General features: G+C 39.0%; 5 protein-coding genes, 2 long non-coding RNA genes and 1 pseudogene across 13 annotated transcripts in view; 1 reads left to right on the forward strand and 7 right to left on the reverse strand.

Annotated features, from left to right (window-relative positions):
* Window positions 1-1,157, reverse strand: part of LOC143859216 (uncharacterized) — a 4,369-nt gene extending 3,212 nt beyond the window's left edge. For both annotated transcript variants that reach the window (XM_077369911.1, XM_077369910.1), the window contains exons 1-2: window positions 458-1,157; window positions 224-343 (exon numbers count right to left, since the gene is read on the reverse strand). In XM_077369911.1, coding sequence (XP_077226026.1) covers window positions 224-343; window positions 458-592 — 255 coding nt within the window. In that variant the 5' untranslated portion in view covers window positions 593-1,157. The remainder of the gene's footprint in view (window positions 1-223; window positions 344-457) is intronic.
* Window positions 1,158-7,374: 6,217 nt separating this feature from the next.
* LOC143859358 (uncharacterized) lies at window positions 7,375-12,160 on the reverse strand. 2 transcript variants are annotated; one of them, XM_077370080.1, is made up of 6 exons: window positions 12,109-12,160; window positions 11,163-11,282; window positions 10,339-10,398; window positions 8,473-8,537; window positions 8,307-8,363; window positions 7,375-7,663 (listed from the first exon to the last, which is right to left on the reverse strand). In XM_077370080.1, exons 1-6 carry the CDS (start codon window positions 12,139-12,141, stop codon window positions 7,492-7,494), a joined length of 507 nt encoding a protein of 168 aa, XP_077226195.1. In that variant the 5' UTR covers window positions 12,142-12,160; the 3' UTR covers window positions 7,375-7,491. The 2 variants fall into 2 exon arrangements, with proteins under 2 accessions (XP_077226195.1, XP_077226194.1); XM_077370079.1 differs by lacking the exon at window positions 12,109-12,160 and adding an exon at window positions 11,375-11,598.
* A 9,293-nt stretch (window positions 12,161-21,453) lies between these two features.
* LOC143858922 (uncharacterized) lies at window positions 21,454-21,909 on the reverse strand. The gene is made up of 3 exons (XR_013239088.1): window positions 21,806-21,909; window positions 21,627-21,721; window positions 21,454-21,528 (listed from the first exon to the last, which is right to left on the reverse strand). It is a non-coding gene; the product is annotated as an uncharacterized LOC143858922 (long non-coding RNA).
* Window positions 21,910-54,555: 32,646 nt separating this feature from the next.
* On the forward strand, window positions 54,556-80,721 carry LOC143858899 (putative disease resistance RPP13-like protein 2). Of its 3 annotated transcripts, XR_013239067.1 has the most exons (3): window positions 54,556-54,969; window positions 78,394-80,313; window positions 80,428-80,721. XR_013239067.1 is itself a non-coding variant. In XM_077369590.1 (2 exons), the coding sequence occupies exons 1-2, from the start codon at window positions 54,691-54,693 to the stop codon at window positions 56,949-56,951; spliced, it is 306 nt and encodes a 101-aa protein (XP_077225705.1). In that variant the 5' UTR covers window positions 54,558-54,690; the 3' UTR covers window positions 56,952-57,300. The 3 variants fall into 3 exon arrangements, 2 of the variants coding, with proteins under 2 accessions (XP_077225705.1, XP_077225706.1); XM_077369590.1 differs by lacking the exons at window positions 78,394-80,313; window positions 80,428-80,721 and adding an exon at window positions 56,925-57,300 and having other exon boundaries at window positions 54,558-54,969; XM_077369591.1 differs by lacking the exons at window positions 78,394-80,313; window positions 80,428-80,721 and adding an exon at window positions 75,872-76,081 and having other exon boundaries at window positions 54,562-54,969.
* A 1,061-nt stretch (window positions 80,722-81,782) lies between these two features.
* Window positions 81,783-96,907, reverse strand: LOC143859045 (protein FMP32, mitochondrial-like; annotated as a pseudogene). The gene is made up of 11 exons (XR_013239096.1): window positions 96,815-96,907; window positions 96,585-96,715; window positions 96,338-96,397; window positions 90,957-91,033; window positions 90,793-90,849; window positions 90,391-90,457; window positions 90,157-90,302; window positions 88,831-88,926; window positions 84,794-84,853; window positions 82,469-82,576; window positions 81,783-82,228 (listed from the first exon to the last, which is right to left on the reverse strand). The product of XR_013239096.1 is annotated as a protein FMP32, mitochondrial-like (transcript).
* Window positions 96,908-104,027: 7,120 nt separating this feature from the next.
* LOC143859338 (uncharacterized) lies at window positions 104,028-105,501 on the reverse strand. The gene is made up of 3 exons (XR_013239240.1): window positions 105,302-105,501; window positions 105,136-105,192; window positions 104,028-104,163 (listed from the first exon to the last, which is right to left on the reverse strand). It is a non-coding gene; the product is annotated as an uncharacterized LOC143859338 (long non-coding RNA).
* Window positions 105,502-105,570: 69 nt separating this feature from the next.
* LOC143859337 (uncharacterized) lies at window positions 105,571-108,166 on the reverse strand. The gene is made up of 3 exons (XM_077370058.1): window positions 107,458-108,166; window positions 107,224-107,343; window positions 105,571-106,303 (listed from the first exon to the last, which is right to left on the reverse strand). Exons 1-3 carry the CDS (start codon window positions 107,590-107,592, stop codon window positions 106,202-106,204), a joined length of 357 nt encoding a protein of 118 aa, XP_077226173.1. The 5' UTR covers window positions 107,593-108,166; the 3' UTR covers window positions 105,571-106,201.
* Window positions 108,167-114,374: 6,208 nt separating this feature from the next.
* Window positions 114,375-119,160, reverse strand: LOC143859353 (uncharacterized). Of its 2 annotated transcripts, none has more exons than XM_077370075.1 (6): window positions 119,109-119,160; window positions 118,163-118,282; window positions 117,339-117,398; window positions 115,473-115,537; window positions 115,307-115,363; window positions 114,375-114,663 (listed from the first exon to the last, which is right to left on the reverse strand). In XM_077370075.1, the coding sequence occupies exons 1-6, from the start codon at window positions 119,139-119,141 to the stop codon at window positions 114,492-114,494; spliced, it is 507 nt and encodes a 168-aa protein (XP_077226190.1). In that variant the 5' UTR covers window positions 119,142-119,160; the 3' UTR covers window positions 114,375-114,491. The 2 variants fall into 2 exon arrangements, with proteins under 2 accessions (XP_077226190.1, XP_077226189.1); XM_077370074.1 differs by lacking the exon at window positions 119,109-119,160 and adding an exon at window positions 118,375-118,598.
* Between the last annotated feature and the right edge of the window lie 4,909 nt (window positions 119,161-124,069).

The raw sequence follows: 124,069 nt of genomic DNA on the forward strand, positions 1-124,069 counted from the left end.
TCCGTGTTAAAAAGTAGGAAATTGTTGAAAAAAAAAAATTCTTTTCAAAACTTTTTCAAGAAATTCTTGCAATCTAAACAGGGCCTTAAGCATGAAACTCTTCCATAAGCTTGTACATTCAAAGCTATCTAATAATAACAATGGCATTCCACAATTTGCATTACAAACAAAGATTGCTTGGAAAAGCCAAATGGAATAAAAAAACTGAACAAGAAACACTTACCATCTTCAACTCTACTTTGAAAACAACATTTTGAGCTAAATTATCCAAGCAATCACAGAAACCATCAGCGACATCCTCTGCTAGTTTAGTAGGGAGGCCTTGGGCTTCTAATTTTCTCACCTAGAAGTAAATATAAGCCCATAAACATGTTATCTCAGAAACCACTACAAATAATCACAAATCTAAAAAAAAAAAGTAAACCAAACACAAACATGGATAATCAAGAATTATTACCAAAGCTAATTTGTTGATGAGAGGTTTCATCATATGAGAAATTTGCCTAAACCCCGTACTGCCGCTCATGGCGGTCCAGCGTGACATGGAATTAGACCCCAAGAGCATTGCACTTTTACTAGTGATGAAAGACATTTGCAGGATTTACAATAACAAGATAAAAGAAAACACACCCACAAAAGAGAATAAAGAAAAAAAGGGTCTTCCTTCTCCAAAAATTTGATTAGAAGCTACTCTAGACTGTTCAGTTCTTATACAGCACCCAAGGCCAGAAATGGGTTCTGCAAGATCCAATTTGATATGAACAAATCTGAGGTTATAAATAGGGAAATGAGGAAAATCATGAACAAAGATTTGGTCCCATTGTAAATCTACTTGCAGACTAGCCATTTCAATCGATTCAGCCCCCTTCATGCACAATAAGCTAAGCAAAAGGGGCATGGTAATAACTCAGAGACGAAAAAGGAAATTGAGAGGATAAGGGGGATATCAGGGTGAGATTTTTGGCTTGAACAACAAGAAACATAGGACAAATATGGTAGAAAATTAGAAAAACGTCAAAGAAACGTTTACCATACAAGAAGATGAAAGATTTGAAATGGGTATTTGAAGATTTGTACGTGGGTATTGATCAGGTCCGAGAGTTTGGTGCCTCTGTGGATTTGAATGGCACCACTGAAACTTCGTTTCTCAAATATACAGTGCTTGCCTAAGATGAAAACTATTGCCCCCCGACTCCCCGAGCGCTGGTGCATGGCCCTCGCTACTTTCCATTGGGCCCATTGTGACAACCTTCATTGGATGATCCTAGTCCCTAGACCCTTTGATCTATTGTTTAGGGTTCAATCAAGAGCCGTTGATTTTTATAAGATTCAATCTTATAGATAAGATGTTTGATCCTATCTACAAGATGACAATGATGGACCCCTTTGTGTTGGTGCATGGCCCTCCCTACTTACCATTGGGCACATCGGGCCCACCTTCATTGGATGATCCTAGACCCTTTGATCTTTAGGCCTTCTTTAGGGTTCAATCAAGAGCCATTGATTTTTATAAGATTCAATCTTATAGATAGCATGTTTGATCCTGCATGGGACCCAAAATTGGTTGTGGTGATCGTTCATGTACGTTCGTTTAAGATTATGACAACCGATTGTGAGTTCCAAACCGATTATTGGACTCAAAATTACGTTTAGGCCCTGTTCGTTTCAGATTGTGACAACCGATGGTGAGGGCGCCAACCGATTATTAGCCAAAAATTAAACATAATTTTTGGCTAATAATCGGTTGGGGCCCTCACCATTGGTTGTCACTTGTTTAATTTTTGGCTAATAATCGGTTGGGGCCCTCACCATCTGTTGTCAAAATCTGAAAAGAAAAGGGCCTAAAATTTGAGTCCAATAATCAGTTCAGCACTCAAGCGGTTGTTAAGATCTTAAAGGAACAGGGCAGTAGTGCTTTGTCTGTTGTCGATGCTCATGGAATGGAGTGATGAATTTCTTTCTCATTGGCTGTGAATTGTTAACTATATTTTAATGATTATTTTTGCAAGCTATTGATATAATAATCGGGATCATGCTATCCGTGATTTTTTCTCTAGACTTGTTAAATGATAAGCAACAATTATCATATTTCAAGAACTTACATAGTGGAGATATAGTTGGGGCTCAAATAATTAATACTCCATAAATTTATAATCTCGTATATCTTATTGCCAGTACTACGATAATAATTTATACTCTTGTTTCGGTATGTAAGTACATTGGCACATAGAATACATTCTTTAGTCTATTCAGAGGAATCCGTTGCAGTGGTCACAGTAGCTATGGACTCTGGCATGGTAGTGACACAAATGGCAGATGCAGGCAAGGCGATTCTATGGGGCCTTGTTTAGGGTTCAATCAAGAACCATCGACTTTCATAGGATTCAATCTTATAGATAGGATGGTTATCTTGAATGGGGCCCAAAGTTAATTGCGGTGATCGTTCACGTAGTATAACTCAATTTCATCATCCAGCTTTGTCTGTTGTTGATGCTCACAGATTCGAGTGATCCATATCTAAGTTTGAAACTTCTTTCTTTAACAAGTTTAGTTTCAAACTCCCCTGCATCATTGTCACCTCGTTCAAGTCATCTCCTTTTAACTTTGGTCGAGTTCTTGTTCGAGCCTACATTTTGTCCTATAAAGTCGACCGAACTCTTTAGACTCTCATTGGTTATGACTGCATCAATCGAATATTTGATTCTATCAACTGAATGCTCAATTGCGCCGCACCGAATTGTGGCCAATGTCTGCATTTTGAAACGCTAGTGACAACCATGAGATTGTTGGTTCAAAATAGCTTATCTAGCAAAAAAAATAAATGATTACTCGATCCTAATTTCGGTCCAAGGATCATGAGGGCGTCATTATATTATCGGCGAATTTCTATCTCATTGGATGTGAATTGTTGACTATATTTTAGTGATTATTTATGGAAGCTATTGCTCTAGCAATTATGATCATTTTATCCATGATTTTTTTTCTCGAGTATCATTAAATAATAAGCAACACTTATCATATTTAAGGAACTTATATAGTGGAGATATAGTTGCGGCTCTATTAATTAATATTCCATAAATTTATAATCTCATATCTTACTGTCCACACCACGAGCCAGCGTTGTTCCTATATATGCTAATAATTTATACTCTCTTCTTTCTATATGTAGGTACATAGAAAACGTTCTTAACCTTCTTCAGTAGATTTTATTACAGTGGTTGCAGTAGCCATGAACTTTGGTGTGGCAGATATAGGCAAGGCAGAAGAACATGATTCCCTCCTAACAATGGCAGTAGGAGGCCGTTAGGCTTTTTTCTTGCTAGACAGAAAGGTATAAAATTTGGTGCATCAGAAATATGGGTACAGCGAGGAGAGATTTGGCCACGTTTTGGCCTGTGTTCACATTTTGAAACGCTAGTGGCAACCCATGAGATTGTCGGTTAAAGATAGCTTAACTACCAAATAATGATTACTCGTCCCTAATTTCGGTCCAAGCATCACCCGGGCCGCCTCATTATATGATCAATGAATTTCTATCTCATTGGATATGAATTGTTGACTATATTCTAATGATTATTTTTGGAAGCTCTCGCTCTAGCAATTATGATAATTTTATCCATGATTTTTTTCTTGAGACTCATTAAATGATAAGCAACACTTGTGAAACGACCAGTTACTCCAAAAGCTTTAGCTGTTGGAGAAGGTGTTTATTTATTCTTTTGTACATTAAACACTCCCCCCCACATGTGGCCCCCTCTTTATTTGGGTTGGCCTACACGGGGCACATGTGGCCCCACTTGTAGTTTGACCATAGCATGTGGATTTTTGACATCAAGGAGGCTTGAACTCAGAATCTTTGCTCTGATACCATTTGACACGACCTACTCCAAAAGCTTAAGCTGTTGTTGAACTCAGAACCTTTGCAATGAATTCGACTGAAGAAACTAAAGAACATTTTCTATGTACCTGCATACATAAAGGAGAGAGAATAAATTATTTGCATAGGAACAATATTGGTTCCTGGAGTGGTCACAGTAGCCATGAACTTTGGTATGGCAACAACACAAGTGGCAAATGTAAGCAAGGAAGAAGCACATGATTCCCGCCTGGTGCACCAGAAATGTGGGGAGAGCAAGGAGAGAGTTGGACAAAGGAAGTGCCATGTGTTTTTTTTTTTTTTTGCTTCTTGGTGCGTGTGTTTGTGTTGGAAGGGGGGGGGGGGGGGGGGGCTATTCAATGGCTCTATTAATTAATGCTCCATAAATTTATAATCTCTTAAATATCTTATTGCCCGCACCAGGAACCAACATTGTTCCTATGCAAATAGTTTATTCTCTCTCCTTTATGTATGCAGGTACATAGAAAATGTTCTTTAGTTTCTTCATTCGAATTCATTGCAATAGTGACAGTAGCCATGAATTTTGGTATGGCAGCAACACAAGTGGCAGATGTAGGCAAGGAAGAAGCACATCATTCCCGCCTGGTGCACCAGAAACGTGGGTAGAGCAAGGAGAGAGTTGGACAAAAAAAGTGCCACGTGTTATTTTTTTTTTTTTTTTTCTTCTGTTGGGGGGAGGTTGGGCATGAATCTAGTATTTAATACATTTTAATTAGTTGTATAAAATGCTGCCACCAACACTAAACCATGTTTCGATGAAAAAGACACTAAAAATTAGACCCGGCAAGAAGTGACCCAGACCCGCGGGTCGACCCGGCCCTCCCGTAATTTCCGGTCCGGGTCACTTATTTGCAACCCGTTTTAAGATGACCCACGGGTCTACCCGGCCATTGTTGAATTTGGGTTCATCAAAACAATGGAGAGTACGTCTATATTGAGTTTAATTATAATGGCGTTGCTTGTGTTTTCTTATTTTGCTCCAACAAGAACTAGGTACATAAAAAATAAATTATTGAGGAAAAACAAGAATCAATTGCCGATCTATAGAGCTTTTGATCTAAAACGTCCATGTGATGGAACACAACTTAAATAGGTTTTGCCCCAAAATCATACCCATAAATAATAATATGCGATCCGTACATAGATGGGAGGGCTAGGAGCCTAGGATTATCCTATGGAGATGATTTTTTGGGCTGAACCTATTTATGCTATTGCCATCACATGGACGGTTTGGATCATCCTATTACAATGTGGCTGTGTGGGCATAAAAACAAGAAAAAAATAACAGAAAATATGTCAAAAAACCGAGTGACCCGCGCGTCGACTCAGACCCGTAAAATTTCCCGGGTCATTTTTGACCTGGCCTGTTTGACCCAGACCCGTACAGGTAGGGTCAAACCCGGCCCGGCCCACCCGTTTGCCAAGTCTACGAAAAATGACTAGAATATCCATATTCAAGGGTCTGATTTTCTACTGTTAGATTTGCGTGCTTCAACTTTTTGGAATTTTAAATTCAATTGTTTGATTGATTTTTGTGGGTATTTTTATTAAAAAATATTTAGAGGGATAAGAAAATAAAATTTTCTCTCGCAAGTAAGGGTGTCAATTTTGGCTCGGGCTCGGAAGCTCGCTCGAGCTCGGCTCGAAAAAAGCTCGGCTCGAATCCTTAACGAGCCGAGCCCGAGTTAGGCCAGGCTCGGCTCGGCTCGGCTCGTTAAGAATTTAATATATTTAAATATATATATATTATATATTAATATATACATTAAAAGGGTTGTCCATGGAGTGAAAGGGGGGGGGCAAAATATGTCACTTCATTTTTGGAACCCCATTTGTTACTAGGACCACCCCCATAGTGTAAAAAAAGTAGTCAAATTACACTAGTAGGGCTGTCCAGGGAAGATGAGGGGTGTGAACATAATATAACCCAAGCTCGGTAAGGCTCGCGAGCCTGACCGAGCCTCACTTGTGAGCTTAACGAGCCGAGCCGAGCCTGGCCAAGCTCGGCTCGGCTCGTTTACACCCCTACTTGCAAGAGCCCAATGACAAGGCTGCCACATTAGATCCACGTCACTTACCACAACTCGAGCAACTATATCTCACAAAGTATGACTAAAATACCTCTTTATCACATAGAAAATGGTCAATATACACTTATCTCATGAAAAATAACCAAAATATTTCTACCACGTAAAAATGCCCAAAGTACCCCTAACTCATAGAAAATGGCCAAAATACGCCTGATCCCTATATGGCGGGAGTAAATAAAAAATGAGAGTATTTTGCTCTTTCTCTATGCGATAGAGTTATTCTTGTCATTTTCCATCAGTTAAGGCGATAGAGTTATTCTTGTCATTTTCCATCAGTTAAGGCTCCATTTCTTTTGACTTAATAATGGACGTAAAATTTGTTTTCTGTTGTAAACTTTACACAACATATAGGCAAGATTTTAAATTTCGGTTTCGGGGGTAATTCTGGTCCTCACCGAAACCGAAATTTTAGCCGAAATCCCAATATTTGGTAGACGCACTGGAAATGTCGGTATTTTGGGCCGAAATTTGGTAAATTTCGGCAAGGCAATTTTCGGTTTCGGAACATTTCGGATTTCAGTACATTTCGGTTTCGGTCCTGACCGAAATCCGAAATTTAAAACCTTGCATATTGGTACTTTGGTCATTTTATGATATATGGGTATATACCAACAAAATTGTCCCCCCCCATCCCGCCTCTTCCAACACGTCTTACAATCCACAAATGGACGAGTGAATACCCTAGCGAAAGAGGGCGCATACATAGACTTAGTGGCGGAAATAATGGGTTTGGGACTGCCGCAGGTAGGGTTGAACCATAGAAAAAGTATTTGTTAAGAGAGTTCCCGTGCACTTGATAAGGAAAAATGAAGAACAGGAATTGTAATCTACATCATGTGTAGGCCTGGCCTAGTAGGAGTAGTGTGGTTCTAGGCATTCATCCAACCAATAGTAGCTGTATATGGCGTGTTGGGGCAATGGATCATTTTGGAATGCATTGTTAGCTCCAGGGAGTATTGCTAGCCTTCCTAACAGATTTTTCTTTTTGTATATTTCTGTTTACACCCATTTTTGAAACTTATTTGGCTAGGAAAGCTTTATGTAGCTAATATAACGGTCACTCATAAGGTTTGCACCAAATTTATTAAGCAGTCAACAAATGAATGACATTGAGACAATTCCTTTGCCTTCCATAACAAGAGCTAGAGACAAGTGATGGCTTTCCCTGTACAATAAATATTCAGTAGGTCCAGTTGATTGTGCTCGCGCTAATGATAAGCCATCCATGAAGGATAATAATTCATCCCCAGCTCTAATGTCAATCAAGACGTAAATGTTGTATGGGGCCAAGACCCACCGCCAATAACATTCGCGGCATTCGCTAATCAACCACCGTTGAACACACGAAAATAACCAAGATCTTGCACAACAAGATGAAGAAAAATATATCCCAACAAACCACAACCACCAAAGGGAATCAAAACAAACAACAACAAGAAGACAAGAATATACGTGGTTCACCACAATGGGCTACTCCACGGACAAGGCAACACACTCAATCCATTATTTATAACCAAAATAGTACAATGATACCTCCACCGATAAAATCCAACGATAAAACCCTTCTCTCCAACCTTCTATGTTGCCACAAAATAACCTCCAAGTCTCTCCACCGATTACATGAAAAACCCTCCTTCGTGAAGTAGTTGAACAATCCTCCAACACAATGCTTGTGCTACAATAGACAAAATCCAATAGTTAAGAAGAATGGAAGAAGAAGAATACGCTTTGATAAACAAGAGGAAAAACCCTTTTTTACTTCACTACAAAAAAGCCTTCCAAGAGCCCAAGAGAAAACCCCTATTTTTGCTCTAAACCTTCTCTTTAAGAGAACCTTGCTTTTGCTTACCACAAAAGCCCTCCTAGAGCAACAAAGAGAAAAACTTTACGTAAAATGTGTGGCAAGTCATTTTCTCAAACATTTCTTCTCTCAAGCAATTTCACAAACACCTTGCATGCAAAAACCTAGACGCTCTGACACCAATTGTAGGAGGATCAAGACCCACCCCCAATAACATTCGCTATGAAATTGCTTGAGAGAAGCAAGGTTTGGGAACCAAATAGAATGTTGCAGATACGCTCACTAAAGTGGTTCAAGGAGAGAATTAGTCAAATTCAGAAAGGAGATTGTGTTTTCTTTTTCCTTCACAATTTTAGTTTTTTTTTTTTTTTTGGTAGATTTCTCAATTTTAGTTGCCTAAACAATTGTGTTGAATTGCCAGAACCTGAAGTTGCTAGTAACTCAAAGGCTTCAGCTCAGTCATGACAAAGGTAAGGCCATGCCCTAAAAAACAAGAGATGAGAATTTCTTTCCTTACCCATGTTCAAGGTTTAGATCCAAACGATGTCCGGCAATAACTTTGTCAATCTCATACCTGTGTCAGAAAACAAAGCTTTTCTCAAATCAGAATTTTTGTCATGAACACATACATTAGTCGCGATAACATTCAGAAACAATTTAATTTATAGCTAGAACACCCAGACCTCATATCGATGCGCAACTTTTCTATATCATTTCGGAATTTCTCAATCTCACGTTGAGACCGCTCCTGCATCGCGAATGCATAACGCCATTGAAAGCAAGATTTGAAACATGGAGATATGAAAGCACATTCAAATAAATAAAAAATAGCATCATTTGTGAAGAGGAAACCAAAATAATTTTTTTGAGGGCATTGAATATGGAAAGATCTTGCACTGTATAAGACATTGAATCAATATCCGGGAAAAGATATTGACTAGCTATAATTCAAAGATGACCTCTTCAATAGCCAGAACCTCAGGAACAAGATCTACCATGACTACCTTTGGTGATTATTCACAGAATGTGCAAATAAAAACACTAAAGTTGGACATAAAAAATCTTCTCAAGTAGTTTCAGTCTGCTAAGATGTATATCGGTGGCCGGGGTGCCAGGGTAAATCGAGATGTTACTGGATGAACAGACACCGAAGGAGGATGATCCAGCTTATGATAAATGAGAATGTAAAATTTTAATGGTAATGTCATGGCTGTTGCATTCAACGCAGGCTCAACAATCATGGATATTTATTCTTGGAGAACGCAAAGGACATTTTGAATAAGGCATAGCCCTCCCCATGCCCCGCAATGGCGGGAGCCTCGTGCACTGGGCCTCCCTTTTATACTCACATAGTCCATTAGTTCACCTAATGGTTTTGGTTTCACTATACGTTTCGATTTCGGCATGTGTTACGATGAGGATGGAAACAAAAACATTTGGTAGTTTCGTGTGAGTTTTAGTGGAAAACTGGAAATTTAAAATTTGCTCACCAAACACATTTAACCCCTCCCCTTCAATCATTACTTTCTTTTATGCCCAACTCTCTACGAACTATTAACTAGAATAGACAGGGGATAGTATGGCATAAGCATGAGTCACCTAACTAAAACTCTTCCCACAATCCAATTTTACACCCCGCCCAACCACCACACACACACCATCTCTTCTACCCTAAACTTAACCTTTGACTATCGAAGACAACAAATGGACCTCCATACTCCTTAGGCATTCCCTAACACCATATTTATTCCCAATTGTGTGTCAAAGAGGTTTAAGTTGAAGTGATAAAGTTGAATTAGGATTGGTTTATAGTTAGAAAGTTTAGTGCCGAAAGTTATTTTACCAGTGGAGATTTGGTTATTTTCTTTGAAAGGTTTATACATGTAAGCGTGATTAGACTCTGAATAAAATAGAAGCCTTTTGGTTTGTGTTGAATTGGGCCACGATCAGAAGTCCTTTAAAGAGTTTTGGAGTCCTTAAAAGGCTAGTATATGGTCCATATAAGGGTCTTCCAACACTTGTAGGTATTGCAACATCACCAATATATATCATTCTTTGGTGTGTATATTCCATATCGTGTTTCTGGGATTTTAACTCTTGAGCACAGTAGGAGAGGCAAATATGAGAATGGTAGAGTCTAAACAATCGAGAGTGTCTCAATAACTCCTAGAATACTATGTATCTGTTTTCTTTAGTGTGTTTTTTTTTTTTGAAAAGTTTATGTTTCCTTTATAGATTGGGCTTTTTCTCTCCTTTTTTTAATGATAACTTCTTCAATAGACAATCCAACAAAGTGATGTTATCTAAGCTGCTAATGATTAATGAAGGATTTAGTAGACTTTGACATATATACAGCACTCTAGACCTTTCCTTAACTGTAGGAATCCAGACTATCAGCCTTCTGTAATTTAGCTGAAACTGTCAATAGCCATGAGGAAACTACAAGATATGGCTGTTCCTCCCTAAAAGCAATGCATCAAGCTAAAAGCTATTAACACAAAAAGCTTTCAATGCCATGTGAGAAAGAAAAACGAATAGAATTGCAATACCTGGGAACTTTGTACTTCAGATTTGAATTTGGAGAACTTGAGATCATACATCATGTCACTCTGCACCAAGAAAGGGTTACAGTTAAGGAATAGAAAAGACTGCCACATCTGTGCAATATAATGATATAATCATTTAGGCCATGTTTGGATTGCAAGAAAAATATTTTTAACGGGAGTTAGTTTCTTGAGAAAAAATTTTCTTCCACGATTTAGGGGAAAATGATATGATTATGGTAGATTTAGAGGGATATTATCATAAATTGAAGGTCCTCTTAAGTAAAATTGAAAAGGGTTGATTCAAGTCAGCTTTTTTTGTGTGAAAAAAAAAATGTCGAATTTTTTTTTCAAAATATTTCTTTCCAAACTTTTTTATTAAATTCTTGCAATCTAAACATGGCTTAAGCATGAAACTCTTCCATAAGCTTGTACATTCAAAGCTATCTAATAATAACAATGGCATTCCACAATATGAATCGCAAACAAAGATTACTTGGAAAAACCAAATGGAATAAAAAACTTGTTAGAGTATAAAAGATTAAATAACGCCTTTCTGCAACAGCTTAAGCTTTTGGATTAACTGGTTGTTTCACATGGTATCAGACCAAATGCCTGGGTTCAAACCTCCTTGATAGCAAAAATTCACTTGCAATGGCCAAACCCAAAAGAGGGGGCCCACATGTGCCACGTGTAGGCCAACCCTAGAAAGAGGGGCCACAAGTGAGGGGGAATATTAAAGTATAAAAGATTAAACAACGCCATCTCAAATAGCCTAAGCTTTTGGAGTAAACTGGTAGTTTCACAAAAACTGAACAAGAAACACTCACCATCTTCAACTCTACTTTGAAAACAACATTTGGAGCTAAATTGTCCAAGCAGTCACAGAAACCATCGGTGATATCCTCTGCTAACGTAGTGGGGATGCACTGAGCTTCTAGCTTTCGAACCTAGAAATAATTTTAAGTCACATAAACATTTTACATTAGAAACCACTAAAAATAATCAAAGATCTAAAAACATGGTAGTCAAGAATTATTACCAGTGCTACCTTTTCTATTAGAGGTTTCATCATATGAGAAATCTGCCTAAACCCAGTACTGCCACTCAAGGCAGTCCAGCGTGACATGGAATTACTCCTAAGAAGCATTGCACTTCTACAGCCCATGAAATCCATTTGCAGAACTTACAAAAACAAGATAAAAGAAAGCCCACCCACAGAAGAGAATAAAGAAACAGGGTCTTCCTTCTCCAAAAATTTGATTATAAGTTGCTTTAAACTACGGGTATGCTCCCTGTTGACGAGTGTTCGAATCCCGCCTCCGACTTGCCTGATACACGTGATGTGTGTGTCGTTGCGTGTATCCGTAAGGACTAGTCCTACTCCCGAAGGGGGTGGGGACATCCTATGTCATCAAAAAAAAAAAAAAAGTTGCTTTAAACTGTTCAATTCTTATACAGCACCCAAGGCCTGAAATGGGTTGTGCAGGATCCAATTTGATACGAGCAAATCTCAGGTTATAAGTAGGGAAATGGGGAAAATCAAGAAGAAAGATCCGGTCCAATTCAAATGGAAGGAAATCGACTTGCAGCCTTGTCATTTCTATCGATTCATTACCCCCTCCCCCACATTGAGCAAACATAGACATTTTAATAACTGAGAGACGAAAAAGGAAATTGCTGGGATAAGGGGACATCAAGGTGGGATTATTGGTTTGAACAACAAGATACATAGGAAAAACGTGGTAGAAATACATAGAAAAATAGATACCATACAAGGACAAAGATTGGTGGCTTTGTGTTTCCCATATATAAGTTGCTTGCCCAATATGACAACCAGCTCCCCTTTCTGTTGGTCATGGCACTCTCTACGTAGTAGCATTGGGCCCATCGAGCCCACTTCATTAGAAAACGTTCTTTAGTTTCTCCAGTCGAATTCATTGCAATGGTCGCAGTAGCCATTAATCGAAGATGAAAAAATATTAGGAACGGGACTATTGTCTTTGAACCCTTCAACTAAACCCTTTTATTCCCAAGTAGGCAAGAACCCTAAATGTCTTAAACAACTAGAGCAAATAGAAAAAGAGAAAGAGGAAGCCCTCTCCTAATTCCCCTTGAACAATAGATGACACCTGACACAAGCTAATATCCACTTTCAACATCTTATACAAAAAAGCATATCATCATTCATCATAATATAGCCTGAATAAGGATACCTTGTCTAAGTAATCGGATTATAGAACCAAGGTTTTAAATTTTGGCTTTGTTTTTTGTTTCGGTAGGAATGGAAATGGAAACAATTCGGTTTCGGTTAAAAATGTCGGTGGAAAACTTGTAAAATTATGGAAACATATGCACAATGCAAGTGATGGACATTTCATATAGAACTTCAGGAAGTGATAGAATGAGCACAAATACATACTCCAAAATCATCACATGAGCCAAAAAATCACCCATAATGTTTTAACAACCAACAACAACAAAAAAAATCACCATCTTCATGAAATTTTTCTAAAGGATTCATTTAGCCAGCCCCAACTAGTTTGGGACAAAGGCTTTGTTGAGTTGAGTTGAATTATCGTGTGTCTGATGATTAAGTACATATCATGTTTCATATATAATTCATATAAATATATGTGCATAATAAATAAACCGCATATCAAATGCAACTTATATAAATATAATTATATCCGACTTTCTCCCACCATGAGGGGGTCTCTGGGGAGTTCGCTGCTGCGGGGTACTCTTTGAGGGTCTTTGTCTTCGTATCTTTCTATTTTTGCTTCTTGAGTGATCTTGTTGTATGCCGCCTGGTGACCAACTCGGTCATTAAGCTTTTCATTAATAAAATCACTGTCCAAAAAAATTATGTACCACATATCGATATAGTCTACCACTAATACGTTTACGGTTTTGGTTTCGGTATGCACTTTGTTTCAGTATGTGTTTCGATGGTGATGGAAACAAAAATATTCCAGTCGTTTCATGTCGATTTTGGTGGATAGTTAAAACTATTTCTAGAACCAATCCCCCAACAGACACATACACACACAAATAAAATAAAATAAACAATGAAGGAAATTCATGCTATAGGGATCTATAAAGTTCCAAAAAGTCACTTCAACCACATAAGCATCACAAGAAACGTGTCTCACTGTACCTGCATTCACTCGCTATATGACATGAATCAATATACATAAACAACGACATTCGTACACATGCCAGCAAAGTTGATCACTTACAGCAAGTGAATAAAAAAGTAAAGTAACATACCCACAGATACCCGTCTAAGCATGGCCTTAGCAACACAAAGCACAAGCCAACTTTTTTTTGCATCATGCTATAAAAATCTAAAGAGACCACACTACAAATTCACACAACTCCTTGACCATAGCCTCTGTTAGGTTGCCAGATGCCTGGCATCCTCAAGGATTTCTCAAGCAGAAATAAATGCTCTTTTCTTCTACTTTATGGCATTTGGTTGCCAATTTAGCATCGAAATCCTTTGAGACTACCAAACAAGTTTCAGAAGTAATAATTGCATGTCCGGTGACGTGACATCAATGTCCTCTCCATATAATTTCCAAGCCAAATTTCTCATAAAAGGAATTTGGCTTGGGAAATTTCGTTTTCTCTATTTCTCTCTCTTCCTTCTCTCTCTCTTCTTTTTCTATATTGGTAATGACACCCGCTCCCTCTACGAGGTTGGAAACCAAACACTACTTATCACTATTCTACAAGGTAAATTCTATAACTACTTATACCACTAATCTACATGGTAACTACCTTTATCCAAACAGACCCTAAGCTAATCTCACTTTGCCCTTTCTTGAAATAAAAAACCCTAAATTTTCCAATCCTTCATCCAAATGCCAACAAATTTCAATAAATCAGATCAATAAACTAATGACTAAATTTTCTACAACTGTTACGAACCCAAATCGGTTCCCAACACGGTTGATGACCCACTTTGAGGGAAGGGTCATTCCTCTTTTCTGTACAAAAAACATTATTTTGGGGTAAAATTCTCATTGAACAAAGAAAGGATGCGTACAAGTTATTTATTAAAAATCCCTAATCTAAGACTCCTAACTAACTAAATAACTACAAAGCAAATCTCAAAATAACAAATATCTCAACCAATTTATTTCAGCCAACGTGGGACCGAAATAAGCACGTAACAACAACCAAATGTCCAGATCAAGCGCTCCTATTCGCGAAAAATCAGAACAATTAAACAAGGTTTCTAGATACCAAATCAAAAGTAGGAGGATTGCGAAAACTATTTACAAACATTTGGTCAAAACAGAGAATAAAATAGTTAATTAGTGATTTGTGTTTAGGGCAAGATCTGAGTTTTTGATTTGTTCAAACCTGAGGTTGGAGATTTAGGGTTGCGTAGAGATGTTGATGAAGATCTCTTTGGAGCCATCTCCGGAGAAGACATGTATGACGAATCCGGCGATTCCATCTCTCTCTCTCTCTCTCTCTCTCTCTCTCTCTCTCTCTTTTAGGGCTTGCTGTGGGCTTGCCGGGAAACGGCTTTTTTTGCGCTTTTATTCCTTTCTTATTTCTCATTGGAAAAATTGTCAAACAAAAATACGAAAATAGTGAATGGGTGACACCCTTTTGAAAGTTTGTGAACGGAGGTCAAAACACATTTTTCTGACATGGCCTTTTACCCAAATACCCCTCATGGCAAAAAGAACACGTTATACTAGATTTTTCTCTCTGTAACTTTTCACCTACCAAAGTTTACCGCCAACCTCTTGCAAATTTCTCCATTAACGCCTGAAACCCACGAAGGGTAAGTGAAGGTTAGTAGCTTATCTACTCTCTTAGGATTAGTGCTTCCATTAATGCGTTTGAACCCTGTCTTTAGTGTGTGATAATAACCCTGTATTGTGTGTGATAACCCTATCTTTATTGTGATTGATAACCCTATCTTATAACCCTTTTAAAATGGTGACTTAGGGCTTGTGCTTCTATTATCTCTGAAACTCTTCTTATAGAGTTGGTACCCTACTAATAAAGTTGGTATTAGTGTTTGATGACTCGAATATAGATGGTTTATGTAAACCCTTTTGTACATGAATCACAATTTTTTGCACTTGATAATCCCTTATTTGCTGTTGGTATGTCTCATATATTTACCTGATAAACTTGTTTTGACACTTGATACACTTCGGAGAGGCTTGGTAACCCCCTTTGGAGAGTGTTGAAAAGCCCTTGTACATTGTTGGTAACTCCCCTTCTATGTCCTTGGTAATCCCTTTAGAAACTTGAAAACCCCCTTGTGTAGAGAGTTGAAAACCCCTAATTTGCAACTTGATTACCCTTTACAGAAGCCTCCGTACGGACTTGAATCCCCCATTAGGTAGCTGATAATCTCTTAGAACACCTTGTGGACTGACTTTCAAACCCCCATTGAGGTAGTAAAACCCCCTTTAGAGTCCATAACCCCACTTATGAACTTGGTTACCCATTGTGTATACTTGAATACTCCTGAAGAAGATATGAAGATCCCCTTTTAGCAACAACTCTGTTTAGAACCCCTATTTAGAATTTTATAAAAATGTCCGAAACAATGGTTTCTCTTCTTTTACACTATGATGGAGATTTGAAGGATAATGATTCTTGGGAATACGTCGGAGGGAAGAAGACATTGTTATCTGTCAGCCGCAGAATAAATTTCGACGAATTTGAAGCTGCAATCCAAAGAAGGATTGGTGTTATAGAAAGGCAGGTTTTACTATCGATAAAATGTCGATATGTTGTGGATCCATATATAGTCACTTTAATCGACGTCGATGATGATGATGTCCTCCAAACAATGTTAAGGATGTTTGACAGATACATGTTCAATTCTGTGATAATATACATAACTAAGAGCATAAATGACAAATGTATTAATTCCTTGAATTCGTCAATGCTTCCCCCAAACAAACTTTGCACTAGGAGACCCTCTCTTAATCGTAGCATTCCTTCTACTTCGATTCCGTCCCAAAAACGTCTTCGTTTTGAAGTGGACTTGCAAAAAGACTACGAAAGTGAATTTGATGGGAGATATGTAAGTGAAGAGATCAGAGGTGCTCCAGCAGAACCTGTCATAAGGTATTGTAGTTCTTTGGCAATGTTTGAATACTTCGATATTTCAATTTATAATTCATATGGATCCAACTTGATTATATATTGCCGAACTATGCAGGTCTGAAATTGACTTAAATGAAACATTGGCAAGTGATTTGTATGGCAACCATGTTAGTGGAGGTATTGATGACTTTCAAAATGTGGGAGATCTTGAAGTGGACTTCAGTAATGTTTTTGAAGACGGTTTCTGTGTGAGGGGTTTAAATTTAGAAGAAGAAAGAAATGATGATGATAATGACGATGGTAGTGATGATGATGATGAGGAGGAGGAGGGGGATGATGATGATGACGATTATGAAAATATCGGTGTTAGTCCATGCGTTCAGCCTTTCAGTGCGGATTCTCCTATCAGAGGGTTTCTCCTATCAGAGAGGGATCTCAACCGGTTCCGACTAACAGTAGTCGGCCAATGAAAGCAGATGGGATGTTTGTTGGGGCCCATGATGTAGATACTGATAATCTTCAATTTGAGCAGTTAACGGTTGGGGCAATATTTCATAATATGCAACACTTCAAAAAGGTTGTCAAAGAGTACGCTATTCGGCAGAGGTTTATGTTCGTGAAGTCAAAGTCAACACCTAAGAAGTATGCCGTTCGATGCAAGGTAGAGGGTTGCAAATGGCGTATAACGGGTACTAATCATATGACCTGTGTGTTAGTGAAGTCGTTTGTCCCCGACCATACGTGTAGAACTAAATTAAGGGGGAATGATCACCCTCTTGTCACAGCAGCTTGGGTTGCTCAGACATGTTTGCGCTTATTTGCTTGCCCAGATGATGTGAGGACGAGGATCATACGAGAATATATCAAGATGCATTGGGGTATAATTATAAGCTATTGGAAGGCGTACAACGCGATGAACATCATACTTGAGATTAAGTGTGGGAATGTGGAGGACTCTTATCGAATATTGCCTGCACTTACAGTTCAGATGATGAGAAGAAATCCCGGCAGCTATATGCGTGTTTTCAGAGCCAGAGATTTACGACCTAGGGGAGATGATAGATTTGTTCGCTTATTTTGGACATTTGGTCCTAGCATACGGTCTTTTCATCGAACACTGAGGCCTATAATTTTGGTTGATGGGACACATCTACGAGGGAAGTATCTAGGAATCTTATTGATTGCAATCGGGGTCGATGGTAACAACGGTTTATATCCATTAGCATTTGGGGTTGTTGAGACGGAGAACGAAGATAGTTGGAGGTGGTTTTTTATGTTGCTGAGGCAGTACGTATTGCCAGCGGAGATGAACATATTCACCATATGCTCCGATCGACAGAAGGGGTTGTTGCAGGCAGTGCCTAATATATTTCCCAATTCTCATCATAGTTATTGCATGCGTCACCTCGTCGCCAATTTGCGATCCGAGTTCAAAGATGTTCTACTTGAGAGATTGTTTTGGAAAGCTGCACGAACTTTGAGAGAGAGTGTGTTCAGAGAAACAATGGAGAAGATTAATGTGAGGAATGAATGTGCACATAAGTGGATAAGTGACATTGCGAACGAACACTGGGCTAGTTTTTATTTTAAGGGGAATAGGTATGATGTATTGACTACAAATAGATTGGAGTGTTTTAATGCTGTCCTGAAGGATGCGAGAAGATTGCCGATTGCATCATTGGTAGAGCACAGTAGACATCAGACTAAAGACTTCATTCAAAAGCGTCAGAAAATGGGTCATAGTTGGCAAACAAAGTTGACTCATTACGCAGAAGAACGTATATCATTAGCGAGGGAAGAGAGCCGCCAGTATACAGCTTATCGAGTTGGGGTTCATGAATATGAAGTTCGGTCCCTTGAACAAACAGATGGTGTAAACTTGGAACTTTGCACGTGCAGTTGTCGTGCATTCCAAACATTTGGACTCCCGTGTGGACATGCCATGGCAGCCATTGGCATCACAGATTTTGATGCATACGATTACTGTGAGAAATGGTTCCATGTAGAGAGATATCGGGATACGTACGCTGAAGTTTTGCACCCGACACTAGACAGGACCCAATGGGAATTAAATCCCGAATCCTTGATGACAATATTACTGCCGATTGCAAAGCGACCACCGGGAAGGCCGCGTACGAGAAGAACTGATCGCGAATTGAAAGGTGGATTACATTACAAATGCACCCGATGTCGACAACTTGCCACAATAGAAGAAGTTGCAAAGAACCACCCGTGGTAAGACAACAAGTTGACCAAACTGCTATTGGGCCTTCTGCACCCATACTCAGTAGGTCCGGCGTACCTTGCCAAGCTCCCTTCTTTGTGTAAGGGTGTAATTGAATTTTTTGAATGTTCTCAGATATTGTGATGACTTCTTTTTTGTTATTTTGTAAAGAATGGTTGTAATTGGAACATCAATACATAAACAATTTTTTTGGATATAGATATGCTATTTGTTCTCTATTTAATTGTCGCTCTCCTACATCTAAACCATGAAAAGGGACTTATCAACAGTCGGAATTGGATTACCGGCACAAACAATAGGATTATCAACCAATTCCCTAGGTTGATAAAGCTACTGGAAATAAAAATCTAGGTTATCGACTCCCCCAAAATAGGTCATCAAGCAATCAGAAGTGAGGTTATCAACACTCAAAATTGGATCATCAACCCATTCCCTTGGTTGATAAAGCTACTGGAATTCAAAATCCAGATTATCGACCCAGAAAAACGAGGTTACCAACATTCGAAAGTGGGTGATCGACCGAAAAAAGGGTCACCAACCATTTTTTCGTCCGAGGAGTGAAGCTGCTGGACTTGAAAATTAAGGTTACCAACCGCCCATTTTTTTGGGTCATTGACCTTGGAATGTGGGTTATCAACCGAGAGAAAGGGTCACCAACCATTTTTCCAGCCGAGTAAAGCTGTTGGACTTGGAACTTAAGGTTACCAACCTCCCTTTTTTTGGGTTATTAACCTTCGAATGTGGGTTATCAACCCAGAAAGAGGGTCACCAACCATTTTTCCAGCCGAGTAAAGTTGCTAGAATTGGAACTTAAGGTTACCAACCTCCCTTTTTTTGGGTTATTAACCTTCGAATGTGGGTTATCAACCCAGAAAGAGGGTCACCAACCATTTTTCCAGCCGAGTCAAGTTGCTGGAATTGGAACTTAAGGTTACCAACCTCCCTTTTTTGGGGTTATTAACCTTCGAATGTGGGTTATCAACCCAGAAAAAGGGTCACCAACCATTTTTCCAGCCGAGTCAAGTTGTTGGAATTGGAACTTAAGGTTACCAACCTCCCTTTTTTTGGGTTATTAACCTTCGAATGTGGGTTATCAACCCAGAAAGAGGGTCACCAACCATTTTTCCAGCCGAGTCAAGTTACTGGAATTGGAACTTAAGGTTACCAACCTCCCTTTTTTGGGTTATTAACCTTCGAATGTGGGTTATCAACCCAGAAAGAGGGTCACCAACCATTTTTCCAGCCGAGTCAAGTTACTGGAATTGGAACTTAAGGTTACCAACCTCCTTTTTTTGGGTTATTAACCTTCGAATGTGGGTTATCAACCCAGAAAGAGGGTCACCAACCATTTTTCCAGCCGAGTCAAGTTGCTGGAATTGGAACTTAAGGTTACCAACCTCCCTTTTTTTGGGTTATTAACTTTCGAATGTGGGTTATCAACCCAGAAAGAGGGTCACCAACCATTTTTCCAGCCGAGTCAAGTTGCTGGAATTGGAACTTAAGGTTACCAACCTCCCTTTTTTTGGGTTATTAACCTTCGAATGTGGGTTATCAACCCAGAAAGAGGGTCACCAACCATTTTTCCAGCCGAGTCAAGCTGCTGGAATTGGAACTTAAGGTTACCAACCCAGAAAATTTTGGGTTATTAACCTTTGAATGTGGGTTATCAACCCCGAAAAAGGGTCACCAACCATTTTTCCAACCGAGTAAAGCTGCTGGAATTGGAACTTAAGGTTACCAACCCAAAAAAAATTGGGTTATTAACCTTGGAATGTGGGTTATCAACCCAGAAAAAGGGTCACCAACCATTTTTCCAGCCGAGTCAAGCTGCTGGAATTGGAACTTAAGGTTACCAACCCAAAAAATTTGGGTTATTAACCTTGGAATGTGGGTTATCAACCCAGAAAAAGGGTCACCAACCATTTTTCCAGCCGAGTCAAGCTGCTGGAATTGGAACTTAAGGTTACCAACCCAGAAAAATTTGGGTTATTAACCTTGGAATGTGGATTATCAACCCAGAAAAAGGGTCACCAACCCTTTTTCAGGGGAATAAAGTTGCTAGACTTGTAAATTAAGGTTACCAACCTCCCTTTTTTTGGGTGATTGACCTTGGAATGTGGGTTACCAACCCAGAAAAAGGGTCACCAACCCTTTTCCAGGGGAGTAAAGGTGCTGGAATTGAAAATGTCTAAAACCTGTTTAAACACAAATACAAACACACTTCATATTCTGTTCACAAACACAAACACATATCATATTATGTTTTAATTTATTACTTCCCTACTCATTCAGAAACACAAACACACATGTCTAAAACCTGTTTAAATTTATAAGTTCCAATATTCAAATTGAAACACAAACACAAATACACTTCCATAAAACCTGCTTACATTTACAACTTCTCCACATTCATAAACAAGTTCACAATTCCATAAAACCTGCTTACATTTACAACTTCTCCACATTCATAAAGAAGTTCACAATTCCATAAAACCTGTTTCACCAACCAAGTTCTCCACCCATTCACAAACACAAAGACACTTCCATTAAACCTATTTCAATTTACAAGTTCTCCACCCATTCACAAACAAAAACACAGACCATAACAACTTCCCTTGCCATTTAACAAATCCCCTGCCAATCTCCATTAAAAAATAAAGTTTGATCATCAGAAAAAATAAACATCCATCAACATTAGAAGGTGTTCCTATATAAGTGTGCAGTCCCCAAACTCTCCTCGTAAAAATCTCTCACAGAGTTGTAGCCAAAATTCAGGAATGTATGTCGGCCCAAAGTTCAGTGGTTGACCATGGTAGAGATGCTCAATCGCTTTTAGGACAAAAGCGCCGCAATCAACCCTGTATAAAAGCATGCATTGAATTGAGTTACTTTTAAGCTAACTACGAATGAGATAGGAATACTAACAAAAATTCGAAAGTTTTAAGTTTGAACCCACCCATTGTTCTGCTTTCGGAAGCCATCCATCTGTGAATATGGAAAGTCATCGATGTTGCAACCCCGGCCCTTCAAATATTCCTTCATTAATGCTACCTGAATTTAAGACAACGAAGGAATATTGAGTGTTATACATATGAAAGTAACTTTAAATGTTACGGAAGATGTTAATTTACTTACAGTGGGAGATGCTCGCTCCTGAAATGAGTCCCCTTCCATTGAGTTGAACTCGACCATCTTTTTATTCACCATATCAACAAGCACAAGAGCCCAATGAAAGTCTTAACAGCATGGGATTAAAAGCATCCCAATATCTTCTGACGGGATATGGTCAACTGTACGATGCAATAGCTCGTTTGCCAACCGATCGGACTCCAACTTATGTTTATCATCCATTGAATCACGCCCAGAAGTCTTATATCCCTGTACAATGAAATGAATTTTGTGGGAACACTAAATCATGGATAAGTTGTAAAGTAACATGTATAGCTACAAAAAAGCCTCTTACATGTACTGACGAAGGAATATATACAATCCGTCTAATCAAGGCATTGCTGGAGGCGCACAAATACTTCCCATATACATCCAACACCTACAACTCAAAAAAATTTCTTAATTACCTCAACAATGGGTACTGAAGACAACACTTAATTTAAAAAATGACACTTACTTGGCCACTGAGGACTCCTTTAAGGTTCCACAACGTTTCGAGATCCTCGGCCAAGACTTTTACCCCATCAACGGTCATGAGAATACGACTGCAAAAATATACAAAGGTTAGAGGAACCAAGTATCTAACTTTGAATAATGGTTAATTGAAAACAAGTGTACTTGCCTTTGCTCTTGTTTTTTCAACTTCTCAATGAGATCAGTTCGCCTCCGTGTTACTTTCTTCGTTGCCCTCTCACTTTTTTTCTTTGTCACTGGGGGTACTGTATAGGGGCTACTCTTGGCTGCGCTTGGTTTCGTATCCCTTCTCTGATTTTTCACTCTCCTCTCAATGCTTCCTAATTTTTTCATCCTCTTCCTCTTCGCTTTACCCTCAGGGCTATCGAGAATGGTAACTACATCTGACGCTCCTGTTACAACTGCTTCATTTACGAAGCCAACATCTTCAGCCTGATTCATCACATTTATGACCTCCATATCTTCCTACTCTCTTCTTTTTTCCCCATCTTTTCTCAATTTTTCCTTCTCCATTTCAGCTTTGTCTCCCTCCTGTCTTCTCATCGCTTCCCACTCCTGTATAATTTTCCTCTCAGCTGCAATCTATATTCGTAAATTCTCTTTCTCCGCCTCCATCTCCACCCTGACTCTTCTTAACCTCTCCTTCTCCTCTTCATTCTGTCCCCTCTCTTTTTTTATATTGTCCCATGCCTCTCCTATCTTCTCCCACTCTCTTTTTATCCTCCTATCCTCACTGGCCTCCTGACCACCCTCCTCAACTACAGTATCACTTCCTTCAAACGCAGGTGTGCCGATCAATGCTGGGATAGTAGGTGACTGCCCTAATGGTTCTCCCTGCCCAACGATTCCTTCTTCCTCGGCTTCCTAATATACAAATAAGGGATACAACACACAAAATTTGTAAACATTACCAAGTTAAATAAAACATAATATAAAAAGAGGTCCATTGCGATACCTGCTCAGGAATGTACCGCAATTCGTCCTCTCGTGGCGTCAATGTCACCACTACCTAACGATTTGAGAAAGTTGTTAGATCAGAAAATATTACAGACTATCTAAAATGGTATCTAGTAGATAGGGTCTCACCTCAGATTTGTCTATCTTCCCATGCTCAATCATATAGTACTTATTCGCTTCATTTCCTTTCGACTTCCACTTCAGAATACGTGGACAGGCATCTGGATTTTTTGGTATTCACAACTTCGTGTACTCGAAAAGCCACACCTGCACACACAAGACAGACTTTGTTAATATTTTATTAATAGGAAGATAAATAAAAAGGCAAACTATTGCAGAGGCCATGATACCTGCAATGTGAGGGAGCAACCTCCAAGATATTTTCCCCCTGCGACGGATGCGTTTAAATACTCGAGTAACCAATTGTATACTGCTTCCCCCCAGTTATAGTCGCACATCTTCTCTAAATCATCGATATAGGGCCAAAACAGCTGGTCGGCCCGATGTGCAGCCTGAGTGAATAACACAGTAGCGAATAGGTGTAGCACGACATATTTCACACAAGTCTCTATGGAGGGTTGGTTCTCTAGACCAACTAAGGCCTTGATTTGCACAGAAAGGTCAGATGCCAGAACAGATCCTTTACGAAATGGCCACCCAGGCAGTAAAGGAGTGGGTTTACTCTTGTCCGTCCACGGAACCCTCGCCAAATTAATTTTTTCCCCTCTAAGGGTAAGGCCTAAAGCCAATGCAACATCGCTAGCCCTAAATGGAACTGCGATACCTCCTAGCATGAATGTCTTCGTCGCTGGATCTCACTTACTGTGTAGTGCTCTAATTAGAGGCTTATGCATGACAGCCTCTTCTAGTGGATTCTGTTCTAGGCGAAATACGTTTTCTGACATGGCCTTTTACGTAAATACCCTTAAGAACGAAAAACCCATTGTACAGAGGGTTTTTTTTTAACTGTAGAGAGGCTTTTTGTCTCTTCGTTTTTAACTGTACAGAGGGTTTTTTTTTTACTTTTACTCCTCACTTGAAACCCATCTTCTCCGGCGTGAGGTGTGACCGGCGTGAAGATCTCTCATTTTTCTCTGGAGTGGTGCGGTTTCCTGCATTATTCCGAACCTCTCTCCTCCGTTATCAAGTTTATTCCGGCGAGGGGTTCATTTTTCTCCGGCAAGGGCCTCATTTTTCCGGCGAGGGCTTCATTTTTCCGGCGAGGGATTCATTTTTTCCGGCGTGGGCTTCATTTTTCCCCCATCCCCATCGTGCAGGTATGTTAGGGTGTCGTATTTCATATTTTTTTACATTTTTGTTTCGTTCTATTATGTTACCTTTGTGCTTTGTGGTGTATTGTTACATTATCAGTATTTGGAAGTCTTTACACGTCTAGGGTTTAAATTGTTTTTTTGTTCCCTATTTTATTTGATTTTGACTGTGGAGAACCCCCTTTCGATAATCTCTCATTCTCGGTGTTGAGAATCCCCTTTTGAGATTCATAATATCCCTTTTTCAGTATTGATAATCCATTTCCAGTGTTGGGACCCCCCTTTTCCAGTGTTGGGACCCCCTTTTGAGGTTCATAATCCCTCAATTTAAGTGTTGAGGACCCCCTCCAGGTAGATTGATAATCCCCTCATTTCCAGTGTTAGTAACCCTCTCTAGGATGTTGATAATCCCCCATTGCCAGTGTTGAGAACCCCCTCTAGGTAGTTCATAATGTCCCATTTGCAGTGTTGGGAACCCCTTTTCAGGCTGATAATCCCCCACTTTCAATGTTGAGAATCCTTTCTAGGTACATTGATAATCCTCCTTCTCCACTGTTAAAAACCCCCTATTGAGGTTGATAATCCCCCATCTCCAGTGTTGAAAACCCCTGAAGGGAGGTTGATAATCCCTATTGCCAGTGTTGGGAACCCCCTATTGAGGTTGATAATCCCCATTCTCGTGTGTTGAGAACCCCCTGTGGTTGATAATCCCCCTTCTCTTCTGTTGAGAACCCCCTGTTGAGGTTGATAATCCTCATTGTCCAGTGTTGAGAACCCCCTCCTGAGATTGATAATCCCCCTTCTCCAGTGTTGAAAACCCCCTCAAGGGAGGTTGATAATCCTCATTTTCAGATTGTTGCCAATCCTCTTTTGGATCATTGTTCATATAGTAATTTTTGGTATGGTTTGTACACTTGAGAATCACATATTTGAGTTGCGAACCCCATTTTAAGAAACATGAACTTACATTACAATTAATTATGTTCTTTTTTTGTGACAGTTATATAGTTCGATTGGGAGAAGGCAAAGTCTACAATGAAGACGCGTGTAAGTGTAGTCCTTTTTTTCTCGTTTTAGATTGTTAGTCAATAGAATGCTCTTTTATTCTCTAACTGTGTTAATAGGCAAATGAGAGCCGGAGTCGAAAGTGTAATAGGAAGCCCGGAATGGGTTTAAAGAATGAGGAGATTAAAATGAAAGGTGGTAAGGGGAAAATAAAATTGAAAGGTGGGAAGGCAAAAATGAAAAATAGAGGTGAGAAGAAGATAGTTGAAGTGAAAGGTCAGAAGATGAAAACCAAAGTGAAAGGTCAGAAGATGAAAAGCGATGTGAAAAGTGAGAAGATGAAAAGCAACGTGAAAGGTCAGAAGATGAAAAGCGATGTGAAAAGTGAGAAGATGAAAAGCAACGTGAAAGGTCAGAAGAGTGAAGTGAAGGCGAAACATGTAAGTGTATTTGATTTTTACAGTTTTAATCTAAGTTACTTGATAAAAGTTGAACCTCTGATTATGTATGTTGTTTTACAGGATCCATACTATTTTCGTATTTTTCTGTCACCAGTTCACAATTTTTCCTTTCTCATTTATTGGATATTAAGATTTGCACTACCATGTTTTGATAATGACACGAACTCACATTGTCTTTTATTGTTTAAGCATCTATCAACAGATCTCAGCAGCCAATTAAATAAGAAAAGACAAGGTGAGTTTGTGTCGCTGGCAATATGGTAGTGCAAATATCAGTAGCCTATATCCCCCACTGAAACAAAATGGGAAAATGATCAAATGAAAGGGCTTTCTACTGACTATGACATATGAAGAGGGGAGACTTGGAAATAACCAATCTAGAGTGATGGTGACTGGTTTGCAAGGGTTTAGGATAAAAATACCCTCATTTTTAAAATACCGTCACCTCTCTCTCTCTCTCTCTCTCTCTCTCTCTCTTTCTCTCATGGGATGATCCCACCCATCAATTAGAGGGCCACAATTCCTCTCTCTTTCTCTCTCATGGGATGATCCCAACAGTCCATTAGAGGGCCACAATGCCCCCCCCTCTCTCTCTCTCTCTCTCTCTCTCTCTCTCTCGTGGGATGATCCCAACCGTCCATTAGAGGGCCCCAATACCCCTCTCTCTCTCGCTCATGGGATGATCCCAACCGTCCATTAAAGGGCCACAATGCCCCCCTCTCTCTCATGGGATGATCCCAACCGTCTATTAGAGGGCCACAATTCCTCTCTCTTTCTCTTATCCCAACCGTCTATTAGAGGGCCACAATTCCTCTCTCTTTCTCTCTCATGGGATGATCCCAACAGTCCATTAGAGGGCCACAATGCCCTCTCTCTCTCTCTCTCGTGGGATGATCCCAACCGTCCATTAGAGGGCCCCAATGCCCCCCTCTCTCTCATGGGATGATCCCAACTGTCCATTAAAGGGCCACAATGCCCCCTCTCTCTCATGGGATGATCCCAACCGTCTATTAGAGGGTCACAATGCCCCTCTCTCTCATGAGATGATCCCAACCGTCCATTAGAGGGCCACAATGCCCTCTTTCTCTCATGGGATGATCCCAACCGTCCATTAGAGGGTCATAATGCCCTGCAGGTTCGTGCACCTCTCTCCGGTATCCTCTTATTCTGAGTGAACCTCCTCTCACAGGTTGGTAGTCTCTCCCTCTCAGTTGTTTAAACCCCTAATTTTTTTAGAAATCTATTGTTTAAAGCCCTAAAGTTTGGTTTAAACCCCTAATTTTTCTCAAAATTTTCACAGATTATTGGTTTAAACCTCCAAGTTTGGTTTAGAAATTCAGTTTAGAAAATCCTATATTTTCCCAAATTAGTTGAGAAAACTGTCTATTATGGAAAATCAGTTTAGAAAACTCTATAATTTTCCCAAATCAGTTTAGACTCAAACCAATAAGTTAGGTTTGGTACTCTCTCTTTCAGTTTGGAAAATCAGCAACTAAAACCCTAATTTTTTTTAGAAATCTATGGTTTAAAGCCCTAAAGTTTGGTTATGTTTTTTAGAAATATATGGTTTAAAGTCGTAAAGTTTTGTTTGAACCCCTAATTTCTTAGAATTGTATGGTTTAGAGCCCTAAAGTTTGGTTTTAACCCCTAATTGCTTCCAATTTTTTCATAATTTTTTTTCGACCCACAATTACGGGCAACTTCTTCCCGCCGACGTATTCAAATGATACCGCATCCTTTACAAAGCTGTCGACGTGTAAGATAAAAGAAGCTCTTCGTTCTACCGTTCTTCTGTTTACACAAAATTAAACCATTGTCAAAATGACCAATTGAAAAAAAAAATCATTCCAATTAACAAGTAAAGCAGTCATTTAGAATTATGCACAACTTCAACCACTACTAAGTCTCCATAAAACAACATAAACCACTACTAAGACAATTCGGGCCACTTTTAAACACTCTAGACCACTACTAAGTCATGAAAAGGAAATATGAACTACTGCTTACCCTATATAAACCACTTATAAATACTATAAACCACTGTTAAGCCAATATAAACCACTTATAAACATTCTAAGCCATTGGTAATCCTAAATAAACAACTTATAAACATTCTAAAATCATTGCTAAGTCTATGTAAACCACTTATAAACACTCTAAACCACTGATAGGGTTATATAGACTACTTATAAACACTTTAAGCCACTGATTACCCTATATTAAATACTTGTAAATACACTAAACCACTCCTACGCTTATATAAAATACTTATAAACACTCTAAACCACTGTTTACCCTATATAAACCACTTGTAAATACTCCAAACCACTGCTTACCCTATATAAACCACTTATAAACACTCAAAACTGTTGTTAGGCTTACATGAACCACTTATAAACACTCTAAACCACTGCTTATACTGTGTAAACAACTTATAAACACTCTAAACCACTGTTAAGCCTATATAAACCACTTATAGACACTATAAACCACTGTTAGGCTTATATAAACAACTTATAAACACTCTAAACCGCTGCTAGGCTTACATGAACCACTTATAAACGCTCTAACCCAGTGCTTACACTGTATAAACAACTTATAAACACTCTAAACAACTGTTTACCCTATATAAATCACTTGTAAATACTCTAAACTACTGTTTACCCCTATATAAACCACTGCTTATACTGTATAAACAACTTATAAATACTCTAAACCACTGTTAAGCCTATATAAACCAGTTATAAACAATCTAAACCACTGCTAGACTTATATAAATACCTTATAAACACTTTAAACCATTGTTTACCATATATTATACACTTATAAATCTTCTAAACCACTGCTAGGCTTATATAAAATACTTATGAATACTCTAAACCACTGTTTACCCTGTATAAACCATGTATAAACACTCTAAACCACTGATATGCCTATATAAACCACTTATAAACACTCTAAACCATTGATAGACTTAGATAAACCACTGTTTACCCTATATAAACCAGTTGTAAACCACTGTTAGACTTATATAAACAACTTATAAACACTCTAAACCATTGTTTACCATATATTATACACTTATAAATCCTCTAAACCACTGCTAGGCTTATATAAAATACTTATGAACACTCTAAACCACTATTTATCCTGTATAAACCATGTATAAACACTATAAACCACTGATAAGCCTATATAAACCACTTATAAACACTCTAAACCACTGATAGACTTAGATAAATTATTGTTTACCCTATATAAACCAGTTGTAAACACTCTAAACTACTGATAAGTCTATATAAACCACTTATAAACACTATAAACTACTTCTTACCCTGTATAAACCATGTATAAACACTCTAAACCACTGATAAGCCTATATAAACCACTTATAAACACTCTAAATTACTGATAGGCTTAGATAAACTACTGTTTACCCTATATAAACCAGTTGTAAACACTCTAAACTACTGATAAGCCTATATAAACCACTTATAAACACTATAAGCCTTAATAAACCACTACTTAGGATTATAAACCACTACTGAGGATTCTTAACCAAAGAAGCTATATAAACCACTTGTAAACATCCACTTCAGTAGTGGTTTATCGTAGTGAAATAGTGGTTTAACTTAAGAAATCAGTGGTTTACAGTAAAATAACAATGATTATAAAGTATTTAAAGTAATTTAAATATGATTAAATAGTGATTGAAGGCTTTGTGCAATGGAAGACAGTAGTTTAACATGGAAAACTTTCATTCAAGTTTATAAACATGCCTTATAATGGAAAGAGAAGGGAGAGGGCTACAAATACACATCTTCCATTCAATGGAGGCTTTGTGCAATGGAATGGTGGTTTCTAGTGAAGATTTTTGCGATTTCGAAATCCAATAATGTTTTTTTCCAATAGTTGTTGTAAATGGAGGCGTTGTGCAATGCAATGAAGGGTTAGGAAGGCTTTCACTTCTAAAAATGAAGTTTTCAGCACTAGAATGGAGCTTTTGGCATCTAACAATGGAGGTTTTTGGGATTCAAAAATGGAGGTTTTTGGGTTTTTCATACGTAAGTTTTTTTTGGTAGGTGGGAGGAAGAAGAAGAAGAGGGAAAAATGTGGGTTTTGGGATTTGTATTCTAAATGTAATCATTTCAAAAAAGGTGATTTGATAGGGAGAGAGAGAGAGAGAGAGAGAGAGAGAGAATCAAGGGCATTTTAGTCAAATGCACTCTTGATTGGTGATTTAGAAAACACCCCTCTTCATATGTCATAGTCAGTAGAAACCCATTCTATTTGGTCATTTTCCCAAACAAAATAAAAAGGATATTTGCACTACCATGTTTTGATAATGACACGAACTCATCATGTCTTTTCCTATTTAATTGGTTGCTGTTGTAATAGCTTCTGATAGATGCTTAAATAATAAAAGACAAGTTGAGTTCGTTTCATTATCAAAACATGGTAGCGCAAATATCAGTACGCGGGAATGCGGGATATATAGTCCAAAGGGTATACGAGGATTGATGGTAGCTATCGGTATATACTCCGGATCGTCTAGTGGGTCCCACGCTATGTAATGTAGGAAAATAGTATATTCACTCCCTTTTCTTCCCCGGCCACCCCTAGGAAAAAATATATCCACCACCTTTTCTTTCCTCACCACCCCTTGTTATGCAAAAAGAGTTAACATTATGTCAGTCTAAATCAACCTTTTTTTTTGGGTTTTTTGCAAAAGAAGTCCTCTACTTTGTTTTATTTACAAAAAGGGGGAGTGATAAATTGACTCCCCATGTGTCTTTCTCTCTCCTCTGGGTTGGAGAGAGAAAGAGGAGAGAGATAGACACATGGGGAGTCGATTTATCATTTTGGGGGGTCGATTTATCACTGCCCTTACAAAAAGAGTCTTCTTGTTTGACAATTTGCAAATAGAGTCGTAACGTTTAAGTGAATTTTGCAAATCAAGTCATGTCATTGGTTTGTGACCAAAATGCCCATGGTATATTTCTTTACTCATAAAAAGACCAAAATGCCCTTGTATTTAAAAAGACAAACTACCATATAAAATGACCTAAATTCCTTCTGTATATGCTAGCATTCTTATTAGACCTGGCAAACGGGTGGGTCGGGCTGGGTCAACCCGCGGGTGATGCGGGTGCGGGTCACACGGGTCGGGTTAGGAGATGACCCGCATTTTTGCGGGTCAGAATTTTGGTGACCCGTGGGTCACCCGCAAATTCAAACAGTTGTTTATTTTGAAAAATGTTATCACTGGATTTTGATGAGGGGGGTATGGCCAGCACCGTGGGATGATCCAAACCGTCCATTAGATGGCCCACAGCCTGAATAGGTTGTGCCCCAAAAATCATTTCAATAGGTTGATCCTAACCCTCCGATCTATAGAGGGTTAGGATCAAGTGATCAACCCTCTAACATTCAAATCGGAGGGTTGGGATCAACCTATGGTGCTAGCCACAACCTATTTATATTCTATGGTGCCAGCCATAACCTATTTAGGATTCAAATCTTAAAAAATAGATTAGCATGACAAAATCACCATCCTTTGCATTAGAAAAAAAGTCATCTAACTAGATTAGCATAACAAAATCACCACCCTTAAAAAAGCCAAGTGACTTGCGGGTGCCCGTGGGTTGACCCGACCCGACCCGTGTTTTTGTGGGTTGGGTCACCTGTGGGTTAGTTTTGACGGGTCACTAAAACTCAGACCCGTGCCCGCAAATTTGCGGGTGGGTCGGGTCGACCCGCAGGCACGGGTCGCTTTTGCCAGGTATAATTCTTATATATGAAAAGACAAAAAATATAGGGCCTACTCTATACATGGGCTCGTGTGGAGATTGTGGGACCTACCCAATCATAGCATTTTTGGCCTATGCTATGCACAAGTGTACAAAAAATGAGCCCACCCTATCACAACATAATCTGTAAAATTGTGAACCCTACCCTATACATGGGCTCTACGCCTCTACCCCATAAAAACATAAGTCAACTCGGTGGGCCCGACCTGATGCATGGGCTTGACTTGACTTGGTGTGACCGGCATGCCCTATCAAAACATATCCGTGAGCATAATGGGTATTTTGGTCTTTTTCAAAATATAAATTTCATCTTTTCATATGCAAAGACATTTTGGGCTTGCTAAGAATATAAAAAATTTCCACGGTGGGTATTTTGGTCATAAACTGATGGCATGATCTGATTTGCAAAATCGACCCAAAAGTGATGACTCTATTTGCAAATTGTGGAGCTAGAAGACTCTTTTTGCAAATAAAGCAAAGTAGAAGACTTCATTTGCAAAAACACCCTTCTTTTTTTTGTGAAAAAGCCCATTTTATTGGTTCGACGTTTAATGCTCGTTTAAAACTTTTACAATTGAAGTGATATTTACGCCCCTTCTCATCACCAGCGCCAGTGTACGTGGCAATCAAGGCCACTGGATTTTTCTAAAGTCAAGTACATTAGGCTCCCTTTAGTCATTGATACACTGGAGCCAGGTGTCCCTGGTGATGAAAATGGGCGTAAATATCACTACCCTTTTTTTTTAGGAAAATGTTATAAGCACTACTATATTTTGATGAGGCACTGCTCACTTTATTAAAAGTACAGTATGCACCATAGGATGATCCAAACCGTCAATTAGATGGGCCATAGCCTAAATTGGTTTGTGCCCCAAAAATTATTTCCATAGGTTGATCCTAACCCTCCGATCTATTGAGGGTTAGGATCAACCCTCTAACATTCAGATCGGAGGGTCAGGATCAACCTATGAAAATGATTTTTGAGGCGCGACCTATTTAGATGTTGGCCCATCTAATGGACGGTTTGGATCATCCTATGGTGCGAGTCATACCATACTTTTAATAAAGTGAGGAGTGCCCACATCAAAATACAGTAGTGCTGATAACATTTCCCTAAAAAAGGAGAGTGATAAATCGACTCCCTATGTGTCTTTCTCTCTCCTCTTTCTCTCTAAATCGACTCAGAGGAGAGAGAAAGACACACGGGGTCGATTTATCATTGCCCTTAAAAAAAGGGAAATGAAATCAGCACTCCAATGCTTTCATATCCACGCTCAAGTTGCTTGTCTTTTAGTATTTAAAGGGTTACAGTTCCCAAAAAAACCACACACCCTTTAAATACTAAAAGACAAGAAACTTGAGCTTCAATATAAATGCATTGGAGCGCTGATACCATTTCCCTGGAAAATAGGGCGATGACTTTTCACCCTCAGTAAGATAATGTGCCCCTCACAGTTCACGTTAAAAGGGAGGCGCATTATCCTAGGGGCGAAAAAATCATCTCCCTAAAAAAATTGGAAGTAAAACGTTTAAAATGCCTTTAAAACTTGCTTAAAGCATTTTTGGCCAACTTTCTCCGTTTACCCTGCTATATTTCATAAACTAGTGGGTAAGGGGAGGAAATGGAGTAATAGTTATAGATGAGAGTTAGAGAGGAAGGGATATAAAAAATGATCGAATAAGAAAGACTGAGAAATATAAAGTTGACTAATGTTAAGAATCATTAAAATGGTAGCAAGAGTAGAGAGTACATAGACTAAGAGGATGTTATGACAGCACCAAACATTTGATAGTATAAACATCCATATTCCACATTCCATTGTCCTACACATTCATAAGCCAACTTTAATTACATTTTCCTATTTAATGTCTATGAGAAAATATACTATAGATGAGGCATTCATATTTAAATCTATCGCTAAAAGAGGAAAGTAACACTCTGGTCTATTTTCTTTACTTAATTTCCCATTTAGACACCATCAATTATAAAGTTAGGAATAAATACAGCCAAGTTAGGATAAACATCAGTTATTTATCCAAGATTGCATGACATTTCAACTTTTGCCTCTACAAATTATGTGTTCCTGTGATTTTGTTTTGAGTATTTTGTTTTGAGTTGGAAGGTTTATAACGTCCTGCAATTCAAGGGCATTACACTGAAAAAAAGCCCGGAAAACGGCCATGATCCAATGCACTCATGGCACATTTTCTAGGTTATCAGTACTATTAGGACTGCTAATGTCTTGGCTGATTTGTTAGCCAAGAAGTTGTTTGCTTTTTTGTTTTTGGTTTGGGGCAATGTAGTTGGTTTTTTTATCTTTAAGAAAGATTAACAGTAAGAAAAAAAAAATCACTAATAAGAAAATACATGTCATAGGGGACTATCAACATAGGAAACCAATGGCAAGTCGTTCCAAAGGAATAAAACTACCAACTGCAAAAACATAATAGTGGTTCATGTTCACACTGAAAAATTGGCAATAATTCATAATGTATATGGGATTGAAGACTCAAAAGCCAAGATTGGTCATAAATTCTTGTGATGCAACAGGGATAAATCTAAAAGCAAATAACAATACTAGTACAGAATAAACAAAAAGAAAATCTTAAAAAAGGATAAATCTCACCGTGTTGCTGCTTCATCGGAATGTCAAAAGATACTACTGCAAAGAGAATGATGATGAAAACCTAACAAAAGAGAGAAAGATGTATTGGAAGCATCGTATATAGAAGAGCAGAGATTGAAATCATGCTGCTAAGATAAGCCACAGAACAAATCCACCTCCTGATCTTTGAACAGGTGATGATCCTCACATGTGTCTCAATATCTTTTCCTTTGTACTTTTACCTATCACAACGCTGGCTGTGTCTCCCTAAGTATATTTAAGCAAATCAATACGCGTTTTAAGTGATAAGTTTGAAACAGTTTGCTAATTCCCAAAACTCTAAGGTTTGCTGATTTTTTGGGATTTCTTGTTGGTTTTTTTGAAACAATAATACGGGTTTTGCATTTTTAATGGATTATTATGCCACTGTCCACGTGAGCGTGAACAGTGAAACCCCCATCCTGCTATATTATTTATAATCATGGTTTGAAATTTCGACTGAAATCTGAATTTCGGGATCTAGGTCAACACCGGTTTGGCAGGGCTAAACAATAATATCGGTTTAGCCCTAACAATCGGCGGCTGCAATAAGAAACGAACAGGGCATAAATTTGAGTCCAATAATCGGTTTGGCAGTCATAATCGGCTGTAATAATCCTAAACGAACAGGGCCTACAGGGCCTTATGATTTTGAGAACTAATTGTGACTCCCATAATCAATTTTAGACTCGCAATTAGATCTCAAAAATCAAGACAACTGGGCTTAAACATAATTTTGAGTCCAATAATTAGTTTTGGACTCACACCCAGTTCTTAGGATCCCAAACAAATTGGGCTTAAACATCAGTCAAGTGAATTGTTAAGCCTTGTTTATTTTGCACTTTGAGGGTCGATTCTGAGTTTAAAACTGATTATTGAACTAAGAATTCAACGCAAATTTGTGCCCAATAATTAGTTTTCGGCTCAAAATCAGTTTCCAAAATCCAAAACTGCTCTTCTTTTTATTCATCTCTTGCTGGATCATTGATTATGTGATTATATGGACCTTGATATTGACAAAATTCAAGCGCATTGAATGTCAATTATATGATAAAGAATTAGAGATTAGGGCTGTTTATTGACGCGAGGGACACTCTAATAAGGTGTGACCTCATTGAATGATTGATCACCGTTTAGGGGAGAAAATTCCCCATAGTGTGCGTGTAAGAACCGGTAAAATATATATATATATATATATATATATATATATAAATAAATAAAAATGGCCTCATAGGTGGGTAATCATCGGCCATTACTCATTTTTCCCCAAGTAATCGGGCATGAGGACATCTGGCATAATGGGACGTACGCGATTCGAACCCAACTCTGAGCTAGGATTGAACGGCTTCCTACCACTAAGCCACCGCCCCAGATGTCAACAAAAACGGAGTAGATACTTACATATATTAAAAATTACCGATAGTCACTATTCATAGTCACTATTCACAATAGTCACTATGCAAGATCACTATGCAGAAATACTATGTAAGATTACTATGCAGAAATACTATGCAAGTTCACTATTGAGATAAACTATTTAAAAGTACTATTCACCGTAGGACCCACCGAGTACTATTCACATGCGGGTCCCACATCAGCGGGCCCCACATCAACGGGTCCCACCAACAGCGGGACCCATCACTAGTCAAGCACGCCGACTCCTGTTACGAGTCAAGCACACCAACGCCGACTCTGTTACGAGTCAAGCACACCAACGAAAATAAACAATTAAATAATATTAAGTTACTATTCAAACAACGAAAATAAGAATTTAATAATATAATCATCGACGAAAAATAATAATTAAATAATAATTTCATCGCAGCCGTTACTATTACCGAAAAATTTAATATTAATCATTGTTACTAGTTGACGAATATAATAATTAAATATTACTAAACAGTATTTACTATGCAAAGTACTGTTGCAAAACAATGTCTATAAATAGAGGAAGAGAGAAGAAGAAAAAAATAAACGAGAGAAAGAGAGAAGAGAAAAGAGTGAAGAAAGAGTAAGGGAGAGAGGGAAAGAGAGAGAAGAGAAGGAAAAGGAATCCACTACTAAGGTAAGTCTTTTAGTTAAAATATTTATGATTGGTTAATCTTATTAATTTAGGATAAAACGTGCATATGAGGCGATAACTCGCTATAGATTATGCAAGTTTTATCATCTTATTTGAACGGTGAAATGCTAGCATAGTAACCGTAAAGTAAATGGTTGGTTCTACCACCTATGTATATATTAGGATAAAAGCATGCATATGAGGCGATAACTCACTATAGATTATGCAAGTTTTATTATCTTATTATGGTTGGTTATACCACCTATGTATAAAACATGCATATGAGGCGATAACTCGCTACAGATTATGCAAGTTTTATCATCTTATTTTAACGGTGAAATGCTCGCATAGTAACCGTAAAGTAAATTTTACCAAAGAAAGGCAAACGACTAGAGAATGGTGAACTGTTGAGTATAGTAACATGCGGGGCCCACATGAATAGTAACATGCGGGGCCCACATGAATAAGTAACATGCGGGGTCCACATGAATAGTGCATACTGGGCCCCATGATCTTAAAATTTGATAGAACGAACACTGAACACAGGGAATATTATTTTGGACATAGATGGACATTACCTGGATAGAAAAGACACTGCCTTAAAATATGAATTTGATAAAATTAGAATATATGTATTGACAGGTTATCCACTCCAAGGTGTAAGCTCAAACAAACCTGTGATCGGAAAGCTATAAGTAAGGGTCTTCTATCGTTAATTATCTTTTGATGTAAGGGTCCTCTATCTTTGCTATGTTTGATATATGTAAGGGTCCTCTATCTGTTGATTCTCTTTTGATATATGTAAGGGTCTTCTATCGTTAATTATCTTTTGATGTAAGGGTCCTCTATCTTTGCTATGTTTGATATATGTAAGGGTCCTCTATCTTTGATTCTCTTTTGATATATGTAAGGGTCCTCTATCTTTGATTCTCTTTTGATATATGTAAGGGTCCTCTATCGTTGATTATCTTTTGATATATGGATCCCCTATCTTTGATGAGTTTCTTCCAATGATTGTCTTTTGATATACTGGATGTGAATATTTCATATTCTTTGATTCTCTTTATACGCAATTGCTATAAGAATTTCTATCCTTCTAAGATCCACCACTGATGAGAATCCAATTGTATCCTCGAAACTTGTTTTCGTGAGATATGTTTATGTTTAGGGTTTATCTTGTGATACCCTAATTCTGAATATGGACTGAGTTATGATATGATGATCGAAACTCGTTTCCGTAAGATATGTTTATGTTTAGGGTTTATCTTGTGATACCCTAATTCTAAATATAGACTGAGTTATGATATGATGACGGGTGGATGCGTTATAGTCCTCCATATGCACGTGGGTAAAGACGACTCTAGAGAGTGTAAATCTAGAGGATTATGAGCCGAGATATGGCTATGGGTGGACGCGTTATAGTCCTCCATATGCACGTGGGTAAAGACGACTCTAGAGAGTGTAAATCTAGAGGATTATGAGCCGAGATATGGCTATGGGTGGACGCATTATAGTCCTCCATGTGCACGTGGGTAAAGACGACTCTAGATAGTGTAAATCTAGAGGATTATGAGCCGAGGTATGGCTATGAAAGCATCTATGCTTAATGAAGTCTATATTTTCTCTATACGTTTGGAAAGTATGTTGTGCTTATGCTTTCCTTCCATGTTTATAATGTGAGATGTCCTATCTGCAAAATATCATGTTCTTATGAGCTTGACAATCCTACATCACTTGTTGTTTATACTCTACTGGGCTATTTGAGCTCACCCCTTTCTGTTTCTTGTTTTATTGTTCCAACCCCCAGGTGAAGTATAGATGAAAGATGAAGAATGCTAGAATTGAATGCAGAACTGTTGTAAAAGACAAATATGTTTTAAATATGTTTTGAATTATGTCTTGAAGTATGATGTAATAAGTTAGACCTAATTTTTGTAAACCCTCTAAACATAGTTATTGAGATCTTGGGAAGAATGAAAGTTTTTGAGAAAGATGCTCAAAAGATGATGTAATATTCTTCTACGCACCGAGTTAGTATTCCAAAAATCCGGGGCGTTACAGTGCGGGGTGGGGTTGGGGATTAGATTTCCCCCGCGGGAACGGGGACAGGAATTCCCCGCCATCCCCGGAGCGGGGAAGGGGAATTTTTCTTGAGGCGGGGACGGGGAGTGCAACATCCAGCCCCGCTCCGCCCCGTTGCCACCCCTATTGATAGGCAATTTGGTAGAAAGCCATTTCGGGGTTAGCTTTTGCATGTGAGAACAGCCATACAGGTTGACTTTTTAACATTGTCTTATTCATTTAATTCATCTGAGGTGGCTATTCGCTCATTGAGAAGCCAGCTGTGAAATGGCTTTCCACGAAATTGCCTACCAACTTCCATGTTATATTTATTTATTATGTTTAAGATGTTATAATAAAATATCAGCTAAAGGTTTCTGGGCGATAGGGTAGGCAGCTATGTTGTTTGGGTTATGTTACATATTGATTTAATAGGACCTAATATAGATAGGGTGTTCCTAGCTAAGAAATGATCTCCATAGGATCATGGTAAGCGTTGATTTGTGGAGGTTTAAAATGAATGTCTAGAAAATGGGTCCATTTTCTGCTTCTACAGATCAAATGGTTAGGAAGATTGTATGGAGATGGTTTGTTAGGAACACCCTATCTATGTGAAGTTCTATGGAATGAACGGGTTGGATGATTCAAACAACATGGGAGATGGTGTCTTTATAGCATGGTTTGAAATTTCGCCAAAATTCCAAAATTTCGGACCGAAATCAACCGAAACCGAAATTTGGCGAAATTTAATTTGGCGAAATTTCAAATTTATCGTATGCGATGTCTATTATGTTTCTTTAACTTTTATGATGGCATTTATTGACTACTGATCTCTCTTTATATTTATATTTATATTTATATTGAGGGATTTGCTAGGCAATTTTGTGGCTAGCTTTTGCAGGAGAAAACAACCACCACAGATGAATTAAATGAATTATATTTATATTTAGAGACTTGTTAGGCGATTTCGCGGCTCGTTTTTTAACAGATTTATTCTTACTCATTAAATTTAGGGTGATGATATTTTCATCCCCCCTGCAGTACTTGCACACCCCCCCTGATAACATGATTTGACATGAAGTGAGCCATGAAATTGCTTCCTATCAAATCCCCCTATATATGTAGGGCGATGATATTGTCACCCTCTGCAGTACGCATTCGCCCCCCCTTTTAACGTGATTTGACGTCAAAAAGCGTCAAAAGTTGCCCACAAATCACGTTATAAGTGGGCAAATACGTACTGCAGGGGGTGAAAATATCATCTCCCTATATATATAATGTGTGTTTTTTAGACAAGTAATCCGATTGGACATCACTAATTGCATAGGTACCTATTGTAAGAACCGGTAAAAAAATATATATATATATATATATATATATATATATACAAATAAATAAAAATGGCCTCATAGGTGGGTAATCATCGGCCATTACTCATTTTTCCCCGAATTAATCGGGCATGAGGACATCTGGCTTAATGGGGCGTACGCGATTCGAACCCAACGCTGAGCGAGGGTTGAACGGCTTCCTACCACTAAACCACCGTCCCAGATGTCAACTAAAAATGAGTAGATACTTACATATATTAAAAATTACCAATAGTCACTATTCATAATTACTATTCACAATAGTCACTATGCAAGATTACTATGCAGAATTACTATTCAAAATACTATTCAAAATTACTATTCACAGTAGGACCCACCGAGTACTATTCACAAGCGGGTCCCACATCAGCGGGTCCCACAAAAAGCGGGACCCAACGCCAGCGGGACCCTAGTGGGAACGAAAATAATAATTAAATGCGTAGTTCCGCTTCACCGACGAAAATAATAATTAAATAATATCAATCATCGTTTTCACCGACGAAAATAATAATTAACTAATATTAATCATCGCTTTCACCGACGAAAATAATAATTAAATAATATTAATCATCCTATTACTATTCAAGCAGCCTTTACTATTCTCGAAAATTTAATATTAATCATCCTGTTACTAGTCAACCACACCGACGAAAATAATAATTAAATAATATTAAATAGTCTTTACTATGCAAAGAAGAAAAATAAAAGGAGAGAAAGAGAAAAGAGAAGAGAGTGAAGAAAGAGTAAGAGAGAGAAGAGAAGGAAAACGAAATCCACTTCACTACCAAGGTAAGTCTTTCATATAGATAGTTAAAATATTTATGGTTGATTCTACCACCTATATTAGGATAAAGCATGCATAAATAAAATGGTTGGTTCTACCACCTATATTAGGATAAAGCATGCATAAGAGCCGATAACTCGCTATAGATTATGTAAGTTTTATCATCTTATTTGAACGGTGAAATGCTAGCATAGTAACCGTAAAGTAAACTTTATCATCTTATTTGAACGGTAAAATGCTCGCATAGTAACCGTAAAGTAAACTTTAATCAAAGAAAGGTGAACTACTGAGCATAGTAACATGTGGGGTCCATATGGGGTCTACATGAATAGTAACATGTGAGGTCCATATGAATAGTGCATGCTAGGCCCCATGATCTTAAAAATTTAATAGAAAGAACACTGAACACAGAGAACATTAGTTTGGACATAGATGGACATTACCTGGACAGAAAGGACACTGCCTTAAAACATGAATTTGATAAAATTAGAATATATTTACAGGTTATCCACTCCAAGGTGTAAGCTCAAACAAACCTGTGATCGGAAAGCTAGTAAGGGTCCCCTATCTTTGATTCTCTTTTGATATACGTAAGGGTCCCCTATCTTTGATTCTCTTTTGCTATGTGATAAAATTAGAATATATTTACAGGTTATCCACTCCAAGGTGTAAGCTCAAACAAACTTGTGATCGAAAAGCTATGTAAGGGTCCCCTATCTTTGATTCTCTTTTGATATACGTAAGGGTACCCTATCTTTGATTCTCTTTTGATATACGTAAGGGTCCCCTATTGTAAGAACCGGTAAAATATATATATATATATACAAATAAATAAAAAAAATGGCCTCATAGGTGGGTAATCATCGGCCATTACTCATTTTTCCCCAAGTTAATCGGGCATGAGGACATCTGGCATAATGGGGCATACGCTATTCGAACCCAACTCTGAGCTAGGATTAAACGGCTTCCTACCACTAAGCCACCGCCCCAGATGTCAACTAAAACGGAGTAGATATTTACATATATTAAAAATTATCAATAGTCACTATTCATAGTCACTATGCAAGATTACTATGCAAAATACTGCGTAAGATTACTATGCAGAATTACTATTCAAAGCGGGTCCCACATAAGCGGGCCCCACACAAGCGGGTCCCACATCAGCGGGCCACGCCACAACCACTATCATTAATGAGTGGTTGCACTTACCAATGAAAATAATAATTAAATGAGATTAATTATTATTTTTAATCTTATTTTAAGAGAGTAGTTGAAGATGGTAGGTGAAATAATAATTAAATAAGATTAATTATTATTTTTAAGAGAGTAGTAGGTGAAAAATACATCTATAAATAGAGGAAGAGAAGAAGAAGAAAAAAAAAAAAAGAGAGAGAAGGAAAAAGAGAGAGAGGAGAAGAAAAAAGGAAATCCACTTCATCACTACCAAGATAAGTCTTTTATATAAATAGTTAAAGTATTTATTTCATATAGATAGTTAAAGTATTTATTTCATATATATAGTTAAAGTATTTAGTAAATGGTTGGTTCTACCACTTATGTAAATCTCAGGATAAAGCATGCATAAGAGGCGATAACTCGCTATAGATTATGCAAGTTTTATCATCTTATTTGAACGGTGAAATGCTAGCATAGTAACCGTAAAGTAAATGGTTGGTTCTACCACCTATGTAAATATCCACCTATGTAAATATCAGGATAAAGCATGCATAAGAGGCGATAACTCGCTATCGATTATGCAAGTTTTATCATCTTATTTGAACGGTGAAATGCAAGTATAGTAACCGTAAAGTAAATTTTACCAAAGAAAGGCGAACTGCTAAAGAATGGTGAAATGCTGAGCATAGTAACATGTGGACCATAGTAACATGTGGGGTCCACATGAAAAGTAACATGTGGGGTCTACATGAAAAGTAACATGTGGGGTCCACATGAATAGTAACATGTAGGGTCCATATGAATAGTACATGCTAGGCCCCATGATCTAATAGAAAGAACACTGAATACAGGGAACATTATTTTGGACATAGATGGACATTACCTGGACAGAAAGGACACTGCCTTAAAACATGAATTTGATAAAATTAGAATATATTTACAGGTTATCCATTCCAAGGTGTAAGCTCAAACAAACCTATGATCGGAAAGCTATATGTAAGGGTCCTCTATCTTTGATTCTCTTTTGCTATATGTAAGGGTCCCCTATCTTTGATGAGTTTTCTTCCATTGATTGTCTTTTGATATACTGGATGTGAATAATTCATATTCTTTGATTCTCTTTATACGCAATTGCTATAAGAATTTCTATCCTTCTAAGATCCACCACTGATGAGAATCCAAGGGGGATCTTTTCTTTCAGACCCCATTCCTTTCAGATAAATGATTTGTTTCCGTGAGATATGTTTATGTTTAGGGTTTATCTTGTGATACCCTAATTCTGAATATGGACTGAGTTATGATATGATGACGGGTGGACGCGTTATAGTCCTCCATGTGCACGTGGGTAAAGACGACTCTAGATAGTGTAAATCTAGAGGATTATGAGCCGAGATATGGCTATGAATGAAGAGCCGAGGTATGGCTATGAATGGGCCGAGATATGGCTATGAATGAAAGCATTTATGCTTAATGAAGTCTATATTTTCTCTATACGTTTGGAAAGTATGATGGGCTTATTCTTTCTTTCCATATTTATAATGTGAGATGTCCTATCTGCAAAATATCATGTTCTTATGAGCTTGACAATCCTACATCACTTGTTGTTTATACCCTACTGGGCTATTTGAGCTCACCCCTTTCTGTTTCTTGTTTTATTATTCCAACCCGCAAGTGAAGTATAGATGAAAGATGAAGAATGCTAGAGTTGAATGCAGAACTGTTGTAAAAGACAAATATGTTTTAAATATGTTTTGAATTATGTCTTGAATTATGATGTAATAAGTTAGACCTAATTTCTGTAAACCCTCTAAACATAGTTATTGAGATCTTGGGAATAATGAAAGTTTTTGAGAAAGATGCTCAAAAGATGATGTAATATTCTTCTACGCACCGAGTTGGTATTTCCAAAAATCTGGGGCGTTACACCTATCTTTGATTCTCTTTTGCTATGTAACGGTTTTCTATCTTGTGATTCTATCCTCGAAACTTGTTTCCGTGAGATATGTTTATGTTTAGGGTTTATCTTGTGATACCCTAATTCTGAATATGGAATGAGTTATGATATGATGATCGAAACTTGTTTTCGTGAGATATGTTTATGTTTAGGGTTTATCTTGTGATACCCTAATTCTGAATATAGACTGAGTTATGATATGATGACGGGTGGACACGTTATAGTCCTCCATGGCACTTGGGTAAAGACGACTCTAGAGAGTGTAAATCTAGAGGATTATGGGCCGAGATATGGCTATGGGTGGACGCGTTATAGTCCTCCATGTGCACGTGGGTAAAGACGACTCTAGAGAGTGTAAATCTAGAGGATTATGAGCCGAGGTATGGCTATGAAAGCATCTATGCTTAATGAACTCTATATTTTCTCTATACGTTTGGAAAGTATGATGTGCTTATTCTTTCTTTCCATGTTTATAATGTGAGATGTCCTATCTGCAAAATATCATGTTCTTACGAGCTTGACAATTCTACATCACTTGTTGTTTATACCCTACTGGGCTATTTGAGCTCACCCCTTTCTTTTTCTTGTTTTATTGTACCAACCCCCAGGTGAAGTATAGATGAGAGATGAAGAATGCTAGAGTTGAATGCAGAACTGTTATAAAAGACAAATATATTTTAAATATGTATCAACTACGTCTTGAATTAAGATGTAATAAGTTAGACCTAATTTCTGTAAACCCTCTAAACGTGAGATCTTGGGAATAATGAAAGTTTTTGAGAAAGATGATGTAATATTCTTCTACGCACCGAGTTGGTAGTATTTCCAAAAATCTGGGGCGTTACACCTATAGCCCGATAGCCCAATGGTTGGAGATTAATTCATGTTCGCGATCCATGAACCAAAGTTAAATCTTTCAAGAGTTGGTGGGGGCACAAGCACAAACCAAGCTAAGGAGTTCACAAGAATAAGTCAATATTCAAGAGAAGACAATCGAGGCCAAAGCAGTCAGTGGAATATAGTGTTTTTACATTCTTAGATTGTATTCGACATCTTTCTTTTCAAAGAGTTTGCACATTTTAAATAATTTTGCACATTACAAATGGTTTTGCATTTCTCAGAGGAGTTTCAATTACACTTTTTCAAAACCATTTTGAAATCAATATGCTTTCAAATATTGGCAAAATAGGTCCCACAACATGTTTTAATTACCCAATTCCCACTCTTGGTTTGCCTTTGGGATTTCAAACTACCACCCATCAGCCTCTTTCACCACCTCTATTCAACCTAAATTTGTCTCATCCGATCACGAATCCTTTGCACCCATACGATTCCTTCTATTCTTGATCTACCCAAAAATCACACCTTCATCACCTATATTTCAGCCCTTCCAATCACCTATATTTCAGCCCTTCGAACCACCTAATTAGAAGCCCTTTAATCCTCCTAAATCATCACTTTTCTTCCTTACAAAACCACCCAATTTCTTTTTTTAAACTCAGCCCTCAGAGCCTTTGATTCTTTTAGCCAGCTAACACTCATTCTTAACCCAACAGAATTCCATTGTTTTAACCACCCAGTTAACCTTCTCACCCCTCCCAAAAGAGCCACCAGTTTTCTTTTATTTCAATCAACTAACAGGAAGAACTAAATTCATGTTTTGTCCTCCTTTCCTAATCCTCATCCCATCTACTAACTACCATATTTCACTTCTTTAAATTCTTTTCACCGCTATTTACCACAATTGACCACTTATCTTTCATTAATCTCCCAAAGAACAACCTAGTCACCCAAAACTTATAATCCACCATTCTTACTACTTACCTAACCAAGATTCTCCATCATTCTTTAAAACCAACAACCTTCTAATTTCCCTTTTAGCTTCCGCACCTCTATTCCGTTGTCGTTATACGCCCCCGCATCAATTAGGCACTCAAATGAGACACACATCTCGGAACTTTGAAGGAGAAGAAATCACCTTCGTTACATGCATTGGGACGTAAAGACTTCGCCCTACACCTTTTGTTTCACTTTGTTTATTTCTCTCAATTTTTTCCGATAATGGTAGCCAATTTCATTGGAAAAAAACAGACTGAGGTGGTCAAGATACAAAGCAGATAAGAATAAACAAAAATTAAAAACAAGTGAAAAAGAGAGCGCTAAGGGGGGAGTGAATCAAAAAGTGCTAGCTCATCCTTGGACACTCCTCCACTTGGATAGCGGAGCGTCGAATTTGATGAAAGGACCAAGAAGATCTATCCATCCAATCAAACATCTTGTCGAAAAGGTGGTCAAAACGCCATGGAGGAGTTTGAGATTTCTTGAGCCACCTTATGACATTCAAAGAGTCTCCTTCGACATGTACATTATGCACTTGGTCTCTAGCTAACAACTTCAGCTCTTGATGAACCGTTTTCACTTCAGCCTCAGTGGCATCGGCTACTTCAATAGGTCCAGCAAAATACCACAATACCTCTTGATGGGGTGTAAAAAGAACCCTCCAATCGCCGATCAGCATGTGGCATCTAGGCAAAGTGAAATTACACACTAAAACCAGGGGTAAACATGTAACAATACGCCCAAAGGAAAGCCTTAAAGTAACCTCTACCCAATCACAGGTTGACACCTGTCCAAGGGTGAAAAGGTAATCTAACACCTAGGCTCCCACTATAAATAGCCCTCATAAATCCAAAGATAGGGTTCCGAATCCCAAAATTTACTATTCATAGCTCTGCTTTCGTTATCTAATATGTCATACTGACTTAAGTATCAGAGGGCCTATCTAGAGCTACCACTCCGGGTTGGTCATTTGACTGGCGCTACCTTATGCAGGTCACAGCCCAGAACTGAACTGACCTCCACATCCCTTCAGACCAATTTGCACACGTTCCTACGTAAGCCGGACCAGTTCATCCCTGACTACCACATCGTGCTACAAATTTTGACAGTAACACCTCTCCTCCACTGTCCCTTAGAACCCCTCCTGTTCCGGCCAGGCCCAGGTTACCCAAACTCGATCCATCAAAGTTAAATTTCACAAAGTCCGGCGCCGAGGGAACCCATTCTTGGATTGATTTTTGGATTAAGATCTCTGATCCACACATTATTCTCCATCCAGCCCATAGGTCATACGTAGAGACAAATCTGAAAGATGGGAGAATCTTCACCAAGGAGATCGCGAGGGCTAAGACCCTTATGAAAAGAGACTCTGAGTTTCGAGAAACACCTTTGAATACTCTTGCATTTCTTTCCTTTCATAGCACCCAGAAAAAGTAGGAACATGATAAATAAAGAGAAATGTTATCAGCACTATTGATGATCGCACTTCTTACTTTATTAAAAGTAAAAGTACGGTATGGCCCGCACCATAGGATGATCTAAACCGTCCATTTGATGGCCCACACCCTAAATAGGTTGTACCCCAAAAAAACATTTCCATAGGTTGATCCTAATCCTCCAATCTATAGAGGGCTAGGACCATTCAGTCCCGCTACAGATTGGAGGTTAGGATCAACCTATGGAAATGATTTTTGGGGCGCAACCTATTTAGGGTATGGCCCATCTAATGGACGGCTTGGATCATCCTATCGTGATGGTCATACCGTACTTTTAATAAAGTGAGGGGTGCAATCATAAAAAAAAAGTAGTGCTGATAACATTTCCCACACACTGAATCATAAGAGAACGAAACAGTATGTCGGGTCATATCAATTGACAGAATAAAGCAAGGGCAGTGATATTTTCCCCCTCCTATAAAATCCTCTCACTACCCTACAGCCGGTACAACCACTCCTTGGTGGGCCCAACAATTAATTTGTTGAAATCTTAGGATGATCCTAGCCCTCCGATCCAAACCGGTCTCTCTCTCCATAGGATGAACCTAGCCCTCCGTTCTAAAGAGAAACTGCATATTATGGAAATCTCTTTAGAGTGTAGGGTTTCGAACATCCCTTGGAAATAATTTTTGGGGCATGGCCTATTTACATCCTTGGAAATAATTTTTGGGGCACGGCCTATTTACATTGTGGCCCATCAAATGGATGGTTTGGATCATCCTATGGTGCAGGCCGTACAGTAACATTAGGGCCCAGTTGTAGGCCTCACCCATATTTATCAAAAATGAAGCGTACGGTCTACACAATAGGATGATCCAAGCCGTCCATTTGATGTGCCGCAACGTAAATAGGTTGTGCCTTCAAAATCATTTCCACTACCTATTTACATTGTTGGTTGCTATCAGTGAGAGGGAGATGAAAAATAGTAATGGAAAATGTGAAACATTGTCAAAGAAGGTAAAGTGGGCAAATAAGTGATTTGCCTTGTATATGGGGTCTTCCCTATCAATTATTTATGGTCCATTTGTATGATGTTGACTCTTTCCTAACAATAATCTGTGGCATATTTATGTCTTTCTTCTAAGACCATCATAGAAGGGAGATTTTATATGGTGCGCTATTCAGCCCGGTAGATTTTTTCACCTTCTTCATGAAAATTTTCTAAAGGATTTATTAGCCTCCCCCGAACTACTTTGGGACAAAGGCTTAGTTGAGTTGAATTGAGTGGCTTAGTTGAGTTGAATTGAGTTGGGGGTCGTTTTATCACTCCTCTTTATAAAAATAGGTGGATATCTCTATGTCTTGAGAGAGAGAGAGAGAGAGAGAGAGAGAGAGAGAGAGAGAGAGAGAGATTTCATGTCTTGATAGAGAGAGATGACAAATACATGCAGTGTGGGGGTAAGGGGGGATTAGAAAGATTAGAAGGGTAAATTTGTGGTAGGACTTTGGTCCGATATTATACGGGAGATGATAAATACACCCCTTTCTTTGGATAAATGTGTCCTCTTTTCACTGAAAATGTTAAGGGGCCGTTTGGATACGTGGATTTTAGAATCCAGGATTTCTTCAAAATTGTAGATGAGAGACAAGAGAAGAAGTGGACCGGCCATCGTTTTCTGGTTTCTCGCACTTCTTTTTGTCAGCAAGAGCGTAGCAGATCATCCCATGTTTCCTGGTTATAGAAATCTTAGGATGCAGTAGAGACTTCTAAAAACTGGATTTCTTACTTAAAATCCAAGAAACACTGTCAAGACAACATACAACAGCCTGATCATGAACCCTCTTTTACACTGTTTTCAAACTAAGACATGGATTCTAAAATCCTTGTATCCAAACGGCCCCTAAGAGTTTCGGTGAAAAGAGGTTACCCGGTAACCTGCTTTTTAAGGAAAACTCACATTATTGCGCATTTATCCAAAGAGGGGGCACATTTATCATCTCCCTATTAAAAAAGTAAGATTATAAAGTTGTGAACAGAGAAAAGTAAACGTATTTAAAAGCAAATGAAAAAAGAAAAGGGGAGAGAACCGAGAGAAACAAACTCTAGCTCTTTTACTTGGGGTTGCAACAGGTAAAAAAAAGGGCTAACGTATCATTTCCCTAAACTAAGGTGTTAGAGAATCAATTTGGCTTCATGTCCGGATGATTGATTATGGAAGATATCTTCTTAATTAGTCGTTTAATGGAAAGATTTAGAGAAAATAAAAAAGGACCATCATGTGGTTTTCATTAATTTAGAGAAAGCGTATGATAGGTATCCCATGAGTGTTATGTCGTGGGTTTTTGAAAGGAAAAATGTGCTTACTAAATATGTTGATATAATTAAGGATATGTATTATGGAGCAATAACTAGTGTCAGAATTACGGATGTCACGTCTAGTGAGTTTCCAATTGCAATAGGACTGCACCAAGGATCAGCTCTAAGCCCATATATTTTTACGCTAGTTATAGATGAACTTACGTAGGGCATCCAGGATGAGGTACCGTGGTGTATGTTATTCGCAGATGACATACTACCAATACCACAACGGGAGTTAATTGTTAACTTAAAGTTATGGAGAACTACTTTGGAATCCAAAGGTTTCAGACTGAGTAAGACTAAAACAGAGTATATGGAGTGCAACTTTAGCAATATAAGGAGGCAGGACGAGGATGTAGTAAATATGACTAGACGGGAGGTACCTAAGAGGGATATCTTTCGCTATCTTGGTTCAATCCTACACAGAAAAAGGAGAGATTGAAGAGGATGTTAACCATAAAATAAGAGTAGGTTGGTTGAAGTGGAAGCATACTTCAGGAGTTCTGTGCGACCGTAAAATACCTACCAAGTTGAAGAGAAAGTTTTATACGACAGTTGTGAGGCTAGCCATACTGTACGGCTCAGAATGTTGGGCATGTGCATAAGGTGAGTGTAGCGGAGATGCAAATGCTTAGATGGATGTGCGACCACACAAGGTTAGATAGAATTAAAAATGAAGGCATTTGTGAGGGTGGCACAATTGAGGAGAAGATGAGAGAACACCGCTTAAGATGGTATGGGCATATCTAAAATAGGCCTTTGGATGGTCCAGTGAGAAGTAGTGACTCGTGCCAAGTTGATGGAGTAAAAAGAAGTATGGGCAGACCGAAAACAACCTGGGTAGAAAAAGTGAGAAAAGACTCGATGGCTAGGAACATAACAGAGAACATGACCTTGGATATGAGAGAATGGAAGAAAATGATCCTTATAGAGGAACCCAACTTGTGTCAGGATTAGACTTAGTCAATTTGAGCCGGATAGATCCTTTTACCTTCTTCGTGAAAATTTTCTAAAGGATTCATTAGCCGACCCCAGCTAGCTTGGGACAAAGGCTTAGTTGAATTGAGTTGAGTTGTTGTATTTTCCTATAACCAAAGTCTGGTATATTTATGTCTTTCTTCTGACAAATTGAGACCATGGGAGATTTTATATTGGTGCCCGAGAGTTACCGCCCCTGTTATTTAAGTGTCGATGTAAAGTTCTGATAAGCTCTTCTAATAAAAATCTATTTCAGCACAATCAAATTCTTACCTTGAAAAAGGGGTCATTTTATAAATGAAGCGTCTACATTTTATAAAATGATAAGGGATTTGCTAGGGACCATCGCAGAAGGCATTTTATGGACCGCTGTTGCATGAGAGAGCAGCCAACTTAGATGAATTAATTGGATAACACAAAGTCGGAGCCTATGTGGCTGCTGTCTCATGCAATGGCTAGTCTGCGAAATGCCTTCTGCAATGATCCCTAGCAATTCCCAAATAATAATTATATATAAAAAATTGGCACCTGCGACGACCATGAATTCGATTGTGCTGAAATAGATTTTTATTAGAAGAGCTTATCTTCATAACTTTACATCTACACCTAAATTTTCTAAAAGACAAAATTACCCTTCTTGAATCTAACTATCAATGGTGGTACCCCCACATGGGACCTGACCAATAATGACAGATGTGCTCATGGGTAGTGGGATGGACTTTTTGGACCCCGAACAATTATTGATGGGGAGATGATATAAAGGCCCTTTTATTAATTCTGAGGACATATCTTCTAAGACCTTCACACCTACTGAAGTAGGTAAGTCACCTGTTTTAAGACCTCACCAACTGAAGTAGGTAGCCATTTAAATCAAGTTAGAACTTTGCTAAATGACCAAGGAGATTGGTGGGAAAATAAAAGTCTTAAGACGTATCCCGGTAAAATAATGTTTGGTTGACCGGACTATGGTGGGAAAAAAAAATCCCGGGGGCTTTGTTTGGTTGCTTGAACTGTTAGGTAGGGGGGTAAACGGATCGAATTCGAAGCGGATATGGCTATATCCAAATTTGATTACAGTATACACTATCCGAATTCGGATTCGGATTTGAATTCGACGGATATTTAATATCTATTATGGAATTTGATTCCAGCAGATATTGTTAGAATTTGGATATTATCTGTATCCGTTTATCCGGTAAATTCGAAAATTTATTGCAGCACTTTATCTTTCTTCTCCTTGCTCCTCGAATGAAATTTCCAAACCCTAAAATCAGATCACTACCTTCTCTTCTCAAAATTAACTCTCAAACCCTAAAATATATGAGATCCTCTTCTTCCTTTTAAGCTTTCTTATATAACCCTAAATTGGAAAATTGATATGAGCCGTCCATTTACCATCAATGACCTAGATGGCCCTTTTGCTTTAGAATTCTCTAGAAGCTATGCCATCTTCTTTCAGTCGCTATCATCTATTTGTCTCTTTTATCATACAGCCCACATTTGTTGCTTCATAAAGAAGCCATGTCAAACTCCAAGAATGCCCTTAAAATGAAATTACTCCATTTCCCACCCAAAACACTTTTTGTTTTTGTTTATTTTCTAAAAAGAAAATTCTAAACAAAGTTCTCTTTTCTTTTAGAAATAAAAGATTATGTGTCATTACTAAAAATAAATACTACTGATATTATTAATAATAAATAAAAAGGATGTACGATGTTAAACGGATCAAATATAGTATTTACCAGATTCGCATCCGCTAAGAGCCAGATATCTCATAAATGGATTCGGATAATATTCGCTTCAAACGGATTCGGATAATATTCACTCGAAACGGATTCTAATGCGGACGATAATCGAATTTTCGAATATCCATCTACACCCCTAGTGTTGGGAAGAAAAAAGTTCTTCATTTGGTTATTTTGGTTCCTTGGATTTCGTGAGAGATTATTTTGGTTCCTGGTATTTTTTTTCCAGCTTTGGGTTTCGTGCTGGGTTATTTTGGTTGGTGGGATTCTTTTGGGCCCATTACGTAACTAGCAACCAAACGTGCCACAAAAGTCCCAAGAACCAAAAAGAATTCCGGCATTCAAAATCGAAGTTGTCGGTTGTGCAAAGTTGACTATTTGACCGGACTTTGGTGTTAGACATGTCACGTGAAAGGGGTATCTCTATGTCTTGTGAGAGACATAAAGATGATGGGTCTATTCATTTCTTGTCAGAGAGATGACAAATACATGCAGTGTGGGGGTAATGGGTAAGATAAGAAGGGGAAGTTTGTTATAGGAGTTTGGTGTGATGTTATATATGAGAAATTATACGGTGTAAGCGCTGGATGGTCCCCTTATTTGTCTGAAATTACTGTTTGGCCTGCACCATGGGATGATCAAACCGTCCATTTGATGGGCCTCAATGTAAATCGGTTGTGCCCAAAAAATTATTTCCATCGTAGTAGCCCTTCCATCTACATAGGAAACCTTTGTAAATGGGAGGGTTTAAATCATCATGAGTAAATAATTTTTTGGAAGCAACCTATTTATGTCATGGCTCATCAAACGGACGGTTTGGATCATCCTATGGTCGAGGCCTTAAAGCAAAGCTGTGAACTAGTGAAGCAAACGTACCTAATAGCAGATTGAAAGCAGAGAGAGTAAGTAGGAACGTAATAAAGCAAAGGTATGCAAAAGAATTAGAAAGTCAGGTTATTAAATAAAGCAAAGGACCAATGACCAATGGTGGAAAAACATTAGGCAGAATTATCAACTGGACCCAGGCTTTTCAAAAATTACCAATGGGGGACAAAATCTGTCTTTTCAGTAAAAGCTGGACGAAAATACCCTTTGGCATATAAAACACGTTTTGACTTTGGAAGGGGGTTTTCAAGTCTCTACAATTGGGGTTACTAGGTATCAAAATGGGGTTACCAATTTTAGAATGGGCTTATCAAGTCCCTGAAAATTGATCGAGAGTTCTGGAGTTTTGGAAGAGGGTTTTCAAGTCTTTAGGAATGGGGTTATCTAGTATAAAAAATGGGGTTACTAATTTCCGAATGGGGTGATTAAGTCCTTAAAAATTAGCCAAAGATACTAGAGTTTTGGAAGGGGGTTTTAAGTCTCTGGGATTGGGGTTATCTAGTATAAAAATGGGGTTACCAATTTCTGAATAGGCTTATCAAGTCCTTGAAAATTGGCCGAGAGTATTGGAGTTTTGGAATGGGGTTTTCAAATCTCTAGGATTGGGGTTATCAAGTATCAAAATGGGGTTACTAATAATCCCGATCGTAGAGACTTGAAAACCCCATTCTAAAATTGGTAACCCCATTTTGATACCTAATAACCCCAATCGTAGAGACTTGAAAATCCCCTTCCAAAGTCAAAACATGTTTTATATGCTAAAGGGTATGTTCGTCCAGTTTTTACTGAAAAGACAGATTTTGTCCCTCATTGGTAATTTCTGAAAAGCCTGAGTCCATTTGATAATTCCGCCTAATGTTTGTCCCCCATTGGTAATTGGTCGTCAAGGCACATGGGGTGTGGGTCCTACTACCATAAATAAACAATAATACAAGATGCGCCCTTGGGTGATGGGGTTGGACTTTTTGGACCCCTTATTTGTCGCTTGCGCAAAAATTAATTTGGATTTGCTAAAGTCTTTTCACACGCTGCTTCGAGGTTGCTTCGTGGTGTGGAAAATGATCGTTGCACAAGAGACATTGAAAGTAAGGTTATCAACTAAAGCAAATGTATCTATAAATTAGAGACATTGAAAGTAAGGTTATCAAAATAGCAAATGATATCTATATTAAAATGTTGACCTAGACCCGGAAATTTCGGGCGGCCCCGGTCAATTCTTGCCAGGTCTAGGCACATGGGGTGTGGGTCCTACTACAATAAATAAACCATAATACAAGATGCGGCCTTGGTAGTGGGGTTGGACTTTTTGGACCCCTTATCTGTCGCTTGCGCAAAAATAATGTAACCCTTATTAATTGGGATTTGGGTAGTGGGGTCTATTCACACGCTGCTTCGAGGCTTTTTCGTGGTGTGGAAAATGATCGTTGCCAAGAGTAATTGAAAATAAAAAAGGAATAGTAAAAAGTTGAAGAGTCTATATAACAAACCAACTTACAGGAAGAAGCTTGCAACATTTCCTTCCCTTGTGATTCTACTTGCTCTTTGCTCTAGAATTTATTTATTTTTTCTGTTACCAAGGAAATATGGCGGATGCTATTGTTAGTATACTGCTTGAGAATTTGAGCTCTCTAATCCTAAAGGAGGTTGATTTACTCGTGGGTGTTAAGGATGATCTGGAAGAGCTTCAGAGAAATTTATCAATGATTCGTGCTATACTCCCAAACGCAGAGGCGATGGCAGTCAAGAATGAACAGCTGAAGGTTTGGCTCTCAAGTCTTATAGATGCGGTCTATGAGGCGGACAACATCTTATCAGACTGGGCTGTGGAAGCTCAGCGATTACACTCAATTGGTTGTGGCCAGGTAAGTAATACCTTCTTACCTAGTTTTCAATTCCAACGCCATAATATAGCAACCAGGACAAAAAAGATCCTCACGAGAATACAAAATATTGTTAAAGCGAGGGAGGAGTTCAAATTGGATGAAAATGAAGTCCCGGTTATTGCCCATCCAGTGTCCGATGTGCGTGAAACTGTGTCCGATGTAAATGAATTAGAAGTTTATGGGAGAGATGAGGATAAAGAAGAGATTGTGCGGCTATTGCAAGCCGATGTTAATAATAATGAAAATGAGGTCCCGGTTATTGCCCTAGTTGGCATGGGGGGTCAGGGGAAAACCACACTAGCTACATTGGCCTACAACCACGAGAGTGTCAAGGGCCATTTTAAGCCAAGAATGTGGATTCATGTGTCTCAAGATTTTCATGTTAATGGAATTGTAAAAAAAAATTTAGAATCTGCAACTAGGGGAAGTAAAACAGATGTCACACATGTCACACAATTAGAATCTGCAACTGGAAGTAAAACAGATGTCACACAGTTAGAGGAGATGCGAATAGAACTACAAAATATAATATGTGAGAAGAGATTTTTGCTTGTACTTGATGACGTATGGAACGAAGATGGAGGAAAGTGGGATAAACTGAAGCAAATCATTGTGACTACTCGTAACAAAAGGGTTGCATCGATGATGGGTGCGCTTGATGACTCCCTCCTCCACTTGACTGGTTTATCATTCAGTGATTGTTGGTCTCTGTTTGAACGTCAAGCATTTGGATCAGGGAGAAGTGAAGAGCATCCAAATTTGGTTCCAATTGGTGAACAGATTGTCAAAAAATGTGGGGGTGTGCCATTAGCAGCAAAGGCATTAGGAAGACTTCTTTGTCTCGAAAGGGAGGAAGCTTCATGGTTGTCTGTAAGAAACAGCCAGATATGGAAACTAGAAGAAAATGAAATTTTGCCGGCACTAATATTGAGCTATATTAATTTGCCATCTCATCTAAGGCAATGCTTTTCATTTTGCTCTGTATTCCCTAAAGGCTTTACCATTCGGAAAGAAGAACTTCTTCTTTTGTGGAATGCTAATGGCTTTGTTACCCCTAACGAAACTATGGAGTTGGAAGACATTGGAAATAAGATTTTCAATGATTTATTATGGAGGTCTTTCTTCCAAGACATAGAAAAAGACGACTCTGGAAATTAAAATTTTAAACTCACTCTGCTCCAAATTAAGGATCTAGCATTCCAAATAAAATTTATTACAGCTCGAAATTAACTACTTAAACTGCGTTTAATAATACGACAGGCGATCCATCTGTCACTCCACCCTCTCTATTTATTTCCCATTCCCGTTTTATTTATATGTCTTCGTTTGCGAAGGCTCCCTCTTCTACTAATCCTGTGGAGGGAAATGTAGGAACGTAAGAGCAAGGAAAAAGGCTCACGACATAAAAGAAACAGTACAATAACCATAAAAATTTTCAATGATCAATATTAGAATCCATTTTAAACTATACAGTTTTTTTCAAATAAATCAAATTTGGAAATAAATCAAGTAATATGAACTCTCATCCTCACTGTGATTCCCAATATGTTCTCTCCCGAATAGTCATACGGTCATTATGGCTGGGACCTGCTGTTGTGGGATCCGTTGTGGGATCCGCTGATGTGGGACCCGTTGATGTGGGACCCGCTGATGTGGTGCATAGTGTAGTGCAAAGAATGAATAAAAACTGAACTTTTAGAACTAGATAGCCACCAACAGAAAATATTTCAAAGAGGGCAAAATGAGAAGAAAAATTCTAAAAAATAAAATAAAAAATAGAGACTTATTAGTTCTAATTAGGAGGAACAAAAGATCCAGGAAGGTGTAAAAAAAAATTGAATAAATACATGTAAAGAGTGGTAACCTCCCCTTTGTCTCTTTCTTTATTCTAACACAGAATCACATATTTTTTTTTTTTTTTGGTGGAGATGCAGGGGAGTTGCAGAGGTTGGGGGAGGTGAAGGTGGAGGGTGGTGAGAGAAGATGGAGGTCGCTATTTGGGTTTTGGGTCTGCAGAGCGTTGGAGAGCAGAAGAAGATGGTCGAATGGTTTTTTATTGGGGGGTTTTGGGTTGATTTTTTTATATTTTTTATTGTTTTGTGGTTGGACTTTTTGAAAGAAGGGGGGTGGTAGACGAAGACAAATGAGGAGGAAATGAAGAAAAATGAGGAGAGGTGGGGACAGTGATGATGATGGTTTTGGCATCTTCTCTGCCTCTCCCTCTCTTCGTTCCTTTTTTTTTATATTATATATATATATATATATATTTATATATGTAAAAGAAAATGAGGAGGAAATGAAGAAAAATGAGGAGAGGTGGGGACAGTGAGGATGATGGTTTTGGCATCTTCTCTGCCTCTCCCTCTCTTCGTTCCTTTTTTTTTATATTATATATATATATATATATATATATATATATATATATATTTATATATGTAAAAGAAAACCGACGACTTCTCCTCTCTCTCTCTGTTTCTCTCTCTGTAAAATGGATTTTTTTTTATTTTATAAGTAAAAACAGGGTGGTGATATTGGCACTACCAATATTGATGGGCGCACTATTGGCGGAAAAATTGATGAGCGCACCATCCAATCGTGTCTTATTCGAAATCTGCTCTGCACCGTTCCAGAATGATTCACCCCCCTTTTCTGGTTTACACTACGGTCCTCTCTCTGCTCGTTCGCTAGGCAAACGTACTCGGATTTTGGCGAAATTTTGCGGGGATTTAGCTAGGACCCTAACTTACCTTTGGGAGAAATTTGGAGTCTTAAAGCATTGGTTTGATGGGGTTTTGCATAAAATTGGAAGGATCGAGGGCACGGTCAAAATGGGGTGTCTACAGATGCCCCTCTTTGGCAGAGCGTGCTTGTCGCGCGAATGTCAAAGCTGAACAGACAACACATTTTGACTGGCCCAAAATCAGAGGTTTTTTTTTTTTTTTTTTTTAACAAAATTTGGATTTTTTTTTTTTTTTTTTTGGATTTTTGAAAATGATACTCACAAAGATAACATGGTGAAATAGCCTTTCCCCGGACGCTGACTCTACAAACGCTGGTGAGATAGCCTCTCTTGCAAAACTTTAAAGGATTGATTTGGCTGCGAGAGAGCCAGGAAAGATATTGGCATGGTTGCGATTGAACCAAAAGATCACGACACGTACTTGACTGCGAATGAGTCAAAGAAACGGGGATGTTAGCTTGGTTGCGAATGAACCGGAAGATCGGATAATGGACCTGACTGCGAAGGAGCCGGAAGGTCAGAAATTTGCTTGGTTGCGAGCGAACCGAAAAACAAAGGGGTGACTTGACTGCGAGGGAGCCAGAGTCAAGGATATTGGCCTAGTTGCGAATGAACTATGAGACCGGATAATTGACTTGGTTGCGAATGAACCAGAAAGTTAGGGATTGACTCGACTGCGAATGAGTCAGAGTCAGGGAGATTAGCCTGATTGCGAATGAATCAAGAAATCAGCAAGAAACTTGGCAGCGAATGAGCCGAAGAATATAAGATTTTAGCTTGGTTGCGAATGAACCAAAAGGCTGGAATTTGATTTGAGCTGTGAATGAGTTAAGAATTGAAAGATTGACTCGACTGCGAAGGAGTCGAAGTCAGGGAGATTATCTTGATTGCGAATGAATCAAGAAATCAGCGAGAACTTTGGCAGCGAACGTGCCGAAGAGTCTAAGATTTGGACCCGATTGCGAATGAACCAAAAAGGCCGGAATGATGACTTGGTTGCGAACGAACTGAAGTCAAAGAGATTAATTTGACTGCGAATGAGTCAAGAATTTAGAAAATAGACCTGACTGCGAATGAGTCGGAAGCCTAAGATTTTGACTTGGTTGCGAATGAACCAAAATGCCGAGATGATGACTTGGTTGCAAACGAACCGAAGTCAAATTAATCTCTTTGACTTCAGTTCGTTCGCAACCAAGTCATCATTCCGGCCTTTTTGGTTCATTCGCAATCGGGTCAAAATCTTAGACTCTTCGGCACGTTCGTTGCCAAGTTTCTCGCTGATTTCTTGATTCATTCGCAATCAAGATAATCTCCCTGACTTCGACTCCTTCGCAGTCGAGTCAATCTTTCAATTCTTAACTCATTCACAGCTCAAATCAAATTCCAGCCTTTTCGGTTCATTCGCAACCAAGCTAAAATCTTATATTCTTCGGCTCATTCGCTGCCAAGTTTCTTGCTGATTTATTGATTCATTCGCAATCAGGCTAATCTCCCTGACTCTGACTCATTCGCAGTCGAGTCAATCCCTAACTTTCTGGTTCATTCGCAACCAAGTCAATTATCCGCTCATAGTTCATTCGCAACTCGGCCAATATCCCTGACTTTGGCTTTTTCGCAGTCAAGTCAAACCCTTTGCTTTTCGGTTCGTTCGCTTCGGTTCGTTCGCAACCAAGCCAGTTCCCGTTCCTTTGACTCATTCGCAGTCAAGTACGTGTCGTGATCTTTTGGTTCAATCGCAACCATGCCAATATCTCTCCTGGCTCTCTCGCAGCCAAATCAATCCTTTAAAGCTTTGCAAGAGAGGCTATCTCATCCATATATCCATAATTGAGTTACGAGTTCAAGAGAGGCTATCTCACCAGCGTTTGTAGAGTCAGCGTTCGGGGAAAGGCTATTTCACCATGTTATCTTTGTGAGTATCATTTTGAAAAATTCAAAAAAAAAAAACAAAAAAAAAAAACAAAAAACCAAAAAAAAAAAAAAAAAACCCTCTGATTCTGGGCCAGTCAAAATGTGTTGTCTGTTCAGCTTTGACATTCGCGCGACAAGCACGCTCTGCCAAAGAGGGGCATCTGTAGACACCCCATTTTGACCGTGCCCTAAACCCTTCCAATTTTATGCAAAATCCCATCAAACCAATGCTTTAGGACTCCAAATTTCTCCCCAAGGTAAGTTAGGGTCCTAGCTATGTCCCCGCAAAATTTCGTCAAAATCCGAGTACGTTTGCCTAGCGAACGAGCAGAGAGAGGACCGTAGTGTAAACCAGAAATGGGGGGTGAATTATCCTGGAATGGTGCAGAGCAGATTTCGAATAAGACACGATTGGATGGTGCGCTCATCAATTTTTCCGCCAATAGTGCGCCCATCAATATTGGTAGTGCCAATATCACCACCCTGTTTTTATAAAATAAAAAAAAATCCATTTTACAGAGAGAGAGAGAGGAGAAGTCGTCGGTTTTCTTTTACATATATAAATATATATATATATATATATATATATATATAATATAAAAAAAAAAGAAGGAACGAAGAGATGGAGAGGCAGAGAAGATGCCAAAACCATCATCATCACTGTCCCCACCTCTCCTCATTTTTCTTCATTTCCTCCTCATTTTCTTTTACATATATAAATATATATATATATATATAATATAAAAAAAAGAAACGAAGAGAGGGAGAGGCAGAGAAGATGCCAAAACCATCATCATCACTGTCCCCACCTCTCCTCATTTTTCTTCATTTCCTCCTCATTTTCTTCGTCTACCACACCCCCTCTCTTTCAAAAAGTCCAACCACCAAAAAATAAAAAATAAAAAAATCAACCCAAAACCCCCCAATAAAAAACCATTTGACCATCTTCTTCTGCTCTCCAACGCTCTGCAGACCCAAAACCCAAATAGCGACCTCCATCTTCTCTCACCACCCTCCACCTTCACCTCCCCCAACCTCTGCAACTCCCCTGCATCTCTACCAAAAAAAAAAATATGTGATTCTGTGTTAGAATAAAGAAAGAGACAAAGGGGAGGTTACCACTCTTTACAGGTATTTATTCAATTTTTTTTTTACACCTTCCAGGATCTTTTGTTCCTCCTAATTAGAACTAATAAGTCTCTATTTTTTTATTTTTTTTTTAGAATTTTTCTTCTCATTTTGCCCTCTTTGAAATATTTTCTGTTGGTAGCTATCTAGTTCTAAAAGTTCAGTTTTTATTCATTCTTTGCACTACGCGATGCACCACATCAGCGGGTCCCACAGTGGGTCCCACAACAGCGGGTCCCACATCAACGGGTCACACAGCGGGTCCCACATCAGTGGGTCCCACAGCGGGTCCCACATCAGCATGTCCCACAGCGGGTCCCACATCAACGGGTCCCACAACAGCGGGTCCCACATCAGCGGGTCCCACAACAGCGGGTCCCACAACAGCGGGTCCCACATCAGGTCCCACATCAGCGGGTCCCACATCAGCGGGTCCCACATAAGCGGGTCCTACCAGTAGCGGGACCCAATGCCAGCGGGCCCTACACAAGCACACCGACTCTGTCGAGTCAAGCACACCTTTACTATTCAAGCAGCCCTCATGCCCCATTTGATATGCACACCCCCTATCCCATTTGATAATGGACAGCCCTCACCTCCTTTGTATTGGCAGCCACCTCATTTTTTTAATATATGTCAGCTCTCTTCACTTTAATAATGGCAACCCATTTCATTTTGATTTGTTCAACCCTCTTCACTTTAATAATGGCAACCCATTTCATTTTGGTATATGCAACCCTCTTGCAAATGGCGTTAACACCCTTATTTGTCCTCTCTTCTATAGGAGACATGTCATGTCTCATAAGCATCAGTTGTCATTTTTCTTTTCAGAGACTAACCTAGTCTCACTGGCATTGTTCTCTCCTTTTTATAGCGCTATTGGTTTTAAGTTGTCCTTAGCCATAGAGTCAGTCTTTCTATCTCAAGAGATCCTATCATCATAGGGGTTAGGACTTTGTCCATCCTCTCATCAAATCATGTGATTCTTATCCGCTCCTGCAAGGTATAGGATGCTGTCCAACCCTTGCAGAGTTGTTATTCTACTCGTTCCCCCGTAAAGCATAGGATGCTGTCCGACCTTTGTGGGATTTCAGGAGTCTGTCCTCCCCTCATGATGATAGGATTTGTCTTCTTGTGTCAAAAAAAAAACCTTTCAAAAACACTTGAAAAACATCTAAAAACCAAAAACATTTCAAAAACACTTAAAAATTCAAAAAAAACATTTAAAAATCGAAAAACTAAAAAATCTTGGGTCATATGCAGAGTAGTTAGGAATTCTGTCCGAACTACGTTGGCTTGATCCCTTTCAACAGGGTACGTAGTGCAGCTTGGGATCCACATCCCAGGTCCAGCCAAACCTTTAAAAATAAACATTTCAAATATTCCCAAAAATACAAAAAACTTCAAAACCTTTTCAAAAGGATCTTCCCCTAGAGTTAGGAGTCTGTCCTAGATATTTAGGGTGTTTTAGAGTTAGGAGTCGGTCCTGATTTGTATTGATATGGTGTGTCCTGTCGTGTGAGTGTCCCTAGAGTTAGAAGGCCTCAAGTCGATCGGTTAGACATTTAGTCGAACCGATGGCTAGACTAGGAAGCATATAGTCAAACCATGGTTTTCCTTAGAATGCACAGCCTAGATACACATAGGATGTAGGGCTCACCTGCATTAGCTTAAGGCTAATCAACTTGCATTAGTTAGGGCATATAGAGTCCTAAAAATTACAATCCACTTGAATTTAAGCAATCGCACAAAAAGCTTTAAAAATCAGTCGAGTCTAGTGGATCGCGTCTAGGATAGCGGTTCTAGATGGTTAGGCATCGTAGTTAGAATAGGGCATCGAACTACGTTGACTCCGATTCTTCCCGAGCCCGGAATACGTAGAGCAGCTAAGATGGACGGCCATCTTGGTCCGAGTCAAGTCCTGCATTAGAGTTTTAGGATTCATCTTATCTAGTCATGTATAGAGTTGATTTGTATTGTATGTTTTGCTGTGTTTTCTTATTTTCATGTACAGATCCTATACCTTTAGCTGTAACATGCATGTGCTTGTCCACCAGAACTTAGACACCAATTAGGCATGGCACTCATAACCTAGCTATTCTTAGGCGACATACCTTTCATTTCTTTTGTGTGTGTTTCTTATTCATCTCCGAGACATGCATGATTAGCTAGACGTTATCTCGGAGATATTCGTTCCCATTTCGCATGATTTTCGCCCAAAACTCTTCAAAATTAATAATAAATGGCATAAGAGACCAGGTGCTTGCACTTGGGCGAAGCGGGGGCGCCTAATCCCTTCCCCATTCGTCATCAGGCACGAACCCTTTGTATCTCTGGTTATCTGTTGCGACAGAGCACAGCATGGGATCCAGGGCCCACTTCCTTGGATGGCGACTCTTTCTTTGCTTAAGATGCGTCTCGAATCCGGGCTAGTCCCCGAATCGAGAGGTATCTCACTTTACATCGCCGCTCATGCTGTGAGGGGCACTCTTTCGAGAGTTCCTTGGTGGGGCTCTCCTTCACGTGGACGATCTAGAGACTCGCGTGGGGACACGTCGTCCCCCGCTTGTCCCGGATCGGGTTCCACAGACTGGCGACTCTGCTGGGGAGTTTTTGAAACATTGCCTAACTCTGTAAAAATGCCATTTTAATTAATTTGGAAGAAATTTGGGTCAAAATCAAGCTAAATGGGAACTTTATCGTTAGAAATCCAGGGGCACCAAGTAGGTGCGTAATTAAAATAAGGGATTCACACACTGCACAGTAGGCATTGTCATATTTTTTATTTCTTTCATTGATTTTCATTGTTTTTTATTGGCTCCACGGGATAGATTCAATGCGTGCCCGACTGGGATATTATTACACCCTGATGGTGCTGTTGAATCTATTTCCAAGATATGCGCCAGCGCTGCAGCCGTAAACACTCGGTGCACTTGTGTTTACAGCAGCCGATGAGCAATGAAGCATACTATGTATAACACTCGGTGCACTTGAGTTATACATATTAAGTATGGTTCATAAGCATAGTACCCGATAGATTGAGTCCGGAGCCCTACTTTGTTTTATATATTATGTATATACTTACTGACTTAGTGAAATCCAACTAGGAAATACACATGTTTATATAAGTATATTGCATTCATATAAGGGTCGAACGTGTGTTGCTTACACATGTAAAGCTTAGAGTTAGGAGCTTTGTCCCATTTGTAGACTAGGGTAGCTCATCTTATATGGCTACAGCACGGTCCTAGTACACTCATCAGTCTGTCTTGAGTCGAGACTTCCTCGACTCCGCTAGATTATGATTAGGGCTGGTGCCCCTGGTTAGGATGTATATATATATGTATATATTTATTATTAGATTAGGGCTTGCTTCTTAGTTAGGTTTCCTTCTAATCTAATCAATTTTTCCCCATCTATCCATTCTGTGGATTATCATCAGATTCTTGGCTCTTTTAGTCATGATCTGTTTTCCGTGAGCTCGATCATTTGATTTATCCTGATCAGATGTACTCCGCATGTCGATTATGAGTCTATCTTGCCATCATCATTACCGGAGTGTGTGTTCTTGCTGAGAGCCCTGCTTTATCTTGACCATGACAGCATACTCTTCATGTTTAGTTGCTGAGACCCTCCTAGTATAGCCGTCATGCTACTGATTCTTTTTCAGAACCCTTGAGCGTAATCATTATCCTTTTGGGTTCGTTGACAAACTATGTGCTTACCTTACCACATCTCCTAGTATAGCCGTTATGCTGTCGAATTTTCTCCAAATACCTTGAGTGTGATCATCATCCTTTTTGGCTTGTTGACAAACCATGTACTTGCCGTACCATATCTTTATGTATAGTTGTTATGCTGTCGGATTTTACCCAACGGAAGGATGTATTGGTGCTACCTTTTGTCTCAATTTGCGCATTGCACTGCCATGTGATTAATTCTCATTGAGCTTAGTGTTTGTGGTGTCCATGAAAGGAGTCTTAGTCACTCGTCTGCCATCAACCCCAAAAGAGATTTCATTTCTAAACTCGCTTGGTCTAGCCGGTCTGCTGTACCTTTTTCCTCTCACATTGCCCAGATGGCCGAGTACACTGAAAATCTCATCTTGACAGAAATGAGAGAGACGATGATGACATTCATGACCTGATAGACAGGGATCCCCTCATTCTTCTTGAACTCAAGTGCTTCCAAGAACCCTACACCTAACCGTGTTGCACCTCCTACACCCACCATGGGAACCATTTCACCCATTCAACCCTTCATATATCTTACCACCTTTACCTGTACCACCTCTGGGCTGGAAAATGGTTGGGAAGGAAAAGGAAAATGTTAGAGCTTGAACTCCTTGAAAACATCATACCAGAGAAAGCCTTGACATTGTCAGGTGCTAAAGAACAATTTGAGCTGGGTCAACAGAAACCGAAGAGGCCCTCCCTTCTGAGATTCTAATCCAGGATTGCTCTCTCCAATCATTATCATCATTAATGAAGGCACGTTGTCATTGAACTTTCAGCGCCAATCCGTTGCCTCCGATGAAGTGTCTCATCTTTGAAATTTGCTTTGAAGTGTGTATACCAACCCTCATGTCAAAATTGGTAAGTCTAACCATGTCAATATCAATTCTAAGAATGTTGTGTTTATTGGTCTCTCTCATTGTGAGCCAATGTCCAATCTTTTGTTGAATTTGATGGAGAGCCTATCGTGGCGCGTCAAAAATCATTGTATGTACTTCAAACATTCAATGCAACGAACATTTGATTCCAGTGTCATCAATATTCTTGTATATGTTCACTCTTGGATCTAATGTTAATAAACAAATTAAGACACCCTCCTCGAATGAGGATGCCGATGAAATTCTCCTCGAGATTTGAAAGATAATCAAACGAGAGGAAGAGCGTAGAGCAAAGCCACTTCGGAAATAAGGATTGGCAAAATCTCCCGAAGAGTGCAAAGAATCGATAAACCTATTTAGAGGGTCCAAAGAAGTGTTGCTTGGTCCTATGAGGATAAACCAGAAGCGTGCCTTGGCATTGTTCAACGTAAGTCACCCTCAGCTTCAGACATCAGGTCAAAAAAAGCAAAAATTTCAAATGAAGAATACCAGACATCAAATGCAGTGAATGAAAAATTGAGAGAAGACTTTCTGATAACAAAGTCATGAGCATAGAACATGAACCCCAAAAAGAATACTTGGGCTATACATTGCGATGGAACTTCAAGTTAAAGCATTCAAGGTGTAGGGGCATTCCCCACATCCAAGCAAAAAAATAAAAATCAGAATGAACAAAGAAAAAAAAAGGATAGAATCTAGAGAAGAAAGGAGAAGGGAGCATGCCCCACGTCAACTCCTCAAGAACGTCAGAATCGCAGGAAGCGGAGCTGATAATAGATTGAACATTTCAAAATCTTCAACATTCAGAAAAGACCCAGAGTCGTAGAATCCTGAATATCAGTGCGAGATCCCAAAGAAAAAGTGGAAATTCAATCAGTCTAGCTTGCACAGTGCAGATGAAGTCTTGCTAGGAAATGCCGCCAGACTCCTCAAAAAAAAAAAAAAAAAAAAAAAAAAGTTCAAAGCCATTGAACCTTAGCCATTCAAGAAGCTTGTATGCCAAAACATCAGAAGGCCATCCTTGGACGCCAGAGCCTTAAACGCCAAAAATCCCAAGTTTGAAGAATCCTTTTACAAACACCTTTGAGCCTCAACAAAATTAAACATTCTTTTCAAACACCCTCAAACCAGGGGCATTTCAAGCCCGAACTACGTCTGACCTGATCCCTTTCTACAGGGTACGTAGGCAACCTGATCCATCCAGGTTCGGTCCACCTTTGGAATAAAAGTCAAATTATTCCCTTTCAACCTTTGAGCTAAAAACCAAATCATTCTGTGCCAAACCCCAGCGAACCACTCGAACCTGATCCTCCATTGTTGGGGTACTTAGGCAGCCCGACCAATCCGGGTTTGGTCGAAACTTTGAAATCCAAAAGAAATATCCAACCCTTTTGAACCCAGGCCCACCTAGAAAGTCCTTCTCGTGAACAAGCAGAGGTTCAAAGTCAAGAAGAAAAAACGATGGAGTCTGAAGACCCGCTAAGCTGAAAACCCGAGAGGGAGGTCTAGGCAAAATTTAGGGTCATTCACCCGCTAAGTTGACAACTGAAAAGTCGGCTTAGGCAAAAGTTAGGGTAGCAGGCCCGCTGGATTGAAAACCCGAAAGGGCGAACCAGGCAAAAGTTAGGGTAAGCGGTCCGTCAGATTGAAAACCTGAAAAGGCAATTTGGTCAATGGCAATGACTTCCAACAAAAAGCGAATCATTGAGGTGGAGAAACAGTCTTCAACCAGGGTAAAATCTCGGAGTCCAAGTAGTGCCAGCAAGCTTACTTTAACATTCCTCTAAACTAGGGGTATTGACCCCTAAACTAGGGGCATTGAAACCGAGCAATCTGAAAGGGATAATAACCATGACATAAGCACCGAAAGAGGAGAGTAGTGCCTTTTGACACGGTCTTCGAAATACTCTAAGAGTGGCTAAGCCATACCCTTGAAAAATAACACATCAGATCCAAGAGTGAGTCGAAAGCGAGTCGAGTCCGTCGAGCAATAAGAGTCTTCTTTGATTGAGTCCTTGGAAATATGTTCCTCCTTTATATTTGTGTTCCCTTTCCTTGCAAAGTCAAAACTGTCGGGTGCTGGAAGAATGGGAGCGTGTCCTCCAAAATGCGAAGAAAATTCAGAGTAAATCCTGGTTTAGGTATCAGAAGGGGCAGGAGACATCTTGTTCAAACCTACCCGAGACCTTAAGCCTCCAAAAGTGAGCCATGCGAAAGAAGAGATTTTCAGACTCAGCCATCATGGTTATTGTCCTATTCTCTCCATACAAAAGAACTTTGCATCCTTGAGCCTTCATGAAACGAAGCATCTTTTCTTCAACCCTCATTGTCCTGCCTCCTTAAAACTCCTATCATGGAAACACAATATACTAGGGGCATCTTTTATGACTTGCGTCATAAAAGATATCAAGCACAAAAGCCAATCAGTGCCAATGTCTTCAGTAAGTTGAGATAAGAGATGTACGAGTATATCTTGAGCCAAACTTCAAACTTCTCAGACAAGTGCACTCTCTGAAAGGTCAACTTCCCCAGAAAATCAATTTCCTCAGTGGAGTCTAGAATTTGCTCTCACAACCTTCAAACCTCAGCATAATACTTTTCACCTGTCAAAAAAAGGCTAATATCCAAATCCCTGCAAGTTATCTGAGTCCAATTCTCAGCAAGGAACTCATACTCCCAATTTCCTCGGCAAGAGGCAATCAGTCTAAAAAAAAAAAAATCATTCGAAATCAATCAATTCTCAGCAATATCATTGTCCTTCCAAGGCTCTTCGTGGTTTGCCAGGCAGGCACATCATGGACCCTTGCTTCCTGAATGGCTCTTCGTGATCTGTCCTTTAGGATATATCATGGACCCGCTCTCCATGCTCATTTCATTCATCTCCATTACTTGTTATTCTTGTTGGGCTCTTCGTGGCTTATTGTCATGGACCCCAAATTTCATTCTAGGCTCTTCGTGGCTTATTGCCATGGACCTTAGATTCATTGCGTGGCTCTTCACGGTTTGTTGCCGTGGACCCTCGATTACTTCTTGGCTCATCATTGTCTACCATTCAGGTATACTATGGACCCATGCTCCCCGATTGGCTCTTCGTGATATGTCCTTCCAGAAATATCATGGACCCACCATTCATAGTCATTCCATTCATATCTTTTACATGTCATTTGTTTCTGCATGTTGGGCTCTTCATGGCTTATTGTCATGGACCCCAAATTCAATGTTTGGCTCTTCACGGAGTATTGCCGTGGACCCTTGATTCCTTTCTGCTGGGCTCTTCATGGTTTCTTGCCATGGACCTTAGATTCATTGCGTGGCTCTTCACGGTTTGTTGCCGTGGACCCTCGATTACTTCTTGGCTCTTCATGGTCTACCATTCAGGTATACTATGGACCCATGCTCCCCGATTGGCTCTTCGTGATATGTCCTTCCAGAAATATCACGGACCCACTATTCATAGTCATTCCATTCATATCTTTTACATGTCATTTGTTTCTGCATGTTGGGCTCTTCATGGCTTATTGTCATGGACCCCAAATTCAATGTTTGGCTCTTCACGGAGTATTGTCGTGGACCCTTGATTCCTTTCTGCTGGGCTCTTCATGGTTTCTTGCCATGGACCCTAGATTCATTGCGTGGCTCTTCACGGCTTGTCACCGTGGACCCTCGATTACTTCTTGGCTCTTCATAGCTTATGGCTATGGACCCTTGATTCTCAGTTTTTCTAATCCATTAATCACTCAATATCTTTCTTGCGAGGTTCTTCGTGGCTTCCCACCATGGACCCTCGATATCTTTCTTGCAAGGTTCTTCGTGGCTTATTACCACGGATTATGGCTTGGCTCTTCGCGGTTTGTTGCCGTGGACCCTCGATTTCTAGTTCCTAAAAATAGAAAAATATAAATAAATTTCGTTCCGCGAGGCTCTTCGTGGCTTACTACCATGGACCCTCGATTCCCGTTTGCTTGGCTCTTCACGGTTTACCACCGTGGACCCTCGTTTTCTGCAAGGCTCTTCATGGCTTATTACCATGGACCCCTGATCAAAATTTTCATTCAACTGTTATTCTTTCTTGTCTAATTTGGTGAAAAGCTGGACAACAACTCTCTCTAGTTATTTTGTTGTCAAGTCATGGTCCGTCGTTCCACAGTGTGCCGTCACCCAAGTGCGGAGTCAGGAATACCTGTGTGACCGATGAGTTACTCGAGTTATTTCTCTGGTGGGAGGCTATCTCACCAATATGTTTTGAATGCTGAGTTATGTGTCCAGCATTTCACCAAATTAATATTAAGTCATGTTGAATGTGAAATTTTAAAACAAAAGTCTCTCTGAGAGCATCTTTGAGAGCATCAAGCAAATAATCAAAATCCTTTTCATTCAAAACCCCTGAGGCATCCCTTCCCTCCAATTCGAGTGAGACCCCTGAGGCATCTGTTCCCTCCAAGAGTTCAATCTTTGTAAAATCAATTTTGGGCCAGTCAAAATGTGTTGTCTGTTCAGCTTTGACATTCGCACGACAAGCACGCTCTGCCAAAGAGGGGCATCTGTAGACACCCCATTTTGACCGTGCCCTAAACCCTTCTAATTTTATGCAAAACCCCATCAAACCAATGCTTTAGGACTCCAAATTTCTCCCCAAGGTAAGTTAGGGTCCTAGCTAGGTCCCCGCAAAATTTCGTCAAAATCCGAGTACGTTTGCCTAGCGAACGAGCAGAGAGAGGACCGTAGTGTAAACCAGAAAAGGGGGGTGAATCATCCTGGAACGGTGCAGAGCAGATTTCGAATAAGACACGATTGGATGGTGCGCCCATCAATTTTTCCGCCAATAGTGCGCCCATCAATATTGGTAGTGCCAATATCACCACCCTGTTTTTACTTATAAAAAAAAATCCATTTTACAGAGAGAGAGAAACAGAGAGAGAGAGAGAGGAGAAGTCGTCGGTTTTCTTTTACATATATAAATATATATATATATATAATATAAAAAAAAAAGGAACGAAGAGAGGGAGAGGGAGAGGCAGAGAAGATGCCAAAACCATCATCATCACTGTCCCCACCTCTCCTCATTTTTCTTCATTTCCTCCTCATTTTCTTTTACATATATAAATATATATATATATAATATAAAAAAAAGGAACGAAGAGAGGGAGAGGCAGGAGAGGCAGAGAAGATGCCAAAACCATCATCATCACTGTCCCCACCTCTCCTCATTTTTCTTCATTTCCTCCTCATTTGTCTTCGTCTACCAACCCCCTTCTTTCAAAAAGTCCAACCACAAAACAATAAAAAATAAAAAAAATCAACCCAAAACCGCCCAATAAAAAACCATTCGACCATCTTCTTCTGCTCTCGAACGCTCTGCAGACCCAAACCCAAATAGCGACCTCCATCTTCTCTCACCACCCTCCACCTTCACCTCCCCCAACCTCTGCAACTCCCCTGCATCTCCACCAAAAAAAAAATATGTGATTTTGTGTTAGAATAAAGAAAGAGACAAAGAGGAGGTTACCACTCTTTACAGGTATTTATTCAATTTTTTTTTAACACCTTCCTAGATCTTTTGTTCCTCCTAATTAGAACTAATAAGTCTCTATTTTTTATAATTTTTCTTCTCATTTTGCCCTCTTTGAAATATTTTCTATTGGTGGCTATCTAGTTCTAAAAGTTCAGTTTTTATTCATTCTTTGCACTACACGATGCACCACAACAGCGGGTCCCACATCAGCGGGTCCCACAGCGGGTCCCACATCAGTGGGTCCCACAGCGGGTCCCACAACAGCGGGTCCCACATCAGCGGGTCCCACAAGCGGGTCCCACATCAGTGGGTCCTACCAGTAGCGGGACCCAACGCCAGCGGGCCCTACACAAGCACACCGACTCTGTCGAGTCAAGCACACCTTTACTATTCAAGCAGCCCTCATGCCCCATTTGATATGCACACCCCCTATCCCATTTGATAATGGACAGCCCTCACCTCCTTTGTATTGGCAGCCACCTCATTTTTTTAATATATGTCAGCCCTCTTCACTTTAATAATGGCAACCCATTTCATTTTGATTTGTACAACCCTCTTCACTTTAATAATGGCAACCCATTTCATTTTGGTATATGCAACCCTCTTGCAAATGGCGTTAACACCCTTATTTGTCCTCTCTTCTATAGGAGACATGTCATGTCTCATAAGCATCAGTTGTCATTTTTCTTTTCAGAGACTAACCTAGTCTCACTGGCATTGTTCTCTCCTTTTTATAGCGCTATTGGTTTTAAGTTGTCCTTAGCCACAGGAGTCAGTCCTTCAGTCTTTCCGAAGCATGTCCTATCATCATAGGGGTTAGGATTCCAGCCAACCCTTTATCAGATCATATTCTTCCATCTGCTCTTGCAAGGTAGAGGATGCTGTCCAACCCTTCCAACCCTTTATCAGATCATATTCTTCTCTCTGCTCTTGCAAGGTATAGGATGCTGTCCAACCCTTGCAGAGTCGTGTTTCTGTCCCTTCCCCCCGCAAAGCATAGGATGCTGTCCAACCTTTGCGGGATTTCAGGAGTCTGTCCTCCCCTCATGATGATAGGATTTGTCTTCTTGTGTGAAAAAAAAAACCTTTCAAAAACACTTGAAAAACATCTAAAAACCAAAAATATTTCAAAAACACTTAAAAATTCAAAAAACATTTAAAAAATCGAAAAACTAAAAAATCTTGAGTCATATGCAGAGTAGTTAGGAATTCTGTCCGAACTACGTTGGCTTGATCCCTTTCAACAGGGTACGTAGTGCAGCTTGGGATCCACATCCCAGGTCCAGCCAAACATTTAAAAATAAACATTTCAAATATTCCCAAAAATACAAAAAACTTCAAAACCGTTTCAAAAAGATCTTCCCCTAGAGTTAGGAGTCTGTCCTAGATATTTAGGGTGTTTTAGAGTTAGGAGTCGGTCCTGATTTGTATTGATATGGTGTGTCCTGTCGTGTGAGTGTCCCTAGAGTTAGGAGGCCTCAAGTCGATCGGTTAGACATTTAGTCGAATCGATGGCTAGACTAGGAAGCATATAGTCAACCCATGGTTTTCCTTAGAATGCACAGCCTAGATACACATAGGATGTAGGGCCCACCTGCATTAGCTTAAGGCTAATCAACTTACATTAGTTAGGGCATATAGAGTCCTAAAAATTACAATTCACTTGAATTTAAGCAATCGTACAAAAAAAACTTTAAAAATCAGTCGAGTTTAGCAGAATCGAGTCTAGGATAGCAGTTCTAGATGGTTAGGCATCATAGTTAGAATAGGGCATCGAACTACGTTGACTCCGATTCTTCCCGAGGCCGGGATACGTAGTGCAGGTAAGATGGACGGCCATCTTGGTCCGAGTCATGTCCTGCATTAGAGTTTTAGGATTCATCTTATCCGGTCATGTATAGAGTTGATTTGTATTGTATGTTTTGCTGTGTTTTCTTATTTTCATGTACAGATCCTATACCTTTAGCTGTAACATGCATGTGCTTGTCCACCAGAACTTAGACACCAATTAGGCATGGCACTCATAACCTAGCTATTCTTAGGCGACATATCTTTCATTTCTTTTGTGTGTGTTTCTTATTCATCTCCGAGACATGCATGATTAGCTAGACGTTATCTCGGAGATATTCGTTCTCATTTCGCATGATTTTCGCCCAAAACTCTTCAAAATTAATAATAAATGGCATAAGAGACCAGGTGCTTGCACTTGGGCGAAGCGGGGGCGCCTAATCCCTTCCCCATTCGTCATCAGGCACGAACCCTTTGTATCTCTTGTTATCTGTTGCGATAGAGCACAGCATGGGATCCAGGGCCCACTTCCTTGGATGGCGACTCTTTCTTTGCTTAAGATGCGTCTCAAATCCGGGCTAGTCCCCGAATCGAGAGGTATCTCACTTTACATCGCCGCTCATGCTGTGAGGGGCACTCTTTCGAGAGTTCCTTGGTGGGGCTCTCCTTCACGTGGATGATCTAGAGACTCGCGCGGGGGCCCGCTGTGGGACCCGCTGATGTGGGACCCGCTGGGACCCGTTGTTGTGGGACCCGCTGTGGGACCCGTTGTTGTGGGACCCGCTGTGGGACCCACTGATGTGGGACCCGCTGTGGGACCCGCTGTTGTGTGACCCAATGCACCCGAGATTTAAAGTGGTTCGGTCCTCAGAACGCGAGGCCTACTCCACTCCACCAACAAAAAGCCGTTGATGGCTTCACTAGAGATCTTCTTAACTTCGGCGAAGATCGGTGCCGATTACAAATTCCAACCGCCTTTAACCTTGGTGGCGATCTTCACCACGGAGAGTGGGCTACGCTTCTCCGAACACTCGCCCAATACAAATTCTTTGATAAAAGAAAGAAAGAACAAAATCCCTCAAAAGGGTTTACAAGAAGTGTAAAAGATGTACAAATATCGCCTATGATCCAAATCCCAAACTTAGAATGTGAGAGGCATAGAAAAGCTTTGATTCACTCCGGGTCCCACATCAGTAGGTCCCACAGCGGGTCCCACATCAGCAGGTCCCACAGCGGGTCCCACATCAGCGGGTCCCACAGCGGGTCCCACAACAGCGGGTCCCACAACAGCGGGTCCCACAGCAGGTCCCACAACAACGGGTCCCACAAGCGGGTCCCACAGCGGGTCCCACATCAGCGGGTCCTACCAGTAGCGGGACCCAACGCCAGCGGGCCCTACATAAGCACACCGACTCTGTCGAGTCAAGCACACCTTTACTATTCAAGCAGCCCTCATGCCCCATTTGATATGCACACCCCCTATCCCATTTGATAATGGACAGCCCTCACCTCCTTTGTATTGGCAGCCACCTCATTTTTTTAATATATGTCAGCCCTCTTCACTTTAATAATGGCAACCCATTTCATTTTGATTTGTTCAACCCTCTTCACTTTAATAATGGCAACCCATTTCATTTTGGTATATGCAACCCTCTTGCAAATGGCGTTAACACCCTTATTTGTCCTCTCTTCTATAGGAGACATGTCATGTCTCATAAGCATCAGTTGTCATTTTTCTTTTCAGAGACTAACCTAGTCTCACTGGCATTGTTCTCTCATTTTTATAGCGCTATTGGTTTTAAGTTGTCCTTAGCCATAGAGTCAGTCTTTCTATCTCAAGAGATCCTATCATCATAGGGGTTAGGACTTTGTCCATCCTCTCATCAAATCATGTGATTCTTATCCGCTCCTGCAAGGTATAGGATGCTGTCCAACCCTTGCAGAGTTGTTATTCTACTCGTTCCCCCGTAAAGCATAGGATGCTGTCCGACCTTTGCGGGATTTCAGGAGTCTGTCCTCCCCTCATGATGATAGGATTTGTCTTCTTGTGTCAAAAAAAAAATCTTTCAACAACACTTGAAAAACATCTAAAAACCAAAAACATTTCAAAAACACTTAAAAATTCAAAAAAAACATTTAAAAATCGAAAAACTAAAAAATCTTGAGTCATATGCAGAGTAGTTAGGAATTCTGTCCGAACTACGTTGGCTTGATCCCTTTCAACAGGGTACGTAGTGCAGCTTGGGATCCACATCCCAGGTCCAGCCAAACCTTTAAAAATAAACATTTCAAATATTCCCAAAAATACAAAAAACTTCAAAACCTTTTCAAAAGGATCTTCCCCTAGAGTTAGGAGTCTGTCCTAGATATTTAGGGTGTTTTAGAGTTAGGAGTCGGTCCTGATTTGTATTGATATGGTGTGTCCTGTCGTGTGAGTGTCCCTAGAGTTAGGAGGCCTCAAGTCGATCAGTTAGACATTTAGTCGAACCGATGGCTAGACTAGGAAGCATATAGTCAAACCATGGTTTTCCTTAGAATGCACAGCCTAGATACACATAGGATGTAGGGCCCACCTACATTAGCTTAAGGCTAATCAACTTGCATTAGTTAGGGCATATAGAGTCCTAAAAATTACAATCCACTTGAATTTAAGCAATCGCACAAAAAGCTTTAAAAATCAGTCGAGTCTAGTGGATCGCGTCTAGGATAGCGGTTCTAGATGGTTAGGCATCGTAGTTAGAATAGGGCATCGAACTACGTTGACTCCGATTCTTCCCGAGCCCGGGATACGTAGAGCAGCTAAGATGGACGGCCATCTTGGTCCGAGTCAAGTCCTGCATTAGAGTTTTAGGATTCATCTTATCTAGTCATGTATAGAGTTGATTTGTATTGTATGTTTTGCTGTGTTTTCTTATTTTCATGTACAGATCCTATACCTTTAGCTGTAACATGCATGTGCTTGTCCACCAGAACTTAGACACCAATTAGGCATGGCACTCATAACCTAGCTATTCTTAGGCGACATACCTTTCATTTCTTTTGTGTGTGTTTCTTATTCATCTCCGAGACATGCATGATTAGCTAGACGTTATCTCGGAGATATTCGTTCCCATTTCGCATGATTTGTACTGTTTCTTTTATGTCGTGAGCCTTTTTCCTTGCTCTTACGTTGCTACATTTCCCTCCACAGGATTAGTAGAAGAGGGAGCCTTCGCAAACGAAGACATAAATAAAACGGGAATGGGAAATAAATAGAGAGGGTGGAGTGACAGATGGATCGCCTGTCGTATTATTAAACGCAGTTTAAGTAGTTAATTTCGGGCTGTAATAAATTTTATTTGGAATGCTAGATCCTTAATTTGGAGCAGAGTGAGTTTAAAATTTTAAATGGATTTTATTATTGAGAATGCTTCCGCTGCTCATAAAGAAAATCAGGTAAATTGTCAAATAGGTGTAATGGCTTGGTTCTGGAAATCGGGTCGTTACAGTCTTAAATTGGCTCCAAGTCTCGGTGGTCGCCGTCGAGTAATTCTGTATAGTGGTTCTCCACCAGACTCCTGCCTCGCCAGTGAAAAGAAATGAGGCCAACCTAATTTTCTGTTCATCATCGCACGCCATGACAACAAAGATGCGTTCCACGCTCAAGATCCAGCTGTCGGCTACCATAGGATCGCCCACCCCAGTGAATTCAGGAGGGTGATAATCCCTGAACTGACGATGGAGTTTGGTAGGATCTTCCCTTGGCTGGCGCACAGCCAAATTTGCCGCAATACTATGGAGAGCCTCTTGACTTGCTGCTTGGGACTGCACTTGACTCCTAAGTATCTCCGTAAGCATGCGCAGAGGGTCTTGCTCCTCTTCCTGGCCATCCCTCCTAGCTCCTTTTCTCTGGTAAGTATTCATCTTCTGCCAAGACAAGCCTACAATTACTTTACATTTCCAGGGTGTGTTGGAAGATTTTAACTCGAATATCTTAACGATCTATGTTGGTGTGTGTTTTCCTTTAAGTTTGTTCAGAGGTAATAGGAAGATGCCATAACTTTTAATTATTAGGTCTGTGTATCCCATCTTCTGCGTATCCCATCTTAAGACGTACCCAAGACTCGTTCACCAGGTTCCTCACAGCCTAAACCTGGTGCAGCTCTGATACCACAACTGTAACGACCCGATTTCCAGAACCAAGCCGTTACACCTATTTGATAATTTACCTGATTTTCTTTATGAGCAGTGGAAGCATTCTCAATAATAAAATCCATTTAAAATTTTAAATGGATTTTCCTTTTAAGTTTGTTCAGAACCAAAATGCATGATTTGGTTCACGATCTTGCACAGTCTGTTATTGGGAACAAGTGTTATATCGTGGATCGGGAAAAAATTGAAGATATTCCTACATCGACCCGATATGTCTATTCTCATTTGGATTCACTATTTGAAGAGCAGAGGTTGTACGAGGCCAAAACCATACGAACAATACTATTGGGCGATGTTTATTATAATTCTGTCCCTAGTAACATAAAGAAACTTAGATACTTGCGATGCCTAGATCTTAGTGGATTTTGTGTTAGAGAGATCCCACATTCAATATGCAATTTGAAACAGCTAAGATACATCAACCTCTCCCGTAATTATGACATTGAAACATTACCTGAATCGATTACCAACCTACAAAATTTGCAAACATTGAAACTGAGAGGATGTAGGGAACTCCGTGAAGGACCGACTCTATGGCTAAGGACAACTTAAAACCAATAGCGCTACAAAAAGGAGAGAACAATGCCAGTGAGACTAGATTAGTCTCTGAAAAGAAAAATGACAACTGATGCTTATGAGACATGACATGTCTCCTATAGAAGAGAGGACAAATAAGGGTGTTAACGCCATTTGCAAGAGGGTTGCATATATCAAAATGAAATGGGTTGCCATTATTAAAGTGAAGAGGGCTGACATATATTAAAAAAATGAGGTGGCTGCCAATACAAAGGAGGTGAGGGCTGTCCATTATCAAATGGGATAGGGGGTGTGCATATCAAATGGGGCATGAGGGCTGCTTGAATAGTAAAGGTGTGCTTGACTCGACAGAGTCGGTGTGCTTGTGTAGGGCCCGCTGGCGTTGGGTCCCGCTACTGGTAGGACCCGCTTATGTGGGACCCGCTGATGTGGGACCCGCTGTGGGACCCGCTGGGACCCGCTGTTGTGGGACCCGCTGGGACCCGCTGTTGTGGGACCCGCTGTGGGACCCGCTGTTGTGGGACCCGCTGTGCGAACCACTGATGTGGGACCCGCTGTGGGACCCGCTGATGTGGGACCCGTTGATGTGGGACCCGATGTTGTGGGACCCGCCGTGGGACCCACTGCTGTGGGACCCGCTGATGTGGGACCCGTTGATGTGGGACCCGCTGTTGTGGGACCCACTGTGGGACCCGCTGATGTGGTGCATCGTGTAGTGCAAAGAATGAATAAAAACTGAACTTTTAGAACTAGATAGCCACCAACAGAAAATATTTCAAAGAGGGCAAAATGAGAAGAAAAATTCTAAAAAATAAAATAAAAAATAGAGACTTATTAGTTCTAATTAGGAGGAACAAAAGATCCAGGAAGGTGTAAAAAAAAAATTGAATAAATACCTGTAAAGAGTGGTAACCTCCCCTTTGTCTCTTTCTTTATTCTAACACAGAATCACATATATTTTTTTTTTTTTTGGTGGAGATGCAGGTGAGTTGCAGAGGTTGGGGGAGGTGAAGGTGGAGGGTGGTGAGAGAAGATGGAGGTCGCTATTTGGGTTTTGAGTCTGCAGAGCGTTGGAGAGCAGAAGAAGATGGTCGAATGGTTTTTTATTGGGGGGTTTGGGTTGATTTTTTTTATTTTTTATTGTTTTGTGGTTGGACTTTTTGAAAGAAGGGGGTGGTAGACGAAGACAAATGAGGAGGAAATGAAGAAAAATGAGGAGAGGTGGGGACAGTGATGATGATGGTTTTGGCATCTTCTCTGCCTCTCCCTCTCTTCGTTCCTTTTTTTTTATATTATATATATATATATATATATATATATATTTATATATGTAAAAGAAAATGAGGAGGAAATGAAGACAAATGAGGAGAGGTGGGGACTATGAATAGTGACTATGAATAGTGACTACATAGTATTTCTGCATAGTAATCTTGCATAATGAATATTGTGAATAGTGACTATGAATAGTGACTATTGGTAATTTTTTAATATATGTAAATATCTACTCCGTTTTAGTTGACATCTGGGGCGGTGGCTTAGTGGTAGGAAGCCGTTTAATCCTAGCTCAGAGCGAAATTTAGTCGGTTTTGGAAATTAGGATGCAAAAGAGATAGGATTAGAATTTACCCTATCTTCAGTTAGAATATGTTAACTATACCGCTAGTCGTTGGTTAATATAGAACTTATGTGCTATTTATGACTGATACGTCTATAAATGCTTTTAAATATGAGATATAATTTAGATTACTAATGTGATACTCTTTAGTTACTAATGTGCACCCTATGAAGCTCCCTATGGTAAGAGGTGTAGAACACCGACGTGTTGGAATGAGGTCGGAACTATCAATAAAACAACTTAACCTTGTGAGAAATGCAAGTGATGCGAAACAAGCCAACTTGAAACTCAAGAAAAACCTCAGAGAATTGGAGTTATCATGGGAGGTTGATCGTGGTGATGTTGAGATGCAGGAAAAAGTGTTAGAAGGCCTTGAACCACACTGTGATTTGAAAGATTTGCGGATAACAGACTATGAGGGTATTCGATTTCCAGGATGGATACAGAATTCATCGCTCACAAATCTAGTTAATGTAGAACTTTCAAATTGCCGGAGATGTGAAAATCTCCCTCACTTGGCCAACTTCCCTCGCTCAAGAATCTTGAGATATCTGGAATGTCTGCATTGAAGCAGATCAACAATGAGTTTTACGGAAATAGCACATTGAATGGATTTTCCTTTCCATCTTTGAAAAGCCTATGGCTATGGGATATGGATAATTTAGAGATGTGGGCACCAGATGGGATGCGTTTGAAATCTCTTGAGTCATTGCAGATTTTTGGCTGTAAAAAGATGGTTTCTTTGCCGGATGACTTGCAGTACCTTACTGCCCTAAAAAATCTGAAAATTGGTGGTTGTAATGAGTTGGCATCATTGCTAGATGGGCGGTGTTTGATATCTCTTGAGTCATTGGAGATTTCTTTTTGTGAAAAGATGGTTTCTTTGCCGGATGACTTGCAGTACCTTACTGCCCTAAAAACACTGGAAATCGCTTATTGTGATGAGTTGGCATCATTGGCAGAGTGGGTCGAAAAGCTCACATCACTTCAATCTTTGAGCATCTCTAGTTGTCGTAAAATGACTTCATTGCCCGCCGGACTACAACGCCTCACCGCACTCCAAACATTGTATATTTTCAATTGTCCAAATTTGGGGAGACGATGCGAAAGGGAGAGAGGAGAGGATTGGCACAAGATAGCCCATGTACCACGTGTCATCATTTGGTCACATCCAACAATGGAGAAGAAAAGCAGATGCATCAGTACCCTACTCCCCTGCTACCGTGGCCATTGAAACGGTGATTTTATCTCTCAACCGTACCCTTCTCCGGCTCACTCTACCATCCCAGGTTCGTTATTTCATAATCCCCTCTTTAGCTTTTAATTATATAACGTACTTTCTTTCTTTAATTTTCCTTCATCTATCTAACCAATTTTTACCAAATTTGGAGGATTTTCTGCAGATTTGTGGCTGAGTTTGGGGCTAGAATTCTTTGTTCGGGATTTGCTCTTTTCTATGGTGGTTTTTGTATGTTTCTTGAGGTTGTGGTCTGCTCTTGGGGCAGGGGATTGCTATTTGGTTTTTGCTTCTATTTTCAGTTATATGTACTGAGCCTCTCTTGTGGTAGTTTTAATAAGGGTTGCCTCTTTCTATCTGATTCTTGTCTTCTTGTAGTGTGTTTGCCCATGTTATGTCCGAGCCAAGCTGGCTAGTCCTCCTCCTCTTGGATTTTTCAATAGATTTCAGATGTGGATTCTAGTGTGGAGATTGTGGTTTATGAAGGCTTTCTTCATCAAAATTTAGTGAAATGTATTTCTGATAAACATCATCTCTCTTTCAAATTATCACTAAATTATCAACTCTCTGTTGATGCCGATTATTATCACTAAATTATCTACTCTCTGTTGTCTCTCTATTTTTTGTGTGTGTTTCGAATTGTGTTGAATCCTATTATTGCTTTACCTAATTAAAATTTGTAATGAGTTGGAACTTTTAGTGTAGTTTTAGGCACTGTTTGGATTGCATGAATTGTTTGGACAAGAAAAGATTTTCCTAAATTTCTTGTTTTTTAAATCATTTGATTAAAAATAAAAAAAAATAACTTGAGCCACCGCAGTTCAATATATAGAGGGATGTTCAATTTATAGTGATATCCTTTTAAATAAGCCGTAATCGTGTGATTTCCCTATGAATCAGGGAAATGGAAAAAAAAAATGAGGAAAGGAAATCCCATGAGAAATGTTTTTCCTGCAGTCCAATCAGGTTGATTTAATTCATTCTAATCAGATTTTATTTTAGGAGGAATGCTAGACTCACAGGAGCCCATGTAATAAAACAGGGAAAGGGCGCCCTCATTGGTCAAAACCAATTTAGGATGCGCAGAAAATCACAGTCATAACTGCCATAAAGCAGTTTTGTCCAATGAGGACCAATTGTGACTCTAGCATTCTTCTTATTTTAGTTATCTACTTATCTTCTTTTATTATTTAAACAGCTGTCAAAGGTTATTACAGTTCCCAAAACGCTCTCAAAACCAATTAAAACAGAAAAGACTAATCAAGTTTCCAAACAATAGTACTGCACAATGATAGGTATGTGAGAATTGCATCCATAATTACAAATAGGGAAATGATATCTGCGCCAAGGTGTTTCGATAGCTCGACTTGTTTGTCGTGTAGTATTTAAAGGGATTTCAGAGGATTTTACGGTTCTCAAAAAAGCTCTTTAAACCCTTTAAATACTACACGACAAACAAGTGGAGCGCTTGTTTATCGAAACACTTGGTGCAGATACCATTTCCCTATAACTACTCCCAACTTTTTCAAAATATCGCAACAAATATACGATATTATTTATTTTCCTTCCCATTCTTTCCCACTATAAACACAAAAGTAACAAAAAAAATCAAAATCTACACCTGAGATTCCTGAGGCAAATATTTGTGACCATGATTGCATTTGCATCAAATCAGGTTGAGAACTGGAATCACCCGAAGGAAGCTTACAAGTATAAAATGCCAAGGTCATGGCATTCTTTTATTACTGAATTCTAAATTCTGATACTTGTTGTTCTAATTCACCTATAATTAATATTGCATCCACCCATGAATGGTAGCATACAATGAAACTCTACACTTGATCATCCACATATGCTTCCAAACATTGTCTGATCTTTAACCTTTCTTCGTTCATGAGATCAGCACCATCATCCATCAAACGGTTCCTAACCTCCTTATTTAGATCACTAGAATCATTGCTATTAACCTGCAAAAAGCAAGAGCAAACAAGAAACATAAGTTGTTCAAGATTTGTCAATGAAGGCCCTGTTTTTTTTCTGTCTTTTTTAGAACCAATTGTGAGTCCAAAAGGGATCATTGGAACTGAAAATTAAACTTAAAATTGAGTCCAATAATCAGTTTTGAACTCACAATCGGTTCTCAAAATCCAAAAGGACCAAAACAAACAGGGCCTAAGTGAATTGGAGCTTTAGAAAGAAGATCTTACATAGACATAATTGTTGACATGGCCATCTTTGTTGGGACGCGTTATCAACTCGTATTTATTGCATGTCCATTCGCCATCTACAATATACTTGTATTCGTAGAGTCCTTCCTGTAAGAATGGGCTTCAGTGAAAACCAGCAATTTTTACTTTTATAGGATTTTTCCTGTGTATAAATTTCCATTTTTGGAAGAAGAGTGACGTGTATGTGCTTTAGGGAATAGCTGTGAAGAGTGACTGTTGGAGGTCCATAACCCAATTGAGTGGTAGAGCTCATTGTAAAATTTCTCAAGCATTATAATTTCTACCATGTAATTATATGACATAATTAATTTTGAGATCTAACATGCATAATGAAAAAGAATTTTACATTTCGATTTGTTGCACAATTTCAAGAATATCATTACATCTGATGTTTATCGGTAATTGCATCAGTAGGAGTATGAGTACTAGTGTCGGAATCCGACACGGAAATCAAGTGTCGAATTCAGCAAGCCTAAGAAAGAAAGGTTTGTGGCTTCATCAAAATATTTTAATCAGTTCTGAAATTTTAATTTTTTTTACATTATATTATGGTTATGACAATTAATATATTAAAATTTAGAAAGATTGAGTAAATATAATGTTTTATTTATGTGAAACAACCAATTACTCCAAAAGCTTAAGTCGTTAGAGATTGCGTTAATTAATCTTTTATACTTCAATAATTACCATATAAAACCTTGCTATTAGGATGGTTAAAACTCAAAACATGTGGTAATTGTGAAGTTGTGGTAATACTCAGAAAAAGCATATAAAACTGAGATTTAGAAGTGTCGCAGAGAATGTTGAAGTATTGGAATCTGACACGTTCAGAAGAATCCGTGTAACATAGCTGACAAACAATATATGTGCATGCACACAACACACTAATCATAGACAATTTCTTTTTTTAAAGATAATCATAGCATAATTTCAATGATGATATTATACCATTATACTCTATTCCACAATATAATCAAAACTATTCCTTAATGGTTTTAGGATTGTAGTTTTGTAATGAACATTGATACTAGATATCACAATACTTTGCCCAGTAACAAAACCCTTTTCAACATTTCCCAGTCATGCTTTTTTGTTGGAGATTAAGATGGATCAATATGTATTAGAATATTGGGTTAATTGGGGCATTTCTAACATTGGAGATCTCTATGATTATTAGGTAACATATATCTTCACACCCTTTCCAACTAGTCATGAATAAACAAAGCCATGATAGAGCGAAGTGCATGTGTATTGGGTAATCTGCCTAAAGGATGACTGGGTTGTAAAATCAGAATTAAAGCCTGTAAAAGATTAGCAGATTTGCACTACAAGGACACTCGATACCAAACAAAAAGGAAATTGAAGACTATAGATGTCATGTTGTGTCCATAGTGAGTTAAAAGTCTTGAGAATACAAACTCAACATCATTTTTCATAGGTTGTATTATAATCCGGGTTTACTTTTAATTGAAAGGTTTAATTATATTGTTGGTTTACTCCTATACCAGTTGACAACCAATGTAACCACATCCCCCAGTCCATGTTAAGGAAGTTGGGTCATTTTGTTCAGATAATCCTCATTAAGGGTATTTTAGTCATTTGAAACATGTAGTAAATAAGACATTCTACTCATATATTTTGTATGAATGATAATACACTCTCCCATATGTTTGGTCGTCTTTTCTCTTTTATTCTCTCCTTAAGACATTCTCTGTGATTCTACTCATATAATTAGTATTTATCTATTTTTCATCTCTTAAACCCTAGGTCCTTTTTCTTTCCCCAAATATTCATTACAAATCATCCCCAACTCCAACCCTATGAATTTTCTCTAGGACATCTCTTTCTTTTCTTATTATTCTCTACCTTCCATGCTCACGTTAGTATCTGCCTAAGTAAGGAGCTTACAAACAAAGGTATGCCCCATCTTCATTAAGCTAGGTCCATTTTAGCTCTCCTTTGCACTTGAATCTCTATCTATCTTCTCTCATCATCGCAAATCAGTCCACCCTCCCCCTATCATGTCATGCATCATTATTTAGTTTTTTTTCCACTTCAAAATTGTATGACTTCTCATCTCAAGAAAATGTGGTAAACAATATCCATATAATGTTTAAAGTAAAAAGCTGAAGGCTGACACCAAGAATTTAGAATTAAAATCTACATATGCCAAGTGGTCATTTAGAAGCAAAAATAAATTGTACAATTGTAATAAACATATAAAAATGAAGTAGCAAGCTCCTTGATATCAGAAATAAAATGCAGCAACAAATATTTCTACAAATACCAACAAAATATACTTACCGGTAATTCCCTCTCAAGATTCCACAATCCTTGCTCTTCATCAAATCTCAAAGGAATTCTCTACAAGAAAGTGGGAAAATTATTAACAAGCATAAAAATGGAACCATGAAATCAAATGACAATAATTTTCATGTGAAAATATTTCAAAGTTGGTTATGATGGGGATCCACGGCGTAGAAGGAAGAAGACAGTCTGGACAGAGCCCTGGTTATGACAAATGGATGCGGAGATTTGGAGAGAAAGTCAATCTCTCTCTCTGTTTTTTTTTTTTTTTTGACAATCTTCTCCAGAGCAGTGATTGCTGAGAAGTACAGGTTGATCATTGGAGGCTAGGAATCTATGGAAAATTATAGGTGGATGGGATTAACAGTTTGGAGAGATACAATGAAAAATTTCTACATTGTTCCAAAACATCATTTGAATCAGAGTTGGACGTGGGAGGACAATTAGATTCTTGATGGACTGTTGGTGGGGGTCGAATGCCGTTCTTGTTGATTTCCCCAACTTGTCCAGAGTGTGGCTTCTAATTGGAATGCCTGTGTGATTGTTTCGATAGCCGGAATGGGAAGGTTGAATGGAAAATTCAATTTTTTTGGAACTTGTTTGATAGAGGTGCATCGTGACGGTTATTTATAGTAGGATTGACTCAAATCTACATTTGAAGAAGCGATATTGACTGGAGAATCTGGATATGGGAGTTGAATGAGAAGTTCTCAATTCAATCCTTCTGCCAACACCTTGTTATGTCTGCTTCTTCATCCTCTGCCAGAAAAGCTTGGAAGATTCATGCACCACATGGTCTGTGTGTTTTGTTGGACTACCTAGCTCAACAAAATCTTGATGGTGGACCACCCCTGTAGTCGAAACCAAGGTTGCTAGAGCGGGAATCGAAAGCGGGAATCGAAGGCTCCTAGGGAAGAATCCTACTCAAGGTTGCCAGAGCGGGAATCGAAAGCGGGAATCAAAACGGGAATCGAAGTGGGAATCGAAGGCTCCCAGGGAAGAATCCTACTTCCTTGGTCGAAACCAATTAGTTGTTAATCATTGTGCCTTATGCATGGGGGATGGAAAATCTATTTATCATCACTTTATTCATTGTTGAGTTGCTAGAGAATTGTGGTATTTAAATTTAAACAAATTTGGGATTAATTGGATCTTTCCTTCTCGTATTGCGGATTTGTTTGAGCAAGAGTTCTGTAAATATGATTTCCCCCAGCCTGCCACTTGACCGAGAGTAATGCAAATCAGCACATGCACCTCAACACGAGACCCCGTGGAGTCGCCTTCTAGCAAACGGACCCCACCAAATATGCCTTTGAATAACTACCTTCTCTAAGGCAAACTCAACTCCATCTTCTAATGAGTGAGCTCCTTCTCTGTCGACCATCGACTTCATCAATATGGCAAAACACTTCCTTGCACTCAAAGCACAATACACGTCAACTCATCCAACATACATCCATGTTTGGTCCCCACTAGAGTCATCTCTCTTGGCCTCTTGCCATGTTAGGGTCACCTTGCACAAGGATTCCCATCTCTTTTGATTATGTACATTTCTCTAGCGTTGAAATGTTCAACACTATTTCTTAGGGAAAGGCCTCTCCATAAAGCTTACTATCTAATCATCTCTAAGCCCCTTTGACATATGATAATCCCATCATTCAACTGCAGGACCACGTCCAACTTCGCATCTGCCAATTCCAAACTATATCAGAACCATAGGTTGCATGGCATGTACCAATCAATCCTCTGAAGGTCTCTTCTCTTTCACTTCTTCAAGCATACTCAACAATGTTAGCACCGTCATTGAAAGGAAAAAAATCCGCTCATGCCACTTCAAGTAAGAAGTACATTGTTCACATAGAACCATTCTCTTTGTAGCACTAACACAATAGCACTAGGAATTCTTGACATTTTGCCTCCACCATATCAACTTCGATAAGATCTCCAAGCTTCTGCTCTTAACTACCCTGCTCTCCAAGCAGCCCATGGCAAATGCACAGTTCAATGATGCCTCACACAACAGTCAGAAATCTTTCATTTACGCTTCGGAAGGAATCCCACATTAGCTATGTCCAACCCACTGGCCTTCCTAGGTGTCAAACACTTTTCTCAATCAAGATTACAAAGCTGGCAGAACTTGGCCAACATTTAGGTCAACTCAACTTTGCTACAAAGCTGATAAGGTTCCTGATCTCTTGTGCCTCTGCACTTGAAATGAACGAACCATAGACATAACCACTTCAACAATTATACCAAGTACCGACACATTTTATATAATCACCTGCCACCAAAGTGCCGAATACACACAGTTCTACCTCGTAATTCTATGATTCACTGTTTGAGTCGAACGCGCATTGGAGACAGAGGAGGAAGTTGATGACTTGTCCAATGATGACTCGGTGTCTCCCTCCACCTCTATTGCTCCTCCATCTAGTAGTGATTTTCTATTGATCTTTACCCCAATAAGAATGACAATGGTGTCTAAAAGAGGTTGAAGTTGGAAGCATAAAAATCGAGATAAGACGCATGTCCCAATGGTTCAAGAGGCAGTTCATCAACTTCAAAAAGGAAGGGGTTGGAAATTAAGGTTGTGATGTGGAATCTTGATACTTAATTTTGGTTGAAAATGAGTTTTCATTGAGTTAACTCCGTAGCCATGGAAGACCAAAGAATTGATTTGTTGAACTAGTTGGATCTGAGGGACATGGTAGAGAGTTTTTTTTTGTTAAAGATAAAATGTTTCAGGTAGAAGTAATGGTAAGAGAGAATAAAAGTTAAAACACTTGGCTTCTAATGAAAATTATAATGGGAAGAAAAATTGATGAAAATTATGATGGGAAGAAAAATTATATAAAAGAGTGGAGGCAAATAAATATGTTCCTAGTGAAGGTTGTTGCTTGGCATATAAGAGAATTAGGGGTTAGGAAGAAGAAAAAAGCTCTGTGATAAATAGGTTGCCAGAGAAAATTGGACCTCCGTATTATCCTAGAATCCAAGTTGAAGTCTATTGAAAGCAATATTGTTTGTCAAACTTGGGAGAAGGAACAATGGTTGAGAGTACCATGTTTCTGTAAAAAATTTTAACAGTTGAGAGTGATATCCAGTTGGTATTATCAGGGATGTATGTACCCCAATATTCGTTAGAGATTTTTTAGCTGATATGGATGAGGCCAACGGAGGAGCGTTTGTCCATCCAATGGTGTTTGGGTGGAGATTTCAACACCCTTGGTTTTTCCCAAGAAAAGATTGGGCAGAATAAAATCAACATACTGCGCAATTTCTCCTATCTTACCCTTAGGTACAAATTTCTTGACCTTCCTTGGGAACACATTTCACTTGGTCTAATAGCTAAGAAAGCCCACTAAGTTTTAGGTTTTATAGATTGATCATTTCTAAAGATTGGGAAGACCCTTATCCAAGACTGTGTTAAAGCCCTCTTAAAGCTACCTTAGTTCTTTGGTGGTTCAATTTTTAGACTGGGTTCCAGAACCAAAACCTAGGGCTGAAGAAAACAAGACATTTAATAAAGAAAATCCCGGATGAAAGTAAAACAAAGATTGTTGGAGATTTGAAAGTCACATAGATGGCTAACAAGTGTTTTAGGAGAGTCAAACATTTGACTTAAAATGCTGCCAGGAGTACAGAAGGATTATTTTCTTTCATGTAATCCTGAGATTTTGCTAGTGATGAGGATTTCTGTCAAGAATTCAAGCCCAAACAGTCTGAGGCCATAAGTAATTAAGAATAGATACATTCTTAATTTATTTTTGATGAATATATACATTCTTAATTTTAGAAGATGGTAATTATTACGCGGCTTCACTATACCTTGGAGTTATCAAGGACATGGACTTGATAAAGTTTAGAAGCCATTAGATGCCTACCTTTATTTTATCCACTGACCTTATCATTGAACCAATTAAATAATTGTTATATATGATGAAGCTAATATACACAGAACAATTTTTGAAAATTTAAAATACAGCATCTGTTTATTTTGAAAAGTTGGTGTTGTTTTTTAAAAACTTCATTACCTGGCCCCATCCAATATCAAGCCCAAAGATTTCCACCGAAGAGCAGTTCTGACCTTTCCACGTCAAAGTGACATGGTTCTTGGCTAGGCCTGTTAGCTGTAAATTAGAAGTTAATTCATTCAAGTGAGACAAATGAATGACATGAAAGCCAAAATAAAAGGGGATCTTAGACAAGGAAAAATTCATGCTAAGTGAATTATAAAAATAACTGATCATGCATAACCTCAAGCACTATGAGAATCCATATCCATGACTTGCTAGTTTGGATTTAGAGTTGAAATTCAGGGATTTGGATTGAAAAGGAAGATGATCAACTACAGAAATTTCCACGATTTATTTTAGTAGACACACCAAAACCATGGAGCCAAACATAAATAAACTTTATTAATCCCAAAAAAACAGCCAAAACCAAAGAATCTACAAATAAAAATCTAATACATCCATAGCTAGCCTTCCTTTGCAATTAAAGATGAATGATGAATTGTGTATAACTGGACATGATAAATTCTTAATTGTCATTATACTTTAGAAAACCGCTCGTTAAACTAGTTGGTCAATCCAAAAGCAAAACTTACACTGCCAACTTTTGATTTAATCTTATAAAGACCTGTTCTTGAACTTATAGTTGGTCAATAAAAAATCGAGACTTACAATTCCAACTTTTTTATTTAATCTTGTAAAGACCTGTTATTGAACTTCCCCTCAAATTATAGACAGAAATACATTTAAATAGATATTATTCCGCAAAAAATTAAGCGAAAGTAATTTGACTTGAGTCCCCTCTTTTTCATATGGGACATATACCACAATATATCAAAAATATGATGGGTGGCTGTGAAAACACGTGAAGTCTGAAAAAAGTAGGTACGGCCCACTTTTCTCGATGATCCAAACCGTTCATCTGTTTGGGCACAACATAAATATGGTGTGTCCCAAAAATCATTTCCATAGGATGATCCTAACCCTCTGATCTGAACTGATCTGAAGATGGAGATTTCCAAAAATCATTTATGGAATCTTCTACAGATCGGAGGGTTAGGATCATCCTATGGAAATGATTTTTGGGGCACAACCTATTTGCGTTGTGCCCAAACAGATGAACAGTTTGGATCATCGAGAAAAGTGAGCCATACCTACTTTTTTCAGACTTCACGTGTTTTCACGGCCACCCATCATATAAATTCTCGCGCATAAGCAAATGGTGTATGAAATAGAATTTTAGTTGAAATATTTCCAAAGGGTGGATCGCCAAAAACATCTCAATTTTTAAGCGCCCATTATCAACAATAAGAAATGAACATGTTAGAAATTTCTTCTGGTTGTCACCTTTAATCTCTGAAGTAAAAATGTTTCTAAATCAGGATGCGGAGTACAGCGAGACCAACGGCAGAGAGGGATATGATAGTACCTATGCAGTACTTAATCATGTCATATTTTGCCGTTTCCATATGGGTCCTCAATGAATTGATTTCCTGTAGAAAAGATTCCGTAACAGCCAAATTAGATGCTACACGTCCAATTATATTATTAAAAGCAATTTTCATATATCATAACCCTCACCCTGTCAAGTTTGTTGGCAAGGTTGGAGGTTTCTGCAGTTTGATTGGCTAGTTCATCTCGAATGCGCCTGAACTCAGTAGTTAACAGTATGTAAGAACAAAACAACAGTGGGTAAAAAAAAGAAATTGAATGGTTTTTTTCAAGAAATATGTGAAAAAACATAAGTAATAACAAGTATTCGGATACTGATAAAGCCTATACCTGCATGTCTACATGGGAAATGCTTGAACTAGTCAAATTAAGAAAGTGAGTTTGTATTTTCCTTCTCAATTTTAGTTGCCAAAACAATTTTGTGTTAAATTGGCAGAACATGAAGTTGCTAGAAACTGAAAGGCTTCTTCTCAGTCATTACTAAAGTTAGGCTAGGCCCTGCATAACAAGAGATGAGATTTTTTTTCTTACCCTCGTTCAAGGTTTAGATCCAAATGATATCCAGCAGTAACTCTGTCAATCTCATACCTGAGTCAGAAAACAAAGCTTTTCTCAATTGGAATTTTGTAATGAACACATATATTAGTAGTGATCACATTTAGAAACAGTTTAATTTATAGCTAGAAAAGCCAGACCTCATATCAATGCGCAACTTTTCTATATCAGGTCGGGCTTTCTCAATCTCACGTTGAGACCATGAAACATGGTGCTCCTGCATCACAAATGCATAATTCATTGAAACCAAGATTTGACACATGGAGATTTCATCCAAATATATTCTCAATAAAAGCGCATTTAAATAAAAAAAACATCATCTGTCAAGAGGAAGCCAAAATAATGTTTTTGAGGGCTACTAAAAGGAAAATGGCATATGCACTCTGTACTGAAAATAGTACTACTAACTCTATTGACACTTATCTGATTGGCTGTTTACATTACAGTTTTTTCGGGAATTGTAGAAGCTTTTAACAGGTTATGAGAAAAGGTATATAAAGAGTATCATTACTAAAACAAGAGAGGCTGTTGCTGTTCTCCCGAGACATCGCCAGGGTGTACGGTTGATGTTAGCAGCTGTACGGTCATGTAGGAAACTGTTTTTTTTTTTTTTATTTCTTCCTTCTAGAGGTATGTTATAGATAATGTTTTGAAAATCAGAATCGAATCGTAAATCGTAATAGGAGTTGAATCATATCGGATTGTAAATCTAAAAATAATAAACTAGTCAATTATTCATTTTTAATCCAAATCCAATAATTTAAGTAGAAACTACCATGATTAGTTATTCAATATCATACTAGAAATTTTTTGCTAACAAGCTTGTCACATAATAATAATCTATTTCCCTTCAAACTCATGCATATTGGATAATAATCTTAACAATAAAAATAGACACAAGATCATATCAATTCTTAAAGTCTTAAACATCAAATGATAAATATCAATTATAAAAAATGGGTAAGTCAACGATGTTCTCATTATAGTCTTCTCCCTCCTCGATGCAAGTAATGTCCTCAAGCACATGCACTATGCTTGACTGGTTCAAGCTGATTTGATTCATTTGAACTCCTCCTCCTCTATCTTCTGCCTTCTTATGAGAGGGTTTTCGAAGACTTCTTCTAATGCAGAAGGGAAATGGGGTCTTTCGAAAGAAAACCATATTTTCTTTTATACAAAGCTTAATTAGGATAAATCGCATGAATCATACGATTTACAATCGAATCGTAAGATTCAGTAAAAAACGATAGATTCATAGAGATCAAGAATCAATCATGGGATTCAAATCTAAATCAAAAGATTTGATTGAATCGTAAGATTTGAATCATAAATCATAAGATTTTTAAAACAATGGTTATACATTTCTTTATGGATCACCATGATTTTTTCTCTAGCTGATGGCTATTTGAAGACTTAGAAAAGGGTAAAAAGATCAGATCTGGAGTTATTTGTTTAGATCTGCATTTTGTCATATCAGATCTTGATTTGTTTGTTTAGATCGGAAAATTTTTCCCTTATCATATCTGAGGTTTCCCATACTCGCATTAATGACCATGAGACATCCCCAGATGAACATGGAAAGGTCATGCACTGTATAAAACATTGAACCAATATCCACGAAAAGATGTGGACTAGCAATAATTCAAAGATCACCTCTTCAATAGCCAGATCCTAGGGAACAAGTTCTACCATGAGTACCTTTGGTGATTATTGACATAATGTGCAAATAACAACAGTAAAGTTGGATGCCAAAATTATCTCAAGTAGTTTCAGTCCGCTAAGACGTGTATCGGTGGCCAAGTTAAATTGAGATGTTATTGGACGAACATACACTTAAGGAGGATGAACCAGCTAATGATAAATGAGAATGTAAAATTTTAATGGTAATGTCATGGCTGTTGCATTCAATGTAGGCCCAACAATCGAGGATATTTATTCTCGGAGACCGCAATTGGCATTTGGAATAAGGCATATCGAACCTATTCTCAGAGGAAAAATATTGTACATGTGCAACAGCTTAGGCAGGAGATTGACTCTTCGTCAAGTGAGCAAAATAGGATATTTGATTTCCTATTTGGGGTTGTTAACACCTTCTCCAACAGTATAAGCTTTTGGAGTAAGAGGTTGTTTCACATGGTATCAGAGCAAAGGTCCTGAGTTCAAACCTCCTTGATAGTAAAAATCCACATGCAATGGCCAAACCCAAAAGAGGGGCCACATGTTCCATGTGTAGGCCAACCCTAAAAGAGAGGCCACACAGAGGGGGAGTGTGTGTTAAAGTATAAAAGATTCAATAACACCTTCTCCAACAGCTTAAGCTTTTGGAGTAAGTGGTTGTTTCACAGGGCTAAATGCTGAATATGAGATGACCAGTCTGGAGATACTGGGAAGAGATGAGCTTCCTGACCTAGATTAGGTTTATTCACTGGCCTAGAGAAAAGCAAACACGAAGAGTGTGTTGCAACCTCAACAATCCATTCATCAATGCATGTTGTTCTAGCTTCAAATCAAAATAGAATTCAGAGTTCCTTGTCAACAACAAATGTGGCGGCTGCCTCTAGTGCTGTCATCGGTGATGTTAAAACCTTGGGACAGCAAAAAACTCATGCCACCCCCCCCCAGCCGAGCTAAGCCCTTTCGTAAAATGACCAAATAAAAAAAATGAGAAAATGAGAGATTTTAAAGAATCATGAGATACGGGTATTTTGCTCATTTTTCATTTGATACGTATTTTGGTCATTCCATGAGATAGAGCATTTTGACCATTTTCTTTGAATTAGGGGTATTTTGATCATTTTATGAAACGTTGCTCTAGTTGCGGTGTGGGCCGCGGGTCCAATGAGACACCCTAAGTCAAGATTTTGGGACAAGTGAAGCAGCCCAGTATGATTATGAAGTTTATGATGAAACAGGATTCCAAAATTTTAAAATACATTAATAGTCATTAAAATTCTCAACTATTTTTATTAATGGATAATTTTTAAGAAATTAAACATTTAAAACCAAAATCAATGCTTTTAGAATCTAGGTTGCATCCAAACAACATAATATTGAATGCTTACAAATTATAGTATGTTATCCAAATATATTTTAAAATCCAGGATTTATTAATCAAGCTTTCTTCAATCCTAGATTTTGAAGAAATCCAGGATTTTAAAATAATGTTTATCCAAACGGCCCGTGTGGTTTGCATTTTGAATTGAAAAGATTTAAGTTTAAGTAAGAAAGTTGAATTAGGATTGGTTTATAATTAGAACGTTAAGTATCGAAAGTTATTTTACTAGTGGAAATTTGGTTAGTTTTCTTCGAAAGGTTTCTATATTTACGTGTGATTAGACTCCGAATAAAATAGAAGCCTTTTGGTTTGTGTTAAATTGGGATAGTGGCTCGGATCAGAACTCCTTACTTTGAAAAAGTTTTGGAGTCCTAAAAGGGCAAGTATATGGTCCATATAAGGGTCTTCCAACACTTATAGGTATTGCGACATCACCAATACATATCACCACAAGCTAAGATCCATCAGAATCACCCGCAAACCATCGGATTTGCACCTCAGGAGATCATACCTTACCCTTGTTGCATGCACAAACAATCTTGATCAAGGGGAGAAAGTTGGTTTAGAAAGCCCAACTCAATGGATCATTTTGGAGCTGTAAAAGGCATAGAAAAGGCATTCATTGAATGTCTTTTGAAACATCATACCTCAAAGTTGTCAAAAAGATCATGAATCTCGAGTGATCTTCCTCTTCCCTTGAAAGCTCCCTTCTCATTGAAATAGGCTATGGAAGCATTGTTTACCCTTAACAGAGACAAAGCACCAGGGTTGGGTGGCTTCTCATTCACTTTTTTTAAGGGCTTCTATGATATTTTGGAACCATATATCATACAACACAAAGGCATGGGCCCTTCAACCCATAAATTGGGAAAGGGTGGATGATCTTTGAAGAAAGAAATTTTCATGAATTTTTAGATTTTTATTTGAATATTTGGAGTATTTTTGTTGGCTTTTAGAAAATCTTGGAAAACCGTGGGATTGTTTAAGGATTCTAAAGTTTCCATTTTGAGTTGAGGAAATTTAAGTTTAAGTAACAAGGTTGAATTAGGATTAGTTTATACTTTAAAAATTTAGGATTGTAAGTTATTTTAATAGTGCAGATTTGGTTAGTTTTCTTTGAAATTTTTCTATTTTTAAGTGTGAATGGACTCTAAATAAAATAGAAGCCCTTTGGTTTGTGTTAAAGTTGAACAGTGGCCACGATCAGATATCCTTACTTTGAAAAAGTTTTGGAGTCATCAAAGGGCAAGTATATGGTGTATATAAGGGTCTTCCAATACCTCCTTTTGCCTAGAGAATCCACGTCAATGTTCGCATCTCTACCCAGATGCCGAAGCGAAACGTAAAAATCAGTTGATTCCTCAACAACATTTACCAGTCACCAAGGGTACTCTATTTGTATCCACATTATATTAAGAAGAGAATCAACCTCTCTAATAAAGAGTCCATCAAAGGAGGAAGTGCGTATCGCAATTCCTTCTTTCAAAGCCAGGGCTCTGCCTCAATCAAAACATATTTTTCATACCGTTTAATTTTAAATTTTGATCATAGTTTTTATAGTTTGAAGAGTTAATCACAAGTTCTTAAAGTTTTTATTTTTATTTTTAACCAAAACATTTTATATGGTATCATCTGACACAGCCCAACACATAGGTATTGTGACATCACCAATCCACATCATTCTTCAGGTTGTGTAATCCATATCGTGTTTCTGGGATTAACTCTTGAGCCGTGTAAGAGAAAAATATGATAATGGAGTCTAATTCATCGAGAGGTGTCTTGCTAACTCCTAAATACTACTTCTAGTGGCCTTATAAGAGAGGGATACACACTTAATTCAATCTGTTAGTGAGCAGAGCCCTCACATATTAATGGAGCCATGTCTCTTTTCTTTGCAGCTTACAATGGTCTGAGCTCCAAGTTATATTGAGAAATCCATCGCCCAAATGAGGACCAGAGATGGTTTTTCTTAAAAAAGTGATATCACCTATCCTGTTTTGCTCTTTGAGACCTAGTAACTGAAGATGTACATGTTTCCTTAATGTATTAAAACAAATGGGTTTCCTTCGTAGATTGAGCTTTTCCTATTTGTTTTTTCATGACAACTTCCTTGAATAAGCAATCAAAGAAAGTGATGTTATCTAAGCTGTTCATGATTAATGAAATATTTAGCAGACTTATGACATACACACAACACTCTTGGTCTCAGACTTTCTCAATATATAACTGATGGAAGCAAAATCTATATCAGAGTTGAGCTACACAAGGAAAATTTCAGGATGAACCTAAACTGTAGATATCCATATTATCCTTCTGTAATTTAGCTGAAACTGTCGTTGGCCAATAGAAAACTACAAGATATGGATGATCCTTCCAGCAAGCAATAAAAGCTTTGTAACCTTATCAACATATTAAAAAGTTTAGAATGTCATATGAGAAAATAAAATTCAATAAGAAAAGAAGTACCTGGGAGTTTTGTAATTCAGATTTGAATTTGGAGAATTTGGCATCTATCATCATTGCATTCTACACCAATAAAAGGCTATAGTTATAGAATAGGGAAACTGCCAATTACAATCATTTACGAAACTCTTCCATAAGCATTGTATATTCAAAGCTATCTAATAATAACAATGGCATTCGACAATATGCATTAGAAACCAAGATTGCTTGGAAAACCCAAATGGAATAAAACTGAACAAGAAACACTTACCAACTGCATCTCTACTTTCAAACCATAAGATTGAGCTACTTTTCCCAGCAGTCATCTAAAGCATTGGCGATAACTGCAGTTATCACCTCTGCGTGCTCCGATGAAATCCCATGTGCTTCTAATTGTTTGACCTACAAGTCAATACAAGTCCATAAACATTTTACATCAGAAACCACTACAACAAATCAAAAATCCAAAACAAAACAAAAAATGTAAGCCAAAATACAAACATGGTGATCAAGAAATTTTAGCAAAGCTAATGTGTCTATATGAAAAGATCGTCTCCAGTCAGGTTTCACAAGGTGAGATATCTGCCTGTCAAAGGTTGGTTACTGCGTAGACTCGCAGACGACCTCTTTGAGCCATTGAGTAAGTCCCCATTGCTCAAAGCTGTAAGGACCCTTAAGGGGTTCCAACCCACCATTGAATTCAAAAGCATAACACGTTTGCAAATCAAGGAAGCCGTTTGAAGAATTTACAACAACAAGATAAAAGAAAACACACCCACAAAAGTGAATAAAATAAAGAGGGTCTTCCTTCTCCAAAAAATTGATTATAAGCTACTTTAAACTGTTCAATTCTTGTGCAATACTCAAGGCCTGAAATGGGTTTTGCAGGATCAAATTTGATATGAGAAAATCTCAGGTTATAAGTAGGGAAATTGGGAAAATCATGAACAAAGATTTGGTCCCATTGGAAATCTAGTTGTAAACTCTCCATTTCAATCGATTCAGCCCTCTTCATGCACAATAAGCTAAGCAAAAAGGGCATGGTAATAACTCAGAGACCAAAAAGGAAATTGAGAGGATAAGGGGGATATCAGGGTGGGATTATTGGCTTGTACAACAAGAAAGATGGGAAAACTATGGTAGAAAGCTAGAAATACGTAGAAAAAACGTTTAACTATTCAAGAAGATGAAAGATTGGAAATGGGAAATGGGTATTTGAATGATTTATACGTGGGTTTTGATCAGGTCTGAAAATTTCAGGAATGGTTATAAGAATTTATTCTTCTTGTTTTTTGCGTAGGTAGGCTAGGGTTTGGCGGGACCCCTTCAGGTTTATTAAATTAAAAAAAGGGAGCTGATAAATTCGCGCCCCAGTAGGATAATTCACACCCCTATAAAAACACAATGGATTGGGAAAACAAAGGATTCAAATGATCCAAAAGTGCTAGAGCCTTATGAGCAAACCGATGATGAAGAAACATAATTCAAGCTCATGGAGTAATATCCATAGTGAATGATTTTATTGCGAATGCTAGTTTGGATAGATAGCTTAAGTGAACTTGATGCCCCTAATGTTCCATGACGCCTATCATCCTCTGACTCAACTTCCTAATTATCCGGTTTTTCCTAATTTCAACTTTTTATAAAATCTAATCAAACAATTATTAAATGAAGAATTCAAAATTCCAAACTAAAGTAAAATACTTTTTGAAAAGACAACCGCTTATATATTTCAAGATTTTCTTTTCAAACATGAAAATGATTAAAACCATTCCATAGAATAATAAAAATTATACTATAAACATTGTAATAATAACAATAACAATACCACATTGTTTAATAACAATAACAAAAAGATTAAAAAAAAAGAAAAAAAGGAACACCACATTGTCCGATAACTAAAGATTGATAAACTAAATAAATATTTTCCCCTCTATAGCTTTTCTTTTCACGTGTCAATCTATACAAGCAATGTGCGTTACTGCACTTGCCTACTAAGCCAAAAAAAAAAAAAAAAAAACACTACGGGATGAGACAGGGCCAGAGCCATCCCCATTTCGGGAAATTTATTAATCTCTTGTGGATTTGAATGGCAACAGTGAAACTCTGTTTCTCAAATAGACATTGCTAGACGACAACTATTGACCCCCTTCTGCTGATGCATGGCCCTCCTTACTTACCACCTTCATTGGATGATCCTAGACCCTTTGATATATTGTTTAGGGTTCATTCAAGAGCCATTGATTTTTATAAGATTTTATCTTATAGATAAGATGTTTGATCCTATCAACAAGATGGCAACTATCACCCCCTTTTATGTTGGTGCATGGCCCTCCCTACTTACCATTGAGCACATCAGGCCCACCTTCAATGGATGATCGTAGACCCTTTGATCTATTAGGCCTTGTTTAGGGTTCAATCAAGAGACGTTGATTATTATAAGATTCAATCTCATAGATTGGATGTTTGATCTGACATGGGACCCAATATTGATCGTGGTGATAGCTCATGTGACCTGACGCAATTTCATTCTCTAGCTTTCTCTGTTGTTGATGCTCATTGATTGAAGGGATCCATATCTAAGCTGGGAACTTCTTTATGTGACAAGTTGAGTTTCAAAACTTCCCCACGTCATCGTTGACTCGTCTGAGTTGACTCCATGTTTACTTTGATCGGGTTCTTGTTTGATCGTACATTTTCCCTATAAAGTCAATCAAAACTCTTTTGACTCTCACGAGTTATGATTGCATCAATCGAATATTCGATCCTGTCAACTGAATACTCAATCACGTCATGCCGAATCGACTAGATTTGCTTTGGCCGCATTTTGGCCTATGCTTTCATTTTGAAACACTAGTGGCAACCATGAGATTGTCGGTTCAAGATAGATTATCTACCAAAAAAATGATTGCTCGACCCAAATTTCGGTCCAAGAATCACAAGGGCCTCATTAATTATATGATCGATGAGTTTCACTCTCACTGGATGTGAACTGTTGACTATATTTTTATGATTATTTTTAAAAGCTATTGATCTAGCAATTATGATCATTTTATCCATGATTTTCTTGTTAAATGATAAGCAGCAATTATCATTTCTAAGGAACTTATATAGTAGAGATATAGTTGCAGCTCTATTAATTAATGCTCCATAAATTTATAATCCCTTATATCTTATTGCCCAGACCAGGAACCAACATTGTTCCTATGCAAATAATTTATACTCTTCTTTCTATATGTAGGTAGATAGAAAACATTCTTTAGTCTCTTCAGTGAAATTCAATGCAGTGGGTCGTAGTAGCCATGAAGTCTTGCATGGCAGCGACACAAGTGGCAGATGTAGGCAAGGGATAAGCACATGACTCCAGCATAACAGTGGCTGGAGGCTGATAGCTTTTCATGCTAAATAGGTAAATATAAAATTTAGTGCATTAGAAATGTGGGTGTGTGTGTGGGGGGGGGGGGGGGGGGAGGGGTTTAAAGAGTTGGACAAAGGAAGTGCCATGTGTTTGTGTGTGTGGGGGAGGGGGGGGGTTTAAAGAAGCGGAGGTAAAGTAGATAAGATAAAGAAGAAAATGACCATTTGATCCCTGCCGTAGGGAATAGATTACTTTGATCACCGTCAAAGATGATGAGATTTACTTCGATCCCATCTAAGTCAAGTCAAGTTTCTGGAAGCGAAACTGTCTATTATTTAATAAACTTTAATATGTCGTAGCCACCAACACTATTAATTATTAGAGCCCTAACTGTAGTTGAAAAAGCTCTAATTTTGGGAAATTGATGATAATTAATTGCCTAACAACCCTTCATCAATGACATGTACGCCGACCAGAGGGATTTGCTAAGAAGCCATGACCCACTTGATTTTTACAAGACTCTTCCATATGCATTGCTGGCTTCAAATAGGAGAGGCCTTAGTAGGGCCAACGTTTGTTCAAACCTGACCCCTTTGTTACCAAGTCTAAAATAATCATGCAATCACTCAATTCAAATCAAATGATCTAGGCTTTGGAAATAGCTACAAGACTAAATCATGTTTCGATGAAAAAGGAAGTAAAAATGATTAGAATATCCATATTCAAGGATCTAATTTTCTACTGTTAGGTTTGCTTGCTTGAATTTTTTGGAATTTTAAATTCAATTGCTTGATCGATATTTGTTGGATATATTTATGAAAGAGCTTTTATATGGTGCCCGACCGTCAAGTACCTTGCTAGCAGTATCACCCTTGATATTTGATCCAACAGCAGACCACTTTTTCAGAGTCTGCTATTAGATCAAATATCAAGGGCAGTACTTTTGAAGTAATGACCACAAGGGACTTGACGGTCGGGCACCAAATAATTTCTCTTTATGGGATAAGAAAATAAAATTTTCCCTTGTAAGAGCCCAATGACAAGGCCGCCACATTAGATCCACATCACTTACCACAACTCGGGCAACTATATCTCACAAAGTATGACTAAAATAGCTCTTATCTCCCAGAAAAGGTCAGTATACACTTTATCTCATGAAAAATAACCAAAAAGGAAAAAAAATATCCTCTAAAACATAACCAAAATATTTATGTCCCGTAAAAATACCCACCATACACCTGTCTCATAGAAAATGGCCAAAATATGCCCAATCCCTATGTGACAAGCTAAATAAAGGGTGTTGTGTTATTGGTGAAGCCTGATCTAAGTCTAATCTGGAAAGTACTGTACACTTTATACTGGGGGTAGTTTTGTACTTTCATGAATTAGGGTTTTTCTTTATCGTAACGCGTTTCTGAACGCCATATAAAGAGATGTGATATCAGGAGACGCCATAGAAAAGTGTGAGGGTTTGTAATTTTTTTCTTCAGAATAGTGGAATCGTTGGCTTGTCGCTCTGCCGTGGATGTAGCCCATACCAAACTAGTTGGGTGAACCACATAAATCTGTGTGTTCTGTGTGTGATCTTTCGTTTTATCTTTGCATCGTTATTCTGATGCGTTGTTAATTCCTAACATGCTGATATCCTCTCCCCCCCCCCCCCCCCCTCCCCCCCCCCCCCCCCCCCCCCCCCCCACACACACACACCTAAATGGATAAAATCCCCCCTTCAACGGTTTCTGTGAGTGTGGTTCATTGCTTTAGGATAAATTTGCTCCCTTTACCGTTTTTCTTTGCCTTTAAAACCTAATGAATGACGTTAGAGAGAGAGGGGGGGAGGGGGAGATTTTATCCATCAGAGTGGGGTATCATTTCCCTAAATACATAGATACATTGTAGTTGGGCGTCCCAAGTAATGAAAAGGGACGCATTTATCTTTTCCCATAAAAAAATGAGAGCATTTTGCTCTTTATCTGTGAGATAAGAGTTATTCTTGTCATTTTCCATCAGTTAGGCTCCGCGTCTTTTCACGTAAAAATGGAAGTAATAGTTGTTTTATGTTTTTACAACAAAAAACAAATTTACGTCCCTTTTTACGCCAAAAGAAAAGGAGATCAACTTTACACTACATAAGGTGCTTTGGTCATTTTATGAGATATGGGTATATACCAACAAAATTGTCCCCCTCTTCCAACACGTCTTACAATCCGAGTGAATACCCTAGCAAAAGAGGGCGCATACATGGACATAGTGGTGGAAATAATGGTTTGGGACTGCTGTAGGGTTGAACCATAGAAAAAGTATTTGTTAAGAGAGTTTATGTGCACTTGATAAGGAAAAACTGAAGAACAGGAATTGCAGTCTACATCATGTGTAGGCCTGGCCTAGTAAGAGCAGTGTGGTTCTATGCACTCCTGCTACCAATAGCAGCTGCATATGGCTTGTTGGGGCAATGGATCATTTTGGAATGCATTGTTAGCTGCAGGGAGTATTGCTAGACTTCCTAACAGATTTTTCTTTTTGTATATTTCTCTTTACACCCATTTTTGAAACTTATTTGGCTAGGAAAGGTTTATGTAGCTGAATGTAACTGTCACTCAGAAGGTTTGTACCAAATTTATTAAGCAGCCAACAAATGAATGACATTGAGACAATTGCTTCACCTTCCATATCAAGAGCTAGAGACAAGTGGTGGCTTTCCCTCTATAATAAATATTTAGTAGATCCAGTAGATTATGCTCGCGCTAATGATAAGCCATCCATGAAAGATAATAATTCATCCCCGGCTCTAATGTCAATCAAGACGTAAATGTTGTTGGGGGGGGGGGGGGGGGGGGAGGGGCAAGACCCACCACCAATAACATTCGCCAATCAACCAACGGCGAACATACGAAAATACCCAAGATCTTGCACAACAAGATGGAGAAAAATATATCTAAACAAACCACAACCACCAAAGAGAGTCAAAACAAACAACCACAAGAAAACAAGAATATACGTGGTTCACCACAATGGGCTACTCCACGGAGAAGGCAGCACACTCAATTCATTATTTAGAACCAAAATAGTACAATGATACCTCCACTGGTAAAATCCACCAATAAAACCCTTCTCTCCAACCTTCTATGTAGCCACAAAATAATCTCCAAGCCTCTGTACCGATTATATGGAAAACCCTCCTTCGAGAAGTAGTTGGAAAATCCTCCAACACAATGCTTGTGCTACAATAGACAAAATCCAATGGATAAGAAGAACGGAAGAAGAAGAAGAATACACTTTGATAAACAAGAGGAGGAAAAACCCTTTTTTGCTTCTACACAAAAAAGCCTTCCAAGAGCCCAAGAGAAAACCCCTCTTTTTGCTCTAAACCTTCTCTTCAAGAAGAACATTGCTTTTGCTTCACCACAAAAGCCCTTCTAGAGCCCCAAGAGAAAACTTTACCTAAAATGTGTCGCTAGTCATTTTCTCAAACATTGCTTCTCTCAAGCAATTTCACAAACACCTTGCATGCAAACACCTAGACGCTCTGATACCAATTGTAGGGGGTCAAGACCCACCACCAATAACATTCGCCGGTGGTTGATTGGAGAATGTTATTGGCGGTGGGTCTTGATCCCCTACAATTGGTATCAGAGCATCTAGGATCTTGCACACAAGGTGTTTGTGAAATTACTTGAGAGAAGCAAGGTTTGAGAAAATGACTAGCCACACATTTTAGGTGAAGTTTTTTCGCAAGGTGTTTGTGAAATTACTTGAGAGGAGCAAGGTTTGAGAAAATGACTAGCCACACATTTTGGGTGAAGTTTTTTTATGAGAAGACGGAAGGATCCGATTGTTAAAAGTGGAAACCAAGGAGAATGTGGCGATACGCTCACTAAAATGGTTCAAGGAGAGAATTAGTCAAATTCAGAAAGGAGTTTGTGTTTTCTTCTTCCTTCTCAATGTTAGTTTTTTTTTTTTTTTTTTTGGGGCAGATTTCTCAATTTTAGTTGCCTAAATAATTGTGTTAAATTGCCAGACCCTCAAGTTGCTAGTAACTCAAAGGCTTCTGCTCAGTCATGAAAAAGGTGAGGCCATGCTCTAAAAAACAATCAACCAACGGGGGGGGAGGGGCAAGACCCACCGCCAATAACATTCGCCAATCAACCAACGGCGAACATACGAAAATACCCAAGATCTTGCACAACAAGATGGAGAAAAATATATCTAAACAAACCACAACCACCAAAGAGAGTCAAAACAAACAACCACAAGAAAACAAGAATATACGTGGTTCACCACAATGGGCTACTCCACGGAGAAGGCAGCATACTCAATTCATTATTTAGAACCAAAATAGTACAATGATACCTCCACTGGTAAAATCCACCGATAAAACCCTTCTCTCCAACCTTCTATGTAGCCACAAAATAATCTCCAAGCCTCTGTACCGATTATATGGAAAACCCTCCTTCGAGAAGTAGTTGGAAAATCCTCCAACACAATGCTTGTGCTACAATAGACAAAATCCAATGGATAAGAAGAACGGAAGAAGAAGAAGAATACACTTTGATAAACAAGAGGAGGAAAAACCCTTTTTTGCTTCTACACAAAAAAGCCTTCCAAGAGCCCAAGAGAAAACCCCTCTTTTTGCTCTAAACCTTCTCTTCAAGAAGAACATTGCTTTTGCTTCACCACAAAAGCCCTTCTAGAGCCCCAAGAGAAAACTTTACCTAAAATGTGTCGCTAGTCATTTTCTCAAACATTGCTTCTCTCAAGCAATTTCACAAACACCTTGCATGCAAACACCTAGACGCTCTGATACCAATTGTAGGGGGTCAAGACCCACCACCAATAACATTCGCCGGTGGTTGATTGGAGAATGTTATTGGCGGTGGGTCTTGATCCCCTACAATTGGTATCAGAGCGTCTAGGATCTTGCACACAAGGTGTTTGTGAAATTACTTGAGAGAAGCAAGGTTTGAGAAAATGACTAGCCACACATTTTAGGTGAAGTTTTTTCGCAAGGTGTTTGTGAAATTACTTGAGAGGAGCAAGGTTTGAGAAAATGACTAGCCACACATTTTAGGTGAAGTTTTTTCGCAAGGTGTTTGTGAAATTACTTGAGAGGAGCAAGGTTTGAGAAAATGACTAGCCACACATTTTGGGTGAAGTTTTTTTTATGAGAAGACGGAAGGATCCGATTGTTAAAAGTGGAAACCAAGGAGAATGTGGCGATACGCTCACTAAAATGGTTCAAGGAGAGAATTAGTCAAATTCAGAAAGGAGTTTGTGTTTTCTTCTTCCTTCTCAATGTTAGTTTTTTTTTTTTTTTTTTGGGGCAGATTTCTCAATTTTAGTTGCCTAAATAATTGTGTTAAATTGCCAGACCCTCAAGTTGCTAGTAACTCAAAGGCTTCTGCTCAGTCATGACAAAGGTGAGGCCATGCTCTAAAAAACAAGAGATGAGAATTTATTTTCTTACCCTCGTTCAAGGTTTAGATCCAAACGATGTCCAGCAATAACTTTGTCAATCTCATACCTATGTCAGAAAACAAAGCTTTTTTCAAATCAGAATTTTTGTAATGAACACATACGTTAGTCGTGATAACATTTAGAAACAGTTTAATTTATAGCTGGAATAGCCAGACCTCATATCGATGCGCAACTTTTCTATATCATTTCGGAATTTCTCAATCTCACGTTGAGACCACTCCTGCATCGCGAATGCATAACGTCATTGAAAGCAAGATTTGAAACATGGAGATATGAAAGCACACTTAAATTAAAAAAAATAGCATCATCTGTTAAGTGGAAACCAAAATAATGTTTTTCAGGGCTACTAAAAGGATAATGGAATCTGCACTATGTTCTGAAAATAGTGCTACTAACTTTATTGAATTCTTATCTGATTGGCTGTTTATGTTAATTCGGAAATTGTAGCAGCTTTTAACAGGTAATGAGAAAAAGAATATAAAGAGTATCATTACTAAAACAAGAGAGGCTGCTGCTGTTCTTTGTTTAGATCCGCATTTTATCTGATCAGATCTTGAGTTGTTTGTTTAAATGAAATTTTTCCGTGATCACATCTAAGTTTTCATATACTGTTATGTGCCTAATCGGCCGTAACACGAATAAATAAAATAAAAAGAAATAATAGAGAAGAGGATGGTTGATTCGAGGCAACCGGGACCTCCTAATGGCTCAGTTCGAGAGGAGCCATTACTCTCCTAGAAACACAGTTTCTATTTTGCTGTAAATTCTCTTCCTTTATTAATGATAAAGATTGGTTTTTTCCTCTTCTTTTTTTAATGATAACTTCCTTGAATAGGCAATCCAACAAAGTGATGTTATCTAAGCCGCTCATGAATAATGAAGGATTTAGCATATATACAGCAGCACTCTAGGCCTTTCCTAAACTGTACGAATCCATATTATCAGCCTTCGGTAAGTTAGCTTAAACTGTCATTAGCCATGAGAAAACTACAAGATATGGATGTTCCTCCCGAAAAGCAATGCATCAAGCTAAACGCTATTAACATAAAAAGCTTTCAATGCCATGTGAGAAAAAAAAACGAAAAGAATTGCAGTACCTGGGAACTTTGTACTTTAGATTTGAATTTGGAGAGCTTAAGATCAAACATCATTTCACTCTACACCAATAAAGGGTTACAGTTAAGGAATAGAAAAGATTGTCACGTCTATGCAATATAATGTTATAATCATTTGTTGGAGTTCCACGCAAAAGCAAATAGTCCCACATCGGTAAAGTGAAGGGGATGGGGATGGGTTATAAGGGAATGGGCACCCTCTCTCTAACAGCTAGCTTTTAGGGGTGAGTTCTACCCGGTTTGATTCCCTACAAATGGTATCAGAGCTGGCGCGTGTTAACTTCCGGGAAGATCTTGGTTACCCCGGTATGCCTCCAAGGACGGTGGAATTCCCTCGGAGAAGATCTCGTGGTTCCCACGTAGCCGCCACGTGGAGGGGCGAGATGGTCCACGTTGCTTCTATGTGGAGGGGGAGAGTTGGAGTTCCGCGCAAAAGCAAATAGTCCCACATCGGTAAGTGATGAGGATGGGCATGGGGATGGGGTATAAGGGAATGGGCACCCTCCCTCTATCAGCTAGGTTTTAGGGGTGAGTTCTACCCGGTTTGATTCCCTACATCATTTAAGCCATGTTTGGATTGCAAGAAAAATAATTTTTACGGGAGTTATTTCTTGAGAAAAAATTTTCCTTCCACGAGGGGGAAATGATATGAATATGGTAAATTTAGAGGGATATTATCATAAATTGAAGATCCCTCTTAAGTAAAAATTAAAAAGGGCTGATACAAGTCGTCTTTTTTTCCGTGTTAAAAAGTAGGAAATTGTTGAAAAAAAAAAATTCTTTTCAAAACTTTTTCAAGAAATTCTTGCAATCTAAACAGGGCCTTAAGCATGAAACTCTTCCATAAGCTTGTACATTCAAAGCTATCTAATAATAACAATGGCATTCCACAATTTGCATTACAAACAAAGATTGCTTGGAAAAGCCAAATGGAATAAAAAAACTGAACAAGAAACACTTACCATCTTCAACTCTACTTTGAAAACAACATTTTGAGCTAAATTATCCAAGCAATCACAGAAACCATCAGCGACATCCTCTGCTAGTTTAGTAGGGAGGCCTTGGGCTTCTAATTTTCTCACCTAGAAGTAAATATAAGCCCATAAACATGTTATCTCAGAAACCACTACAAATAATCACAAATCTAAAAAAAAAAAGTAAACCAAACACAAACATGGATAATCAAGAATTATTACCAAAGCTAATTTGTTGATGAGAGGTTTCATCATATGAGAAATTTGCCTAAACCCCGTACTGCCGCTCATGGCGGTCCAGCGTGACATGGAATTAGACCCCAAGAGCATTGCACTTTTACTAGTGATGAAAGACATTTGCAGGATTTACAATAACAAGATAAAAGAAAACACACCCACAAAAGAGAATAAAGAAAAAAAGGGTCTTCCTTCTCCAAAAATTTGATTAGAAGCTACTCTAGACTGTTCAGTTCTTATACAGCACCCAAGGCCAGAAATGGGTTCTGCAAGATCCAATTTGATATGAACAAATCTGAGGTTATAAATAGGGAAATGAGGAAAATCATGAACAAAGATTTGGTCCCATTGTAAATCTACTTGCAGACTAGCCATTTCAATCGATTCAGCCCCCTTCATGCACAATAAGCTAAGCAAAAGGGGCATGGTAATAACTCAGAGACGAAAAAGGAAATTGAGAGGATAAGGGGGATATCAGGGTGAGATTTTTGGCTTGAACAACAAGAAACATAGGACAAATATGGTAGAAAATTAGAAAAACGTCAAAGAAACGTTTACCATACAAGAAGATGAAAGATTTGAAATGGGTATTTGAAGATTTGTACGTGGGTATTGATCAGGTCCGAGAGTTTGGTGCCTCTGTGGATTTGAATGGCACCACTGAAACTTCGTTTCTCAAATATACAGTGCTTGCCTAAGATGAAAACTATTGCCCCCCGACTCCCCGAGCGCTGGTGCATGGCCCTCGCTACTTTCCATTGGGCCCATTGTGACAACCTTCATTGGATGATCCTAGTCCCTAGACCCTTTGATCTATTGTTTAGGGTTCAATCAAGAGCCGTTGATTTTTATAAGATTCAATCTTATAGATAAGATGTTTGATCCTATCTACAAGATGACAATGATGGACCCCTTTGTGTTGGTGCATGGCCCTCCCTACTTACCATTGGGCACATCGGGCCCACCTTCATTGGATGATCCTAGACCCTTTGATCTTTAGGCCTTCTTTAGGGTTCAATCAAGAGCCATTGATTTTTATAAGATTCAATCTTATAGATAGCATGTTTGATCCTGCATGGGACCCAAAATTGGTTGTGGTGATCGTTCATGTACGTTCGTTTAAGATTATGACAACCGATTGTGAGTTCCAAACCGATTATTGGACTCAAAATTACGTTTAGGCCCTGTTCGTTTCAGATTGTGACAACCGATGGTGAGGGCGCCAACCGATTATTAGCCAAAAATTAAACATAATTTTTGGCTAATAATCGGTTGGGGCCCTCACCATTGGTTGTCACTTGTTTAATTTTTGGCTAATAATCGGTTGGGGCCCTCACCATCTGTTGTCAAAATCTGAAAAGAAAAGGGCCTAAAATTTGAGTCCAATAATCAGTTCAGCACTCAAGCGGTTGTTAAGATCTTAAAGGAACAGGGCAGTAGTGCTTTGTCTGTTGTCGATGCTCATGGAATGGAGTGATGAATTTCTTTCTCATTGGCTGTGAATTGTTAACTATATTTTAATGATTATTTTTGCAAGCTATTGATATAATAATCGGGATCATGCTATCCGTGATTTTTTCTCTAGACTTGTTAAATGATAAGCAACAATTATCATATTTCAAGAACTTACATAGTGGAGATATAGTTGGGGCTCAAATAATTAATACTCCATAAATTTATAATCTCGTATATCTTATTGCCAGTACTACGATAATAATTTATACTCTTGTTTCGGTATGTAAGTACATTGGCACATAGAATACATTCTTTAGTCTATTCAGAGGAATCCGTTGCAGTGGTCACAGTAGCTATGGACTCTGGCATGGTAGTGACACAAATGGCAGATGCAGGCAAGGCGATTCTATGGGGCCTTGTTTAGGGTTCAATCAAGAACCATCGACTTTCATAGGATTCAATCTTATAGATAGGATGGTTATCTTGAATGGGGCCCAAAGTTAATTGCGGTGATCGTTCACGTAGTATAACTCAATTTCATCATCCAGCTTTGTCTGTTGTTGATGCTCACAGATTCGAGTGATCCATATCTAAGTTTGAAACTTCTTTCTTTAACAAGTTTAGTTTCAAACTCCCCTGCATCATTGTCACCTCGTTCAAGTCATCTCCTTTTAACTTTGGTCGAGTTCTTGTTCGAGCCTACATTTTGTCCTATAAAGTCGACCGAACTCTTTAGACTCTCATTGGTTATGACTGCATCAATCGAATATTTGATTCTATCAACTGAATGCTCAATTGCGCCGCACCGAATTGTGGCCAATGTCTGCATTTTGAAACGCTAGTGACAACCATGAGATTGTTGGTTCAAAATAGCTTATCTAGCAAAAAAAATAAATGATTACTCGATCCTAATTTCGGTCCAAGGATCATGAGGGCGTCATTATATTATCGGCGAATTTCTATCTCATTGGATGTGAATTGTTGACTATATTTTAGTGATTATTTATGGAAGCTATTGCTCTAGCAATTATGATCATTTTATCCATGATTTTTTTTCTCGAGTATCATTAAATAATAAGCAACACTTATCATATTTAAGGAACTTATATAGTGGAGATATAGTTGCGGCTCTATTAATTAATATTCCATAAATTTATAATCTCATATCTTACTGTCCACACCACGAGCCAGCGTTGTTCCTATATATGCTAATAATTTATACTCTCTTCTTTCTATATGTAGGTACATAGAAAACGTTCTTAACCTTCTTCAGTAGATTTTATTACAGTGGTTGCAGTAGCCATGAACTTTGGTGTGGCAGATATAGGCAAGGCAGAAGAACATGATTCCCTCCTAACAATGGCAGTAGGAGGCCGTTAGGCTTTTTTCTTGCTAGACAGAAAGGTATAAAATTTGGTGCATCAGAAATATGGGTACAGCGAGGAGAGATTTGGCCACGTTTTGGCCTGTGTTCACATTTTGAAACGCTAGTGGCAACCCATGAGATTGTCGGTTAAAGATAGCTTAACTACCAAATAATGATTACTCGTCCCTAATTTCGGTCCAAGCATCACCCGGGCCGCCTCATTATATGATCAATGAATTTCTATCTCATTGGATATGAATTGTTGACTATATTCTAATGATTATTTTTGGAAGCTCTCGCTCTAGCAATTATGATAATTTTATCCATGATTTTTTTCTTGAGACTCATTAAATGATAAGCAACACTTGTGAAACGACCAGTTACTCCAAAAGCTTTAGCTGTTGGAGAAGGTGTTTATTTATTCTTTTGTACATTAAACACTCCCCCCCACATGTGGCCCCCTCTTTATTTGGGTTGGCCTACACGGGGCACATGTGGCCCCACTTGTAGTTTGACCATAGCATGTGGATTTTTGACATCAAGGAGGCTTGAACTCAGAATCTTTGCTCTGATACCATTTGACACGACCTACTCCAAAAGCTTAAGCTGTTGTTGAACTCAGAACCTTTGCAATGAATTCGACTGAAGAAACTAAAGAACATTTTCTATGTACCTGCATACATAAAGGAGAGAGAATAAATTATTTGCATAGGAACAATATTGGTTCCTGGAGTGGTCACAGTAGCCATGAACTTTGGTATGGCAACAACACAAGTGGCAAATGTAAGCAAGGAAGAAGCACATGATTCCCGCCTGGTGCACCAGAAATGTGGGGAGAGCAAGGAGAGAGTTGGACAAAGGAAGTGCCATGTGTTTTTTTTTTTTTTTGCTTCTTGGTGCGTGTGTTTGTGTTGGAAGGGGGGGGGGGGGGGGGGGCTATTCAATGGCTCTATTAATTAATGCTCCATAAATTTATAATCTCTTAAATATCTTATTGCCCGCACCAGGAACCAACATTGTTCCTATGCAAATAGTTTATTCTCTCTCCTTTATGTATGCAGGTACATAGAAAATGTTCTTTAGTTTCTTCATTCGAATTCATTGCAATAGTGACAGTAGCCATGAATTTTGGTATGGCAGCAACACAAGTGGCAGATGTAGGCAAGGAAGAAGCACATCATTCCCGCCTGGTGCACCAGAAACGTGGGTAGAGCAAGGAGAGAGTTGGACAAAAAAAGTGCCACGTGTTATTTTTTTTTTTTTTTTTCTTCTGTTGGGGGGAGGTTGGGCATGAATCTAGTATTTAATACATTTTAATTAGTTGTATAAAATGCTGCCACCAACACTAAACCATGTTTCGATGAAAAAGACACTAAAAATTAGACCCGGCAAGAAGTGACCCAGACCCGCGGGTCGACCCGGCCCTCCCGTAATTTCCGGTCCGGGTCACTTATTTGCAACCCGTTTTAAGATGACCCACGGGTCTACCCGGCCATTGTTGAATTTGGGTTCATCAAAACAATGGAGAGTACGTCTATATTGAGTTTAATTATAATGGCGTTGCTTGTGTTTTCTTATTTTGCTCCAACAAGAACTAGGTACATAAAAAATAAATTATTGAGGAAAAACAAGAATCAATTGCCGATCTATAGAGCTTTTGATCTAAAACGTCCATGTGATGGAACACAACTTAAATAGGTTTTGCCCCAAAATCATACCCATAAATAATAATATGCGATCCGTACATAGATGGGAGGGCTAGGAGCCTAGGATTATCCTATGGAGATGATTTTTTGGGCTGAACCTATTTATGCTATTGCCATCACATGGACGGTTTGGATCATCCTATTACAATGTGGCTGTGTGGGCATAAAAACAAGAAAAAAATAACAGAAAATATGTCAAAAAACCGAGTGACCCGCGCGTCGACTCAGACCCGTAAAATTTCCCGGGTCATTTTTGACCTGGCCTGTTTGACCCAGACCCGTACAGGTAGGGTCAAACCCGGCCCGGCCCACCCGTTTGCCAAGTCTACGAAAAATGACTAGAATATCCATATTCAAGGGTCTGATTTTCTACTGTTAGATTTGCGTGCTTCAACTTTTTGGAATTTTAAATTCAATTGTTTGATTGATTTTTGTGGGTATTTTTATTAAAAAATATTTAGAGGGATAAGAAAATAAAATTTTCTCTCGCAAGTAAGGGTGTCAATTTTGGCTCGGGCTCGGAAGCTCGCTCGAGCTCGGCTCGAAAAAAGCTCGGCTCGAATCCTTAACGAGCCGAGCCCGAGTTAGGCCAGGCTCGGCTCGGCTCGGCTCGTTAAGAATTTAATATATTTAAATATATATATATTATATATTAATATATACATTAAAAGGGTTGTCCATGGAGTGAAAGGGGGGGGGCAAAATATGTCACTTCATTTTTGGAACCCCATTTGTTACTAGGACCACCCCCATAGTGTAAAAAAAGTAGTCAAATTACACTAGTAGGGCTGTCCAGGGAAGATGAGGGGTGTGAACATAATATAACCCAAGCTCGGTAAGGCTCGCGAGCCTGACCGAGCCTCACTTGTGAGCTTAACGAGCCGAGCCGAGCCTGGCCAAGCTCGGCTCGGCTCGTTTACACCCCTACTTGCAAGAGCCCAATGACAAGGCTGCCACATTAGATCCACGTCACTTACCACAACTCGAGCAACTATATCTCACAAAGTATGACTAAAATACCTCTTTATCACATAGAAAATGGTCAATATACACTTATCTCATGAAAAATAACCAAAATATTTCTACCACGTAAAAATGCCCAAAGTACCCCTAACTCATAGAAAATGGCCAAAATACGCCTGATCCCTATATGGCGGGAGTAAATAAAAAATGAGAGTATTTTGCTCTTTCTCTATGCGATAGAGTTATTCTTGTCATTTTCCATCAGTTAAGGCGATAGAGTTATTCTTGTCATTTTCCATCAGTTAAGGCTCCATTTCTTTTGACTTAATAATGGACGTAAAATTTGTTTTCTGTTGTAAACTTTACACAACATATAGGCAAGATTTTAAATTTCGGTTTCGGGGGTAATTCTGGTCCTCACCGAAACCGAAATTTTAGCCGAAATCCCAATATTTGGTAGACGCACTGGAAATGTCGGTATTTTGGGCCGAAATTTGGTAAATTTCGGCAAGGCAATTTTCGGTTTCGGAACATTTCGGATTTCAGTACATTTCGGTTTCGGTCCTGACCGAAATCCGAAATTTAAAACCTTGCATATTGGTACTTTGGTCATTTTATGATATATGGGTATATACCAACAAAATTGTCCCCCCCCATCCCGCCTCTTCCAACACGTCTTACAATCCACAAATGGACGAGTGAATACCCTAGCGAAAGAGGGCGCATACATAGACTTAGTGGCGGAAATAATGGGTTTGGGACTGCCGCAGGTAGGGTTGAACCATAGAAAAAGTATTTGTTAAGAGAGTTCCCGTGCACTTGATAAGGAAAAATGAAGAACAGGAATTGTAATCTACATCATGTGTAGGCCTGGCCTAGTAGGAGTAGTGTGGTTCTAGGCATTCATCCAACCAATAGTAGCTGTATATGGCGTGTTGGGGCAATGGATCATTTTGGAATGCATTGTTAGCTCCAGGGAGTATTGCTAGCCTTCCTAACAGATTTTTCTTTTTGTATATTTCTGTTTACACCCATTTTTGAAACTTATTTGGCTAGGAAAGCTTTATGTAGCTAATATAACGGTCACTCATAAGGTTTGCACCAAATTTATTAAGCAGTCAACAAATGAATGACATTGAGACAATTCCTTTGCCTTCCATAACAAGAGCTAGAGACAAGTGATGGCTTTCCCTGTACAATAAATATTCAGTAGGTCCAGTTGATTGTGCTCGCGCTAATGATAAGCCATCCATGAAGGATAATAATTCATCCCCAGCTCTAATGTCAATCAAGACGTAAATGTTGTATGGGGCCAAGACCCACCGCCAATAACATTCGCGGCATTCGCTAATCAACCACCGTTGAACACACGAAAATAACCAAGATCTTGCACAACAAGATGAAGAAAAATATATCCCAACAAACCACAACCACCAAAGGGAATCAAAACAAACAACAACAAGAAGACAAGAATATACGTGGTTCACCACAATGGGCTACTCCACGGACAAGGCAACACACTCAATCCATTATTTATAACCAAAATAGTACAATGATACCTCCACCGATAAAATCCAACGATAAAACCCTTCTCTCCAACCTTCTATGTTGCCACAAAATAACCTCCAAGTCTCTCCACCGATTACATGAAAAACCCTCCTTCGTGAAGTAGTTGAACAATCCTCCAACACAATGCTTGTGCTACAATAGACAAAATCCAATAGTTAAGAAGAATGGAAGAAGAAGAATACGCTTTGATAAACAAGAGGAAAAACCCTTTTTTACTTCACTACAAAAAAGCCTTCCAAGAGCCCAAGAGAAAACCCCTATTTTTGCTCTAAACCTTCTCTTTAAGAGAACCTTGCTTTTGCTTACCACAAAAGCCCTCCTAGAGCAACAAAGAGAAAAACTTTACGTAAAATGTGTGGCAAGTCATTTTCTCAAACATTTCTTCTCTCAAGCAATTTCACAAACACCTTGCATGCAAAAACCTAGACGCTCTGACACCAATTGTAGGAGGATCAAGACCCACCCCCAATAACATTCGCTATGAAATTGCTTGAGAGAAGCAAGGTTTGGGAACCAAATAGAATGTTGCAGATACGCTCACTAAAGTGGTTCAAGGAGAGAATTAGTCAAATTCAGAAAGGAGATTGTGTTTTCTTTTTCCTTCACAATTTTAGTTTTTTTTTTTTTTTTGGTAGATTTCTCAATTTTAGTTGCCTAAACAATTGTGTTGAATTGCCAGAACCTGAAGTTGCTAGTAACTCAAAGGCTTCAGCTCAGTCATGACAAAGGTAAGGCCATGCCCTAAAAAACAAGAGATGAGAATTTCTTTCCTTACCCATGTTCAAGGTTTAGATCCAAACGATGTCCGGCAATAACTTTGTCAATCTCATACCTGTGTCAGAAAACAAAGCTTTTCTCAAATCAGAATTTTTGTCATGAACACATACATTAGTCGCGATAACATTCAGAAACAATTTAATTTATAGCTAGAACACCCAGACCTCATATCGATGCGCAACTTTTCTATATCATTTCGGAATTTCTCAATCTCACGTTGAGACCGCTCCTGCATCGCGAATGCATAACGCCATTGAAAGCAAGATTTGAAACATGGAGATATGAAAGCACATTCAAATAAATAAAAAATAGCATCATTTGTGAAGAGGAAACCAAAATAATTTTTTTGAGGGCATTGAATATGGAAAGATCTTGCACTGTATAAGACATTGAATCAATATCCGGGAAAAGATATTGACTAGCTATAATTCAAAGATGACCTCTTCAATAGCCAGAACCTCAGGAACAAGATCTACCATGACTACCTTTGGTGATTATTCACAGAATGTGCAAATAAAAACACTAAAGTTGGACATAAAAAATCTTCTCAAGTAGTTTCAGTCTGCTAAGATGTATATCGGTGGCCGGGGTGCCAGGGTAAATCGAGATGTTACTGGATGAACAGACACCGAAGGAGGATGATCCAGCTTATGATAAATGAGAATGTAAAATTTTAATGGTAATGTCATGGCTGTTGCATTCAACGCAGGCTCAACAATCATGGATATTTATTCTTGGAGAACGCAAAGGACATTTTGAATAAGGCATAGCCCTCCCCATGCCCCGCAATGGCGGGAGCCTCGTGCACTGGGCCTCCCTTTTATACTCACATAGTCCATTAGTTCACCTAATGGTTTTGGTTTCACTATACGTTTCGATTTCGGCATGTGTTACGATGAGGATGGAAACAAAAACATTTGGTAGTTTCGTGTGAGTTTTAGTGGAAAACTGGAAATTTAAAATTTGCTCACCAAACACATTTAACCCCTCCCCTTCAATCATTACTTTCTTTTATGCCCAACTCTCTACGAACTATTAACTAGAATAGACAGGGGATAGTATGGCATAAGCATGAGTCACCTAACTAAAACTCTTCCCACAATCCAATTTTACACCCCGCCCAACCACCACACACACACCATCTCTTCTACCCTAAACTTAACCTTTGACTATCGAAGACAACAAATGGACCTCCATACTCCTTAGGCATTCCCTAACACCATATTTATTCCCAATTGTGTGTCAAAGAGGTTTAAGTTGAAGTGATAAAGTTGAATTAGGATTGGTTTATAGTTAGAAAGTTTAGTGCCGAAAGTTATTTTACCAGTGGAGATTTGGTTATTTTCTTTGAAAGGTTTATACATGTAAGCGTGATTAGACTCTGAATAAAATAGAAGCCTTTTGGTTTGTGTTGAATTGGGCCACGATCAGAAGTCCTTTAAAGAGTTTTGGAGTCCTTAAAAGGCTAGTATATGGTCCATATAAGGGTCTTCCAACACTTGTAGGTATTGCAACATCACCAATATATATCATTCTTTGGTGTGTATATTCCATATCGTGTTTCTGGGATTTTAACTCTTGAGCACAGTAGGAGAGGCAAATATGAGAATGGTAGAGTCTAAACAATCGAGAGTGTCTCAATAACTCCTAGAATACTATGTATCTGTTTTCTTTAGTGTGTTTTTTTTTTTTGAAAAGTTTATGTTTCCTTTATAGATTGGGCTTTTTCTCTCCTTTTTTTAATGATAACTTCTTCAATAGACAATCCAACAAAGTGATGTTATCTAAGCTGCTAATGATTAATGAAGGATTTAGTAGACTTTGACATATATACAGCACTCTAGACCTTTCCTTAACTGTAGGAATCCAGACTATCAGCCTTCTGTAATTTAGCTGAAACTGTCAATAGCCATGAGGAAACTACAAGATATGGCTGTTCCTCCCTAAAAGCAATGCATCAAGCTAAAAGCTATTAACACAAAAAGCTTTCAATGCCATGTGAGAAAGAAAAACGAATAGAATTGCAATACCTGGGAACTTTGTACTTCAGATTTGAATTTGGAGAACTTGAGATCATACATCATGTCACTCTGCACCAAGAAAGGGTTACAGTTAAGGAATAGAAAAGACTGCCACATCTGTGCAATATAATGATATAATCATTTAGGCCATGTTTGGATTGCAAGAAAAATATTTTTAACGGGAGTTAGTTTCTTGAGAAAAAATTTTCTTCCACGATTTAGGGGAAAATGATATGATTATGGTAGATTTAGAGGGATATTATCATAAATTGAAGGTCCTCTTAAGTAAAATTGAAAAGGGTTGATTCAAGTCAGCTTTTTTTGTGTGAAAAAAAAAATGTCGAATTTTTTTTTCAAAATATTTCTTTCCAAACTTTTTTATTAAATTCTTGCAATCTAAACATGGCTTAAGCATGAAACTCTTCCATAAGCTTGTACATTCAAAGCTATCTAATAATAACAATGGCATTCCACAATATGAATCGCAAACAAAGATTACTTGGAAAAACCAAATGGAATAAAAAACTTGTTAGAGTATAAAAGATTAAATAACGCCTTTCTGCAACAGCTTAAGCTTTTGGATTAACTGGTTGTTTCACATGGTATCAGACCAAATGCCTGGGTTCAAACCTCCTTGATAGCAAAAATTCACTTGCAATGGCCAAACCCAAAAGAGGGGGCCCACATGTGCCACGTGTAGGCCAACCCTAGAAAGAGGGGCCACAAGTGAGGGGGAATATTAAAGTATAAAAGATTAAACAACGCCATCTCAAATAGCCTAAGCTTTTGGAGTAAACTGGTAGTTTCACAAAAACTGAACAAGAAACACTCACCATCTTCAACTCTACTTTGAAAACAACATTTGGAGCTAAATTGTCCAAGCAGTCACAGAAACCATCGGTGATATCCTCTGCTAACGTAGTGGGGATGCACTGAGCTTCTAGCTTTCGAACCTAGAAATAATTTTAAGTCACATAAACATTTTACATTAGAAACCACTAAAAATAATCAAAGATCTAAAAACATGGTAGTCAAGAATTATTACCAGTGCTACCTTTTCTATTAGAGGTTTCATCATATGAGAAATCTGCCTAAACCCAGTACTGCCACTCAAGGCAGTCCAGCGTGACATGGAATTACTCCTAAGAAGCATTGCACTTCTACAGCCCATGAAATCCATTTGCAGAACTTACAAAAACAAGATAAAAGAAAGCCCACCCACAGAAGAGAATAAAGAAACAGGGTCTTCCTTCTCCAAAAATTTGATTATAAGTTGCTTTAAACTACGGGTATGCTCCCTGTTGACGAGTGTTCGAATCCCGCCTCCGACTTGCCTGATACACGTGATGTGTGTGTCGTTGCGTGTATCCGTAAGGACTAGTCCTACTCCCGAAGGGGGTGGGGACATCCTATGTCATCAAAAAAAAAAAAAAAGTTGCTTTAAACTGTTCAATTCTTATACAGCACCCAAGGCCTGAAATGGGTTGTGCAGGATCCAATTTGATACGAGCAAATCTCAGGTTATAAGTAGGGAAATGGGGAAAATCAAGAAGAAAGATCCGGTCCAATTCAAATGGAAGGAAATCGACTTGCAGCCTTGTCATTTCTATCGATTCATTACCCCCTCCCCCACATTGAGCAAACATAGACATTTTAATAACTGAGAGACGAAAAAGGAAATTGCTGGGATAAGGGGACATCAAGGTGGGATTATTGGTTTGAACAACAAGATACATAGGAAAAACGTGGTAGAAATACATAGAAAAATAGATACCATACAAGGACAAAGATTGGTGGCTTTGTGTTTCCCATATATAAGTTGCTTGCCCAATATGACAACCAGCTCCCCTTTCTGTTGGTCATGGCACTCTCTACGTAGTAGCATTGGGCCCATCGAGCCCACTTCATTAGAAAACGTTCTTTAGTTTCTCCAGTCGAATTCATTGCAATGGTCGCAGTAGCCATTAATCGAAGATGAAAAAATATTAGGAACGGGACTATTGTCTTTGAACCCTTCAACTAAACCCTTTTATTCCCAAGTAGGCAAGAACCCTAAATGTCTTAAACAACTAGAGCAAATAGAAAAAGAGAAAGAGGAAGCCCTCTCCTAATTCCCCTTGAACAATAGATGACACCTGACACAAGCTAATATCCACTTTCAACATCTTATACAAAAAAGCATATCATCATTCATCATAATATCCACTCTAATCCAGGGGACGTAGTTATAGGCAAAAAATTACGCTTCATTAAGGGGAAATTAAAAGAGTGGGATAAGGAGCAGAAAGAAGTGGACCAAGGCAGGAAGAGGATTCTTGAGGACAGATTGATGGAGATAAATACATTGGCAGAGAGTGGTTTGGCCTCGGCGGAGGATTATGAGCAACAAGGAAGATTAATTCAAGAGCATAAAGAGTTGTTGATGCTTAAAGAAATCTCTTGGCGCCAAAGATCTCGAGTCAAGTGGTTGTTGGAGGGAGATAAAAACACAGCCTTCTTCCATGCCATGGCTAGTGCTCGCAGAAGAAGGAACAGAATTGAATCCTTAGAAGTGGAGGGGGAGATTGTATCTGACAAGGAGCGAATTATTGAAGAAATTATTGAATTCTACAGATCTTTATACTCAGCTGATGGGATGTTACGCCCAATTCCTCAAGACATTTGTTTTGCTAGCTTAAGCCTGGAAGCCTCAGCCGGATTGGAAATCCCTTTCTCTGAGGTGGAAATCCGATCAGCACTATTTTCTCTGGCAAAAGATAAAGCCCCTGGACCCGATGGTTTTTGTTTGGCTTTCTTTCAAACTTGCTGGGAAACAGTAAAATCGGATATTCTTCGATTCTTCATAGAATTTTTTGAGGGAGCCATCCTTGACAAAGGGACAGGTGCAACTTTTCTCGTCCTCATTCCAAAAATTGAAGGAGCAACAAAAAGCTCGGATTTTCGCCCGATTAGCTTGGTGGGCAGCCTTTACAAAGTCCTCGCAAAGGTTCTGGCGGATCGTATCAAAGTGGTTCTTCCTTCAATTATATCGGTCTGTCAAAGTGCCTTCATAAGCAACCGGCAAATTCTTGATTGTTCTTTAACAGCCAATGAAGCCATTGACTATTATCGGAGGAAGGGGGAAGGCGGCATTCTATGCAAGCTTGACATGGAGAAGGCATATGACCGAGTGGATTGGGCAGCATTAGATTTTCTCATGGGTCGTATGGGCTTTGGGGGAAGGTGGAGAGGGTGGATCCGGAACTGCTTATCGTCCGCCTGGTTTTCTGTCCTCATCAACGGATCAGCAAAAGGATTCTTCAAATCTTCTAGAGGATTGCGGCAGGGCGATCCTCTCTCTCCTTTTCTTTTCCTGATTGTGGCCGAATCACTGTGCAGACTGCTGAAAAAAGGAAGTGAGTTGGGGCTATATCAAGGGTTCCTTATTGGCGAGAGCAAGGTGGAAGTATCGCTTCTTCAGTTTGCGGATGACACTCTTCTGTTCTGTTCTCCGGTCATATCCCAGATTCTTAACCTTAAAGCTATGCTTCGTTGTTATGAGATGGTTTCGGGTCAAAGATCTAATTTCGCAAAATCTCGGTTGTTCGCGATCAACGTTTCTGAGAACGATGCATCCTTTTTCGCCGGAATTATGGGGTGTGATTTAGATGTCTTTCCAGCAACCTATCTGGGTCTTCCTCTTGGTGTGGGTCGACCGAAACACAACCTATGGGCTCCTATTATTCAAAGGATTGAGCGACGTTTGGCCACCTGGAAGCGCCGGTTGGTTTCCAAAGGAGGTAGATTGGTGCTTATAAAGGCCGTTCTATCCAATATGCCGATATATTTTCTATCTCTTTTTCAATGTCCCGCCTCGGTTGCTAAACGCATCGAACAAATTCAGAGACGCTTCCTGTGGGGCGGATCAGGGTCTTCCAAGGGGGTCTCCCTGATTAAATGGAGTATGGTCTGCTTGCCTACTAAAAATGGAGGTTTGGGTATCAGGAGGGTTCAGAGTTTTAACCAGGCCCTTATGGGCAAGTGGCTGTGGAGATTTGGCGAAGAACAATCCTCTTTGTGGGTCCGGGTCATTGGAAGTAAGTATGGTTCAGATCATGGGCATTGGGACTCTGTTGATAATTTTAAACTCAAAGGTCTCACGGCTTGGAGGGACATCTTGAAGTTGAAGTCGTTATTTGCTCCTGGCGTCCGATTCAGAGTATATAGGGGGGATCGGATTCGGTTCTGGCAGGATCCTTGGTGTTCGGCCGATCCTCTTCAAGTGATGTTTCCTGACTTATTCATCGTTTCATCTCAGAAAGAGGTCTGGGTGTCGGAATGTTTTGTAAGGGAACATGGGAAGGTGGCTTGGTCTCTTAAGTTTCGCAGAGACTTCTTTGTTAGGGAGTTAAACTCTTACAACGCCCTCCTCTCCTTATTGGATTCTTGCTTCATCAAGTCTTCGGGCGTAGATCGTCGGATTTGGATTTGGAATCCTTCGGGGATATTTTCAGTCAAATCTTTTTATAACCATCTGATCCCTTCTTCAGTGGAGCATGTGTCCTCCTCGTTTTGGAGACAATCTTGCCCTCCGAGAGTTGCTTTCTTTGGGTGGTCGGTTAGCTGGGGCCGTATTCAAACTATGGATTTTTTGAGGAAACGAGGAATGTGGTTGGTAGATCACTGTCCTCTATGTTTATCCGCTGGGGAATCCATTGACCACCTTTTCATACACTGTAAGGTTGCTCGCCATATTTGGGGTCTTATTTTTTCTCGTTTTGGAATCAGTTGGGTCCCCTCCAACTCTATGGCTGAATTCATTCAGAGTTGGGCCTGGACTCCTTGGAAAAGGAAAGGCAGAACGCTGTGGAAGATGTGTCTCCTGGCCTCATGGTGGTTCTTGTGGAAAGAGAGGAATGCTCGTATCTTTGAAGGGAAGGCTAGATCTCCCTATTGGATTTATATTCAGTTGATAGCTGCGGTCATATCCTGGGCTCGAAGCCTTCCTCTGTTTCGTTTTGTTTCAGCTTTCGACCTCTGGGAAGGATGGTCAATCATATGCTTGGAATCGGCTACCAAAGTGAAAATCCTCCCCTCCTGGATTCCTCCTCCTCCGGGATCCCTGAAACTTAACTTTGACGGATCGTCTATCGGCAATCCAGGAATGGCAGGAGTAGGGGGGTTATGTAGAAACCACAAAGGGGAAGTCCTCTGGGTCTACTCGGGACCTATCGGAGTGGCAGACTCAAACGAGGCAGAGGTCCGAGCCGTTCATAGCGGGCTTCTCTCGATGCCTCGTCTAGAGTGCGACAAAATTATCGTCGAAGGGGATTCCTTAAATGTTATTCGCTGGCTTTCGGGTAACGCTTCTCCCCCTTGGCGATTTTTGCCTCTCTTAGAGGAAATAGAGGACAGGGCTAAGGGCTCCTCAATAGTTTTTCGCCATGTCAGGAGATCAGCCAATGCGGAAGCAGACTCCCTTGCCAAGAAAGGAGTCTTTCGGGCCGCGTTTGAGTGCTTTGACTATCTACCTCCTTGAATTATTGTACTGCTATCTTTGTATTATCTTTGTTCCTTCAGGACCACCTCGGTTCTGTTTTTACATATATATATATATATATAATCTGTTGCCCTTTTCAAAAAAAAATCATTCATCATAATATAGCCTGAATAAGGATACCTTGTCTAAGTAATCGGATTATAGAACCAAGGTTTTAAATTTTGGCTTTGTTTTTTGTTTCGGTAGGAATGGAAATGGAAACAATTCGGTTTCGGTTAAAAATGTCGGTGGAAAACTTGTAAAATTATGGAAACATATGCACAATGCAAGTGATGGACATTTCATATAGAACTTCAGGAAGTGATAGAATGAGCACAAATACATACTCCAAAATCATCACATGAGCCAAAAAATCACCCATAATGTTTTAACAACCAACAACAACAAAAAAAATCACCATCTTCATGAAATTTTTCTAAAGGATTCATTTAGCCAGCCCCAACTAGTTTGGGACAAAGGCTTTGTTGAGTTGAGTTGAATTATCGTGTGTCTGATGATTAAGTACATATCATGTTTCATATATAATTCATATAAATATATGTGCATAATAAATAAACCGCATATCAAATGCAACTTATATAAATATAATTATATCCGACTTTCTCCCACCATGAGGGGGTCTCTGGGGAGTTCGCTGCTGCGGGGTACTCTTTGAGGGTCTTTGTCTTCGTATCTTTCTATTTTTGCTTCTTGAGTGATCTTGTTGTATGCCGCCTGGTGACCAACTCGGTCATTAAGCTTTTCATTAATAAAATCACTGTCCAAAAAAATTATGTACCACATATCGATATAGTCTACCACTAATACGTTTACGGTTTTGGTTTCGGTATGCACTTTGGTTTCAGTATGTGTTTCGATGGTGATGGAAACAAAAATATTCCAGTCGTTTCATGTCGATTTTGGTGGATAGTTAAAACTATTTCTAGAACCAATCCCCCAACAGACACATACACACACAAATAAAATAAAATAAACAATGAAGGAAATTCATGCTATAGGGATCTATAAAGTTCCAAAAAGTCACTTCAACCACATAAGCATCACAAGAAACGTGTCTCACTGTACCTGCATTCACTCGCTATATGACATGAATCAATATACATAAACAACGACATTCGTACACATGCCAGCAAAGTTGATCACTTACAGCAAGTGAATAAAAAAGTAAAGTAACATACCCACAGATACCCGTCTAAGCATG

This window comes from Tasmannia lanceolata, unplaced genomic scaffold (assembly GCF_043159265.1).
Source record: "Tasmannia lanceolata isolate RefF3 unplaced genomic scaffold, GAP_Taslan_0.1 ptg000029l, whole genome shotgun sequence".
NCBI classification, from domain to species: Eukaryota; Viridiplantae; Streptophyta; class Magnoliopsida; order Canellales; family Winteraceae; genus Tasmannia; species Tasmannia lanceolata.

Coding starts and splice junctions, on each gene's coding strand:
- LOC143859353 (XM_077370074.1), bottom strand. CDS start 118,509: ATGGATTTCATGGGCTGTAGAAGTGCAATGCTTCTTAGGAGTAATTCC. Junction 117,399..118,162: donor TCAAAGTAGAGTTGAAGATG/GTGAGTGTTTCT, acceptor TTCTTGGTGCAG/AGTGACATGATGTATGATCT. Junction 115,538..117,338: donor CTGAAGTACAAAGTTCCCAG/GTATTGCAATTC, acceptor TTCGCGATGCAG/GAGCGGTCTCAACGTGAGAT.
- LOC143859358 (XM_077370079.1), bottom strand. CDS start 11,509: ATGGATTTCATGGGCTGTAGAAGTGCAATGCTTCTTAGGAGTAATTCC. Junction 11,283..11,374: donor TAATAGAAAAGGTAGCACTG/GTAATAATTCTT, acceptor AATTATTTCTAG/GTTCGAAAGCTAGAAGCTCA. Junction 7,664..8,306: donor GATCTAAACCTTGAACATGG/GTAAGGAAAGAA, acceptor TGTCTATTGTAG/CACAAGCATTGTGTTGGAGG.
- LOC143859337 (XM_077370058.1), bottom strand. CDS start 107,592: ATGTCTTTCATCACTAGTAAAAGTGCAATGCTCTTGGGGTCTAATTCC. Junction 107,344..107,457: donor TCATCAACAAATTAGCTTTG/GTAATAATTCTT, acceptor ATTTACTTCTAG/GTGAGAAAATTAGAAGCCCA. Junction 106,304..107,223: donor TCAAAGTAGAGTTGAAGATG/GTAAGTGTTTCT, acceptor TTATTGGTGTAG/AGTGAAATGATGTTTGATCT.
- LOC143858899 (XM_077369590.1), top strand. CDS start 54,691: ATGGCGGATGCTATTGTTAGTATACTGCTTGAGAATTTGAGCTCTCTA. Junction 54,970..56,924: donor ACTCAATTGGTTGTGGCCAG/GTAAGTAATACC, acceptor GTGGAGATGCAG/GGGAGTTGCAGAGGTTGGGG.